General features: G+C 42.9%; 1 protein-coding gene and 1 pseudogene across 4 annotated transcripts; both read left to right on the top strand.

The window, feature by feature from the left end:
- Positions 1–3,116: 3,116 nt before the first annotated feature.
- PCDH10 (protocadherin 10) lies at positions 3,117–94,672 on the top strand. 4 transcript variants are annotated; one of them, XR_012231551.1, is made up of 6 exons: positions 3,117–5,883; positions 6,818–6,876; positions 7,282–7,388; positions 19,622–19,966; positions 27,797–27,923; positions 86,825–94,672. XR_012231551.1 is itself a non-coding variant. In XM_073572096.1 (5 exons), exons 1-5 carry the CDS (start codon positions 3,385–3,387, stop codon positions 86,842–86,844), a joined length of 3,030 nt encoding a protein of 1,009 aa, XP_073428197.1. In that variant the 5' UTR covers positions 3,117–3,384; the 3' UTR covers positions 86,845–94,672. The 4 variants fall into 4 exon arrangements, 3 of the variants coding, with proteins under 3 accessions (XP_073428197.1, XP_073428198.1, XP_073428199.1); XM_073572096.1 differs by lacking the exon at positions 27,797–27,923; XM_073572097.1 differs by lacking the exons at positions 19,622–19,966; positions 27,797–27,923.
- Positions 58,265–61,155, top strand: LOC141086070 (E3 ubiquitin-protein ligase TRIM36 pseudogene; annotated as a pseudogene).
- Positions 94,673–144,179: the final 49,507 nt, after the last annotated feature.

Consider the following 144,179-nt stretch of genomic DNA (forward strand, 5'->3'; position numbering starts at 1 on the left):
AGTCTCCAGGTCCAGATGAATTACACCCCAGAGTACTGAAGGAGATAGCAGAAGAAATTTTTGAACCCCTCTCCATAATCTTTGAAAATTCTTGGAGAACAGGAGATGTGCCAGAAGACTGGAGAAGAGCAAATGTTGTTCCTATCTTCAAAAAGGGGAAGAAGGTGGACCCAGGCAACTATAGGCCGGTGAGTCTGACTTCTATACCAGGAAAGATCTTTGAACAAATTATTAAACAACATGTATGTCAATACCTGGATAAGAATGAAGTGATTAAACAGAGTCAGCATGGGTTTGTAACTAATAAGTCATGTCAGACTAATTTAATTTCCTTCTATGACGGTATTACTGATTGGGTGGATCAAGGAAATGCTTTAGATATAGCATATCTTGACTTCAGCAAAGCATTTGACAAAGTCTCTCATACAATCCTTATTGAAAAAATGACTAAGTATGGAATGGACAAGGCAACTGTTAGGTGGATTCATAACTGGCTTAGTGATCGGACCCAAAGAGTGGTCGTAAATGGCTGCACATCCAGTTGGAAGAATGTCTCAAGTGGGGTACCACAGGGCTCTGTCCTGGGCCCTGTATTGTTCAACATCTTTATCAACGATTTAGATGAAGGAATTGAGGGTAAACTGATTAAATTTGCTGATGACACAAAGCTAGGAGGGATAGCTAATACTAGAGAAGAGAGAGAGAGGATTCAAAAAGATTTAAATAAACTGGAGAAGTGGGCAGCAACTAACAGAATGGTTTTTAACAGGGAGAAATGCAAAGTACTACATCTGGGCAATAAAAATGAAAAAAGCATATATAGAATGGGAGGAATAGGGCTAAGTGACAGCACATGTGAAAAAGACTTGGGTATACTAATAGATCACAGACTGAATATGAGTCAACAGTGTGATGCAGCAGCAAAAAAGGCAAATGCAATTCTAGGATGTATTAACAGAAGCATACAGTCTAGATCACGTGAAGTCATTATTTCCCTCTACTCCTCTTTGGTCAGACCTCATCTGGAATATTGTGTCCAATTTTGGGCACCACATTTTAAAAAAGACATCAACAAACTGGAGCAAGTTCAGAAAAGAGCGACCAGAATGGTGACCGGACTGCAAACCCTGTCTTATGAGGAAAGGTTGCAGGATTTGGGAATGTTTAGTTTGCAAAAGAGAAGACTGAGAGGAGACTTAATAGCTGTCTACAAATATCTAAAGGGCTGTCACATTGTAGAAGGATCAACTTTATTCTCATTTGCACAAGGAAAGACTAGAAGCAATGGGATGAAGCTGAATGGGAGGAGACACAGATTAGATATTAGAAAAAACTTTTTGACAGTTAGAGTGATCAATGAGTGGAACAGGCTGCCACGAGAAGTGGTGAGTTCTCCTTCAATGGAAGTCTTCAAACAGAGGCTGGACAGACATCTAACTGGGATGATTTAGCGAATCCTGCTTTGAGCAGGGGGTTGGACCAGATGGCCCAGGAGGTCCCTTCCAACTCTACGATTCTATGATTCTATGATTCTATGATTCTATAAATACAGTGGTGTGCTGATATATATAGAAGTTATACATGTGTATATACAGTGGTGTGCTGAGATATATATATATATATATAGGAGTTATACATGTGTATACAGCGGTGTGCTCATATATATGTATAGGAGTTATACATGTATATACAGTGGTGTGCTCATATATATATAGGAGTTATACATGTGTATACAGCGGTGTGCTCATATATATATATAGGAGTTATACGTGTGTATATACAGCAGTGTGCTCATATATATATATAGGAGTTATACGTGTGTATATACAGCAGTGTGCTCATATATATATATATAGGAGTTATACGTGTGTATACAGCGGTGTGCTGATATATATATACAGTATATATAGGAGTTATACATGTATATACAGCAGTGTGCTCATATATATATAGGAGTTATACGTGTGTATACAGCGGTGTGCTTATATATATACATAGGAGTTATACGTGTGTATATACAGCAGTGTGCTCATATATATATAGGAGTTATACGTGTGTATACAGCGGTGTGCTGATATATATATATACAGTATATATAGGAGTTATACATGTATATACAGCAGTGTGCTCATATATATGTATAGGAGTTATACATGTGTATACAGCAGTGTGCTCATATATATATATATATAGGAGTTATACGTGTGTATATACAGCAGTGTGCTCATATATATGTATAGGAGTTATACATGTATAAATACAGTGGTGTGCTCATATATATAGGAGTTATACATGTATATATACAGTGGTGTGCTGATATATATAGGAGTTATACATGTGTATATACAGCAGTGTGCTCATATATATATATATATATATATATATATATATATAGGAGTTATACATGTATAAATACAGTGGTGTGCTGATATATATAGGAGTTATACATGTATATATACAGTGGTGTGCTGATATATATAGGAGTTATACATGTATATATACAGTGGTGTGCTGATATATATAGGAGTTATACATGTGTATACAGCAGTGTGCTCATATATATATATATATAGGAGTTATACGTGTGTATATACAGCGGTGTGCTCATATATATGTATAGGAGTTATACATGTATATATACAGTGGTGTGCTGATATATATATAGGAGTTATACATGTGTATATACAGCAGTGTGCTCATATATATATATATATATATATATATATATATAGGAGTTATACATGTATATATACAGTGGTGTGCTGATATATATAGGAGTTATACATGTATATATACAGTGGTGTGCTGATATATATAGGAGTTATACATGTGTATATACAGCAGTGTGCTCATATATATATATATAGGAGTTATACATGTATATATACAGTGGTGTCCTGATATATATAGGACATGTGTATACAGCAGTCCTGGAGCCGCAGCCAAGTCTACGGTGAGGATGGACCCCAGCTCGCTCCTCGCACACACTCTCCCTCCTTCACGTGACGCCTCTGTGCTAATAGACTGACATGCCTGCCTGACCACGCCCCCGGCATTTCCTGGACTCCGATTGGTTGGCAGGAAGAGGTCGCTGCGCAAAAACCGCTAGGCTGGGAGCTGGGAGATCAGACAGTGGCAGCAGAGAGCGCAGGAGCTGGAGCAGTGTGCGGAGCATCACTATGGGATGTGTGCAATGTGGAGACTACTGGAAATAAAGTGCCTGTAGCTGTGTGGCGTGGGGCTGAGCAGACACCATGTGCAGTGGATGTGGCCGCCTGTGCCCCCTGGCAATGACTCTCCCCCCGCACTGAGCTGGGACCGCTGCCTCCCCGGAGTGATGGAGTAGCCGGGCTTCCCGCGGTGCTTGTCCTGTGCAGCCTGGCGATGCTCGTCCTACTCCTCCTGCTGTGCGCGGCGGATGGAGGGCTGCCCCAGCTCGCCTACAAGGTGCAGGAGGAGCGGGACCATGGCACTTTCGTGGGGAATATCGCCGAGGATCTGGGCTTGGACATTACAAAACTCTCCAGCCGCCGGTTCCAGTCCGCGCCCAACTCCCGGAGCCCGTACCTGGAGCTGAACCTGGAGAACGGCGTCCTGTACGTGAAGGAGAAGATCGACCGGGAGCTGATCTGCCGCCAGAGCCCGTCCTGCCTGCTGCACCTGGAGGTGTTCCTGGAGAACCCGCTGGAATTCTTCCGGGTGGAGATCGAGGTGCTGGACATTAACGACAACCCGCCCGCCTTCCCCGAGGCGGACATCCAGGTGGAGATCTCGGAGAGCGCCACCCTGGGCACCCGCTTCCCGCTGGAGAGCGCCTACGACCCGGACGTGGGCAACAACTCGCTCCGCACCTACGAGATGACCACCAACAGCTTCTTCGCCCTGGACGTGCAGACTCAGGGCGACGGCAACAAGTTCGCCGAGCTGGTGCTGAAGAAGCCGCTGGACCGGGAGCAGCAAGCCGTGCACCGCTACGTGCTGACCGCCATGGACGGGGGCAGCCCGCAGAGGACCGGCACTGCCCTGCTCACCATCAAGGTGCTGGACTCCAACGACAACGTGCCGGTGTTCGAGCAGCCCGTGTACTCCGTGTCCATGGCCGAGAACTCGCCCCCCGGCACCCTGGTCATCCAGCTCAACGCCACCGACCAGGACGAAGGGCAGAACGGGGAGGTGGTGTACTCGCTCAGCAGCCACAACTCGCCGCGGGTGCGGGAGGTGTTCAGCCTGGAGCCCCGGAGCGGCCGCCTGGAGGTGAGCGGCGAGCTGGACTACGAGGAGAGCAGCGCGTACCAGGTGTACGTCCAAGCCAAGGACCTGGGGCCGAACGCCGTGCCCGCGCACTGCAAGGTGCTGCTCAAGGTGCTGGACCTGAACGACAACGCGCCCGAGATCAGCTTCAGCACCGTGAAGGAGGCGGTGAGCGAGGGCGCCCCCCCGGGCACGGTGGTGGCCCTCTTCAGCGTGACGGACAAGGACTCGGAGGAGAACGGCCAGATCCACTGCGAGCTCCTGGGAGACGTGCCCTTCCGCCTCAAGCTGTCCTACAAGAACTACTACACCATCGTCACCGACGGCGCGCTGGACCGGGAGCTGGCGCCCTCCTACACGGTGACGGTGCTGGCCCGGGACCGCGGCAGCCCCCCGCTCAGCGCCACCAAGTCCATCCAGGTGCAGGTGGCGGACGTGAACGATAACGCGCCGCGGTTCTCGCAGGCGGTGTACAACGTGTATGTGACCGAGAACAACGTGCCCGGGGCGTACATCTCCGCGGTGAGCGCCGCCGACCGGGACGACGAGGAGCATGCCCAGGTCACCTACCACATCCTGGAGTGCGACATCCAGGGCATGTCCGTCTTCACCTACGTGTCCATCAACTCGGAGAACGGCTACCTCTACGCCCTGCGCACCTTCGACTACGAGCAGCTGAAGGACTTCGGCTTCCAGGTGGAGGCGCGGGACGGCGGCAGCCCCCCACTCACCGCCAACGCCACGGTCAACATCGTCATCGTGGACCAGAACGACAATGCCCCGGCCATCGTGTCCCCGCACGGCCGCAACGGCACGGCCAAGGAGCTGCTGCCCCGCAGCGCCGAGCCCGGCTACCTCTTCACCCGGGTGGTGGCCGTGGACCTGGACGAGGGCGAGAACGCGCGCCTCACCTACAGCATCGTCCGCGGCAACGAGATGAGCCTGTTCCGCATGGACTGGAGGACCGGGGAGCTGCGGACGGCGCGCAAGATCACCGCCAAGAGGGACCCCCACCGACCCTTCGAGCTGGTGGTGGAGGTCCGGGACCACGGGCAGCCGCCGCTCTCCTCCACCGCCCTCATCCAGGTGGAGATCGTGGACAGCACGGTGGAGAAGCTGAACGAGAACCACCGCTCCAGCCGCGCCACTGACACCGCCCTGGACCTCACCCTCATCCTCATCATCGCCCTGGGCTCGGTCTCCTTCATCTTCCTGCTGGCCATGATCGTGCTGGCCATCCGCTGCCAGAAGGAGAAGAAGCTCAACATCTACAGCTGCCTGGCCAGCGACTGCTGCGTGTGCTGCTGCTCCTGCTGTAGCCGCCAGGCCAGGGCTCGCAAGAAGAAGCTCAGCAAGTCGGACATCATGCTGGTGCAGAGCTCGGCCGTGCCCAGTGCCACCCAGGTGCCAGTGGAGGAGTCTGGCAGCTTCGGCTCCCACCACCACAACCAGAACTACTGCTACCAGGTCTGCCTGACCCCAGAGTCTGCCAAAACGGACCTGATGTTCCTCAAGCCTTGCAGCCCCTCCAGGAGCACAGACACCGAGCACAACCCTTGTGGGGCCATCGTGACGGGCTACGCTGACCAGCAGCCCGACATCATCTCCAATGGCAGCATCCTGTCCGGCGAGGTAAGTGGCCGCTCATCCCTACCCAGCTGTAGGTTAGCGTCCCGGAGAAGTTTCCCTTGTAACCAGATGTTCCTGATCCCTTGTTATCTGCAAATCCCATTTATCCCCATGAAATCCCATCTATCTCCACGTCCTGCTCCATCATCTGCGTTCTGTCTCTTTTTTTGTCAGTGCCCCCTCGCCTGTCATGTACTTTTACTGTATTGATTTATGTTAGAATTCCCGCAGTGCCGATCCATAGCCATAGATTCTAATTTCCAATAATGTCGCCGTCATATTTCTGACCATATCTATCTGGACGGTGGCTGGAGGAGCCCGCGGAGGCTCAGCCTCCCATTAGAGGCAGTCTTGGCATTAGAATTCCCCTAGAAAACTGTTGCAGCCTGAAGTCCACACTGCCTGAATGTGAATGAGGCTGAGCAAACAGGGCAAGATTTCCCTGCATTGGGCACTGTTTGCCAACTAAAATACCCGTCTATGTATTCGCTGTGATCTGCAGCACTTGGTCCTAGTAATCCAAGTCCACTTTATGGCACCTTGTGCATTGAAATGGTTTGGTTTTATTAGATCTGATCCCGAACTGTGCGAGAACCCAATTAGAGGGCGCAGAGATAATCTCCGTCAGTTCAGTGCATCTGCCTGGGTACCAGGAGCAGGTGCCCCATCCAGCGGGCATAGTGATGTATGGATGCATGTATGTCCTCTGTTGCCCATTCTATGAAACGCCATGACTCCTTGTGCTAGAGAGGGGGCGCCCTTTTATGTCTGCGTATGTTCTTAGCTCAGTGGAAGGCATCTCTGATGTGTGCCCAGTGTGGGGGCGCAGGCTGCTCCCATACATGTCCCCATCATCTCTTTCATGTTTCTTGTACTGACATTTAGACTCCAGTTGTGTTTAATTTCTTATTTTTTATTTATTTATTTTTTTTTGTAGAATAAACACCAACGCACTGAACTCAGTTATCTAGTTGACAGACCTCGACGGGTAAACAGGTATGAAATGCGTTTGGGGCATCTCCTTTATGTCTTCTTTTCTTTTACGCAGTGAGGATTATTTGGAAAAACAGTTTTAGTCATTGAAAAATGTCCCTCCCATTGGAAATAAAGGAAAGTGCAAATGCTAAGAGGGCGATGTAATGGAGATCCGATGTTTTATGTCTTCTCTGAAGTAGTTACTGTGTAGAACAGCAAGGATGCAATGTGAAATGTCTCCTTTCTGCCAATATTGTCCCCTCACCTGCCTTTCTCTGTGTCTAATACTGCTGAGGGGAAACACTTGTATCGGTGGCAGACTGTCGGTATACAGCCATTTATTGCAGCTCCCACTGTGTCCATAGGATGGCAGAAGAATATGTGATTTTCCATTTCTCCTCAATCCTGTGCTGTTTGTATTTGCAGTTCTGCATTCCAGGAAGCAGACATAGTAAGCTCTAAGGATAGTGGGCACGGAGACAGTGAGCAAGGAGACAGTGATCATGACGCCACTAATCGAGGTCAATCCTCTGGTAAGTCTGATGAGAGCAGGAATCAGAATTGGTTCTTTATCCCCTTAGTGGCAAGAGCTGCAATCCCAAAATACCTCATATCATATGCCAATCCAAATGTGACAAGTACGTGAAGAGCACTGCCATTCATGTCTGTGACACTGAGCTAAGTGGGGAGAATGGGAGGTTTGTTATAAAAAGAGGTTCAATGTGACTTTTCAGGAAGCAATCAATGTACGATGGTGTAGGGTGCAGTACAATCCAGGCTCTCCAGTGTATTCTAGCACCACCGGCTCCAATGGATTAAACATGCAAAAAGTAATGAAACTCAATAGAAAATATTGGTTAAAAAAAGATAAAGATATAGAATGGATTGGATAGATAGATACATAGATAGATATGAGATAGATTATAGAGATAGATACATACCGTAGATATATAGAGTTAGATAGATGATACATATTAAGATATGAGATAGAAAGATATATATGGGATGGATAGATAGACTGATAGATATGGGATGGATAGATATATATGGGATAGACAGATAGATAGATATGGGATGGATAGATATATATGGGATAGACAGATAGATATGGGATAGATAGACTGATATATATGGGATAGACAGATAGATATGGGATAGACAGATACATATATATGGGATAGACAGATAGATATGGGGATCGATAGATAGTTAGATATGAGATAGATGGATAGATAGAACTGAATAGATAGATAATATATATGATTGATTAGAGAGATAGATATATTATAGATAGATAATAGATATAATTGATTAAATATGTAATAGATATACTGTATATAGAGTTGATTAGATAGATAGGAAGAATAGATATATAATAGATATAGATCAATAATAGATGGGTAGATCGATAGAATTGATTAGATAATAGATAGATAAACAATATAATTTATTGGATAGATGGATCAGGTAGATAGATAAGTAGATAGATACTGATACATTTTCTTTTGGTGTATTGTAGGGTGCCTCTATAGTGCAGGTAATAATTCAGTTCCACGTCTGAGTTTCCTGGCTCTACAAGGATTAACACATAAATAGAAGGATGGATAGAGAGCTGGACATACATATATTGAGAGATAAATAGATGCTGATAAGCTACAAGGAACATATCTAGGACTTCTGTGCACATCATGTTCCTCTACTCATCTCTTTTAAGTTCCCCAATTCTCAGCTCATTCACATGACAGATCACAATATGGTTTGGGAAATCACACACGTACAGCACTGGGCATTGGCTGCACAGCACTGAGCATTGGCTGCACAGCACTGAGCATTGGCTGCACAGCACTGAGCATTGGCTGCACAGCACTGGGCATTGGCTGCACAGCACTGAGCATTGGCTGTACAGCACTGGGCATTGGCTGCACAGCACTGAGCATTGGCTGTACAGCACTGGGCATTGGCTGCACAGCACTGGGCATTGGCTGCACAGCACTGAGCATTGGCTGCACAGCACTGGGCATTGGCTGCACAGCACTGAGCATTGGCTGCACAGCACTGGGCATTGGCTGTACAGCACTGAGCATTGGCTGCACAGCACTGAGCATTGGCTGTACAACACTGGGCATTGGCTGCACAGCACTGGGCATTGGCTGTACAGCACTGGGCATTGGCTGTACAGCACTGGGCATTGGCTGTACAGCACTGGGCATTGGCTGTACAACACTGGGCATTGGCTGCACAGCACTGGGCATTGGCTGTACAGCACTGGGCATTGGCTGTACAACACTGGGCATTGGCTGCACAGCACTGGGCATTGGCTGCACAGCACTGGGCATTGGCTGCACAGCACTGGGCATTGGCTGTACAACACTGGGCATTGGCTGTACAGCACTGGGCATTGGCTGTACAGCACTGGGCATTGGCTGTACAGCACTGGGCATTGGCTGCACAGCACTGAGCATTGGCTGCACAGCACTGGGCATTGGCTGCACAGCACTGGGCATTGGCTGTACAGCACTGGGCATTGGCTGTACAACACTGGGCATTGCCTGTACAGCACTGGGCATTGGCTGTACAACACTGGGCATTGGCTGCACAGCACTGGGCATTGGCTGCACAGCACTGGGCATTGGCTGCACAGCACTGAGCATTGGCTGTACAGCACTGGGCATTGGCTGTACAGCACTGGGCATTGGCTGCACAGCACTGGGCATTGGCTGCACAGCACTGAGCATTGGCTGCACAGCACTGAGCATTGGCTGCACAGCACTGGGCATTGGCTGCACAGCACTGAGCATTGGCTGCACAGCACTGAGCATTGGCTGTACAACACTGGGCATTGGCTGCACAGCACTGGGCATTGGCTGCACAGCACTGGGCATTGGCTGTACAGCACTGGGCATTGGCTGTACAGCACTGGGCATTGGCTGTACAACACTGGGCATTGGCTGCACAGCACTGGGCATTGGCTGTACAGCACTGGGCATTGGCTGTACAGCACTGGGCATTGGCTGTACAGCACTGGGCATTGGCTGTACAACACTGGGCATTGGCTGCACAGCACTGGGCATTGGCTGCACAGCACTGGGCATTGGCTGTACAACACTGGGCATTGGCTGTACAGCACTGGGCATTGGCTGCACAGCACTGGGCATTGGCTGCACAGCACTGAGCATTGGCTGCACAGCACTGAGCATTGGCAGCACAGCACTGGGCATTGGCTGTACAGCACTGGGCATTGGCTGTACAGCACTGGGCATTGGCTGTACAACACTGGGCATTGCCTGTACAGCACTGGGCATTGGCTGTACAACACTGGGCATTGGCTGCACAGCACTGGGCATTGGCTGTACAGCACTGAGCATTGGCTGCACAGCACTGAGCATTGGCTGCACAGCACTGGACATTGGCTGTACAGCACTGGGCATTGGCTGTACAGCACTGGGCATTGGCTGTACAGCACTGAGCATTGGCTGCACAGCACTGGGCATTGGCTGCACAGCACTGAGCATTGGCTGCACAGCACTGGGCATTGGCTGCACAGCACTGGGCATTGGCTGTACAGCACTGGGCATTGGCTGTACAGCACTGGGCATTGGCTGTACAGCACTGGACATTGGCTGTACAGCACTGGGCATTGGCTGTACAGCACTGGGCATTGGCTGTACAACACTGGGCATTGCCTGTACAGCACTGGGCATTGGCTGTACAACACTGGGCATTGGCTGCACAGCACTGGGCATTGGCTGTACAGCACTGGGCATTGGCTGCACAGCACTGAGCATTGGCTGCACAGCACTGGACATTGGCTGTACAGCACTGGGCATTGGCTGTACAGCACTGGGCATTGGCTGTACAGCACTGGGCATTGGCTGTACAACACTGGGCATTGGCTGTACAGCACTGGGCATTGGCTGTACAGCACTGGGCATTGGCTGTACAGCACTGAGCATTGGCTGCACAGCACTGGGCATTGGCTGTACAGCACTGGGCATTGGCTGTACAGCACTGGGCATTGGCTGTACAGCACTGGGCATTGGCTGCACAGCACTGGGCATTGGCTGTACAGCACTGGGCATTGGCTGTACAGCACTGGGCATTGGCTGCACAGCACTGGGCATTGGCTGCACAGCACTGGGCATTGGCTGTACAGCACTGGGCATTGGCTGTACAGCATAAATGGATGGATAGACAGATATTAAGATAGATGAATGATTAATAGAGAGTTACATGATAGATAGGTATTAGATAAATATATAGATAATAGGAAAGATAAATTATAGAATCATAGAATCGTAGAGTTGGAAGGGACCTCCTGGGCCATCTGGTCCAACCCCCTGCTCAAAGCAGGATTCGCTAAATCATCCCAGTCAGATGTCTGTCCAGCCTCTGTTTGAAGACTTCCATTGAAGTTATAAACTAATAATAGATGTAAAATAGATGGATAAATGCTAGATAGATCTCTGGATTGGGGATGCTCTGCGGTGGAGACTTGTGCACCCGCTTACTGGGTATGTGCTGTTCCTTTTTTTCTTAGATAGATGGACAGACAGATAATAGTACCATCCGCCCAGGAACATATCATTTTTAAAATCCTTTAAAAAAACAATGGCTAGACTAGGTCCTTTGTCCAGGATGCAGTCCAGCATTAGTCCGTGTGAGGATGGTGCCTTGGAAGCCCCACTCCCAGGCTCTTGAATAGATCCCATAATTGAGGGCACCGTCTATAGAAATGCCCTCCCCAGCTGTCTGCGTGCCCCGAGTTGTGTGATACCCACCCCATTACTGGCGGTGGCTTCTCGCAGGCACAGTTTATGAAGCAGACGTTGCTGGAGATATGAGAGCTTCTGTCTTGGCCTTTGCCTTGTGCGCCGTTTGCTGCATTGTATGGGAGATCCTTTCAATAGAGACGCCCGCTCTCCAGCCCCCCTTCTATTTCTCCAAGTCATTAATATGCAGGCCTAATGAGAGTTCAGGAGAGCCAAGAATCCCTGGAGGTCGCTGCTCCTTGTGGGACTTCATGCTAAAGTGAACAGAGCGTCTATTTAATGTCTGGGAACCCGCACACTAACTAAGGCCTGCCAGAAGTTTACATTCAGCACAGGGAGCCCTTTATTTTGCCCTATATGTGGGGGTCTGATTTATTGTTGTCCTGACTTAAAGAGATCTGTCTCGACCTATTTTATTATAAAGCGGGTTATTAATGTAAGTGTTTGAATAGGGCTTAGCAGCAGACACTGCTCCCACTTTGTGGGGTTTTTTTTCTCAGGTTTTCAAAGCTGCTAACCCAGTGAAGCTTTAAAAAGGTTAGTTTACCGGCATAATGGCTCGTAATTAAGGAGCACAGAATATTTAATTGGCATCTGTTATGCAAATCGCCACTGCTCAGACAATATATGCATTTGACTAATTAAAAAAAACACATGTAATTAGACTTATGCAAGTCTGCTCCGCAGATGTCATATTAGGCAACAAGTCAGTCTATGCAGTAGTGAGAGCATAGGTCCAGCTAGTGCCCAGGGGACATGGTGGACAGCGTGCTCTTATCCGATAGTAGATCAATGGGGAGCAAAAGAAATATTAAAACAAGGGGATGGGAATGAAGAACTATGCTGGGAAACGAGACTGACATTTCTCATTACTGTCTATGTACTGTAGATACTGAATTTAATTGCTATCTATAGCGCTACAGAATATATATAACATTTATAGATAGATGGTGTATATATATATATATACACATAATGTGGGGGCGAACATGGGGGCATACCGCGTCTGCTCATGCATTATTTCTCTCAGAAGTGGATAGGCAGAAGAGGCCTGGATGAATGGCCACAATGGTCACATAGTCATCTGTTCATACCCAGATGGACCTTTTATTTACAGTATATTCAAGGAAAGCTACAGCATAATTATAATTAAAATGCAATTTCTTATTTTAACAGTTTTCCTACTTGTGCACACACACATATTAAAGTTGTGTGATTTGTCACCGGCTATTCGTCCCATCATATGGATTCTCCATATAGAGGTTACAGATTCCATCACACTATTGGCTCATGGGATAATCATTGTGTGGGCAAGTGATGCCGTCCAGCTCTGCTCCATCGGTGCACACTGTATTAACTATTGCCAGTCCCTAATCAGTCTTACGTTGGGAACCTGCTCTTTGAAGACAGATTTGTCTATATGATGTCTTTGCACAATGCCATTGATGAGCAGCTGGTTTCTGTGAAAATTCAGCAATGTTTATTTGTAATGGAGCCAAATGGTGTGACAAGACGCCGACAGGGCAGGTAGACAGTGGCCCAGTTGCTGATCTTTAGGAGAAGGCGGTGAGGGCCATTTGGCTGACCCTGGGTCATGTTGACGGCATTCCTGTTACTAGCGTAGCTGGTAATTGGTGAGATAATGGACCGATCATTAGTTACACCATATATAATGCTTTTTGTCATGTGCACTTGGCAGGCGGCCCCACAGGTGACAGATCCCTGGGGTCCAGCTCGGGAGTGGTGGTTTACAAGTCGTATTAAGTGGTTAGGAGTTGCGTTAACCTTGCCAGCCTTTATTTATAGCAGGCAGACGTCTATAGCCGTTCTGGTCTGCTCCACCACGTTGTAAATTGTCTGACTTATGGCTTTTGTGCCGGCCGTGATATTTGTTCTTAAAATATGCATGTGATGTGTTATCATTGATCTCCGATTTGCTCTTCTCGGCAATTTTATGGTCCATTTAGTGAATGGACATTAATTTATAACTTAAGTCTACCTGCAGTCTCTCAATTTCTCTGGCCACTGGTCTAGAGCTCTAGTTTAATATGTTGAACATTGCGGTGGGTTATTGAGCACCATGGTTGGTGATTTTAAATCAGACATGCTTTGAGGCCCACACACTGTGCATGGATTGCGGATTCAGAGATAAGGGCCGGCCCGCAGCTCTTTCTCCAGCTGAGGATGAATATACTCTGGGTAGAAATACCTTCACCGTAATGAAATGATTGAGTTAGACAACTCATTTGGAAATAATTTCGGTTCTACTCAGCCACTGATATACCCTGCTCCGCCACACAGCCTCACACAACTGATTTCCATAATGTGATCTTGCAGTTTGTGATTTGCAAGGCCATAAAGCCATAAAATCAATCATTTATCAATGAGCAAACCAAAACACATTTACAGCGATCGCTAATAGACGTGGTTAGTTTAGCTCTTCAGCAGTAAAGTGGGATTACAGGAGAAGGACGAGCATTTGGGTGAATTAGTTATAAAATTACAGGTGCCAGCTCCCTCCAACGACTTGGTATGAGCATTTAATTCACTAGTGACTCCATAGTCCACATCAGTCAGCCAACAGGTGGGAGTGATACCTCGCACATTAATAACTAGCTTGGCCCTGTGCTGGTAAGAAATAGGGATTTCTATTAGATAATTTCCCTCTCACTTCTTTGTAATATTTGGACAATTATTTCCCACACTTCTAACATCACACTCCCAATAACAGTATTGGATGTTTCTGTAAAACGTGCTCAAATGTAGCCAAGCAATGCGATTAAAATGTGACCTTTAAATGTCTTCTCATGCTCAGGCTGCAATTCATTAAAGTTGGGAAGGGACTATAAATAAGATGACTTCCTAGTTTATTATCGACGAGGCAATATACCTAATATATGCTGGGCGCACCTCTCATTTTCAGACACTGCCATCTATTTTCCCACCCTTTCCTTGACTAACATATTCAAGCCCTTTGCCCTTCTCCCATGGAGAAGGAACAATGCCTCATGAATACATGTCTCCTCTCACATCCAGTGCTATTCACCACCAGTTGATTTAAAATCTGTCATTTATTTTGGAGGCTTTTTCCTTCACTCCTCTAAAACCAACAAAGTCTGACAGCTGGTAATCATAATCCCATATCTATCTATCTATCTATCTATCTATCTATCTATCTATCCCTCAGTTTCATGCAAAGAATATCCTTCTTTCCTTCCATCCTTCTTTCCTTCCATCCTTCTTTTTTTTTTTGTCCTTCCTTTCCTTCCTTCCTCCCTCTTCTTTCTTTCTTTCTTTCTTTCTTTCTTTCTTTCTTTCTTTCTTTTTCCTTCCTTCCTCGTTTCCTTTCTTTCCTCCCTCTTCCTTGCCTTCTTTCTTTCTTTCTTTCTTTCTTTCTTTCTTTCTTTCCCTCCTTCCTTTACTTCCTTCCTCCCTTTCTTTCCTTTTTCTTTCTTTCTTTCTTTCTTTCTTTCTTTCTTTTTCTTTCTTTCTTTCTTTCTTTCTTTCTTTCTTTCTTTCTTTCTTTCTCTTTCTTTCTTTCTTTCTTTCTCTTTCTTTCTTTCTTTCTTCCTTCCTTTCCTTTCTTCCTTCCTTCCTTCCTTCCTTTCTTTCTTTCTTTTTCCTTCCTTCCTCATTTCCTTTCTTTCCTCCCTCTTCCTTGCCTTCTTTCTTTCTTTCTTTCTCTTTCTTTCTTTCTCTTTCTTTCTTTCTTTCTTTCTTTCTTTCTTTCTTTCTTTCTCTTTCTTTCTTTCTTTCTTTCTCTTTCTTTCTTTCTTTCTTCCTTCCTTTCCTTTCTTCCTTCCTTCCTTCCTTCCTTTCTTTCTTTCTTTTTCCTTCCTTCCTCATTTCCTTTCTTTCCTCCCTCTTCCTTGCCTTCTTTCTTTCTTTCTTTCTTTCTTTCTTTCTTTTTCTTCCTTCCTTCCTTCCTTCCTTCCTTCCTTCCTTTCTTTCTTTCTTTCTTTCTTTCTTCCTTCCATTTTTCCTTCCTTCCTTCCTTCCTTCCTTCCTTCCTTCCTTTTTTCTTCCTTCCTTCCTTCCTTTCTTTCTTTCTTCCTTCCTTCCATTTTTTCTTCCTTCCTTCCATTTTTCCTGCCTTCCTTCCTTTTTTCCTTCTTTTTTCCTTCCTTCCTTCCTTCCTTCCTTCCTTCCTTCCTTCCTTCCTTCCTTTCTTTCTTTTTTCCTTCCTTCCTTCCTTCCTTTCTTTCTTTTTTCCTTCCTTCCTTCCTTCCTTCCTTCCTCTTATCTTTCCCTTTCATGTTCTTTTAGGTGCTGTGCAGATATTTCACTCTTACTATCTCATTATCTTTTTATCTCAATTTTATCTCCCTGTAGCTAATAATTCATCTTGATTTTTTTTCCCATAAGGGTATTACATTTGCCCTAACCTGTGAACAGTAAAGCGCAGTCAATCACGCGTTAGCAGGAAGGTTTTCACACAGAAAAAAAAAATCCTTACAATTATTTAATACGTTTTCTTCTCATTATTTTTATTTGCGCGACAAAGTCTAAAAGATTGAAGTTGTCGGTTTCTGTATAAAGCCCTTTATGTTTCCCGTATCCCCCTCCTCAGCCCTTCTCCGATTCTTTAATCCCAGCTGCAGTTCACGTCTGAATTCTTCAACAGCTCACTGATCAGTAATTTATTTCCAGACTTCTGCATACTTATTATCAATGGAAGGTTGGGATGGAAGGCACCGCCACTATGTGCTGCATTGCTTCATTTAAAATAAAAGTCATTACAAAGTGAGATTAATCTGTAATAAAAGCTCTTCCATTTGCTGGCCTTTACCACTTGTTGATGAGTCTGCTTTTTTTTTTTTTATTTTCACAAAGTGCATTTATGGCACCGAGATGACAGAACAGTTAACATTAGGAATCTAATTATAACATAGGGCATTAGTTGAATACTAAATGGATATTATAACTGATGAAGCAGGAATGCAGTGACATAACACCAGACACACTACTAGTTTGTAAAAGGCCATGCTGATACATGCACACATGGGTGTACCAGACATCATGCTGGCACTTACTCTCTGGGGGAAAAGATACATTAGGTTTAAATGCAGCTCTATGTAATAGCACGTCCATAATATCACAAGGCAAAAAATGGCGGTCGTCATAGTGGCAATCCGGTTGCTGAATCCGTGCCATCGATCCTCCTATTACTGCGTGGCCCTTTAACAAATTTATATGAAAGAGGTGCTGTCCATCCCTGGGTGCAAATTTTTTTTCTTCCTTAAAGGGAATCTGTCATCATGGAAATGCATTTCAATCTGTAAACTCCATGTTATAGAGCAGGGGGAGCTGAGCAGATTGATGAATAGTTTGGTGCGAAAAAATTCCGTAAAACTTGAGTTTGAATCAATGAATCCTCTGCTCTTTCTGAGATCTTTGGTCCAGTGGGCGGTCCTATCAGCGACTGACAGCTCTCTCTGTATGCACTCTTATACAAAGAAAGCTTTCAGTCGCTGATAGGACCGCCCACTGGACTAAACATCCCTGAAAGAGCAGAAGATTAAAAGATTAAAGCTCAAGTTATAATGAATCATTTCATACAAAACAATTCATCAATCTACTCCTGCCTCTCTAACACGGTGCATGCAGACGGAACTATATTTCCATCCTGACAGGTTTTCTTTTAATGTATGCATGTATTTTTGGCTAAAAAAAAACAGTATTGTAGTTGGGTTTTATTGAAAATTTTTCACCTTTTGCCTTTTATAGAGGTTGTGTTACCTCATATTGCTGACTGCAGAATGGGTTAACTCAGAATCTGTTAGCGAGCTTGTTCTACCAGCTCAACAGGAGAGTTTCTAACCGTTTTATCAGTCTTTTTCTGAGGTCTTCTCAGCTGATTTATGACCACATCAAAGTTGAATGAGCAGGGAAAGAAAGTGCCTGTGATTTTTTATGGAACTCAATTGCAGAATGATTTTTAGACCTAAATATATGCAGTCAAGTAAAATAAATGGAAAAAAAAATAAAAATATATATATATATGCACACATACATACACAAAATACCACACACACTAAGCCTTAGGTGAACAGCACATGTAGCTTTTTTCTTTATTTCAATATTTTAGGCAATAAGCCATATTAGTAGAAAAAATAAAGTCAAAATGTACGTTTCTATCCCCAGTACTGGTGATTCGGTCTGTGCTGCTTTTCCTCTCTTGTATAATGTTGGTATAAAGCTGTGTGCACACAGTTGGTACGGGGAGGCACATTAGCATACATATGGCATTGTGTACACAAGCATTACTGCACAATTATCAACAACCCCACAGTGCATGTCTGTGTGTGAATCAATCACAGGCCGGGGCTCACGCTCCAAGCCTTTTATTGCTGTTCTTTCAGCCAAACAAATGTTTGGTGCCAGGGACAGATGCAGGTTATATGTTAGGAAGAAGACACATTCCCGGGAATTCCTTGTTTATACACTAAACCCTGACTTCTATATATTGTATGTTAGCCAGCCAATACGAATGTGACTGAAGTCAATGAGAAGATTCCATAGAAGGCAAGGAAGTCTTGTCACAGTCTCCTCGAAAGAAACATGTCCCTCACTAAGTCTTCATAGGGTTACATGCTTAGCATGTTATTCTCCGCAAGGAGAAATGATACTTCTTGGATATTGGTCAGACACCTCTCTCACAGCCAAACCAGATCTCACACTTTGCACTGACGAGGGGCAGTACCCCGAAACACAGTGTCTTCAGATTGAGATTCTGGCTTGGCTTTTATCCTAAGTCTTGTGACAAGGCTCGTTAAAGGGTCGACATTGACTTTTAGGATTGCTACTTCCGATAGGTGGCACTAGAGTTCTAGTCCTCTTCCTCTCTGAAGAGACAATTTGCATAATTTTCATAGGGTTAGGGACATAGACTAAGCCGGAGAGGCGAGGACGTGTGTGTGCCAGAGGACTTGCAGTAATTTCTCAATGGTGTCAGCATCCTCATCTAACGTGAGAGTAGTCATGGACATGTGCCATAGGAGCTCCGCGGGTCTGCGTAGGAGGTTCCGGAGGCGGCCTGCACACATGAGGGGCAGAATCAAATCATTTCATGGTGCAAGGAAATGAAAGGAAGGAAGAAAGAGGTAAAGGAAGTAAAAAGAAAGAGGAAGGAAGGAAGAAAGAAAGAGGTGTAAAGGAAGTGAAAAAGAGGAAGGGGAGGGAGAAAAGGCAGAAAGGAAGGAAAGGGAAGGAAGGAACATAGATTTGTTTTCAACCATTGGGAAATATAAAAAAAATTCTTCATAGCTTTGCTGTTAGATACCGAAATATCAGTTGTTGAAAATCTGTAGAAAAAAAATCTTATCATTTTAATAAATATTTCTCCTTCGTAAACGTGTAAAAACCTTACATGGGCACATTAGGTATTCCCTCTGATGTTTCATACAAGGTTCACCCAATTAAATCTCATCAGGCTGGTGGACACGAGAGTTTGGCTGTAGAGATGAATAAATCAGCCGGTATTATTGACCTTTCTGGTACTTCCAGACTCTGGCCTGATAAATACTACTTAAGCATGTCTCATAGTCTAAGGGCGAGATTCTGAATGATTCCAACCTGTGAACTAAACGGCAGTGTAGAGTTAGCTAATTGGGGAGCTGGGACTTTATGTAACCCTACTTACGCGTCTATCAATTGATATATGAAGAATGTAATGAAGGGTACTTTAATACACCCAACACACCATTTAATAGCTCATTATCCATCTAGAGATTAACTAATCATTACATTGAGCATTATCGATGAAAGTGATTATTTATTGCTGTGAGTATATGAGTATAAGTGCTTTCAGAATGTCAGTTCATTGATTTAGTTATCTGTTAGAGGTATCAGGCTTTTATCATAGACTAAAATCAATGCTGTAATTTTTTAATTCACAAAAAAGGAATAATATATATAAAAAAATATATAAGCTGCCTATCCTTGCAATGGGTGTGATTCTATTATTTATTTTATCGACTCAAATGTGCCCCCTACAGGAGCTGACCTGTTCTCCAACTGTACAGAAGAGTGTAAAGCTCTGGGCCATTCGGATCGCTGCTGGATGCCTTCTTTTGTACCTTCCAGTGATGGCCGCCAGGCGGCAGACTACCGCAGCAATCTTCATGTGCCCGGCATGGACTCTGTTCCGGACACTGAAGTGTTTGAAGCACCCGAGGTGCCTCCAGGAGGGGAGAGATCCTTTTCTACTTTTGGAAAGGAGAAGGCATTACAAGGGCTGGCAGGAGTAGGCAATGGAAATGGAGGAGGGAATACACAGGAGAGAAAGGAGTTGGATGGCCTGCTCTCCGGGACCAGAGCGCCTTACAAGCCCCCCTATCTGAGTAAGTACTTGAAATCTCCTCCTTAGTTAAAATTACTTGAAAAATTGGAAAGAGTTACTCATAGCAACACTTCAAGTTACCGCTTTCATTCTACAACCATTGGTTGATGTGGGTCTCGTCACTGATTATTTGCCATACTGTTAAGTAAATCTTTTCAATCTTTAGAGAGGGCTGTCATAGGATTATTGTTACATACTATTCTGAACGTGTGAATTTCTAGACATTTCTCACATTTCTAGAATCTTCTTTGTCCCAAAAGATGTTACAATTGGAATCATTACCACCATGTTCATTTGGGTATTGTGCATCATGCCAGTTAAGTTTGTAGGACTTGTAGTTAAGGAATCGGCATGTTTGGCAAAACCTTTAACTAAAGTGGGCGGTGAAGTGAATGAATGGTGTACTGCCAAGATTCTCAACTGAGCGGCTATTTCAGTTGTCCGTTACTACCGGACCAGTGCATTGTGGACCTCTTTCTATTTCATCCAAAATGCTTCTTCTGATTAGTAGGCCCGTAATGATGCCATGGAGCCTACTAATCAGAAGCAGGTAGTAGGAGGTTCATAGTGCTGTGGTCCAGCGGCCATGACCTACCAACATGGCCACTGAACCAGGGTCCTGTGAATCTCAAACTCTAGTAGTTATATAAGAAGTCTTAATATTTATATATGAAGTGAAATCCAGAAATGTAACAGTGTAAAGGTCTGATCCAAACAGTTCTATCATAACGTCTCATCCGAATATCAGGCTAAACTCTAGGACAAACCTGCATTTTTAATGAGTAATGGGCCGTGCCATAAATTAAAAATGTTTTGGAGAGACTGGGAAGATCCCTTAGAGTCTAAATATATGGCAATAAATCTATCAGTGATTTTAGAAGTCGTATTTTGGCTTTTATCTTTATTATTAATAATTGAAAACATTGATCTAGAAAATGTCTTGCGTAACAATAGTCAAACGTGGAGCGGTGTTTTTAAGCTAATAACACAACTGTTCTTTACATGACATGAAACCAGGTCGTTCCTCTATCATTTGCTGTATTTCTCCAGGGTTGCAAAATGCCCAAACACTGAAATAAGTAATTAGTGAGCTAGACTTGTATTGTGTCGGTGTGACAGTTGGAGTGCGCTTGTCCTATTCCTCTTTCTTGGTCTCGTTATCCCGGTTTCTTTTATGTGTTCTATTTGGAATGTTTTCGCCATTTTTTACCTCGTCTGATAGAAAGAATGGGACTATCTATCAATCCGCACTGCTCTGGGCTCTTCCTTGTAAACCATTGATGGATTTCATCACTCTCCTCCCACAGGATGCCTTTGTACTTCACACCCTTTGTTCTTCAGCAAAGTTAAGCTCCATCATAATCTCTCCGTCGTTCTATATTTCCATTCACCCTCCTCTTTACCCTTCATGCTTTGACCTCCTTATAAGGCATGTTATTACTGTCTTCAAAAGTACAGCAAATTTTAATTTTCACTTTGATTTTCTGTTTTGTATCAGTAATAGAGACTTCAAGAAACTTGATTGCCAGCTCTAATAATACCATAGGACTCTTACACTAAATGTTACCATACCTTATTCCGTTTGTAATAGTAGATCTAGCAATTCTAGAATTCTGGTGCTTTATTCATGAACTAGGAGGCTCAGTATCAACAGCGCTGCAGGTCCCTCCCATGTAATGACAACTGTGTATTTAATTCTGGGTAATGTCTGTGCAAGAAAAGATGATCTACAGACACAATGTAAGGTTCGTATGACTGTGGGCCGGGAAATGTATCCAGACGTGATAAACTCATAAGGAATATTCAGCGTTTCAAAGAAAGAATGTGGGTATGTTGGCAAAGAATTCGCTGGATTCAGAGATATAAGAATCAGTTACACTTTATTTTCTATGCTTTCCCAGGTCGATCCGACATCTTCCTGTTAGGAACGGCGGAACGCACTAAATAAAAATGAATAATAAAGTGCGTTCGCCGCTCGGGGTCCACCGTGCAGTAGGTGTTACACCGCTGCTAGGTAATGACAGAGGAGCAATATGGCGGTATAATGCGCACGGGTTCAACTTCACCCGAAGTGCGCAGAGCGGGCCCTGTTCACACACAGAGGCGCCGCAACATAAGCATACAAAAACGCTGAGCCTGTTAGTGACACAGGCCTCAGGTAAATGCACACACAGTATCTGGTCACAGGAGCAGAACCTAAGACAGATGAGCTGCATCCCTCTAGACCTACCGTGTGTGCAGCGTCGCTACTGTGAGCGCCAAGAAGGGCTGCAACTGCAGCGCGGCGTAGGACACTGCTGCTCGACGACAAAGCTAGAAAGCAAGCGCAATGTCGGACACTACCGGTGCGGTGTGCACAGAGGCCTAAGGCTTGCCACTGACTGGCGCTGTGTCACGGTCATGTGTGTCTGGACGCAGCAAGTACCGCAAGGCGAACCCATATGACACACGTGACCCTGGATACACCGCCTCCAGTTGGGCGAATTTAAATAATAACACGTGCAGCTGGATACGCCGCCTCCAACAGGCGAATTTAGGTAATACACGTAAGTCTGGAAACCCCGCCTCCAGTAAGGCGAATTTAAACAATAAGGGAAACCTGGTTAACATTAACAATGGAGGGCCTTGCGATAGGGAAGCGGGGAAGTGGAGCCCTCCTGCACTCCCCTGAGTCAGTGTCTCTACACTCCTCTCGTTCCCTATGCCGGTCCCGCACTGGGCGACGCACAGGAACCTCAAAACCCTGACTCGCCCTGCACCTAAACCCTCACTAGGGAATTGGTCGGTGCGGAAACTAATCCCACCACTGCACTAAACACACACAAGGAAAAATGACAATACAGGGGGACACCACTTAGCTTTGCTCTGTTGCTTATGCTCCCCGCAACAGAGCCCACCACCTGCGTGCATCTTCTCCTTCAACCGGATCCATCACCATAACCGGATCCATCATCATAGTGCGGCCTTGGAGCAGAGTCCACCACCAGTTGCAGTTGCTCAGTAAACAGAGTCCCAAAGATGAGTCCAGCTTCTGCCAAAAAATCCAGCATGCTTGAGTCCAACTTTTCTGCCAATAAGTCCTGCATGCTTGAGTCCAGTTTTCAGCAACCAAGTCTAGCATGCTGAATGCAACTCTCACCATAGTCGCCACTCCACCAAGCTATGCAAGCACTTCCTGCTGACACCATAAACTGCGACTCCACCACTCCATGCCAGCCCTTCTTTCCGGCCCCCATCGTTGGACTCCACCAATCCATGCTAGGACTCCTTGCAGACTCCATAGCTGCCACTCATCCCCTCTGGCTGGGCTGCCCAGGACTCCTGTTCAGCTCCATCTTTCACCCAGGCTTCCTTGTGAATGACTAACTATCACCAACAGTGATCAAACACACCTGACACTCTTATAGAGCATCACACCTGATTTATAATTACGTGCACTTAACCAAAGAAACTAAAGTGCACTACCGCTCATCAGCACCGGGGCAACTTAGAACAAACGACACCACAGTGCAATAATTCTAATGGCCACCGGCGGCAATCACACCACACTTTGGCACACAGCCAAAGGAAAAAAGTTCAATTGTGCATTTAAACTGACAGATCCAACCAGGATCATGACAGTACCCTCCCCTTAATGAGGGGCCTCAAGACCACTCCTCATCAGGGCACCAGCTACAGCGGAGATGCCTAGATCCAGAGTTCACCCCAACCACTACCTGACACTTCAGGTTTATGACAAACGCACCGCTGGTATTGGCAATGTATGTTCTGGAGGCACCACTCATCTCCACAGCGCCGAACTGGGTAACGAGTTTATGTATGTGTATGTTTGTTATGAGCTGGTAAGACTCCACAACACACTTCCACAGGATGTTTTTTGGTGGCCACCCATACAAGCTCGTTCACACACAGGTCCGGACCTGAACGTTTATTGCCACGCATTCGTTTGTCATTATTCGGTGAACTCACTCTTGGATCGACAACAGAGGTGTCCCCCTGTGTCACCACACTCACACCCCCGCTATTCACCAAGGGACACCACCCTCCAACCCTTTCACCATGAGGTCTGCGCCTCCCAGGGTTGGTTAATGGCGAGGGTTGAGATTTGTCCCTACTCCCCCGCAGCGCACCTGCTGCTCACACCTGGAGGAGAAGGGGACAGGAATTTGGAGGAGAATACACTCGCTGGTCGCCTTCCTCCACGCGACCAGGAGGGGGCGGCTACTTCGATGGTATTGAAGATTTGGCGTGAGCCCCGCGGACTATCACACCAGTCTGCTCACTACAGGGACATATCCCTTCACCTCGGGGAACCCCAGACAGCACCATGGGGATCACCCACTCCACCCACCTGTCTGGGTGCGTCCGCCTGTATGAACAAGTCCCGCTCCCCAGCAGCGACTAGGGGCTTTTTGCCAGACCGCAGCCACAATTTGATTTTGTGGTGAGGCCAAAGGGAAGGCCCCAGACCCTGATAACTACTTCTGCAGCGGCTCTAACACACCATGCCGCTCCTCACTCACCTCAGTGAGGCCCGGCAGCAATTACTCACAGGTCTCCACATGGCCAGTGCTCACCAGAAAAAAAATGTAAGGTTGGTGATAATGTCATGGTCACGTGTGTCTGGACGCAGCGAGTACCGCAAGGCGAACCCATATGACACACGTGACCCTGGATACACCGCCTCCAGTTGGGTGAATTTAAATAATAACACGTGCAGCTGGATACGCCGTCTCCAACAGGCGAATTTAGGTAATTCACGTAAGTCTGGAAACCCTGCCTCCAGTAAGGAAAATTTAAACAATAAGGGAAACCTGGGTAACATTAACAATGGAGGGCCCTGCGATAGGGAAATGGGGAAGTGGAGACCTCCTGCACTCCCCTGAGTCAGTGTCTCTACACTCCTATCGTTCCCTATGCCGGTTCCGCACCGGGTGACGCACAGGAATCTCAAAACCCTGACTCGCCCTGCACCTAAACCCTCACTAGGGAATTGGTCGGTGCGGAAACTAATCCCACCACTGCACTAAACACACACAAGGAAAAATGACAATACAGGGGGACACCACTTAGCTTTGCTCTGTTGCTTATGCTCCCCCGCACCAGAGCCCACCACCTGCGTGCATCTTCTCCTTCAACCGGATCCATCCCCATAACCGGATCCATCACCATAGTGCAGCCTTGGAGCAGAGTCCACCACCAGTTGCAGTTGCCCAGTAAACAGAGTCCCAAAGATGAGTCCAGCTTCTGCCAAAAAGTCCAGCATGCTTGAGTCCAGTTTTCAGCAACCAAGTCCAGCATGCTGAGTGCAACTCTCACCATAGTCACCACTCCACCAAGCCATGCAAGCACTTCTTGCTGACACAATAAACTGCGACTCCACCACGCCATGCCAGCCCTTCTTGCAGACCCCATCGTTGGACTCCACCACTCCATGCTAGGACTCCTTGCAGACTCCATAGCTGCCACTCATCCCCTCTGGCTGGGCTGCCCAGGACTCCTGTTCAGCTCCATCTTTCACCCAGGCTTCCTTGTGAATGACTAACTATCACCAACAGTGATCAAACACACCTGACACTCTTATAGAGCATCACACCTGATTTATAATTACGTGCACTTAACCAAAGCAACTAAAGTGCTCTACCGCTCACCACCACCGGGGCAACTTAGAACAAACGACACCACAGTGCAATAATTCTAATGGCCACCGGGGGCAATCACACCACACTTTGGCACACAGCCAAAGGAAAAAAGTTCAATTGTGCATTTAAACTGTCAGATCCAACCCGGATCATGACACGCTGACTGCTGAACTAATTCCCTATCCACATACGTAATCTCAGAGGGAAGATGTTTTATAATGAGTCAGTCACCAGAATCATACATCCGTCACCATTCACACATAGCAAGTATAGTCTATACTAGCGCATTGGCGGAACGGCCATGCGCAATTTTTATAGCCGTGCGGGACCTTCCAAATCTCCGAGATGGACCAGTGAGATCTGGAACAGGACCTGGGCACATGACTCCCGATCTCCAATGGGAGATCGTCTCGTGAGTATGCCCAGTAGGAGCACACAGGGACTTTGTCTCTGGAGCGGTCTGCTGCAAAGTAATCTCTGCAGTAGAAAGACAGCAGGACACCGCAGAATGTGAGGCTCTAGATTCCTGCAGAGCAGACGCAGAAAGCTGACGCCTAACACTTCCTCAGGAGGAAAAAAAATGAAGTATCGCAGTACTCCTGAAGAAGATGTTGGTTCAACCTGGAAATGTGAAGATGATAAATTGCAAATTATTCTTTTATCTCTGAATCCAGTGAATTTTTCGCGAGCTGCGCAGCACACCCACATTTCTTCTTTGATATATACTGTATCTACCTTGGATTCGTCCAACCAGAGAGCAGCAACAGTTGGATCATTTTATTTAAAGGGAATCTGTCTGCAGGTTTTTGTAATCTGTGGAAAACATGAGGTAAGGGTTAAAAGACAGATTTCAACAATGTGTCACGTCAGGCTGTGTGCTGTTGTTTACTTACACTGAAGGTTTTATCACCTGGTGATTATCATTTTCTGAACTACATCAGCTCATGCTTGCTAGTCCGGCTCCGCCCCTCCTGTGACAAGCAGCTCACTGCCTATAGACAATGCAAATACAGAGCCTTGTGGGGACGGAGTTAGCTGATTAAGCCTGCACCCAGCAAACTAAGTGATACAGATACACTGTTGGATTAAGGGTCTCTTTGCCTACATTGGGCTGCTGTCACATGAGGTAGCAGAAACCTGCTGACAGATTTCCTTTAGGCTGAGTTCACACGTCGCGTTTTTCTTGCGTTTTCGCGGCGGTTTTAAACGCGCGATTTTGCCGCGAAAACGCGAAAAATAAGCATCCCATGCAATCCTATGGGATTCCGCGATGCTGTGCTAATGCTGCGTTTTTTTCCGCGCGGAATCGCTTCGCGGTAAAAAACGCAGCATGCTCATTAATTTAGCGGAATCGCGGCGATTCCGCCCACATAGGAGTGCATTGTTCTGCTTACTTTCCGCATGTGGCTATGCCCACCATGCGAAAAGTAAGCAGAACATTTGCAGATGGTACCCAAGATCCGGAGGAGAGGAGACTGTCCTCCAGGCTTTGGGTACCATATCCCTGTAAAAAATAGAATTAAAATAAAACATATTGTTATTCTCACCTTCCGGCTTCCCGCGCAGCCTTCCCGCCTCTCTCCACGCTCCCGGTCCCAGTGATCCTTTGCGAGAATAACCGCGATGACGTCGCGATCTCGCGGGAGCGCGACGTCTCGCGTTCATTGCGCAAAGGATCACGGACCGGGAGCGTGGAGAGAGGCGGGAAAGCTGCGCAGGACGCCGGAAGGTGAGAACAATATTTTTTATTTTTTTTATTATTTTTTACATTTTATCTTTTACTACTGATGCTGCATAGGCTGCATCAATAATAAGAAGTTGGTCACACTCGTCAAACACTATGTTTGACGAGTGTGACCAACCTGTCAGTCAGTTCTCCAAGCAATGCTACAGATCGCTTGGAAAACGCTAGCATTCTGCAAGCTAATTACGCTTGCAAATCGCTAGTTTTTCCGCGGGAAAATCGCGGGAATTTAAAATGCAATTTTCCTGCGGAATGGAATTCTGGAATTCTCGCGAGAGTTCCGCTATGTGTGAACGTAGCCTTAAAGGCAACCTGTCATCACATTTTCCCCATATAAAGTATGGCCAGTATCTTTCAGCCCTCTGGTACAGCATTCTAGTATGTTGCATATGAGTCCCCAATACGCACTCCACAGCACAAAAAAGATCTTTTATTATTCTCATAGATGGCGTGCTCCAGTCCCATGGACATCTCTGGTCTTGATCTGGCACCTCCTCTCTTCTCACAATCTCCGTCCTCCTGCAATGCTTGATGTGGGTGTAGATATATCTTGGCACTCGGACAGGATTGCAGTGAGTAAGGATTCTTTTATTTTTGTAAATCTAAAGGTTCAACATTTTCAGTCTTGCAATTAGACCTTCATCAGATCTGATTGCCACTGGTTACTGAGTGTGCTCCATAAGGAGGCGCAAGCGTCTGTAGGGAGGCGCGTCCTACATTATCCACACAGTGTCCCCCATCGCGCTCCTGTGCAGGCACAATTCTGTCAGTCCTGCTGATGGGCAAAACAAAGTGCTGTAGTGTGCATGTGTGGGGAAAGACCCTTAGGTAAAGCTGGCGCATACGCACTACAGTACTTTGCTCTGCCCTCCACAGTGCAGAGAGAATTGTGCCTGCGCAGGAGCGCGATGGAGGATACTGTGTGGACAACGTAGGACACATCATCCTTATAAAGCAGGTCAGTAGGACAGTGGTTGTAAAAAAAGAGGAGGCGCCGGATCAAGATCAGAGACTCCCATTAGACCGGACCGTGACATCTGTTAGTATAATAAAAGCTCCTTTTTGTGCCCTGCAAAGCGTATTAGGGACGTATATACAGAATGCTGTTGTTACGTATCTGCAACACAGGACTAAGGTAGAAGGGGGGAAAGCTGACCCTGTACTATGACTAGGCTGATACCCTACGATGGAGTGGGCGACCCATTCCTTGCGAATAGACCCACCGACGATCCTAGGTTAATCTCAAGCGAAGACCTATTGATAGGGGGAGGGGCGTCCCTGAAAGATCTAAGGACTGGCTGCAAAAACTTGTCACCTCCTAATAGAAAACACAGAGAAGGCTGCAGAAACCAACTGAAAAGAGAAACTAAGACTAGCAGAACCAGAGGTCCCAGCACTACACAAATTAAAGTACACAGAAGGCAAAGCAAAGCACTTAGCCAGAACTATAGCGGATTAACACTATTGTCCAGCAAGGACTGGGAGGCAGGTGCAGGTTAATAAAGAGTGATACAATCACCTGACCCAAGACAAACCCAGCACCAGAGGAAAAAGACCAGCAGCCAGAACACCACAAGAAAATGGCGGATAATCACAAACTAAACAGATTCTAACAGCTGTATTAGAGGGCCCTACTTTATATGGAGTTCCCTTGAAAGCTTTCTAAATGCTGTGACTCTCACAGCATCACAAGGTGAGCTCAGAGGAACACTTAAAAACTGCATGTCACCTAGATAATGCGCTGTGTGTGCTTTTTGTTAACTTTTAGTTCTTTAAGGAAGATTCAATAGCATTTTTTTTGCTATTGACAGTCATAGATTCCAAATCTGAAGGCGTTCATCAGAATGTCTCTATTCCAGCGTTCGGTATGCTACATTTTCTGAAGGTATTTCAGGTTAACCACTCCTGACTAACCATAAACACAAAGTCATTTATAAACTGTATATGCTGGAGGCCAGGGTGTGTAATGCATGCATACTGAGTAAGTGAAGGACTTGGCAAGCGGAAAGAAGGTGATGTCTCTTGAGACACCTTGATCAAGGGTATACAGTATGTAAACTGACTGCTTGACGATGACAAACGAGGTGTGATGATTTGCGGTGGAAAGGCTACAAGTAGCACACGCATTTGGCATGCAGCTCGCCATTAGCTCTAATTATTTTGCTGTTGTAGATGGCATTGAAATGAAAAGACTAAGTATTTCCTGTTTTGTAGCTGAATAGTTCTGTATTAACATGTATAATATACACAGGATCAGCTAGCGTTATTGGGGTCAGACATTTTCCTGGACCACATTGAAGTGATCATATTGACGGTACTCTGCAATCAGTCTTTCTCCAGCCTTGAATGGGAAATACATTAGCTATATATTGACTAATTCAATTTAGATGCTGATTCTTATTTCTTGTTTCCATCAGTTTATTTCCTCATTGTAAACTCCTTATTCTGTTTTCTGTACATGATTATTAGGTTGACCATCTTGCCTAGACTTCTGTCAATTTAACTGTAATAAGAGAATTTACAAGCCACAGTTTCTCAATAAAAACATGATTCCTTTATTAATAAATTATTAAAATAATATCAATTAAATTGCACATAAAACACAGACATAAAACACCATTACCAGCCATCAGGGACATGCTTTACAGCAGCTACTTGGGCCATAGAGCTTTAGTGACTTTTGTGGGAGAGTTCTGTGATCAGTGCAGAAGTCATTGTGCCTTTGATGTGGTGGAAGCAATCTGTCCATGACCCGTAGTAAATAGTGGATCCTGTATGTACACTATATGCACATTGCCACTCTCTACTTATCGGTCTCCCTTTTACTAAACTCTCCAATCCATCCTGAAGGCAGCAGCCATGATCATATTCCTTTCCAGCCGTTACACCGATGCCTCTACCCTGTGCCAGTCGTTGCATTCGTTGCCCATCTGATACGGAGTTCAATGTAAACGTATCACTCTCACCTACAAAGCGCTCCATGGTTCAGTACCTCCCTACCTCTCCACCCTCATTTCAGTCTACCCATGCCCTCCATTTTGTTAATGATGTAAAATTAAAATCCTCAATCCGAACCTCCCACTCCCATCCCCAAGACTTCTCGTGTGCTGCACCAATTTTTGGAATGCACTACTCAGGACAATTCGATTAATTCCCAATACCCACAGTTTTAAGTGTGGCCTAAAAACACATTTCTTTAGATTGACCTATCACTCCACCTCACTTATCTAACTATCCCCATTTGGCACATACATTTTTTTTTCAAAATCATGACCCCTGGTTTCATCTATTCACACCCTCCTTGCACTTAGTAGCCCTCTGTGTCTGAACTGTATACTTACTGGCTGGTGACCGGTTCATGCAGTGTTATGTGCAGACCCTAGTTAGTATTTGTGGCTGTTTCGTACAATAGCATATTTTACCATTTACCTTTCGTGTCCCCCCTATTTCCTCATAGACTGTAAGACGGCAAGCAGGACCCTCACTCCGTTTGGTATCTGAGTTATGTTTATTCTGTAATGTCCTTATTGTCTGTACAAGTCTCCTCTAAAATTGTAAAGTGCTGCAGAATATGTTGACTCTAAAAAACTAAAATTATTATTATTATTGGGACACCTACACATTACACCTACAGGAGCTTTCACATCCGATTGTAAAACTACAGGCTTTAATGTGGTGTTTGTCCAACTTTTGCAACTAAAACAGCTCCACTGTTCTTGGAAGGCTTTCATCAAGATGTTGGAGTGTGCCTGTCTAAACTTTGCCCATTCGTCCATAAGAGAATTTGTGAGGTCAGGCACTGATGTTTTACGACAAGGCTTGGCTGAACTTCTTCATTTTAGTTCATCCTAAAGGTGTTTGATGGAGTTGAGATGAAGGCTCTGTGCCAGTCAAGTTCTTCTACTCCAAACTCAAATGCCTTTATGGACCTGGCTTTGTGTGCTGGAGCACATTTAAGCTGGGGCAGAAAGAAAGCCTTCCCCAAACTGAGTCCACAAAGTTGGAAGCTTTCATTCATCCAAATATCCTTGTATAAGGAGAAGCATTAAGATTTCCCTTCACCAAAACTAAAGATCCTAAAATGACACCTGAGACACAACCCCATAACATTATCCCTTCTCCGCTAAACCTTAGTGTTGGCCCAATGCAGTCAAGCAGGTAATGTTCTCCTGGCATTTGATAAACCTGAACTTACCCATCGACTACGAGATAGAGAAGTCTGATTTTGTCACTTGACAGAACACGTTTCCACTGCTCCAGAGTCCAGTAGTGCCCTGCTTTACATCACTCCATCCAAGTCTTGTCATTGTACTTGGTGATGTAAGGCTTGTACTCGGCTGCTTGGCCATGGAAATTTATGCCATGTAGCTCCTCGCGGACAGTTTTGTGCTGATGTTAACCCCTGAGGAAGCTTGGGATCGTGCAGTTTTTGAGTCAGCAGAACATTGGCGAATTTTATGCTGTATGTGACTCAGCGCTTGAACCCACTATATAGCTATAGAACGTTACGTGGTCTTGTACTTCGTGGCTGATTTTCTGTGATTCCCAAACGCTTCCACTTTTCAATAACACCACTTATAGTTGATCTTTGGATATTTAGGAGGGCATCCTAGCAAAGCCCACCCGCAAAATTTGTGAGCTCTTTATATTAAGCCATTCTTTCACCATTATTTGTGAAGGCCGACCTCATGGTTAAGGGCTGGATTTCATTTACCTGTGGCAACGGGACCTGCTGAAAAACCTGAATCTAATCATTAAGAGATGTGTCCCTTGACCCAGAACTTCTGTCAATATAGTGTTCTTTTTATTGTAGTTCTTCCTATAATGATGCAAAGTGATCACTTTAACTTTGTATGCTCTTAATAAAGTCACTTTAAAAAGGCAAAAAACTCAAGAATTCTTATGTTTTTAACATAAAAACTTCATTTAAACAATAGATCCTTTTCTCATGACAATGTCTGCAAAGTACACCGACTCACAAAGTTGTGCCTAGTAAAGTGTCTGATGACAGGGAGCATAAATCAGAGATTTAAGGGGAATATGTCACTGGCTTTATGCTTCCAAGTCTGGAGGCACCATAAAATAAGGACTGGGACCCTGATTCCACTCCTGTGAACCTTATTTGGCTTTTTGTTGTAGTTTTGATAAAATCACTATTTATTCTATTGTGGTTCTGCTAGTCTTCTTAATGATGAGCTCTGTGCCTAGGCATAAAGCTGCCAATCAGTGGTGGGGGAACAGAGGTAGTCAGAGCTCGTGAATATCAGGACTACATAGCAGAACTTATTGCGAGGATTAACAAAGAAGTAGTAGACAAAATAGTGTTTTATCAGTACTTATGCAAGATCCCAGTAAGAAACACTCCTCTTAAATTGGGGTTTCTGCCCCCATGTTATGCTGCTCTCGTATGTGGCAGCATGAATCTGGTGAGAGAGTCTCTTTAAAATAATCACTAAATAGAGTAAGGCACAGTCCCCTTATAGCTACTCTAAGCATATTGCAATAATGTGTGCCTTTTTTTTGCCAGGAGCTTTCTTTTAACCTGTTAACGACAAGTGCCATACACGTACTGAGCTCAGTGGGCGCGGGTGAATAGAGCAGGCTCAGGAGATGAGCCAGCCCCATTCCCGGCAGAATAGGACTGTTTATTCAGTAGAGATTGGAGAATCGATCCACAGGACTTGATCGATTTGCCAGGTCAGTAATGTGTGACCACTGGATGTGAGGGCTGCGATTCTCCTTATCTCCTGGCATTCCCAGCTCTTCTTTTGATTAGCCAGGCGGGCGTGACATCATGTGTGCCTTCCACTGCAATAATGAAGCTGTGCCATCAAAAGCAGGTCCGGGAATCCTAGGAAATAAGTAGATCCGCAGGGTTATCATCCAGCAGTCACAGGTTACTAACCTGGCCAATAGGCCGAAGTACTGCAAATTATTTCTCCCATCTCTATTATTAATCTATCATCTAAGTCTAATATTGACAGATGGAACTGCTATTAACCTGCTAAATGCCGTTGTCAGTTTCTCATAGCAGCATTTACAGCGCCCAGGAGCGCGCTATTCCATGGCTCCATCTCCCTGCCCCATCGTTTGAGACGTCTGTGGCTGGAGACCATGATCTATCCTATATACTGCAATACAAATGTATGACAGGGTATACACAGGTCCTGGCAGGACTCTGCATGTGCAGATACGGTGGACCTCCGCCCACCCGCTCTATGGAGGTCCACTAAAACCAGCCCATAACATGGGTTACTATTAACCCTCTCAACACTTAGTGTGTTGGAGACAAAAACACTCAAAATGCGCAGTGACACATACCTCCCTTTATATACTATGCCAGTGATTCTGTCACACTTGTATATGGCACCAAGACATTAACAGTAGACTTAAAGACGACTTGTCCACGTTTCCCTAAAAATTAGTTTGTTATCTAGCCAAAATCCCTGTGCTGACCTGAATTTCACGCTGCTTTCCATTTTTAATTTTGTCCCTCTGTCACAGAGTTGTGCCCTTTTTTTTCTTTTCAAGTATACTTGTCTAAGAGGGCATTTCAGAAGAGTTTCCTCTGGGGACTTGTAGTCCTTCTCCTCTGTGACACTGCTCGACAGTATCTAAAGCTGGGTACACAACATGACTTTGTGATATCAGCTTGTTCATTCGAGACCATGATGTATGCTAACATGAGTGTCACAGGCAAGTCACATTAAGAACAGGGTCTCGTGAGACCATGCTATTCAGGGGGGAAGACTATGTCCCTGGAGAAAACTCTTGGACCACAAACTTATTTGGTGTCAAAATAGAAAAAAGGGCATATCGCTACAAAGGCGGGACAATGTTAAAAGTGGAAAACAGAAGCTGGTTCAGGGCAGCATGGGATTTTGGCAAGGTAACAAACTGCTTAAAGTCCTGTAGGTTGTAAAATGTGTGATCCAGAGATTAGACTTGTTTTTCCAGCACACTTTACAGATAATTGGATTAAGATTTTGGAATTGGAGGCCAAGTCAACACCTTGATCTTTATGTCATGTACCTCAAACCATTCCTGATGGCAAAGTCCATGGTGCATTGTCCTGCTCACAGAAACTACTTCCATTGGGAAATTCTGTACCCATGAAGTGGGATATAGGTCTACAACAATGTTTCAGAGCTGGTACATTGTGTCAATCATGTCCACATGCGTGCCAGTATGTAAGGTCATCTTAGCAAAGCACTGCCCTCAATATCACACTGCACCCACTGGCTTTCCTTTGTTTCCTAGATTATGTCCTGGCAACCATCAGAGCCATAATTTTTTTTGCAGCAATTTCTACTATAATAGCTCATCTGTCGGATCAGATCAGACGCTCCTCATGCACACTTACACTTATAAGCATAGTGCGCCCATGATCCTGTCGTCAACTCAGTGGTAAGTAGTTAACCACTTTATACTAGAAATACCCCACAAGAGCAATGTTTTAGAGATGATCTGAGCCTGTCATCTAGCCTTTACAATATGGCCTTTGTCACGGTCACTCAGATCCTTACGCTTGTTCATTTTTCCTCCTTCCGGCACATGAACTTTAGGAAGCGAATGTTCTCTTGCTGACTAATAAATCTCTACGCCTTGTCATTTTAATGGGATAATACATGTTATTTACTTAAGCTGGCTGTGGTTTTAATGTTATCGCTGAGCAAGGTATTTTCTGATATCTACTGCTCTTCAATATTGCTGTTATTTTGCCATTCAGGAGTCTAGGAAAACATGGTAACACTACAGTGAATGTTTTGACATTTAAATCCACCAGCTTTGTAAAATTTTCCCCAACGATTCGATTTGCAGCGAATTGATTAGCCAGTGCGGCACAGCTTCCATTGCCCTGAAAATACGCATGTAACAGGCTGAGGTCTCTTAGGATGTATGGAACAGTTTATTTAGCTCATTATTGAACGTAAAGCATATACCGATATTCATCAGTGTTTTGTATTCCATTTCCATCAGTGTTTGGTCAGTGTTGTCCGATTTTACCACGAGTGTCTTATCAATGTTTTTTCAAATCTTCAAATCTGATGCCATCCGCGTGCTGTTCATGATTCACATGGATCCATAGACTTATATGGGTTGTTTTGATCTGTGACCCGGATAAAAAAACAGAGATGTCTCTCTTTTGTTTGGGGTTTTTTTTTTTACGGACACAGAGCCCACAAAAAAAAAAAATGTCACGTGAACAAGACCTAAGACTATAAAAGGTATCTGTTCTATCCATGAAAATCACGAATAGAATATGTACGCAATTCACTGACATCTTAGTGAGGTCTTCGTAATGTCCAAGTCACCTCAACATACAGTATATGACTAGGCGTGAATGAATAGTAAATGTAAATTTTTGGGGCAGTGTGGTGGCTCAGTGGTTAGCAATGTTGCCTTGAAGGGCTGTGGTCTTTGGTTCAAATCCCCCCAAGGACAACATCTGCAAGGAGTTTGAGTGGGTTTCCACCCATACTAATAGGGAATTTAGATTGTGAGCCCCATTGGGGACAGTGCTGATAGTGTCTGTACAGTGCTGCAGAATATAATGGCGCTATATAAGCATAGTAAATAAATATTCAGTGCTTTAAGCCTTTCTCTCTTCAGCACTGTTGCTGAGCTGGGGGCTATCAATATTCAGATTTACATCAAAATATCTGCTGCATTCCCTGCCTGTTCTTTTATACAGGCTCTGATAGTCTCCCCTGATAGTTATGAAGTGTTATGAAGACTCCCACGTGGCAGCAGTTGGAGTCACGTGAGTCTTTCCTGGCTCATGGCATCTTCTGGATTGTGTAAAATGGTGTCAGACTTTTTTATGGGCAATTCCCCCTAGTCAAATTTGCCAGATTCTGGAATTGTTCTGAAATTTAACTCATTCAGTTTGCAACACATTGATTCTCTCATCCCATAAATACTGTAAGTGCGTCATGATGGAGGCGACCGCACCACTGTTTGTATACAGCGACTGTTATTCCATTTCAGTGAGCTTTGCAGAATACAGACTATGGGGGAAAATGCAAGATTTAAGGTACGGTACATTGACAATGGCTGAACCATCTATATATATTGGAAGAAAAAAGATGTGCAAGAGGTTTAACTGCTACTTTCTGCTTTCATGACTTTTACACTGTATAATTCAATTTTCATGTTTATTGTCACAGAGCTGTATAAATAAGAAAAATGCATTTTCTTTGTTACGCGACTCAAGGCCTAGATTCCCTGGGTTACAACATGACTACCGTAAGGAAACACGTCTCCTATGACTTATGCACAAACAAGATTTCTTCATGCCAGTCGCTCATCCAGAGGACAAGCAGACATTGCAAAATAAGGTCACCCACAATAACAAACTAGATAATAACCCAAGTTTATCTCTTAATTGCAGTTTTGGATTACGGAAAGTTTATTTACACTGAGACATTGCTGCCGAGAAATTGGTCCAGCTTTTAAATGGAAATGTACTCTGTAATATAGCACTTCTTCTAAACAGCGCGATTGACTGCTATGTTGATTTAGTCCGACCACAGATACGCCGGAACACCTGCACATCTGCATAATAATCTGAACCCGGGAGAAGAGAATCTCAACATGATTTCATTTTTATTTTCTGAAGGAAGAGACGTTTTTCCGTGTCATTTTTTTTAACGTTCGAAAATTTATGATAATTAGGAATTATTTACAAGAATTGCTAATTACTCTTTTCGAGACCTTCCTATAGTTTTTAAACTTGTTTTATAAAACCTTTTGATCACTGCCGCTGTACTAATACGGTTCAAGTTTGCCATCACTGTATGGCGTATTTGCAATCACTGTATGAGCTGAGCCCATTCCTTGTAGCACTTGTAGCGCCTGCCGTGTTACACAGCATACACCCAAGAGGAGCTGCTGCCGCTGAAGCTAGCTCTGTTCATATTTAAAAGACCTCCGACCTGGTGGACATCATTTTTGAGCCTATCAGCCTTCGTTTCTGCCGTGGTACTAATACCATGGATCCCTGTTTGTGGTTGGGTTGCGTAGGATAAGAATAATTATATAGTATAGTGCAAATACCAGGGTTTTGCAATATACTGTATAGGTGATCAAGAAAGCGCAGGTTCAAGTGCAGTGTAAAAAATGTAAAAAAAAAAAAAAACTATTAAAATATATTTAAAAATGAAAACAACTCTCTGTTCCCCAAACGTAAAAAGTGAAAGCTAAAAAATAATGTATTTGGTTTATACAGTTGTGCTCAAAAGTTTACATACCCCAGCAGAATTTTTGCTTTCTTGGCCTCATATAGCGGTTTAGTGGATTGGTGGTTACTGCAGGTTGGAGGCTTGTCGGAAGAGGTAGGTCTTCAGGTTCCTTTTGAAGGTTTCCATGGTAGGGGAGAGTCTGATATGTTGGGGGATGCACTATACAAATATTGTATGCGATTGTGGAAAGAGGAGGAGATAAGAGGGGAGTAGAGAAGGAGATCTTAGGGTGTGCACACACGTTGCGGATTCTGCTGCGGGATTTTCCACGCGGATTTGTTTAAATCCGCAGGTCAAAAGACCTGAGGTTTATCTGCGGATTTTCTGCGGTTTAGCCTGCGGTTTGACACCTGTCATGGAGCAGGTGCCAAACCGCTGCGGAATCTGCACAAAGAAGTGACATGCTGCGCATTTAAAACCGCAGCAAATCCGTGCGGAAAATTCCACACCGTGGGCACTGCATTTTTCATTTTGCATTGCCTTAAATGGTACTGTACACCACAGCAGAAACTGCTGTGGATCCGCAGCAGAATCCGCATCGTGTGCACATACCCTTGTGAGGATCGGAGGTTGTGTGCAGGTAAATACCGGGAAACTAGGTCACAGATGTATGGAGACAGGTTGTAGATGGCTCTGTATGCCATGGTTAGGGTTTTGAACTGGAGTCTTTGGGTAATGGGGAGCCAGTGAAGAGATTGACAGAGGGGAGAGACCGGGGAATAGCGGGGGGACTGGTGGATTAGTCCGGCAGCAGAATTTAGAATAAATTGGAGGGGTGCAAGAGTGTAAGAAGGGAGGCCACAAAACAGGAGGTTGCAGCAGTCAAGACAGGGAGATTATGTGTGCATGGACTAGGGTTTTTGCAGATTCTTGGTTGAAGAATGTATGGATCCAGGATGCATTTTTGAATTGAAGTCGGCAGGAAGTGGAAAGGGCTTGGATATGTGGTTTGAAGAAGAGATCAAAGTCAAGGATTACCCCAAGGTAGCGAGCTTGTGGGACTGGGGAGATTGAGCAGCCCATTACATTAATGGATATGACCACTGGGAGGGTCGAGTGAGATGGGGGAAGATGATGAATTTTCTTTTGTCCATAGTAAATTTTAGAAATCTAGCGGAGAAGAAGGAGGGAGGTGATATCGGGTCCAGAGAAGGAGATCTGTGTGTCATCAGCAGAGAGGTGATAGTGAAAGCCATGAGATTCTATGAGCTGTCCCAGGCCGAAGATGTAACTGAAAAGAGCAAGGACCCTAGGACTGAACCTTGCGAGACACAGACAGATAGGGGCAAGGTGAGGTGGTGGTGTGTGAGTAGGAGATGCTGAATGTCCGGTCTGTTAGGTATGACGAGATCCCAGATGGGGCCAATTCTGTGATGCCAATAGATGAGAGGGCCTGTAGTAATAGGGAGTGGTCCACTGTCAGAAGCAGAGGACAGATCCAGGAGGAGGAGGAAAGAGTAGTATCGCTTGGCTTTGGTGGTTAGTAGGTCATTGGTGACTTTAGTCAAGGCAGTTTCAGTGGAGTGATGCAGTCGGAAGCCCGATTGTAAGCGATTGAAAGAGGGGGATCAGGAGGAGAGGTGGGAGGACAGCTCAAAATGGGCATGTTATTCCAGTAGTTTTGAGCCATTGAGAAGAAGTGATATTAGGCATTAGCTAAATACAGAGGATGGGTCAAGAGAGGGCTTTTTGAGGATGATATGATTGAGGCATGTTTGAAGTATGAGCGGAAAATACCAATTGTTAGTGATAGGTTGAAGAGATGGGTTAGGGTTGGGATGAAGACTGGTGAGGTTTGGGAAGAGGTGGGATGGGATTGGGTCAAGTGCACAGGTGGGGAGCTTGAGAATAGAGTGGAGGAGTTGATCTTTGGAGAAGATGTTTTTGGAGGAGGAGGGCTGAGTAGTTATGAGGAGGGGCTTTGGGGGTTGTAAGCCAAAACTTTCTCTGATGCTATCAATCTTCTGCTTGAAGAATGAAGCAAAGTTTTCAAGTGAGATGAGTGGAGAGGGATGAGGTGCTGGGGGACAAAAGACGGAATTGAAAGTGTTGAATAGCTGTTTAGGGTTGTGAGACAGGGAGGATATGAGAAATGAGAAGTAGGTTTGTTTTGCTGCAGCGAGTGTGGCCTTGAAAGTATTGAGGGACTGTTTGAATGCGATGAAGTGCTTGTTGGAGTGGGATCTTTTCAATTTCCGCTCATAGCTGCAAGGAGTTTGTATGTTCTCCCCATGTTTGCGTGGGTTTCCTCCGGGCACTCCGGTTTCCTCCCACACTCCAAAGACATACTGATAGGGAATTTAGATTGTGAGCCCCATCGGGGACAGTGATGAAAATGTGTGCAAACTGTAAAGCGCTGCGGAATATGTTAGCGCTATACAAAAATAAAGATTATTATTATAGTTGCCTGTTGGTTTTGCGTGCTTTGGTGTGAGAGGGGCGACCGATTCGAGTGCTACAGCTATTGTTGTGTTATATAAAGCGGCAGCAGCATCCGCATTGTGTAAGGAACTTATGTCTGTAAAAGGGATTCAGAGAGTGAGTGTTTAAGATTTCTGTGAGGGTGTGCAAGTTTGTTGAGTAGGGATTGTGTACCTGGAGAGGTTAAGGAAGATAATGAAAGTAGGTTGTGGTCAGAAAGAGGGAGAGGTGAGTTAGTCGGGTGAAAATGAGGTCCAGTGTGTGGAAATCTTTTTGAGTGGCTGCAGAAGACCATTGAGCAAGGCCGAAGGATGAAGTGAGAGATAGAAGTTTAGTGACAGCTGAGAGGGAAGTGTCAATGGGAATGTCAAAGTCGTCCATGATGATAGTGGGGATGTCAGAGAAAGCGTTCAGCGATCTCCGAGAGCTGCTACTGCGCACGCGCGGGCAGCGCCATCTTGGAGGAGGACTTTTTTTTCTTCTCCAGCAAGATGACGCCGCCGGCACCTGCACAATAGCAGCTATCGGATATCTATACACACCGATAGCTGCCACTGCACAGGCGCGACAGACGCCATTTTCAAATTGAAATGAAAGATTTTCAAGTCCACTTAAAAGCCAATAAACTCAAGGATCAACTTTAAAACGACTAACTTTCCCCTCAAGAAAAGCCTCTCGACGACGACAATGCTCCATCCTGTAATAAAAAATAACAAAGGGGGCGGGTGACAGTTGCTTCGTCTCCTCACAGACAACTGAGGAGAATTACTGAGGGAGGAGCTATAAATAGAGCACCTTCCCCGCACTTTTTCCAACCAATCCAAATTAACAGCTGACAGCCAGCCAGGCCAGCCAATCAGGGCGATCACCTGCTTCTGTTACATGACAACAAAGGAATAGAACAAAGGAATAGATGAATGAGTTAATTTTTAAGTTGATATCCTGATTAAAGGAAATCTGTCTCCAGGCTTTTGTCATCTTAAAGGAAATCTGTCTCCAGGCTTTTGCCATCTAATCTTAGAGCAGCATAATGTAGGAGCAGAGAACCTAAAGCCAGTGATGTATCACTTACTGGGCTGCTTGCTATAGTTTTAACAGAATAACTGTTTTATTATCATAAGATTATCACTAGATAATGATGAGCTCTGCATAACCCCACCCACAGTGTACACAGAAAACTGCCAATCAGTGCTGTGGGCGGGGTTATACAGAGCTCAGCATTCCAAGAACTGGTAGCTAAGCAGCAGGGAAAGATATGATTTTATCAAAACTGCCGCAAGCAGCCTAGTAAGTGACTCATTGATGGAATCATGGTCGCTGCCCACACATCATCCTACTATCAGATGAGATAGCAAAAACCTGGTGACAACTCCCTTTAAAGCAAGCCCTGGAAAATGTGTAGGTTAGATTCCTCTCCATAATCCAATACAGCAGTTAAAAATGTCCACACTCTCCTTTTTTAACCAATGTGTTGGGGACATACAGTATATACAGTTGTGGCCAAAAGTGTTGACACCCCTGCAATTTTGTCAGATAATACTCAGTTTCTGCCTGAAAATGATTGCAAACACAAATTCTTTGGTATTATTATCTTCATTTAATTTGTCTTAAATGAAAAAACACAAAAGAGAATGAAGCAAAAAGCAAAACATTGATCATTTCACACAAAACTCCAAAAATGGACCAGAAAAAAGTATTGGCACCCTCAGCCTAATACTTGGTTGCACAACCTTTAGCCAAAATAACTGCGACCAACCGCTTCCGGTAACCATCAATGAGGTTCTTACAATGCTCTGCTGGAATTTTAGACCATTCTTCTTTGGCAAACTGCTCCAGGTCCCTGATATTAGAAGGGTGCCTTCTCCAAACTGCCATTTTTATATCTCTCCACAGGTGTTCTATGGGATTCAGGTCTGGACTCATTGCTGGCCACCTTAGAAGTCTCCAGTGCTTTCTCTCAAACCATTTTCTAGTGCTTTTTGAAGTGTGTTTTGGGTCATTATCCTGCTGGAAGACCCATGACCTCTGAGGGAGACCCATCTTTCTCACACTGGGCCCTACATTATGCTGCAAAATTTGTTGGTAGTCTTCTGACTTCATAATGCCATGCACACGGTCAAGCAGTCCAGTGCCAGAGGCAGCAAAGCAACCCCAAAACATCAGGGAACCTCCGCTATGTTTGACTGTAGGGACCGTGTTCTTTTCTTTGAATGCCTCTTTTTTTCTCCTGTAAACTCTATGTTGATGCCTTTGCCCAAAAAGCTCTACTTTTGTCTCATTTGACCAGAGAACATTCTTCCAAAACGTTTTAGGCTTTTTCAGGTAAGTTTTGGCAAACTCCAGCCTGGCTTATTTATGTCTCGGGGTAAGAAGTGGGGTCTTCCTGGGCCTCCTACCATACAGTCCCTTTTCATTCAGACGCCGATGGATAGTACGGGTTGACACTGTTCTACCCTCGGACTGCAGGGCAGCTTGAACTTGTTTGGATGTTAGTCGAGGTTCTTTATCCAACATCTGCACAATCTTGCATTGAAATCTCTTGTCAATTTTTCTTTTCCGTCCACATCTAGGGAGGTTAGGCACAGTGCCATGGGCTTTAAACTTCTTGATGACACTGCGCACGGTAGACACAGGAACATTCAGGTCTTTGGAGATGGACTTGTAGCCTTGAGATTGCTCAAGCTTCCTCACAATTTGGTTTCTCAAGTCCTCAGACAGTTCTTTGGTCTTCTTTCTTTTCTCCATGCTCAATGTGGTACACACAAGGACACAGGACAGAGCTTGAGTCAACTTTAATCCATGTCAACTGGCTGCAAGTGTGATTTAGTTATTGCCAACACCTGTTAGGTGCCACAGGTAAGTTACAGGTGCTGTTAATTACACAAATTAGAGAAGCATCACATGATTATTCGAACAGTGCCAATACTTTTGTCCACCCTCTTTTTTATGTTTGGTGTGGAATTATATCCAATTTGGCTTTAGGACAATTCTTTTTGTGTTTTTTCATTTAAGACAAATTAAATGAAGATAATAATACCAAAGAATTTGTGTTTGTAATCATTTTCAGGAAGAAGAGTATTATCTGACAGAATTGCAGGGGTGTCAGTACTTTTGGCCACAACTGTAGGTTTTAGAGGTTCAGTGCAGACCTTATCCTTTTTACAGTGGCGATGTTATTGTAGCCTGTCTCCCAGACTGCACTGCTTTCAAAATTGTAGTTGATGGAGGATCATGTGACCACATCTGTCCTTCATCCTCCAAATAAAAAAAACACTACCTGGGAAAGCTGTATTTCAATTGAAGGTTGCTAATGGACAGATCTGGTCACATGTCCCTCCACCAGTGGCCATTTTTTTCAGCAGGGCTGTGCAGTCTGTGAAGAAAGCTCCACTAAGACGTGCAAATGGAGAACATGTAATATAACACGTTATATATTAGCAATTGACACAAAATAGTGTGCTCAACACCTTTGTTGAAGTAACATGGATAGAACCTTTAACCCCTCTCTGACATCAGACGTACTATTCCGTCCATGTGCCCTGGTCCTGTCTGACCATGGACGGAATAGTACGTCATAGCGACCGGCTGCGAACACAGTTGTTGTGCGGCCAGGTGTCAGCTGATTCTCACAGCTGACACCGGCACTAAGTGCCATGAGCAGTCACAGACCGCTCCCGGCACTTTAACCCCCGGAATACTGCAATCGAATACGATCGCAGCATTCCAGGAGCAGGCGGAGAGCTAATAGCTCCTCTGCCTTTGGATCGGAGACCCTGCGGCGTGATGCAGGGTTTCAATCGCTGCTATGGTAACCCGATGTCGTCATGACGACATCTGGGTTACCAGAGCTGAGAAACTTCCTGTCATGCGCAGGGCATGTCAGGAAGCCTATCGGGTCAGTGTGTATGGATTGCAGCGCTGACAGCTTCTATAGCATGCAGATGCTGCTTCATCTGTACGCTATAGAAGCGATCAGCCTGCAAAAAATTATTGTCCCATACTGGGATGAAGTGTAAAACATAGAATGAATTGAAAAAATAAAATTTAGATAATTGTAAAAATATATATAAAAAATTAATAATAAAAAAATCAAAGTTTATTCTATCACTAAATAAATATTTGAATTAAAAAAATCTAAACAATAAAAGTACACATATTTGGAATCCCTGCGTCCGTAATGACCCGAACTATAAAACTGTCCCACTAGTTAACCCCTTTAGTGAAAAGGCAAAAAGCAGTGCTTTAACATCATGCCACCAAACAAAAAGTGGAATAACACACGATCAAAAAGACAGATATAAATAAACATGGTACCGCTGAAAACATCATCTTGTCCCGCAAAAAACAAGCCCCCATACAGTTCCATCACCGCAAAAATAAAAAAGTTATAGCTCTCAGAATAAAGCGATGCAAAAATAATTATTTTTTATCTGAAATACTTTTTATTGTATAAAAGCGCCATTCTGCCTCCCAAAAATCGGAATTAAAAGCGATCAAAAATGTGATGTGTCCAAAAATGGTGCCAATAAAAACGTCAAGTCGTCCCGCAAAAAACAGGACCTCACATGATTCTGTGTGCCAAAAAATGGAGAAATATAGCTCTCAAAATGTGGTGAAAAGCGTCTTTTAGTGTGTGACAACAGCCAATCAGAAAAACCCGCTATAGCACCTCTTTCACACATCCTGATATTTCCAGTGCCGGAGATGTCAGTATCCGTGTGTGTAATACTTGTGGCACACGAGTGGCATGTGTGTGCTGCCTCAGTACCATAAGGACAGGCGCCAAAGACGAAGCGTTACAGTAAGTGCTGTTCCCCGGTGCCGGGAGCTGAACACGGTTCTCATCATTATCCCCTGCTCTGCCAGTGATCGGCACAAGCAGGGGAGAATGATGAGAGCCTTGTTCAGCACCCGGCATCGGGGAACAGCTGCTTACTGTAACGCTTCTTCCCAGGTGCCGATGCATGTCACATGGAAAACATCCATGTTTGTTATTCGTATGCATGTGTGCTGGATGTTTTGTGGCCCATGCTGACATTAAAAAACGGACATGTCAGCGTGTTTTGTCCACGGACACACAGTGCATGGAAATACACTGACATGTGCACAGACCCATTCACTTGAATAGGCAAATAGCACTCCATTTCTCCCGAGTCTCTCCGCATGGCTGCCCAATGGTATAAAATTCTGTGACACACCCATGGTGTTAATATGATTACTGCACCCCTAGATAAATGCATTGAGAGGTGTACTTAATAAAATGGGGTCACTTAGGGGGTTCTGCTGTTTCAGCACCTCATGTGCTCTCTCAGTTGGGTCATGGCACCTGCAAACCATAACAGTAAAATCTGGTGCTCCTTCCTTTCCGAGCTCTGCCATGTGCCCAAACAGTGCTTTACCCCCAACATATGGGGTATCAGCGTACTCAGGACAAATTGCACAATAACTCTTGGGGTCCAATTTCTTCTGTTACCCTTGGGAAAATAAAAAATTGGGGACAAAAAGATCATTTTTGTGGAAAAATTATTTTTTATTTTTACTGCTCCACGTTATAAACTTCTGTGAAGCACTTGGCGATTCAAAGTGCTCACCACACATCTAGATAAGTTCCTTAGGGGGTCTAGTTTCCAAAATGGGGTCACGTGGGAAGTTTCTATTGTTTAGGCACATCAGGGGCTCTCCAAACACGACATGGCATCCGATCTTAATTCCAGCCAATTTTGCATTGAAAAAAGTCAAACAGCGCTCCTTCCCTTCCGAACTCTGCCGTGTGCCCAAACAGTGGTTTACCCCCACATATGGGGTATCATCAAAGTCAGGGCAAATTGAGCAACAACTGTTGGTTCAATTTCTCCTGTTACCCTTGGTAAAATAATACCCTTGGTAAAATAAAAAAAAAATTAGATCTAAATTAAATTTTTGGGAAAAATGTTAAATGTTAATTTTTTTCTTTTTTTTAAACATTCCAAAAATTCCTGTGAAGCATCTGATGGGTTAATAAACTTCTTGAATGTGGTTTTGAGAACCTTCAGGGGTGCAGTTTTTAGAATGGTGTCACTTTTGGGTATTTTCAATCATATAGACCCCTCAAAGTGACTTCAAATGTGATGTGGTCCCTAAAAAAAATTTTGTTGTAAAAATGAATAGATAGAAAAAGATTAAAAAGCAGCACAAAAAAAGCAAAAGCATCCTGGTACAAGCCTTCCCGGCATATACCAAACCTCTAAATAGTCCGTCAAAGACGAAAGCAGCACACCATATGAGTTTCAATAAAGTGCTATTTAATAGCCCATGCAGCAACATTTCAGTCCAGTAAGTGCGGACCTTTCTCAAGCATTACAATGGTGATAAGTGAATGTCTTTTAAAGCACACAAATTACAATAGTATTTTACAACAATTAGACAATAATCACTGTGCAGAATATAATCACAAGGACTGTGTGATATCATCAAAAAGTGCAAAAATAGTGCAATGTGCAAAAATGCAGATCATAATAAAATCATTTACAGTCACCATAAATCCTGTTAATAAACAGTAATTAGTAATCAGCGGCAGCTGTAAATATAAAGGCAGACGTGACTCACCCCATTGATATCAATAGAAAGCGCACAAAATGTCGGCTTTCCTAATGGCTCAGAGCGCAGGATCGGAAGTACCACATGAAAACACCGGTTTCCTGTCGCTCATGCGCAATGTCCCTGCCACTACATCAACCCCATCTTGGATAAGGGAAGGTTTCAGTGCGCACATGCGCAATGCACAGCATATGGAAATACGTCACTACAAATATAGAAAAACTTACAGCGCTGCATCTCAATGATATAATTAAAAATAAATAATACATGCAGTGCTTATTTAACCGCTTATAGCGAAACAAGGGGAAAAGGTGGCAGAGTGTATCCAGAATATAGGAACACCTCCCATTAGCTGGGACAGGTAACACACATCCAAACGGCGAAAAGCATGGTGCACCCCGCTAAGAATGCAACACACAAACTCTCACAAAACTAGACATGTACTCCAAGTCACCACAAGTTCAAACCCCAATATTAGCTTATCCATTAAAAAAACTTTTAATTATTTAGAAAAAGTAAAACAAGGAAAGCTGCGCATATAATCTAATTTATTGAGCCATATAAATGTCAAAAAATGTATAGAAATAATACATTTCAAATAGACGCGTGTCATGTATTCCAAATTCAGTCTGCTGCCACCGAAAAATCTGGAAATATAAAAAATATTTGTAAAAATGAGAAATCGCTGGTCAAATTTTAACCCTTATAACTTCCTAACAAAGAAAAAAATTTGGTTCCAAAATTGTGCCAATGTAAAGTAAACATATGTGAAATGTTACTTATTAAGTTTTTTGTGTGCCGTATCTCTGTTATTTAAGGGCATGAAAGATCAAAGTTGGAAAATTGCGAAATTTTCTAAATTTTCACCAGATTTCATCTTTTTTTCAAATAAACACAAGTAATATCAAAGAAATTTTACCACTATCAATGAAACACAATATGTCACGAGAAAACATTTTCAAAATCACCGGGATCCATGGAAGCGTTCCAGAGTTATTACCTTATAAAGGGACAGTGGTCAGAATTGTAAAAATTGGCCCGGTCATTAACATGCAAACCAAACCACCCTTGGGGATAAAGGGGTTAAATGATCTGATAACACATTCCTTTAAATGTGACCTTCAGCTGAAACTAGAGGGGACACATGCCCTGACCCCCAACTTATTTATGGGGAGTCTGAACAATGGGACACTTGGCATTCCGCTAATCATTGGCGGTCCTTTGAAATGGAAAGTGTCTCTCTAAGGCTGCTTTCACACATCTGGCTTTATGAATCCGGCACGATGCGGCGAAATTTGGAACAACCGGATCCGGTTTTGTCCCATAGAGTTGTATTGTTGCCGCACCGTGCCGGATGGGTATGCGGCGCATCCGGTTTTTGCCGGATACGGCAAAAAGTAGCCGTCCGGCGTCTGCAAAAAACGTTCGCTGCAACGTTTTTTGACAGCGCCGGACTGGTTTTTCTCAGAGCGCATGCGCGGAGACTCTGAGTCTCACGCTGCTCTTTCAAATGTGGGCGCCACCGTATCCGGCCACACAGGCATCCGGTGTCTCCGGCACAGCCCGGATCCGCCCCTACGGCTTTTCGCCGCACGGCGCCGGAGACACAAAGCCGGATGTGTGAAAGCAGCCTAAGAGACAGTCATTGCCTTTGTTTGGGAATAGCCTAGCTGGGTTATGAGAAATTCATGGATTACCTTGGAATTCAAAACAATTAGATTAAAATTAAGAAAAGTATTGCCAGTCTTTTGTAATTGATTTCATGGCAGAATATCCAAGTATGTTACCAAGGACTAAGTGATAATTTGGCAAATGGAACATTTGGGAGCTGTACTTTCAGTATGTATTACATAAATCATCATTTGTAAGGGATCCTAGACTGTAGCAGAACAAAGAAGGTACCAGCGTTCGTGCAGATGATCCAAGCCATCGAGTAAATGGCAATTAGCAATAAATGGCGAATCAAGTGTTCCTATTGGAGCAATTTGGATCCCAGCAAAAGCTGTCTGCATGTTTGACAGCGATGGTCATATCTACGGCCTGCTTACGGAAGCCTTACCCAGCTCTAAAAACTGTATGTAACAAAAATCCTAAACTAGAAAGGTAGACTTCCTGCCAAAAAGCTGATCAATATATTTTGTGATGTGACGTGAATGGTGAGCGCTTCTGGAAAAGAAGAGTCCAGGAAAAGTGCACCTGCAAAGCGCATCTGTCATAAGTGTATTACGGATTGTGTATTTAGCGATTTCTCAATTATGTCACAAATTAACAATTAACCCACCTACTTCTCCCAACCATGATTGTCTGCCAAAAGGGGTATCACCTGCACACCACAAGTTTGCCCGGGTGATCACTGCCATCTTCGCCTTTCACCATTTGCCCTCATTCTCACATAATCTGTTTTTTTCTGTTCTTACCAGTGTTATTTTTTTATTGTCATTGTATAACTTACGCATCTTTTGTTGCGTCAATTAGTCCTCATTAAAAGCAAGAGTATGGGAAAAATCTGCACATAAAACTCAGCCTAACTGTAGGAGAACTTGACATGTTGTGGATTTGACATACAGTGCGCACCGCAGGTCAGGTTAGGCCACGTTCACATGTGCAGCATTTTACGTTTTAGCTGCAGCGTCAAAAACACATGGTGGGCACTCCGCTTCAATCCACGGGATGTCAATTATTTGTGAGGACTATCACTACGGATTTCATCTGGTGCAGTGCGTATAGTGAATTGTGCATCAATTCTTTCATCAGATCCACTCATACTGTACACAGCTTTATTCCTGCCAGCTCATGCTGTTTTTGCAGCAGATTTTTCTGGCAGGAAATAAAGCTGCATACAATATTCCCATTTTGCACATTTTTTTTGTTTTTACCTGAGTTTTTTTATCATTCATTTAAATACGTGTTAAACATTGCAAAAACTTTGGAATTGACCTGCTGCAGTTTTGTAAAAAAAAATTTTGAATGTTCAAATCTGTGAGGAAAAGAAATACCGTAAGCAGCATGTGCATGGAAGTTCAGAAATCTATCTCGTATATCTGGTACCTTAAAAACGTTGCATTTTGTCCACATGAAAAAAAAAAACACAACAAAAACACAACGTGTGAACAAGCCCAAACAGAATATGGATGCAGATTTTGTCACAAATCCATGACAAAATCTGCATCAAAACCCCCCATTTTTTCCATCTTGTGAACATACCCTTACGTATGGTGATATTAGGGTGCCCTAACCAGCAAACTAAGTAAGAAGACCACACTGATATAGTGAGTGTCAAGGTTGCAGTCAACCCTGGGCCCAGGAGCCCAAGGCCACGTACACACATTGAGTGTTTGGTGAGATTTTACCTCATTATTCGTACGCAAAAAAAACGGAGTGGGTAAAAAATTCGGAAGTGGTGACGTGTTTCTATTGTATTTTTCCTGTCCTACTTCTGGTAATGGCTTACAAATACTGAGGTAAAAAACTCAGCAAATGCTCAACATGTGAACGTGGTCGCTTTAATTTCTGTGAGAAGATCGATTCTTTCACAGACCCATCAGAGTTGGAGGCTCTTTGGGAGATGTTGCATTGGGGCCCAGAAGTTTCACATTTCGCCACTACATTTTGTGGTCCTTCATAGGTCCCAGGGGCTGACAGCAAAGGACCAACTCAGTCCCCGTTTGCCTCAAGATGCTAACACCATAGGGTGCCACCATTTATGGCTGAGTAGGACAATAGTTGTTTAGCAGCACACATCCCCCCAACATGTTTCACCGCATATGCGGCATCATCAGGGGTGACAGCACTGGCAAGTGTTCCATCCCCTGATGACACCGCATATACCCTATGGTGTCATCAGATCAATATATAGTTGGCAACTTGATACAAAGGGATATAGGCAGATTCGGGACAATTTTATACCCTTTATGCAATGTTAATGTAAAAAATAATAAAAGCTAAATTTTATAGCCTAATACAGAGGGATATTTTTATTTGGGTTCCCCCCATTTGGTTAATAATTCAATATCCATTCCTCCAAGGCCATTACTGTCTTTTTGTATTTGATATTAGTCCCCGTCTAGTCTGCGGGCATGATGTCGGCTGACCTCCATTTTAGCCCCTGGCTATTAGAATCTTGTAAAATCCCTCACCTTATTGCAGAGAGAGCAGTATATTCTCCCCCTCACGCCACTTCGTAGCGCCATGCATATTAAGCCGCAGTGCCGGGCGCCTTATAGATTTACTTCCATCGAATTCTGCCCAGCTGCTGATGAGTTACACAAAAGGAGCAAGTTATTTAGCCAGCACAAGTCATAATTATAGCTACAGCACATTCAATAATGACTTTATTGAAGGCTTCAATAGCACCAAACGCAGCAGCCAATAAAGTTGTCAAAATGGTACTTAGTATCTATCTCCTGATTAATACTCCCAGGGCACTCATTACTTCTCCTGTACTGCATGTTACAATCACAGTCTCCAGTAGAGGGCGCACAAGGAGGCTCATTCTTCATCAGGGTCGATAAATGTTACAAATCAATTAAGTCCAATCGTTTCATTACTCAGGGAACTGGCAGGAGGCATTGCTGCTTTGTTTTTTTAGCGAAACCGACAATAAATAGTGCCCACTTTTTCAGGCTGTGCTTAGAATTTCTTTGTATTTGCTGCGTTTTTTTTTTATTTTTACTTCCAAGTATAAAATGTTATATTAAATCACTTTTGTAAAGGTCAAAGAGTTATTCCATTAAAGATACCGTTGCTATGCGATCATGTTTTTTTTTTTCCAAAATTCAGACAAAAGACTGCTACTTATTTTTTCAGTTGTAAATATTCTATTAAAATCAGTAGGCAATATATTAATATTTTTAATATTATAGCACCATTTATTCCATGGCGCGTTACATGTTAATTAATATCCTATAAAAGCCGAACTGGAATATTGACTCCTCTTAGGTAACACCGGCGTAATTGGCAGCTATAGACAGCAAAGATACAGAGGTGCTTTTATTTTCTGTATTACGGCCACAAGACAAGAAGAGCCTTGCGATTTTAGGTACCAAGTGTAGGTTCTTCAAAAAGTCCTATGGTCACCTGCGTTTTGTTCTGTAGGAACACAGGCCTCAATTCATCAAGATGGGAGATTTTTCATGAGTGAATGAATCAGGTGAGGCACGAAGTGCCATCCGCCTCCGTGTGCGCCTCGCCACAAATCTTACTCCAGTTCCTCCAGAGGTGTAGCGAACACCGCCGCTCATCATGAGTTTGATTGATCGAGTGCTGGGCACTCACATCTCTCTCTGTCCCCGGAGCTCTACAGCTCACAATGAGTCCGGCTGGCAGAAGAGTCCCTGCACTCCCATCAGGGGAGTACCCCGCTGCAGTGCGGTGCACGGCTCATGATTCAACTGAGCTTCTTCTGGGGGCCCAAGCAACATGTGATAATCGATCGAGCATCCCGATGCTGTATTGCTGAGCACGCTCGCCCATCGCTAACTGTGACTTTTCAAAGATTTTTTTTTCTGCCGAAAAAGCTGTGATGTATCTGTCCCAAACGGTCAGGATAGGGATAATTGAATTAATTTGTGTATTCAACCTCTGATATGGGTTTGTATTATGGCTATAAGTCAGTATTTGAACTAATAGGATTTTTTTTCATGACTATATATTACCATGTAGCATTTGACTCTTAGGGCAGAGACACACTAGCGAATTTTTCGTTCTAGAATCGGATCCTAAAACTTGCCCTGGCCGGCACCTCTCCTGACCTGAGCATGACAGCATGATGGATTACTATGCAGCTGTCAAGTTCAAGTCAGGAGAGGTGCCGGCCAGGGTAAGTTTTACGATCCAATTCTCGGACGAAAAATTCGCTAGTGTGTCTCTGCCCTTACAGTATAATACTGTTGATTAAAGACATCAAGACTGGAGATGTGGGATAATTTGTGTTGATGATTTCATCCATCTCACTAGACCTTCTACTGCAGGCTTTAGGTCCACGCGAACACATCCTTAGGAGTGGGGCAGTATCTTGATAATAGGCCTATATTTTTCTTTTGTGTTATGCCTTTTACCCTTCGGTCAAACATGGCAAGTTCCTTATGAAAATTACATAATTGTTGCATCCTACCTAGAATAGTTAACATTTACGGTATGTAAAGGGTTTTGTCAGCTAAAAATCTGCATAAATGTGCTTAAAAATTTGGCACTTAACTTACTAATGTAATTAAATTATGCCCACCGGTTTCTCTTAGGCTCCAGGATCGGCAGCACCATATCTAGTCTTGTGTTAGACACGGGAGAACGTTTTCTTTATCAACCTGTGACCAGAGCTGTGTATGAAAGAAATTAACTAATTGCTTATTTCATAAGAAAAGACAGCCCCCTACTTTCTATAGCGCCAACATATTCTGCAGCACTGTACAGTAGCTGAGGCAGAGAAGGGGGTTGGCTTAGCTGCTGGTATAAGGAGATAGCCAGTCCTCTTCTCAGACAGCAGTGGTCACGGGCTGGCATAAGAAAATCTTTGTGATGAGCCTAAAACTGGACTTGGAGCTGCCATAATCGGGATCGGAGAGACTACTAGATGCCTGGGACACCCGGCCTGATTACAATATATTAGGCTAGTTTCACACTAGCGTTTGGCAGAGCTGCGGAGGGCTGCGTAGTTCCTCCGTGAAGCTCCGCCCACTGACGCACCTCCTCCGGTCATCTCCACCTACGTCTGCATGCGGCATGCGTACCTATCTTTAAAATTGGGTACACAGGCCGTGCGGATGTATGCGGATGCCTCCGCATGCGTTATTTTGACGATGCGGCGACCGCAACAAATTGCAACACTTTTGAGTTTGATGCGGGTCGCCGCATCGTCAAAAGGACGCATGCGGATGCATCCACACGGCTTGGGTACCCAATGTTAAAGATAGGTATGCAGGCCACATGCAGATGTAGGCGGAGCTGACTGGAGGAGGTGCGGACCAGTGTTGTGACCAGGTATTGGTAAATGGTGGTTGTTTTTTCCGTGAAGTTTTGCGGGAGAATTATGTCCTTTTGCTGTAATTTTTGTGTACGAACTCGCAAGGAAGGCATTGAGGACCCTTGATGTGGGTTGCGAGCTTACATATTTTGGCCAAAATATCAACTATGACCTCATGCATTTTTCATCTTTGCAGAAAGCAGCCAGGCCCTCTAATTTTGGTGTGGGTAATTGGGGTGTCTGTTCTTGTGGGGTACACTTATAGATTGCTTGGCTACCAGCCTGATATATTAGTATCAATGTGACCAATAGGCTATATGCATCTGTGTGACTAGCGTCCTATATAAGCCTTAACTGTGCGCATTTGTAATGCAACCCCCCCCTCTCTACCTATGATTGTAGGTATGTGAGTGGTTGGCCATCAGTATTTTGCACTTTTGTTGCCTCTGCATCCTGCAGTTCATTAGTATTGCAACCAGGTACTGGGAAGTATGGATATTTTTTTTCTACTTTTTTAAAAAGAATACTCGTATTTACCCCTTAGAACCCAGTCAGAGGTTTCTCATACAGCCAAATTAGAGCTCCTGCTTTGCACTGAGTGTCCTCAGATTGAGATTGTGATTTGGCTTTTATCACAATTCATGTGACTAGACTCCTTAAATGGCCAATATTGACTATTAGGATTGCTAATTCCAATAGATGGCGCTAGAGTTCAGGTCCTCCTTCTCTCTGAAGCGGCAATTTGCATAATTAAAGGAATATTTGTAAAGGCCTTGGTAATCATCTGATTTACTTCCAGAACCTGAAGACATTGATTTATTGCCTTGGGTAATGCCACACTTTGCACATTATTTTTCATGTTGTGTCCTGATGATACCTGCTGTCTTACACATTTTTGGTATACCCTTGTATTCGAAATTGTGCTTGAAAATTGATGTCTTTGAGCTTCATGCATGATGAAATACAGCTGTAGATGTCATGTCACCTTTCAGAATCCAAGCAAATGTGCAACGTCTAACAGTAATGAGAACCCTATTTGTAAGCATCTGTTTAAGAGAATAATGGCAAAATTCTGCCTCCAATCTTAAAATCATTTTACCGTATTTAATATCTATATGGTAATCTGTGTAAAAAAAAAGGTAAATCAGATATAGGGATTTTGTAATACTTAAAATCACTTTTAATTGTTATTTTATCTAAAACGATTCTTCAATCAATGTAGATTTCTTCATAAGTACATTTGCATTACACCAGCATGTTTCCTGTATATAATTTTTACATTTTAATTATTTCTCAAAGAGGGATTATGTCCGGGTCTACACCAGTGTGGAAGATAGATAAATTTAAAGGGATTCTTCGCTACATGGACAACTCCTTTCTCCGGGGTCACGGGAGTGTATAATCTCTCCTCCGAGAGCATCGGATCGATTATGTATAAATACAGCACCAGAAAGTGGATTTTAATTGTTTGATACTTATGGAATAAAATTTGAAGATTTTATCTATATTTTGGATGTGCTGATCAACTTTACATGTTTTGATGTAGAAAATCACTTCGTATATGTCACTTCTTCAACAACTGATGGTCTAATAGCTATATCAGGGAGAGGAGATCATTACAGAAAACACGTACAGTATATAAAGCGGTATTCTCAAACTTGAAAGTTATCCTCTTTCGTATAGATATGTTGATGGGGTTCGATCGCTGGGACCCCAACTGACCCCTTTGGAATGTTGTGTAAGTTTGGTTGTGGATCATGCACTTTGCCGCTGCATTCATCCTCTTGGGAGTGCCGAAGACTTCCTGAACGCTGCGATTGGCTATCTCCAGTGGTCCCGTTAAAAATGAATGGAGAGGCAGTGCTTCTGACCAATCCCCCTCCATTTTATGGGGCTCTTCAGATGAACAGTTCTTACAATCAGTATGGTACCCAGCTGTTGGACCCTCATCTATTGGAAATATATCCCTTATCCCATAGATAGAGGATAAATTCCGAACCTGAGAATATTCTTCAATCTGGAGCTTGATCGTTTGGAAAGTCTATTAATTAGTCAATGGGCAAAAAGTACGTTTTCCAGGAACTTGACCATCAAAGTCAGATTTCCAGGATCTTGGCTTCGAGTGTTAGGAGTGGAGATGCCATAAACTCCGACTGCCAAGACAATTGCTTCCTCAATGTGATAGCAGTAGCCGTGTGTGGGCTCTGATTGTCCCGCATTGGGCTTTTCTTTTCTATTATTAGGCTTTGCTCACTCTTGAGATTCAAAGCCAAACCCTTTGTGGTTAATTGATAGAGATGAGGATCTTTTTATGATCCGGCTTCACATATTGCATACGTATATTGAAAATCCATGTGATTGCACTGGACTTGTAACCAAGAGCAGCAGAGGAAATGTTTTATGGTTTATATCTCCAACACAGACAAGTAAGAAACTGTTTAAGTCAATGAACCGTGCTAGTATGTGGCAGGTAAAGAAATTATTATTACTGTACTTTTTGTTTTGGAAGTGCTCCTGTATATCACAGCGCACGCTGGTAGTAATTATCTCTGTTGTCACATTAAGGACCCAAAGGAAAATAAATAATGCCTTTAACAACATATCTACTACCGTGCCACAACAGGCATAGCTAGAAAAACACAGTTTCCTTTAATCAGAAACATAATTTAAGACCCTTTAAAACTATGGTTCCTGCAGGGAATAATATACTAGGCAGGAGTAGACCAAGTAATGTAGGCGAAAGTGAAGACTCTATGTAATTGTCTATTTCCATTTATATACAGTTCCATGTATATTTGGACAGAGACAACATTTTTCTAATTTTGGTTCTAGACATTACCACAACAATTCAGATGCAGTTGAAGTTCAGACTTTCAGCTTTCATTTGAGGGTATCCACAATAAAATCGGATGAAGGGTTTGGAATTTCAGCTCCTTAACATGTGCCACCCTGTTTTTAAAGGGACCAAAAATAATTGGACAGATTAAATAATTGTAAATAAAATGTTCATTTCTAGTACTTGGTTGAAAACCCTTTGTTGGCAATGACTGCCTGAAGTCTTGAACTCATGTATATCACCAGACGCTGTGTTTCCTCCTTTTTGATGCTCTGCCAGGCCTTCACTGCGGTGGTTTTCAGTTGCTGTTTGTTTGTGGGCCTTTCTGTCTGAAGTTTAGTCTAGAAATGCATGCTCAATTGGGTTGAGATCAGGTGCCTGACTTGGCCATTCAAGAATATTCCACTTCTTTGCTTTAATAAACTCCTGGGTTGCTTTGGCTTTCTGTTTTGGGTCATTGTCCATCTGTAGTATGAAACGACGACCAATCAGTTTGGCTGCATTTGGCTGGATCTGAGCACACAGTATGGCTCTGAATACCTCAGAATTCATTCGGCTGCTTCTGTCCTGTGTCACATCATCAATAAACACTAGTGACCCAGTGCCACTGGCAGCCATGCATGCCCAAGCCATCACACTGCCTCCGCCGTGTTTTACAGATGATGTGGTATGCTTAGGATCATGAGCTGTACCTCGCGTTCGCCATACTTTTCTCTTTCCATCATTCTGGTAGAGGTTGATCTTGGTTTCATCTGTCCAAAGAATGTTCTTCCAGACCTGTGCTGGCTTTTATAGATGTTTTTTAGCAAAGTCCAGTCTAGCCTTTTGATTCTTGATGCTTATCAGTGGCTTGCACCGTGCAGTGAACCCTCTGTATTTACTTTCATGCAGTCTTCTCTTTATGGTAGATTTGGATATTGATACGCCTACCTCCTGGAGAGTGTTGTTCACTTGGTTGGCTGTTGTGAAGGGGTTTCTCTTCACCATGGAGATTATTCTGCGATCATCCACCACCGTTGTCTTCCATGAGCGCCCAGGTCTTTTTGCATTGATGAGTTCACCAGTGCTTTCTTTCTTTCTCAGGATGTACCAAACTGTAGATTTTGCCACTCCTAATGTTGTAGCAATTTCTTGGATGGTTTTTTTCTGTTTTTGCAGCTTAAGGATGGCTTGTTTCACCTGTATGGAGAGCTCCTTGGACCGAATGTTTCCTTCACAGCAAAACCTTCCAAATGCAAGCACCACACCTCAGATCAACTCCAGGCCTTTTATCTGCTTAATTGAGAATGACATAATGAAGGGATTGCCCACACCTGTCCATGAAATAGCCTTGGAGTCAATTGTCCAATTGACTTTTGGTCCCTTTAAAAACAGGGTGGCACATGTTAAGGAGCTGAAACTCCTAAACCCTTCATCCAATTTTAGTGTGGATACCCTCAAATGAAAGCTGAAAGTCTGAACTTCAACTGCATCTGAATTGTTTTGTTTAAAATTCATTGTGGTAATGTCTAGAACCAAAATTAGAAAAATGTTGTCTCTGTCCAAATATATATGGACCTAACTGTATGATCCCTTTTAAAGTGAATCTGTCACCAGGTTTCTGATACCCCACCTGAAAGCTGTGTAATGTATGCGCTGTCATTTTGATGAAATCGCTGTTTTTTCTGTTGCAGATCCAGCAGTTCTCTGAACGCTGAGCTCTGTATAACCCCGCCCCCTCCACTGATTGGCAGCCCTCTGCCTATGTACAGTGTACACAGAAAGCTGCCAATCTGTGGTGTAGGCGGGGTTATGCAGAGCTCAAGGAAATGCTTGATTTTATGGCAGCAGGACCTCTAATGATAAAATCACTGTTTTATCAGCAGAAAGTTATCAAAACTACAGCAAGCTACCCAGTAAGTGATGCGTCGCTGGAATAAAGGTCTCTGTCTGTACATTATGCTGCTTTCAGATTTGGTGGCAAAAGCCTGGTGACAGATTCCATTTAAGAACAAAATAATGAAAATGTGAAAGAATGCTTTGGATCTAACCTTTGACATAGTTAATCCTCATTTTAACATCTCAATCCAAAATGTTGCTCAGGACTAATAATATTTCATAGTGAAATGAATAGAATTATATGTATTATGATGTGTATATTGAGTCATATACAGTAATAGGAGAGAATGGGCACTAGGAAAGCAAATCACTTGCCTCTGCCCTACCCAGTGGCACCCAGAGAACATTGGCATCGGTATTAGTATCGGTATTCTGTCAGTGGACAGGGCCGAGGATCAATATGACCGCTGTTAGTACATTACAAATTACATGAGTACAGAAGGAGTACAAGATTTAGGGCAGCTGGGGTACAAAGGTATGACAATGACAGGTAGGCGGACAGATATGTTGTTCCCCTGGTGTTGTGAAGATAACAGGCACAACACTAGATTTTAGGTGGTCTGTAACACCAGAGACAATAGCTACTCCTACATAGCAAGCCGATGAACCAGCATGGCGGCTCCACTGGCTTATGACTTGATAAAGACACTGGCCTAATGCCAAAACACATAGCATATGTTTTTATTAACATATGTGGACTACGATTTGGTCTCTATGTGTTCTTCACCAGCAGCACTCACATCTCAGCTTTACTACTGGCATTCTTTCTAAGGCTGGGCAGTCATTGAGCTGGGGGTCCGTGCGGGGTACAGACGTGGCCGGTATCGCTCCTGTGCCGCTTTTCTTATACGTGTCACAGAGGCCCCTGCTCGTTCATTGTTGGGTCACAAGCACCAGGCTCTGGAAATTACCGACCGCGACCCGTTCTGTCTCTGGGGCTCAACGTGCGGTGTCCGCTCCGAGGATGGAGGCTCAGCTGAAGCCGGAGGCTGGGGATAGCAAAGTCGCCATCAAAAATATTGAGCGTGAGCTTCTATGTCCTGCTTGTAAGGAGTTATACACACATCCACTGATTTTACCATGTCAGCGCAGCATCTGCCACAAGTGTGTGAAGGAGCTGCTCTTCATGTCTCTGGAGGACTCCACAGATGTGAGCTCCGAAACGTCAACACCTGGAAGTCCCCGCGACCGCATGCAGTCACCAAGCATAGAAAGGATCGACAGACTTCTTGGATCAGGGGTCTAAGCGCAATTCTTTAACCCCTAGAATTACTTCATTATCGTGTCCTGGCTGTTTACGTGATGTGGACCTTGGAGAGCAAGGAATGAATGGCCTTTTTCGGAACTTTACTCTGGAGTCTATATTAGAACGCTAGAGACAGGCGGCTCGAGCTGCTACTGCCATCATGTGTGACTTCTGCAAACCTCCAGTCCAAGAATCCACAAAGAGCTGTTTGGATTGCAGTGCCAGCTTCTGTAATTAGTGCCTCAAGATCAACCATCCCTGGAGGACCATCAAAGCCCAGCATGAATATGGTGCACCTACAACCATCTTCAGACCTAAAGTGCTCATGTGTCCGGAACACGAGTCTGAGAGGGTGAACATGTATTGTGAAATCTGCAGAAGACCGGTCTGTCATCTGTGTAAACTCTCAGGTTCCCATGCAAACCACAGAGTGATCACCATGAGTAGCGCCTACAAAACGCTGAAGGAGAAGCTTACAAAGGGTATTGGTTATCTCAACAGCAAAGAGAGTCAAGTGAAGACCCAGATAACGGAGCTGGAGATTTTAATAAGAAGAACTGAGAGCAATGGAGATCGAGCCGTAGAAGAGGCTACCTACAACTTTGATAAGCTATTTAATATTTTGGAAGATAGGAAAGCGTTTGTGCTGCATTCTTTCTAAGGTGGTCTACACAGCTACAGAGTTTGCATCGAGGCCTGCAAGCTTGAAACGAAATGTTTAATAATGATTATCGCTTTGATCCTCCACTTTCAATCAAAAATCAAGTTACTATCGTGTTAGTCAGCCAATACGAATCTTACAGAAACAAATTTTACCAAACAAGGTATAAATATATCAGAGCGGTAGAGATCATAAAACATAACTTTTAATGTTAAAATACTAAAAAAGCCTCCTGGTTAAATAATAACAGCCAAAAAGGACACCGCAATCATATAGATGATTTGGGAGTACTATGAGAAATGGAGGTTATGGTGTGGTAATGTGTGACCTATTGATGTTGTGCCTCACTCCCTCTCCTGTTCATTATTGAGGATCTACTACAGGGATCTTGTGGCTCACGGCTGTCTGCTAGCTTGGTGCATTAGCTTCAGGTCTAGCAAAGAGCTATGAAGAGCACATCTGAAAATGGTGAATTTTGTCAGTAGTCCGGCACAGAAGAGCAGATCTGGATGCACAAATACTGGTCTTAGGGGTTTACAGATAATTTAACGATGGTGTGCTGGAGACAGGATGATACTACCGGTCAGAGGAGGTGCTTGAAGCTGAATATGACAGTGTGATGGGATTGCTTGATGGGAAAATATTAAAGGGGGATTGTGGGAACCCTTTGATCTTGGTATACTGCTTCTGTGGAAACGCTTTGGCTGTCATTATACCCATAATAGGGGCGTACCCATAAAAGGGGCTTTGGTTGCTTCTAATGTGAGGAAGTGTGGGAGCCAGATGTGGCTCACGACCATTTCTCAAAGCTGAACATGGCTTGCTGCCCTCTCTCAGAGCTGGATGTGCCTCACAACACTCTCTCAGAGCTGGATGTGGCTCTCAAGGTTAGAAAGGTTGGGGACCATTGATCTAATTACCTGGAATATCATTCGTAAGAACACCTCCTGACCTATGGTGAGATTGTTCCATTTTTTATTATTTGGTTTATAGCTTTTGGGACCCATGTTCATTGGCTGTTTAGTCATTTGGAGATACCCAAAGGCATGAGGTGTAATATGGAAAAAAATTCCAGCATCCAGATCAGTAATTAGATTAAAAAATTTTTTATTCCTTTATTCCAAAATTTAAAAAAATCATAAGATTCTCCATCATGATAAGAGACGCATCAGGACGTGTAGTTGGACGCGTTTCGGACAAAAAAACAGTCCTTATTCTAAGACAACACATAATACATCTGAACACATGCTTATAAAGGGAAACAAAGGAAGTCAAGGAACAATCAAGACTAAACATAGCCAGCTGATTAATAGAGGGTAGCAAGTCAAAATCACACTTACAAAACACTCAAAATCTCACTCCTAATATTCATACCCGTTGGAACTCTGCTTTGTAACAATAACATCCATTTTGCCTCTCGGCGTAATAATAAATCATTTAAATTTCCACCTACCCTTTTTGTCTGCACCTTCTCTATGGCATTAACCCTAAAGTTGCTGAGATCTCCTTTATGTATATGCAAAAAATGTCGAGAAGCAGCAGACAAACTGCGTGTGGTAGTGTGACCTACGTCATAAACGTGCTCGGAAATACGACGTCTCAAGGTGCGTGAAGTATTTCCCACATACTGAATATTACAATCCACGCATGTTATGACATAGATCACACCAGTAGAACCACAGTTCAAAAAAGATTTTATTTTAAATTCCTTTCCATTAACAGAAGATACTATTTTTTCTGTGTTCCACATAAACCTACATAGCCCACAGTTTTTCTGAGCACATTTAAAAGATCCACAAGTGGGTAACCAATTAGTTATACTTGCTGAACTGTCTGAAAAAAATTTATTAGCATGTCTATTGGCACTAGTATGATCACTTGGAGATACCTTATTAGCAATAGTTTTATTCCTCCTTGAAACAAATCTGATCCCATCCTTCAGTATATTCTTTAATGTATCATCAACATACAAAATAGGGAGGAATTTTTTAATAATATGAACAATCCTGTAGTAGTCAGTACTAAAATTAGTTGAAAAAACAATAGGTGACCGACCCTCCACAGAATTTGGTGTTTTTCTGCTTTCCTTCTGCAAATAATCCTCTCTACTTTTTTCATCCGTTCTATGCTTAGCTTTCTGAATGTCTACCTTAGTATAACCCCTCTTTATAAAACGTTTACCAATGATCTCACATTGTTTATCGTATAAATTAGGCGTGGTACATGTTCTTTTTGCTCTTACAAACTCCCCTGTAGGTATATTGGCTATAACATGACGTGGATGGCAGCTAGATGCGTGTAACAGTGAATTACCTGCCGTAGATTTTCTAAAAATATCACAATCAATCTTTTTTTCTTCCAAATTTGCCGACAAAACGTTTTATAAAGAGGGGTTATACTAAGGTAGACATTCAGAAAGCTAAGCATAGAACGGATGAAAAAAGTAGAGAGGATTATTTGCAGAAGGAAAGCAGAAAAACACCAAATTCTGTGGAGGGTCGGTCACCTATTGTTTTTTCAACTAATTTTAGTACTGACTACTACAGGATTGTTCATATTATTAAAAAATTCCTCCCTATTTTGTATGTTGATGATACATTAAAGAATATACTGAAGGATGGGATCAGATTTGTTTCAAGGAGGAATAAAACTATTGCTAATAAGGTATCTCCAAGTGATCATACTAGTGCCAATAGACATGCTAATAAATTTTTTTCAGACAGTTCAGCAAGTATAACTAATTGGTTACCCACTTGTGGATCTTTTAAATGTGCTCAGAAAAACTGTGGGCTATGTAGGTTTATGTGGAACACAGAAAAAATAGTATCTTCTGTTAATGGAAAGGAATTTAAAATAAAATCTTTTTTGAACTGTGGTTCTACTGGTGTGATCTATGTCATAACATGCGTGGATTGTAATATTCAGTATGTGGGAAATACTTCACGCACCTTGAGACGTCGTATTTCCGAGCACGTTTATGACGTAGGTCACACTACCACACGCAGTTTGTCTGCTGCTTCTCGACATTTTTTGCATATACATAAAGGAGATCTCAGCAACTTTAGGGTTAATGCCATAGAGAAGGTGCAGACAAAAAGGGTAGGTGGAAATTTAAATGATTTATTATTACGCCGAGAGGCAAAATGGATGTTATTGTTACAAAGCAGAGTTCCAACGGGTATGAATATTAGGAGTGAGATTTTGAGTGTTTTGTAAGTGTGATTTTGACTTGCTACCCTCTATTAATCAGCTGGCTATGTTTAGTCTTGATTGTTCCTTGACTTCCTTTGTTTCCCTTTATAAGCATGTGTTCAGATGTATTATGTGTTGTCTTAGAATAAGGACTGTTTTTTTGTCCGAAACGCGTCCAACTACACGTCCTGATGCGTCTCTTATCATGATGGAGAATCTTATGATTTTTTTAAATTTTGGAATAAAGGAATAAAAAATTTTTTAATCTAATTACTGATCTGGATGCTGGAATTTTTTTCCATATTACGCTTTGCTGCAGAGGGATCCTGTTTCCACATTCCGTGCACCGATCGGACTTATAGCTGTCTTCTTTGTGGTGAGCTGAAAAAATTTTCTTTTTTTACCAAAGGCATGAGGGTCTATTTGTTTGTGTTTTTTTGCTTGCATTTGTTATGGTTTTATGATCTCTACCTCACTGATTATTTACTATCGTGTTAGCACTTTGTCTTGGCATTATTTTTAGTATATTATTCCAATCTTAATGTGAACCTGTCAGCAGGATTGTCCTCCGTAGCCTACAGACAGTGTCTGGTCGGTGCCGTTATACTGATTAAAATGATACCTTGGTTGATGAAATCCGTATTGTTGTTGTTAATCTTTATTTGCAGTTTTCAGTTAATGAGATATCGTGCTCCGGGGTGGGCTGTGGGGGGGCTTTATGTGGTGCTCTGCTTACATATTCATCTGTATGGGCTTCTGTCAGGTCACTGATGACCTGCTCCCTAATTTTCATAATGAATATAATATGGTTTGAAGAAAAAAATCATATTCCTCAGGCAGGCACGGCCTGCACTGTAGCATGATACATGGGATAATATGCATATTTTAGTTTTATTTAGAAATATAGTTTTGTTTAAGAGATTTTTTTTAAACAAAATGGCACCGGTGGCCATCTTGATGAAGCCTTATATTTATTTTCTCTGCCAAATGTCGGCAGCTCCATTTTGTTTTAAAAGAAACAAAAACAAAACTATATGTCTAAATAAAAAAAATATGCATATTATTCCCCTTTTCATGCTACAGCGTAGAAGAAAAATGACTCAAAGATGGATGGAAATAAAATCCCACAGGGTAAAAAGATGTAAAAATTAATATAACATATAAAAAATATACCGTATATAAAAAACATATAAAATAATTAGTAACACAATATTTAAGTATAAAAATGCCTTTATTAAAATATTGGCACAGCAAATAAGTGCATAAAAATATATATAAAAAAAATATATAATAAAATATACAACCACATTAGCAATATATGTATGGAAAATGGAAAAACCAATCCATAACAAAAGGCTTGATTAATAAACCAGGTAATGAATAAAGTGACACGAAAGGTATGACAAAATAAGAAAAAATTATGTGTGCTCAAAGTGCAAGTGTGCAACTGTACAAAAATTGAGATCACACTAGAAAATGTGCAACAAAACCACAATGACCAAAGTGCACTGTATAAAATACCTGTAAGCCGAATGACGCTGTGTGGGTTGTATTTAAACGTGCCCCGACGCGCGTTTCGGAAATAAATCTCCTTCGTCAGGGGGATAGATACTGTTTAGTGTGAGTGAATGGTTTATTTATAGAGGAATCAATTACGGGCAAAATACTTCAACAGTGCATGCGCCGTCACTAAAACACGGAAGTCAAAAGGTAATTAACGGCGTCTCATACCAATATACCCGGAAGTATTTAATCACATGACTTGGATTACCTTTTGACTTCCGGGTTTTAGTGACGGCGCATGCGCTGTTGAAGTATTTAAATACAACCCACACAGCGTCATTTGGCTTACAGGTATTTTATACATTGCAATTTGGTCATTGTGGTTTTGTTGCACATTTTCAGTGACCTGCCATAAGCCCATAAAGATGCATACGTAAGCAGAGCACCACTTAAACACCCCCCCCCCCCCAAAGTTTGCCCCGAAGCACGAAAATCTCATTAAAGGGAACCTGTCACCCCCCCAGGGCATTTTTAAGTTAAAGAGCCACCTTCAGCAGCACTAAGGCTGCATTCTGTGAAGGTGGCTCTTCTGTTTCTGACCCCTGGTAATGCAGAAATATTGACTTTCATAAATAGCTCCTCATGCCTGTAATGCGTCCCATAGGTATGGTGTGTCCCCCTGTATCAGCCGCCTCCCAGCCATCCATCATGCCCCTTTTGTGCCTGGGCGCCGCCTCCCAGTCATCCATCATGCCCCTTGTCTTGCGTGTGGGTGCCGCCTCCCAGCCGGCCATCATGCCCCTGTGCGTCGCCGCCTCCTCCTGTGTAGTATGCCGGTGCCTGCGTGTTGCGGAAGCCCCCATTCCCGCCCCGCAGTGTGTTATACACACCTGATATACCCAGCAGCTGATGAGCAGTATCAGGCATGCTGGCACTTGTGGTGCCTGATATACACAGCAGCTGATCACCAGTAGTGTACATGGTGATAGTTTTTTAAGCATGGGCAGTTGATGTTAAATCGTTGATCTGAACTACCCTATACTCCTATACCCTATAGGAGTCGCCTATAACCCGGGTTACAAGCGGTGGATACCGCGTTCTCCAAGGCATACTACGCCGCCACCCACCAACGCCACATCACACAGCATGAACTCACAGGCGACTCCTAGCCTGACACTAAACCCCTCATATAGGATTCCTTACGGCATTATTACCGGTCAATCCAGTTACAAATCCTTACCGATAAATACAAGATTAATCACTAACACGGATCAGACTATTTACACCATTATTACAGTGGTGTCCTGATACTGAATACATTGCAAATCTTTCCAAGAGAGCAGTCTGGCTAACTGATGAAGGCTTGTTTGTAGAAGCCGAAACGTCTAATTATTGAGACTGCAAATAAAATCTTCACTTTGCACCAAGTTGAGTGCCAAAAATGTATTATAATAACCTAATAACACACAGCTAGGAAATACTATAAAAACCCTGCCGGATGTAACTCGTATACAACTACGCCATCACTTAATCAGTGGCATCACTTTATAAATAGTTCTAAATAAATAAAAAAGGGAAAAAAAAATCACATACTGTATATGTAAAATCAAATCTACTTTTATTTAAACCCTTTGGATAACAAGTATAAAATATTAATATCCAATATGCTTCCGTATTAAGGAGAGCAGTCTCTGATTTCCACCTCTAGGTAAGGGATTAAGTCTTTTTAGCCCAAAGAATTACAAAACGGCTAAATAGCCTCCATATTTTTGTAAAAAATGTCTTAATGAGTCAAGCCCGTAGTCATAGAATTAGTCTTAAACTCTAAGCAAATTGTTTTTAGAAAGATAGGGGGCCAATACAAGCGCAATAGGGTCTTATCTGATGTATAAAAGGTTGAAGGAGTCAAGGAAACTGCTCACCTTGTAAGGTTGTGTGACCCACAAGAAATAAAAGGGTTTTAAAAACCCAAAATTTCCTGCTGTTGAAACACAAACAGGTTGGAGGAGCCCAATGTGGTTGTCAAGTATTAGGCTGGGATCACACTACCGTGTGTGATGCGAGAAACTCGCACGAGTCTTTTGCATCAACATCCGGCACTGCCGCCAGCACTCAGGACCGGAGCTGCGGCTGCATGTATTTCTATGCATGTATTTCTATGCAGCCGCAGCTCCAGTCCTGAGTGCCGGCGGTAGTGCTGGGTGTTGATGCGAGAGACTTGCGCGAGTTTCTCGCATCACACACGGTAGTGTGATTCCGACCTTAGGAGGAGACTGGTGATCTTCGCTGCTGGTGCTGTAATTCCAAAAAAAATCCAGAAGATTGTGTAGAAGATAGTCAGTGCACTTTATTCTCAATGGGTTTTGACGTTGATCAAACTTCTTCCTCAGAAGAACCACAGTTTGTTCAACTTCGAAATGTGTTGAGATTAACCCGCACGATCTTCTACACCGTCGTCTGGATTTTATTGGAATTACAGCACCAGTAGCGCAGATCACCAGCTTCCTTCTAACTCTTAAGCAATTTTTTTTTAGAAATCTTTAATTTGTGAAGCACAACTGATATTTCTATTACCAGCTGACTTATGAAATAGGTACGTCATCTAGCTGGTCAGCCGCTATTGCCAGGAGACGTTGTCCGTAGAATTTTTGCACTTACATCCTCTTTTTTTAGTGATCATACTGGAATCTGGATGTATTTTAAGAAATTGATGGGACAAGTTTTTCCTAAACGTTGGCACAAATGTATTTTATTAGTGATTCCTTAAACTTGTCAGCCTCTTTTAACACAAGTTTACAAATCTGATGGATCTTAAGGAACCCAGGAAACTGATTAATCCTCTTAAATGTTATCTTCATTATATAGATGAAAACATAGCGGAGTAGGCTACCTATATTCTTGGCAAAAATGATAAAAATCTCAAGGTGGGATAGCAAGAGCCACATTTGCCATCTGAAAAATCTCAATCCTATTAAAGCCATTTCATCTGAGAACCGTGTGTGGAGTTTTTGTTCCGTTTTTTTGGGGGGGGAATATCACATAAAAACTAGATATTCCATTGTAGGGTTTATTCTTAGCATACCTTTTTAGCATTACAGAAGTCATGTCATTTTAATTGTTACAATTGTGACTTGTCAGGATAAATGTTATTTTTTTCACCAGTAATTAGCATCAACGACTTTAATTTTTGGAGGCAATAGGGTTGGAAAGCCTATCTTTAGCCCTGCGGTGGAAACATGATAGAGGAGTAGGATGTTTCAACTCACATTTTATGCAAACCCTTAAACTGTACGTAAACTATGTCTGACAGGACTTGTCAAAGTCCTACACACAGAAAGCAATGCCATCAATTAGCAGATGAGCCATCCCTTCTTCTAGAGTGAATCTAATGAAATATAACTAGCCTCCGTATAGAAGAACAAGAAGTACAAGTATATGTTGGTTTTTAACAAGTGCACCCAAGGCAATGTTATTCAGTACCGAGGAAACTAAATGCCAGCAAGGAACACAAGCTTCCACACTGGCTGCTTCTTCATTGGGTTATCTTCCGTAATCCGATTGTTTCCAGCTGCAAGATCACATTCTTATTATTTTGCTGTGCTATTCTGCACGTAATAAAGCTAACTATAAAGGATCGTAAAGAAAGTAAGAAAAAAATCCTTGTATGAGATGTGAGACTACGAGAGAACATACGGGAATCACACATGAATACAAACTGTGATTGTTATTACTTTCAGGTTATCTACTGAAACCTTTTTATTTTCTTTTTTTTTTAGTATACATGAATATTACACAATGTAAAGAATTGAGAAAAACACATTTTTATCCACACAAAAGAAACAAAATAGAAAAGTTTCTAATTCAAGCTAAACGCTTTCTGGTCTATTTTGCTAACAATGCAAGTTTTCTTTTTGGTTTTGAAAACTGACTGTTTTATGCAAAGGTATATTTTAAAAGTTTTAGATTTCTTGGTAGAAACCAATCAAATTCTTGCTTTTATTTTTACTGAGCACCTAAAGAATTAAATCTGATTTGCTACTATTTGCAACACTGAAAATTTTGTTAAAGCGTTTCTCAAGGAGTAAAAAAAAATAACTAAAGAAAATTTCAATATTAAAACAATGGCTTGCAAATGTATTCACCCCTTGGCATTTTTCATATTTTGCTACTTCACTGTTTTGTTTTGTTTTTGGACGGTTTGCATCTGTGAAAATTTGATTTTCTTTTTATTGTGAAGAACACAACAATTACGACAAAATAACTGAAAACATCAGTGTGCGTAACTATTCACCTACCTAAAGTCAGTACTTTGTAGATCCTCTTTTTGCTACATTTACAGCTGCAAGTCGCTTTGGATAAGTCTTTTTGAGCTTTCCACATCTTGCCACTGGGATTGTTGCCCATTCCTCAAGGCAAAACAGCTCCAGCTCCTTCAAGTTAGATGGTTTCCTCTGGTGAACAGCAATCTTCAAGTCTGACCACAGATTCTCAATTGGATTAAGGTCTGGGCTTTGACTAGGCGACTCCAAAACAGTTACACGTTTCCCCTTAAACTACTCGAGTGTTGCTTTTGCAGTATGCTTTAGGTGATTGTCTTGTTGGAAGGTGAACCTCTGTCCTAGTCTCGAATCACTGAAAGACTTAAACATGTTTTGCGCAAGTATATCCCTAAATTTTGCATCATCCATTTTCCCCTCGACTTGGACTATTTTCCCTGACCCTGCGTTCGAAATACATCCTCACAGCATGATTCTGCCACCACCATGTTTCGGTTTGGGGAAGGTCTCCTTTTGGTGATGAGCTGTGTTGGTTTGGCGCCAGATATAGCATTTACCTTGGTGGCCAATAAGTAAAATGTTGGTCTCATCTGACCACAGCATCTTCCTCCATACTCTTGGGTAGTCGCCCACATATCTTTTGGCAAACTCAAAACGAACCTTACAATTTTTGTGTGTAAGTAAAGGCTTTTTTTTCTGCCTACTCTTCAATAAAAGCCACCTCTATGGAGTGTATGGCTTATTGTGGTTGTATGGACAAATACTCCAGTCTCAGCTTGGGATCTCTGCAGCTCCTTCAAGGTTATCTTTGGTCTCTGATCTGCCTCTCTAATGCCCTTCTTCGCCAGGCTGAGAGTTTTCGTTGACAGCCCTCTCTTGGCAGGCTTGTTGTGGTACTATGCTCTTTGCATTTGATGATAATGGATTTGAAGGTGTTCCGGAAATCATCAGAGAATGCAATTTTTTTTTTTAGAACACAACCAAGACTGCCCTTCTCAGCAACTTCATCCTTGACTTGTATGGACATCTCCTTGGACTTCATGGTGTTTCGTTAGTGGTGCCTCTTGTTTAATGGTGTTGCAGCCTTTGTGACCTTTCAGAAAAGGTGTGCATATACTGACAGACCATGTGACACTGAGATTGCACACACGTGGACTTTCACTAAGCATGTGACTTGTAAGCATGTAATTGCTTGCACTAGAATTTTTTTTGCAAAAGGGGTGAATGCATATGCCAATTTTTAGTAATTAGATCCCATAAATTTAATTTATGACTATATTTTGATGACTTCATCGACTTAGACTATTTTAGGCTGATGCTTCGCACACAAATCGGATTACAAAATATTTAAACACAGGTCGTAATGTAACAAAATAAGTAAAAAGCCAAGGTTGTGAATACTTTTACAAGTCACTGTAAATTCCTAAAGACTTAATAGGCAAACCATGATCATTTTGTCTCGTGAGATAATCACTATAGAACTTAAAATTTGCCATTCTGTTACAACACGTACAGTTAAGCTATATTCGGTTCACAGCAGTCATTTACAAACAGACATGGTGGATAGCAGTATGAGCAGCCTCTTCTTCCCTTAGAACCTGTGGTTTCTGCAGTATTAGATCATAATAACAGCGTGAACAGCGATGTGAGAGGCCTCCTCTTACTTCAACACCTTTGATATCTTCAGTATTAAATCAAAAATGTAGGGTAGGCAACAGTGTTAGCAGCTTCTGTTTATTTCAGTTCCCCTGATATCTCCAGTATTAGAGCAGAAAGACTGGGTGGACAGAACTGTGTGCTGCTTCTTCTTATCCCAGCACCCATGAGACAGTGTTGACAGCAGTGCTAGTAGACTCTTCTTTCCTTAGCATTCCTGGTATCTACAGTATTAACTCAGAAAGATAAAATTGAAAGCAGAATGAATGGCCTCTTCTTACGTTATCACCCCTGGTATCTCCAGTATTAGAGCAGAAAGATAGGGTGGACAGTAGTTTGAGTAGTTTCCTCTTGCCTCAGATGTCCTGATGTCGCCAGTGTTAGGTAGACTAGGTGGACAGCAGTGTGAGTAGCCTCTTATCTGAGCACCTCTCGTATCTCCAGTAATAGATCAGATAGACAGGGAGGACAGCAGTGTGAGCAGCTTCTTCATACCTGTGCACCCCAGGTATTGCCAGCATTAGACTATCCACGAAGAGCTAATCTTCCTACAGTTGAAGGAAGAGAAACCACCTCTAACATTCTAGGGCGGGTTACTTTCAGTGAAATCAGTCTGTGGCCATTGTAATTTCTGTAGAGATTCACGCCTTAGGAATTTGTTTGTAATGCAATATCCTTTAGTTGTTTTTTTCTATTCTCAAAGAACCCTTTAAAATTGTTTTTATGTTTGATATTTTATTTTTTTATATACTGACATCGCATGGATTACTGAACAAGCAAATTATGTTTGTCTACTAATGGGATTGTTATATGGGCCTAAAATCATTGGTGTAGGCAAATAGGAGATGTGGTGCCAGCAATATGTTTACCGAATGGGATCCTTATATAGTTTGCTTCAGCCCATGTAAAAAAAAAAAGACTTACAGTAATTGAGCTCCAATCAAGCTGGTTGGGTTATCCCATGATCTCAAAATCACTTCTGAATAACCATAAATGTGACTGCTATATGGAGTCACAGTTCCTTAGATCCTTGGCAACATTTCGAAGACAAGGTCGATTGACTTTCCACTAGTTTTACATGAGATGCCAAACTGACATGTTAACAACCTCTGATACGCCTTTTAACGGCAGTTAAGGGTACTTATTCCTCAGCGCCGCTTTTTAACGGCGCTGAGAAATAAGGTTGTAGAGCCAACCAGCATTGGAAAATCTCCGAGGTCTCGGCTACCAGTGGGAGCTAAGACCCCCTCCCCCCGGAGAACATTATTTTTACCGTCCCCAGTGTCTCAATCGCCGGTATTCACCAAATAATGTCGACTGCAAAAAAAAAAAGTCCGGATTCCAAAATATTTCACTCTCTCCTCTGATATGATCTAGCACATCAGAGGAGAGAGAGAAATGGGGTCCCCCACCCGGTACCTCTAATGTCCCTCCGTAATGACCCTATCACAGTGATCAAAATGGTTTTGTAAATTTTGTTGGAAAAATGAGAAATCACTGGTCAACTTTTAACTCTTATAACGTCCTAACAAAAAAAAAAAAATTATGCTTCCAAAATTGTGCTGATGTAAAGTTGACATCTGGGAAATGTTATTTATTAACTATTTTGTGTAGCATATCTCTCTGATTTAAGGGTACAAAAATTAAAAGTTGGAAAATTGCTAAATTTACAGAATTTTTGCCAAATTTCCATTTTTTTCATAAATAAGTGCAAGCTATATCGAATAAATTTTACCACTAACATAAAGTACAATATGTCACGAAAAAAACTGTCTCAGAATCAGTGGGATAAGTTGAAGCGTTCCAGAGCTAATAACTTCATAAAGGGACAGTGGTCAGAATTTTAAAAATTGGCCCGGTCATTAAGTACCAAATTGGCTCTCTCACTAAGGGGTTAATGCACATGGTGTTTGCATATGATGTATTTTCTTGTATTCTGAGAAGGACACTGTGGTTTGGGCAGACAGGACAGAAGCTCGGCTGCAATTACCACATCTAGGAATATCATTGTTACTAGCTAGCTGGATTGATCTTCAGGTTTATTGAATAGGATATGTGTATATATATATATATATTTACAAATCTATGTATGTAATAAATCGATATGTAATTGTAAGCTTAATATACTGTAGTATAATGTAGCAGACATTTATGACCATGTAAGGCTTTCATGCTGAATGTAGAAATAATGTCTTCTTATTAAAATATAATTGAAGACAGAGAATTAAAGAGAGAGTGCATCTGAGATTATATGAAATAGTTAGTTTTTTCTAATAGAGATAGCAGCACTTCTAGAAATTTGTAATACATGGTATTGCAGTCTCATTCATTGTAACTAGAGCGGCCCTTTTCCCTTTAAAGACTATGCTATAAATAAGTTTACCCCTATGTTTCATTTAATCTTGGCATTGACTACCCTGATATTTATTTGCCTTTTTAGAAATTGTATTTCTTGTGGTGAACTAAGGGTTAAAAAATCAGATGTCCAATAATGGAAATGAATCCCATCAGCAAACAAGCCAGAGCAATGCTATATTTACTCTGAAGTATATACTTGTGGACCTTGTCTCTTTGAATCCATTCCTACAATTGCAAAGCCAGATTTCATTCTGAAATGTTCTGCTTGAAGTCACAGGGATATTTTAGAGGTTATGACTTGATCTGGTTTACAATGGCTGTTATAATTGGTTTGAGCATGTCAAGGTCAGGTTCCTTAAAGATCTCTGACTCAACAGACTGATGCTGTGATATACTCACCACCCTTATGTGTTGTGTGTGTGTATATATATATATATATATATATGTATGTATGTGTGTGTGTATATATGTATATATATACTGTATGTGTGTGTGTAGATATAAACAATGTTGCTACTTTCCTGAAATATACAATATTGACTTTCATATTGTGGTAACTTTCACACAAAATCTTTCTACTGTGTTTATTAATACGTTTCTTAGTTCTGTCTATAGTAAATGTTGATGACTGTGGGTTGAGGTTGCTCAGAGGGTTTTTACCTAACCCTGTATACTTTGGCCCTATTCATGAAAGTTGATTACGCCAAAATGCGGGCGTAAATCGCTTTGAACAGCGGAATTGTTCAAAATGTCAAAACTTTTGGCAGTTAGGCCCAAAAAGGCAGCTCTGAGGTGGGGCAGAGATGTGACCCCCAGAGCTAATGATCGAATCTTATTGTCTAAGTCAAAAAGAGCTGTGGTATTCTCCTTGTGCCAGTAATCTTACTCTATTCCCTGACTGGAGTAAGACTTGTGCCGAGGCTCACAGAGGTTTACACTACTTTGCAGGCACACCTGATTCAACAAGAAGCACGTGCCTCTTAACGCATCAGGAGTGTTAGACTTCGCCATCCCTCTTCATCAAAATCGGCATGAGCAGCGCTGGTCTTGACGAACCCGAGCTCATATTTCGAAATGCCGTCTACACACTAGTAACTGGGGTACATAACCTGTAACGTCTACAGCATTATCCATTCACATGCTAGAAAGCGAAAAAGTTCTAAGCTGCCACTTTTCTTTATCAACTATGAAAAAGCATAGAGTTTTCTGGAATAACTTAGGGGTTTCCGAGAAAAAAAAAGTTTGATTTTTTTTTCCAGTAAAGATTATTGCCCTAATATTAGTTCTGTTTCTAATCCGGGTCGCCCCCTTTCACTTCTATGATATCATTTGTACTAATTTAATAAAGCATTGAGGTCAGAACATTGGAGGTACAGAGGTCTCCATTCCTTGGACAAATTATAAATGACAGAGTATTACGGATGAGTAATCTGTTCTGCTACAATCTACATTTGGTTTCCCAATACTCGCTACTAGAGTTGAGTGAAACAGATCGGTCAGATTCAAAAGTCGCCGGCTTTCGCCAAAGTCGGGTTTCATGAAACGAAACCCGACCACAGTGTGAAGTTGGCCATGCGGTCGGCGACCCAAGCGTCAAAGTCGGGTTTCGCGAATGCTTGCACGTGACTTTTTTCAGCCAATGAGAGAAGCGGAGCGTAGCTGGAGTGGGAGAGAGAGGGAGAAGAGAGAGAGAGATTTTGCCGCCTCTGGGGTTAAAATTCATGCCAGGTGTGTTTACAGTCCTCCACTCACTGCCGACTTTTCTCCCCATTGACTTGCATTGGGTTTCGTGTTTCCCGACTTTTCCCTATAGTTGGCCGATTTCGTTCGACTCGACTTTTGAGAAAGTCGGGTTTCATGAAACCCGACTCGACCCTAAAAAAGGCAAAGTCGCTCATCTCTACTCGCTACTCATATTTTCATGGAAGTTTTTTCTGAAACCAAGTTCCTTTTGGAAATCTTTCAAAAGACCATTTGAAAAGTGCCGCCGAGCGTATGGAAGCATGCGCCCATACAATTCCATACCTCTGGCATTGTTTTTTTTTACTTTTTCCTGGCAGGCAAGCATTTTTAATCCAATGTAGACAGTGACATGTCTTGTAGGCAACTTTAGATTGAAGCATCATGAGATTTTTCTGGTGAACATTTGCCTAGAATATCATTGATTGTCGCGTCACTGACTTCATTTGCTCAGCATTTTGGGGTGAAAATCAGACCTCACAAGCCAACAATCTTGCGTTTACATTTTTCATAGCTTTATACCGAGAAGATTAATTCTAGCAAATTGGATTCCAAAAGAAGTGACACGATTGTGTCATTATCGGACCTGCATACTGATTGGAGGCAGCGATTGGAAAGCAAATCTGATTACGAGGAATCGCGCTTTAATTAGCCGCAATAAGAATTTATTTTTTTATTTCATTTTCCTCGTAGTACAATATCTGCATATAAATACGAGGCAGTGTACTGGTAAATAATTCTCCTGACATCTGTCTAGATGAGGCGGAATCATATCATGTAGACCCAGCTTTGTTGTAGATTTCACTTGTCTGCTAGTACTTAGCCATACAATTATCTAAAATGATGGCACACAAATATAATTATGAGCACTTCACTTATAAACATTGTCATGTTAACTGGACTCGGTGATTATTTGGGAGAATCCTGTTTTTTCTGGATTCCAATAGGTTCTTTGTTTATTTGATAATTCCGAAATATTTAGGATTTAGGTGCTAATGGGCTATATATATTTTTTTTATATGTTTAAACCACCAATCCAGCGGAATTTCTTTATTGTACCTCTGGGGTGGTGTCACTAATGGAAGTTGCTTGTATCTGGTAATATCCTTTCCAGCAGCCTCCGTCTGATCTTGTTTTTTGGCTCCGGTCATCTTCTGTAGGTTGTGACCTGCCGGATCGCTCCAGTGTTTTGCTAGGGGGGCCTGAGGTCACTTCTCAATGTAAGTCTATGAGAGCTAGAACGAGGCCAGAATGCGGCTCTCATAGACTCGCTTTGAGAGCTTGTGACCGTAACGTCTGAACTCTGGTCACAAAATGATGGATCGGGACCGGAGCAGCTCAGAGAACAGCTTAAGATGGCAGCTGGTAACTATATTGCTTGAGGCTTTGGACATGGATTAGTGCTGAAATAAAAAAAAACAAAAACATTGTAGTAGTGCCTTAAGGTTCTTCTTGCATCTGCATTGGAGGCTCCATCAGGAATCCCAAAGGACCACATTGCAGGCAATGGAGTCTGCCTGGCACAAATGCTGGATGTCATGGCACAATCAATTACAGCAGTGTAATCCATAACCAGAACAATGGTGAATGAGCGTAGTTAAAAAACGCTCATTTTACAATTATCTTACCATGTAAACAGGTTGCTGATCACCCGCTGAATGAGGAAAAGCTTGTTCATAGGGTGAAACTATCTTTTTCATATGAAAAAGTAATTGTTCTCAGTGGTGCATCGTCCTGTGTGAAGAGGACCGGAACTGTTGACAACTATGGCAGCCTACCCACACTACGAGATCTGGTATAGTTCGGTCAGTGCTCATCATTTACAAATAGATGCCAATAATTTAAAAATATTTCTGACTTTTTGTTTCAAAGTGTAGAGACTGATAGAACCCAAACAGTCGCAGTGGTCACTTTCTATTACTATGTAGTTTCCAGCGTTATCAGTGGCCTGCGCCTCATCAGAAAGTCTACTTCAGTCAGAGACTGGAGTAACACTTCTGGTGTGCAAAATGCCAACACTTTTGCTGATTTTGACGGTTGGATTTAACCCCACCCTGGCTCTCAGCTCCTCCCATTTTGTGGGATCGCTTTAACCCCTTTCCTACAATGGACGTAATATTCCGTCCATGTGCTCTGGGACCTAATTCCCATGGACGGAATATTACATCATAGTGATCAGCGGCGCCCAAGTGGTGAGCACAGCTGATCGCGGCCGGGTGTCAGCTGATATACGGACCTCCCCTGACACGTTAACCCCTGGCACACCGCGATCAAACATGATCGCGGTGTACCGGGGGTTAAAGGGAAGCATCGGCAGGGAGGGGTGCTCCCTCCGTGCATCCCTGAGCCCCCCACAGCAGCGCAATGTGCATCGCTGCTGCGGGGGTCTCCTTCCCTGCAGATCCCCGGATCCAATATGGCGGCGGGGACCTTCGGGGGCCTGCAGGGAGCTGGCTTCCTCATGCCTGCAAAGCGCAGTCAAGGAGGAAGCCTTTGTAGTGCCTGTGACAGATTGCTGATCTGTAACAGCAATCTGTGATGTGACAGATCAGCGATCTGTCACATGACAATTATGTCCCCACTGGGACAATGTAATAAAGTTAAAAGAAAAAGTGTAAAAATAATTTTTTAAAAATCGCTAAATAAATTAAAAAAAAAAAATATTCCCTAATAAATTCATTTTTTGGAAATAAAAAAATAAAAGTACACATATTTGGTATCGCCGCGTCCGTAACGACCCGCCCTATAAAACTGTCCCATTAGTTAACCCCTTTAGTGAACCCCTTAAAAAATAAAAAACGAAGCAAAAAATATTGATTTATTATCATACTGCCGAACAAAAAGTGCAATAACGCGCGATCAAAAAGACGCATATAAATATCCATGGTACCGCTGAAAACGTCATCTTGTCCTGCAAAAAACGAGCCGACACACAGCGTCATCAGATAAAAAATAAAAAGTTATAGCTCGCAGAATAAAGCGATGCAAAAATAATTATTTTTTATATAAAATTGTTTTCATTTATAAAAACGCCAAAACATAAAAAAAGACATAAATGAGGTATCGCTGTAACCGTACTGACCCAAAGAATAAAACCACCTTATCAATTTTATCGCACGCGGAATGGTGTAAGCGCACCCCCCAAAAGAAATTCATGAAACGCTGGTTTTTGTTCATTCTGCGTCCCAAAAATCGGAATAAAAAGCAATCAAGATGTCACGTGCCGAAAATGATACCAATAAAAACGTCAACTCGTCCCGCAAAAAATAAGACCTCACATGATTCGGGTCAAAATATGGAAAAATTATAGCTCACAATATGTGGTGATGCAAAAACTATTTTTACAATAAAAAGCGTCTTTTAGCGTGCGATAGCTGTCAAACATAAAAACCGCCATAAATAGTAAATCAAACCCCCCTTTATCACCCCCTTAGTTAGGGAACAATAATAAAATTAAAAAAATGTATTTATTTCCATTTTCCCATTAGGGTTAGGGCTAGGGTTAGGGCTAGGGTTAGGGCTGAGATTAGGATTAGGGGTGTGTTGGGATTAGGGCTGGAGTTAGAATTGGGGGGTTTCCACTGTTTGGGCACATCAGGTGCTCTCCAAACGCAACATGGCAACTGATCTCAATTCCAGCCAATTATGCGCTGAAAAAGTCAAATGGTGCTCCTTCCCTTCCAAGCTCTGCAATGCGCCCAAACAGTGTTTTACCCCTACATATGGGGTATCAGCCTACTCAGGACAAATTGCAAAACAACTTTTGGTGTTCAATTTCTCCTGTTACCCTTAGAAAAATAAAAAAATTGGGTGCAAAAATATCATTTTTGTGGAAAAAAATATGATTTTTTTTTATTTTCACGCCCGGGCGTTATAAACTTCTGTGAAGCACTTGGGGGTTCAAAGTGCTCACCACACAACTAGATAAGCTCCTTGGGGGTCTAGTTTCCAAAATGGGGTCACTTGTTGGGGTTTCTACTGTTTAGGCACATCAGGGGCTCTCCAAATGCACATGACACCCGCAGACCATTCCATCAAAATCTGCATTACAAAACGTCACTACTTCCCTTCCGAGCCCCGACATGTGCCCATACAGTAGTTTTCTCCCACGTATGAGGTATCAGCTTACTCAGGACAAATTGGACAACTTTTGGGGTCCAATTTCTCCTGGTACCCTTGGGAAAATAAAAAAATTGGGGACTAAATGATCATGTTTGTGGAAAAAATAAGATTTTTTTATTTTCACGCCCGGGCATTATAAACTTCTGTGAAGCCCTTGGGGGTTGAAAGTGCTCACCACACATCTAGATAAGTTCCTTGGGGGTCTAGTTTCCAAAATGGTGTCAGTTGTGGGGGGTTTCCACTGTTTTGGTACATCAGGGGCTTTCCAAATGCGACATGGTGTCCGATCTCAATTCCAGCCAAAAAAGTTAAATGGCGCTGCTTCCCTTCCGAGCTCTGCCATGCACCCAAATAGTCGTTTACACCCACATATGGGGTATCAGCGTACTCAGGACAAATTGCACAATAACATTTAGGGTCCTGCTACCTTTGGCAAAATAAAAATTGGGGGTGAAAAGATCATTTTTGTGGAAAAAATATGATTTTTTAATTGTACTGCTGTATGTTATAAACTTCTGTGAAGCCCTTGTGGGTTCAAAGTTCTCACCACATATCTAGATAAGTTCCTTGGGGGGTCTAGTTGCCAAAATGGGGTCACTTGTGGGGGGTTTCCACTGTTTAGGTACATCAGGGGCTCTCCAAACGTGACATGGCGTCCGATCTGAATTCCAGCCAATTTTGCATTGAAAAAGTCAAACGGCGCACCTTCCCTTCTGAGCTATGCCATGCACCGAATCAGTGGTCCCCCCCCCCCCACATATCAGGTATCAGCGTACTCAGGACAAATTGCACAATAACTTTTGCAGTCCAATTTCTCCTGTTTCCCTTGGTAAAATAAAGAAAATTGAACCTGAAGTATTTTTTTTTGTGAAAAAAAGTTAAATGTTCATTTTTTTTTTAAATATTCAAAAAATTCCTGTGAAGCACCTGAAGGGTTAATAAACTTCTTGAATGTGGTTTTGAGCACCTTAAGGGGTGCAGTTTTTAGAATGGTGTCACTTTTGGGTATTTTCTATCATATAGACCCCTCAAAGTGGCTTCAAATGTGATGTGGTCCCTAAAAATAAAATGGTGTTGCAAAAATGAAAAATCGCTGGTCAACTTTTAACCCTTATAACTTCCTAACAAAAGAAAAATTTGGTTCCAAAATTGTGCTGATGTAAAGTAAACATGTGGGAAATGTTACTTATTAAGTTTTTTGTGTGCCGTATCTCTGTGATTTAAGGGCATAAAAATTCAAAGTTGGAAAATTGCGAAATTTTAAAAATTTTTGCCAAATTTCTGTTTTTTTCACAAATAAACACAAGTTATTTGAATGAAATTTTACCACTAACATGAAGTACAATATGTCACGAGAAATCACTGGGATCCATGGAAGCGTTCCAGAGTTATTACCTCATAAAGGGACAGCGGTCAGAATTGTAAAAACTGGCCCGGGAGTTAACGTGCAAACCACCCTTGGTAGTGAAGGGGTTAAACTGGCCTGTAAACACTTAAAGTTGCTAAATCTCTGCGCAACTCAAAGAGCCAGAACCTTGAAAGTGGTTTAAACCGTACTTCTGGTGAATACACTTTGATGAATCGGCCCCAAAGTCTCTTTCTGGTGCCGAACTGAAACTGAGAACTAGAGACCTTTTCGCCCCGATGTTGGTTTTGAAGTCCCTTGGTTACCTTTGTTGGCAAAAATTGCAGCTCTGTGACTCCCATACAGTTTCTTACCACCAAATATATTACTAGAATCGACCAACCTGGTTTTAAAGTTTATTTTTTAAAGGGAATCTGTCACCTCATTTTTGCCCTATGAGATGCGGCCACCTCCATCAGGGGCTGCAGATAAGCCCCTGATGTAACCTGAAAGATAAGAAAAACGAGTTTGATTATACTCACCCGGGGGGTCCGGTCCGATGGGTGTCGCGGTCCGGTCCGGCGCCTCCCATCTTCTAGCGATGATGTCCTCCTCCTTACTTCTGCCGCGGCTTCTGCACAGGCGTATTATATCTGCTCTATTGGGGGCAGAGTAAAGTACTGCAGTGCGCAGGCGCCGGACCTCTGTTTTTTTCTGTGTTATTGCATAAAGATATATTTTACCGTTACATGATATCTATAGATATATATAGTTGTATGCGTTGGTTCTGTTCTAAAAAGCAGCCAGTGTAACACCTAAGATTTTATTAGCAAGGGCGTACATTTCATTTCCATGTAAGGAAATCCTTCCTAACGTGCCATGCCGGGATTAAATTAGTGTTGTGGTTAGAAGGGCACATAGATTTTCCGCTCCCTTTGAAGCTTAGTTATCTAAGGGAATTTGTTTCCATCCAGCCTCTATGCCGTGGTCGTAGACATTATTGCACATTAAAGTCAGGATTTTTAAACGGATTATTGCTATGAAAGTTCCCCGGTTCTGTCACAACATGAATTTGATGGCTTAGGCAGCATGGAGTCTTCATCTATTTCACACATTTTAACACAAAATGGATTTCCTGACACATGCATAAAACTATTTAGAGGAAAATAAATGTCGAAAACAAAAACTGTAAGCAGCGGTGATTTCTCACTTCCCACATAATACAATAGGCTTCATTTCTGGAACACCATGGAAGTAATGTAGAAAAAAAAATGAGCTCACGTTTTAACTGTTTCAAGAAACCTACACATGGATCATTCGTAATCTGCAACACTAAGGCTAAAGCACACCAAATTGTATTTCTAAATCCCCCTGTCATTCCCCTTATTTAATTAGATATGGCACACTCATTTTTGTTGAACTTGGGAAATAGAAAGAAAGCAAGCTTACTGAAAAATAAATAAGCCACTGGTTAGTCCATGACTAAATCTACCAGCAAAGAAGCCAAAAATGTATTAGTAGAAAAAAAACAGCTCAGAAACAGCTAGGAATGCTCATTTACCCTGGCCAACTATTGTCACATTTTCGGGGCGGACATAACAATTGTTATCATATTGTTCAGCACTTGTTTTGATAAAAAAAATTATGCATATTTTATTATACAGTCATGGCCAAAAGTATTGACACCCCTGCAATTCTGTCAGATAATAATCAGTTTCTTCCTGAAAATGATTGCAAACACAAATTCTTTGGTATTATTATCTTCATTTAATTTGTCTTAAATGAAAAAACACAAAAGAGAATGAAGCAAAAAGCAAAACATTGATCATTTCACACAAAACTCCAAAAATGGGCCGGACAAAAGTATTGGCACCCTCAGCCTAATACTTGGTTGCACAACCTTTAGCCAAAATAACTGCGACCAACCGCTTCCGGTAACCATCAATGAGTTTCTTACAATGCTCTGCTGGAATTTTAGACCATTCTTCTTTGGCAAACTACTCCAGGTCCCTGATATTTGAAGGGTGCCTTCTCCAAACTGCCATTTTTAGATCTCTCCACAGGTGTTCTATGGGATTCAGGTCTGGACTCATTGCTGGCCACCTTAGAAGTCTCCAGTGCTTTCTCTCAAACCATTTTCTAGTGCTTTTTGAAGTGTGTTTTGGGTTATTGTCCTGCTGGAAGACCCATGACCTCTGAGGTAGACCCAGCTTTCTCACACTGGGCCCTAAATTATGCTGCAAAATTTGTTGGTAGTCTTCTGACTTCATAATGCCATGCACACGGTCAAGCAGTCCAGTGCCAGAGGCAGCAAAGCAACCCCAAAACATCAGGGAACCTCCGCCATGTTTGACTGTAGGGACCGTGTACTTTTCTTTGAATGCCTCTTTTTTCTCCTGTAAACTCTATGTTGATGCTTTTGCCCTAAAAGCTCTACTTTTGTCTCATCTGACCAAAGAACATTCTTCCAAAATGTTTTAGGCTTTTTCAGGTAAGTTTTGGCAAACTCCAGCCTGGCTTTTTTATGTCTCGGGGTAAGAAGTGGAGTCTTCCTGGGTCTCCTACCATACAGTCCCTTTTCATTCAGATGTCGACGGATAGTACGGGTTGACACCGTTGTACCCTCGGACTGCAGGGCAGCTTGAACTTGTTTGGATGTTAGTCGAGGTTCTTTATCCAACATCCGCACAATCTTGCGTTGAAATCTCTTGTCAATTTTTGTTTTCCATCCAAATCTAGGGAGGTTAGCCACAGTGCCATGGGCTTTAAACTTCTTGATGACACTGCGCACGGTAGACACAGGAACATTCAGGTCTTTGGAGATGGACTTGTAGCCTTGAGATTGCTCATGCTTCCTCACAATTTGGTTTCTCAAGTCCTCAGACAGTTCTTTGGTCTTCTTTCTTTTCTCCATGCTCAATGTGGTACACACAAGGACACAGGACAGAGGTTGAGTCAACTTTAATCCATGTCAACTGGCTGCAAGTGTGATTTAGTTATTGCCAACACCTGTTAGGTGCCACAGGTAAGTTACAGGTGCTGTTAATTACACAAATTAGAGAAGCATCACATGATTTTTCGCACAATGCCAATACTTTTGTCCACCCTCTTTTTTATGTTTGGTGTGGAATTATATCCAATTTGGCTGTAGGACAATTCTTTTTGTGTTTTTTCATTTAAGACAAATTAAATGAAGATAATAATACCAAAGAATTTGTGTTTGCAATCATTTTCAGGAAGAAACTGAGTATTATCTGACAGAATTGCAGGGGTGTCAATACTTTTGGCCATGACTGTATCTATGATCACACTTAATTTTCATAATACACCTTGAGTCAGTGCTTCTCAAACTGTGAATCTGGCCTAACCAGTGAGGGTCCTCCAGCTGTTGGAGAGGCTCAGCATGGGAGATGGTTTTTATAGAAGTGATCATATTCTTCAAAGTTCTTTCTGAAGTTGCAAACATCTTTAGTTTTGTGGCATAATTGACTTATTTTGTACCTATGTTAATATTGTACTATATTTTGGAGACAAAAAAGGAGCACTGAGAGATATTTTTCATTTGAGCATGGACTTTCACTACAGGTGGTGGTAAGGTGTAGACATAGTCTTGGTCTGTCTGGTGAGACATGGGCATTTTCTTAGTCAGTCTGTTGAGGCACCAGTAGAAAACATTTGAGAACCCTTGCCTCTTCTGTTGGCCAAACAGCTATGTCTCCTGATACCCCAAATACACAAATGCTCAGATTGGCCAATCATAGTTTTATGATGGAAAGAAGATACAAGTTCATAGAATTCAACCTATAACCTAACATGTTGATCTATCAGAAGATTAAAACCTCAGATGCTAATTGCCCCATATTGAAGAAAATATTCATTCCAAACTTTAATCAGACTAGTTCTCAGAATCAACATACATTTGTGTGTTTTCAGTGGGAAGAGGATAGTATGTCACCGCAAGCACCTCTGGTGGCAGATTTTCTTAGTAGAACAAAAGAATCAGGTAGTTATAGAGTAACTAAACTTTTGTCTTATGTTTTACATTTTAGGCCAGTGGGGGGATAGGTCCTAAGACCTCCACCAATCACTCAAAAGACATCTGAGAAGTGTGTAACTCCAGAGGCAGGAGCGAAGAGCTACCTGAACAAATATGCAGAGTAGAGTATGATTTCAATAGCAAGCATGAGGTCTTCTTAATAATAATAATAATAATAATTACTGTCAATCATATCATTCTCATTAATGTTATAGTAGGTGGTAATATTATTCCAGGAGGCCTCATTGAGTGATAACCATAATGTCTCACTATGTAGGTTTACTTTTTTCATTTCCTTCCATAGGTACAATTCAGCATTCCTATATGTAGGAGTTAGGGATGTATAACACAATTCATCTTGAGTCTTGTAGATCATTATTCTAAAGGTCATTCTGCCAGAACTACTGGGACATTTACATTTACGTGGGCAGAGTAGAAGGAGCAGATACAGACTTTGGCTCTGCATACAAGTGTAGACTTAAGCCTTATTCACACATCCATGATTTAAATGGAAAGCATTGAGATGCAGCAAGGATGGCATCCATGTGCTTTTGGTATTGTTGCACAACCAGTAAGTTTGGTGTGTCTACGTGCATGGGCAACAAATATAGATGTGTGAACAAGGCCGTATTGTAGATAATTAAGTATCTACGATTGCAAAACATTTATTAGCCTCATCTGCATTTTTCTTGAAAGTCTCCGAAATCTGCGAGAAAGCACATTCTGCCACAGCCTCATTTTCGTAACTCACCCTTTTTGTGTTCCAGACATTTTGGAAAGTATATATTACTGCTGCCAGTAGTGATCCGTGCATGCATAAAAAACTAATATATCTCAGAAAAATCTGCATAGAAAAAGACCAGCTTGGGCTTTCCTCAATTTACTTGATGTATTACCTAACACTGAGAAAGAGCAGACACTGTTTTATTTTTACTTTTGGCATCGGTTTTGCATGTTGAATGTTTTCTATGTAATGACAATTGGTCAGCATTTGAAAACTTTATTAAAATTATTTACCACTGATTCCGTAAGGAAATATTCACTCCCCTAATTTACTCTATTTCCAACTAAACTAATGAACTATGATCAAAACACTTAGCGGAGGATGGGGCCAAAACCCCACTGAGCCTTCTTAAAAATATTAATTTCATTCAACATATTGGTACGTATGCATATGTATGCCAATTCTCTAATCCATGCTCAGCATTAAAATCCCTTAATCCACTTCTAGAATCGGCTTTTCTAAACCATTTAATAAATGTGCAGATGTGGGAATTTTGGTTTTAAAACTTCTGAATACATTTGCACGTTGACTTGATTATAAGTTATGTTTACACCGCTTTATGCAATTTTTCTCAATGAGCCTAGATTTTGCACTTGCCATAAGGACTTTGCATAGATCTAATTTGCCATCCGTGTGAATGACCACATTCTTAATGACGAGAATAACCTTAGCTTTTATGTAGACATTATTGTCACAGATTATAAACAATGCTCCAAAGCTACTTTTAAAGGGGTTGTTCCCTTACAGAAAATCCCGTACAGAAAATGCATAGCAAACTGTGCTGTAGGGTACTTCTAAATTCCTCCAGATACAATATCTGTGTCCGCATATAACATTGTGTTCCACTGCAAAAATATGTATGTCTCCAAGCACGTTACAATATTCTGTTGGCAATATATGTGGATCCTACCTATGCTGATGTGAGTCCAAATCTATGAAGAGCGTCCCCAGTGGACCCAAATGCTTGCAGTTGCAGGCAGAGGGAGAGGTAGTATACACCAGTTGGTTCCTCTTTGTTTAGACCACTGATGATTGTAGTAGCACAATTAAAGCTTTTCTGTAGGCGACTCTGTGAGTGAATGATCAGCACTCGTAATTTTCGTACAGCGCATTAGGGTGGTAGCACAGGTATTACTGTCCAACAGTACATTTATATTGGTATGAAAAAACAAGCCTCGCTTTACTCTTGGGTCTACCTCTGAGTCTCCATTGCTGCCTCTGGTTACTGACATTGGCTACAGCCAATCGAGTGAGCTTAGCGGTTCAGGGTAGGGCATTCTACATGAGTAGAGCCGCTAGGCTCACTGATTGGCCACCGAGCTGTCGAAATGATATCAGAGCTGCTCCAAATATCAGACACGAGGTTTGACCAACTCAAACTCCGATTCCAACTCATCGATGGACCCAGGGATGGTGAGTAAAGAAGAGTTTGAGGTTTTTTTATAAGATACTGCACCTACAGCCAGGATTTTCTGAAAGGGAGACAAGACATTTTCGGTCCTCCAGAGCACAGGACATTTTACCGTAGGGACTATAGAACGAAGTTGCTGCATGTGTAATTCTGGACCATACAACTATTATTTCTGATAATGTTTCCTTGTAATTCTAATCTAATTTCTTTATTTTTTTTTCATCCTCAGCACGAAAAAGGATATGCTAGTCAGATCTACAGGACTTACCCGAAGCAGCATGATTTGCACAAGTTGACCAACAAAAGCATCAACTTTTCAACTTCATTATCCTGGCCATCTAGTCTGGTATAAAAGAAGGAATAAAAGTCTGCTGCTGAAGGCATGGCCAAACTAAGGACCTTTCTGCTCTCAGCAGGCCTGAGAAATGAGTTGAAATGTGAAGAAGAACTGTCGAAACTTCAGAGGCGACCGCCCTTGCCTCACTTATCAGTGTGTGCCTGTTTACAGCACTATATATCTTTCTTTCTCCAAAACGTCACTGAGCCCTTTAGATGTTTCTAAACACCACAAGAAGCCAATCGTACCGATAGAACATGCATTATAAATGCAATATCACTGTTTTAAACTTGACTGTTTTCTATATTATTATTTTTTTTTTTTTTTGTGTGTGCTGAAGTGTTACCCGAATTATCCAAACTTTACAAGAGAGATTGTGATCATGTTATTTTTCACCTGTGGGTCATAAAAGAAAAAAAAAAAGAGAGAAAAAAAATATTGTTTATCCGCAGACCCATGGAATATCAAGGACATTCTGTAGTTTATACACCGTGTTGCAAAGTGTTTATTGTACTATTTCAAAGCTTCTAAATAAATATAAAGTATATATATATATTATATAATTTTCTGAAAAAGTGGTACAATTTAATTGATTTATAAATGGATTCATACAGCCCACAAGGTATAAAAAAATGTAAAGCTAATTCAGGTCCTAAATTATTTATTGTTGATATATAGCTACTAAATAGCGTTTCATAATGATAGATCCGGACCAATTCCTGTTCACCCTGTTTAAAAGGAGCTATAAGCTACATCAGATTTGTACGGAACTTTAAATACCAAAGATGCAGCTTTCAAGATTGAGCACTATGACCTACTATGGCATATTTTGATCTTCCTTATTTTATCCTGTGGATTTTAATTTTGAGCTAAGTTTTATAAAAAAAAAAAAAAAACACAGAAAAAAAAACGGGAACTGATCTGTAAATGTTGTCAAAAAAGCAACACTGGATATTATGTACAGTTTGAAATTGTAAAATATGTACCTGAAGATTACTATTTTGAAAGATTAGCCCCCCCCCCAAAAAAAAAAAAATCATATAACTTACACGTATCTTTCTCTAGCATAGTTTTGTGGAAACTTGAAAAATATATATATATCTTCTAATCTTGCCTAGAAAAATGTTTTTTAATAGACGACTCATGAAACATAGTGTTTTCCAATTCATTTTTTACGCAGCAAGGTTTCGAGTTTAGGACCATTTCACATTATTAATTAAACACTTCAATATTATCTGTGTCTATGATAATATTTTTTTTTCATGGTAAAATTGTAATATATCTCTATACATATGAAGAGTAATATGTTTTATTAAAGAAAACAAGTGGCTCATGAGGACAATCATTTTAAATTTCAACTTTTTCTTCCATGTCAAAAAAAAGAAAAAAAATCAAATCTCATCAAAATATTAAAATGCTATTATTTTTCTTTTATTTTTTCACATTCCAGTGTGTTTGTTGTAATTCTTTGTCGATATATTTTATTCCGCTGTGTGTTGTTATTGACTATATGTCATATCGAACATGTTTACAAGAGCAATAGTTTGATTGTATTCGCAAGTGGTTTGGAGTGCTGTTTTATATACTGTATTTCCCTAATGGCTAGGGCTATAGGAGGGACTCCGCCATGCTACCTGATCAATAAAATGATCTATCATGGCTTCAGGGCATCCTGCCAATGGACAGGAAAGTACAATGAATAATACCTGCTTCATTCCATTATTAAAGGTTATGGACACCTTTGACATGAACAATTATTTTTACATGTGTTATTTCCTACCCTGAGTTAAAAAAAATTGTTGTACTACCTTTCAGCTGTAGTTTTTTTTCATTTATCATGAAACTACCATGATACTCAGTTTTCAAACTTCTCCCAGTTTCAGTAATACCGGTAGATGCTGCAGGTGTTTTCTTTCAATCTCAGATGCTGCTGCATCAGTTTTCATAAATCTGCACACAATCATTCCTATACGAATTCCCCCTTATAATTTTACTGTGCTGACAGACACAAAAGCCACCGATACACATTAGACTAATATCACCCAAACCCGCCAAAATCGATGGGTTCGGACCAACAATCTGAGGTGTATGGGGATGCCGGTCAACTGATGGTCAGGGGAGATGTTGATCAGGCACGTTCGATTTCCGAATGCCAATCGCTTTGTTTTCCCAGAAATAAGCTGCAGGCAAAAAAAATAGCAGCGCTCGGCCAAATGAGCTCTCCTGTGAATGGGAGAGTCAGCTGAGATTGTTCAGTCGCCAGCTATTTAATATATATGTTTGCACTTTGAGGATGAGGATTTTGTGATCCCCCTTCTCTTCAGTGTACTCTTTCTTTATAACAATACATTATCTAAATGATTGGCACCTTTCCTCATTTAGACTGCTAGATGTTTTCTATATCTGTACTTTTAATAAGGTACAGCCTGCAATGTCTGATCTATGATAAAAGCACCAGCATATCCAGCTATGTGAAGGAGCAGCACAGACTCTACAGCAGAAAATTAGTAGGACATTTTTAATGAAGATTATATATATAAAGTTGATCAGTTTTGAATTTAGCTGGAGCTAGAATAATGGAAAAAATGGTAAAGTGTCCATAGCCTTTAATTTTATCAGCAAGGTATCACTAGAATGGTTTAACACAAAAGAAAAGAGTTGTCTCATCCCTAAAAAACAATTTTATTATGCTAAGTTTACGCATTTCAAAGATATCTTTTGCGATTGTGATACCTTCTATGAGCCAAAGTGGAGAGACATTTACAGTAGTAAAAAAGCCATGAATTCCATGATCATTTATTAATTTAAGTGACTTTGAGTAATACTGCACATGTAGCAAAGTTTAACTTGACGAATAACATCTTCATAACTTGTCAAAGATGTTTATCTCGCTTAAGAGAATTATTATTATTATTATTATTATTGTTATAGCGCCATTTATTCCATGGTGCTTTACATGTAAGGAGGAGTATACATAAAAACAAGTACAATAATCTTAAACAATACAAGTCATAACTGGTACAGGAGGAGAGAGGACCCTGCCCGCGAGGGCTCACAATCTTCAAGGGATGGGTGATAATACAGTAGGCGAGGGTAGAGCTGGTCGTGCAGCGGTTTGGTCGATCGGTGGTTACTGCAGGTTGTAGGCTTGTCGGAAGAGGTAGGTCTTCAGGCTCTTTTTGAAGGTTTCGATGGTAGGTGAGAGTCTGATATGTTGTGGTAGAGAGTTCCAGAGTAGGGGTGATGCGCGAGGAGACGAGGTCACAGATGTATGGAGGAGACAGGTTGTGGATGGCTTTGTATGTCATGGTTAGGGTTTTGTAATGGAGTCTCTGGGCAATTGGGAGCCAGTGAAGGGATTGACAGAGGGGAGAAGCTGGGGAATAGCGGGAGGACAGGTGGATTAGTCGGGCAGCAGAGTTTAGAATAGATTGGAGGGGTGCGAGAGTGTTTGAGGGGAGGCCACAGAGCATGAGGTTGCAGTAGTCAAGGCGAGAGATGATGAGGGCATGGACTAGGGTTTTTGCAGATTCTTGGGTGAGGAATGAACGGATTCGTGAAATATTTTTGAGTTGAAGTCGGCAGGAAGTGGAAAGGGCTTGGATATGTGGTTTGAAGGAGAGATCAGCGTCAAGGATTACTCCGAGGCAGCGAGCTTGTGGGACTGGGGAGAGTGGGCAGTCATTTACTGTAATTGATAGGTTCGTAGGGGGGGTCACGTGAGATGGGGGAAAGATGATGAATTCTGTTTTGTCCATGTTGAGTTTCAGAAATCTAGCGGAGAAGAAGGATGAAATAGTGGACAGACATTGAGGGATTCTGTTTAGTAGGGAGGTGATATCTGGTCCAGAGATGTAGATCTGTGTGTCATCAGCGTAAAGATGATACTGAAAGCCATGAGATTCTATGAGCTGTCCCAGGCCAAAGGTGTAAATAGAGAACAGCAGGGGCCCAAGGACTGAACGTTGTGGGACTCCGACAGATAGTGGGCGAGGTGAGGAGGTGGTGTGTGAGTGGGAGACGCTGAATGTCCGGTCTGTTAGGTATGATGAGATCCAGGATAGGGCCAAGTCTGTGATGCCGAGGGATGAGAGGGTCTGTAATAATAGGGAATGGTCCACTGTGTCAAAGGCAGCCGACAGGTCCAGGAGGAGGAGGACAGAGTAGTGTCGCTTGCTCTTGGCGAATGAAGAATACTCATCATTGCACAAGTCATTGACTGTCAGTTTAAAGGGAATCTGAAGGTGTTTGCTATGTAATCTGAGGACAGCATGAGGTAGAGGTTAAAACACTGAAATCAACGATGTGCCGCATGTCTGGCTTATTACTGTTTACTTATAGTGAAGTTTTTATCACCTGGTGATTATCATTGTATGAACTACAGCAGCGTGTGCATGTTAGGTCGACTCCGCCCCCTCCTGTGATAGCCAGCTTACTGTCTATAGACAATTTACATACAGAGCCTTGTGTCAGAGCGATGTTTTTTAGCTTTGCTGCGCTGCTCAATTTAAAAACACTGTGTCAAAACTACTGCACTCAGTAAACTGGTGCATCGTTGGAATCAGGGTCGCTTTCTCTACATTATGCTCACCGATCAGGTAGCAAAAACCTGGTGACAGATTAAGTGTCAAACTGAACCTTTTTGTGCTGTGATAGCCCAGATAAACTTTGCTGCATCTGTTCATACTACAGCAGTTCTAATATTTAGGGGGCTATCTGTGATGAGACAAACCCTGTGAACAGTGCTCTATGATAGATATAGGGGTTGTAGATGTATCGATAATTTTGTCAGCTGTAAAGTTTATGTAATTCTTTATGTAATTAAGCCAATTTAATAGTGCACTTCCATTAGTATTTAAACACTATAACCACCAATTTTCAGTAACTTAGAAAAGCACTAAATTTCTCTGATACAGGAGGCATGTCTTTCTAGACTTTACAGATATGCCAACACTAGCAATTGTGTTTTGCTATGTTAACGTAAAGATGTATTCTCAAGTTTGAAAGTTATCCCCTATCCTCTGTAGCTTCGACTGCCATTGCCCCCAGTGATTCCGAGAACCAGGGGGCGGGGGGAACCCCAGTTGAATTGTGTGATGGTCGATCATGCGTACTACTACTGGGAGCACTGAAGATTGCAGAACATTGTGCTTGGGTGGTCTTTGATACTTCCATTACCATGAATGGGGTGATCGATCCTTGCTCCATTCAGCTGGGGCACTGGATAACATACAACATTGAAGTAAAGGCATCTTTTGGGTCAATTTTTTTATTTTTTTTTATTAAATTTATGTATTTTTGCTGACATATCTTTCTTGCAATTGGGTTCTATTAATAATGTTGCACCACATCCTTTACAGTCCATTTTTTGCATCGTCTGTTGCTGGCAAGAGAATGAGCTACCTGCAAAGAGTGAGTTTGCTCCTACAGGAGATTTTAAATCTCTTATGTTCCGTCAGAGTTCTTCTCAACCCATTTGTAATATCACAAAGTTAAGCTCAACATTTAAGTGGAAGATAAGAATTGTAAACTCTTCAGAATGAGCTCACTGACTGATTCTTAGTTGTGATGAGCTCTTATACTCGTTTTAAGGGTGTTCTCTGAGTATTTTGGTGAGCTCAGAGATTTAGTTTTCGTCGCCTCAGCTGCATGATTTGCGGCTTCTAGACAGCCTGAATACATGTGGGAATTCCCTAACAAACAGGCATTCCACACATGTATTCAGCCTGTCCAGCAGTCGCAAATCATGCAGCTGCGTCGACAGAAACAATCTCCGAGCACGCCAAAATACTCGGAGGCCACCTGAGCAACGAGTATACTCGCTCATCACTAATTCTTAGGTAACTTATTCTGCAGTCAGCAATACATAGGGTAGCACATAGGTTGTAAAAGGCAAGCAGTGCCTTTTATTGAAACCCAATTGCAAAGCTGATTATTACTTAACCAAAAATAAATGTCCCTAAAGGTGTGAGAATCCTTAAAAAAGCAAAGCTCTACTACATCCATAATTTTAAGGCTTGTAAAGTTGCTTTACACTTTGTACATGTAACATATACATTTGCAAAAATAGTTTCTTAGCCAAAAACGCATGTATCTAAGTACAAAAAGCCCCAAAGGTGTCCATACTTTTTAGAAACTGAGCTCTTCTACTTCCATAATTTGAAGACTTGTATATTTACACTTTTTACATTTAGAAAAATATTCAGGTTTTACGTGAACCTTAAATATAAAAAGGCCAAACCTCTGTGGGACATGTTGTGATAAAGTGAAGAGCAGAGAACAAATACTACCTTCCTTTTTATAAGCTCTTGCTATTCTGCAGGGTTCTTGGAGCTCAGGAACAGCCTACCACCATTTCAGTTAATGCCTTAACTAGAGAAGAGCGAACCCGAGCATAAAAGTTCAGGGTTCGTACCGGACACTGGTGCTAAACTCCAAACACGAACTTCTCCTGGAAGACCATTTTAATGTTCGGAGTTCCGGGGGAAGTCGAGAGAGAGGGGGAGTTTTCAGCTTTAAAATTCAAGTGCGGTTCGGGTTCAAGTTCAGGTACAGTTCTGAAACAAACTTTAGACTAAAAGTTCGGTTGGGAACCAGACCCCGAACTTCCATGGGTCCACTCATCCCTAGCCTTAACCCTTAGAAAACGATGTTGAAACATTAATAAAGATTATAAATGAAGTGTTTGCCTTGAAAGCAACACCACAGGTTTACATTTATGGAATAAACTGGATGAAACCATTGAAAATGTTCCTCCAAAATTTTCCCCAGATGAAAACTACATGCCTATACAGTGACATAAATGTCATTGCCTCCACTTCATATACAAAAAAACATATTATACTTTTGAGTAGAGTTGTAAAGGCATTTACTGGCCAAATATGTGCCAAAATGCCAGTCTACAGGCACGTTGGCGTGTTCTTCAAGGAAGTGCTTTCTAAATGGAGATGTGAATACAGGATGTACCATACTTAAGAATCACACACTATGACATTAGTTCGTAGCCCATTGTGTCATTACGCTCATGTAATATAGAGGTCAAATTCACCATGAAACAGATTTACAGAATACATAGTGAGTGTAACCAAAAGAGCCACATCTTTGGAGTGATTGTGTCTGTCCTGTGAAAACAAATGTCTTTGAAAATTACATTGTCTTCTCTAAAAATTATTTTTTTACTGAAAAAAAATACGTAAAAAAAACGATTGTATAACGAGTAATATACATTTGTGTATTACAGAAAAATACATATACAACTATATCATTTAGCTTAGACGTCTTTCTTTTGTACAATATATGTATATTTGCACATAATGCCAATATAATTAGGGTAATTAATGAAATAATAACACTACTTCTTCCTCTTACCATCCAGGTTTTATATTGTGTGATTAATCACATTTATGTGGCCTTTGTCCTCTATTTTAGTCCAGATCACTGTGTTAGCGATCATTCACAATGTAACAAATCAGACCAAGGAGCTTTCTCTGTATGTGTCTTAACGTATTTAATTAGGTACTAGCCAGTTGTGGTATGTTTATTGTGTGTGTTACATTTTTTTTTATTTCATCTATAACGATCTTACAACTTTCATATTGATTCCTATGAAGTAGATACAAAAGAAGAGGTATTTTTATTGTAAGCTGCTAAAACAGTGCAATGTTAAATATTGTGCTCTTTTTATTTGACTGTATAAAATGCAGTAGGTAACCGTATTAATAAATTAAAACTTTATCTGTATCCTTAATTTCCAATTTTAACTCTGACCGAACTTTTAATTTATTTTAACCACTTTTAAAGCTTTAAAGGAGTTGTCTTTCTAATTACCGGAAATTAGACTTAGGTTTTATCAATTAGACTTAGAATTGACAGAAAACGTGCTTATACTTGTGCATCCTTTTCACTCCTTTGTGCCCTCTGTATCTGCTGACACAATATCTAGTGTCAAGGCCATGTCTAGTGTCTAGAGTAGCTATTTACTGGCCAAAGTAGTGGTGTCTATATGGTTAAACGTTTGCAACGGTCATCTAAAGTGTCATAGTTATGAGTATCATGCCAGCGAGTGCAAAAAAAGCCAAAAATGTGTGACCAGTGGCGGGGATCCAGAGCAGAATGACTAAGGTAAGTACAGGGTGGGCCATTTATAGGTATATACCTAAATAAAATTGGAATGGTTGGTGATATCAACTTCCTGTTTGTGGCACATTAGTCTATTGAAGGGGGAAAACTTCTCAAGATGGGTGGTGACCATGGTGGCCATTTTGGATCCAACTTTATTTTTTCCAATGGGAAGATGGTCATATGACATCAAACTTATTGAGAATGTCACAAGAAAAACAACGGTGTGCTTGGTTTTAAACGTAACGTTATTCTTTAATGAGTTATTTACAAGTTTTTGACCACTTATAAAATGTGTTCAAAGTGCTAACCATTGTGTTGGATTGTCAATGCAACCCTCTTCTCCCACTCTTGACACACTGATAGCAACACCACAGAAGAAATGCTAGCACAGGCTTCCAGTATCCATTGTTTCAGAAGCTGCATATCTTGTATCTTCACAGCATAGACAATTGCTTTTAGATGACACCAAAGATAAAAGTCTAATGGGGCCAGATCAGGAGACCTTCGTGGCCATTCAACTGGGTCACGACAACCAATCCACTTTCCAGGAAGCGTCATGTAGGAATGCTTGTACCTGACACCCATAATTGATGGTATGGTGTGGTATATGGGGTACAAAGATAGTGTGGCCATTCTTCATCAATGGAAACCTCAATGCAACTGGATATCTGAAATTGCTACATGATGATGTGTTGCCCTCTTCATTCACTGTAGATGGCACGTTCCCTGAATTTTTCCAAGATGGTGCACCACCACATTATGGGTGTCAGGTCCGAGCATTCCTACAAGTAATCTGATCCCCTTAGACTAGCATTTCTTCTGCGGTGTTGCTATCAGTGTGTCAAGAGTGGGAGAAGAGGGTTCCATTGATAATCCAACACAATGGGCAGTACTTTGAACACATTTTATAAGTGGTCATAAACTTGTAAATAACTCGTGAAAGAATAAAGTTACATTAAAACCAAGCACACCATTGTTTTTCTTGTGACATTCTCAATAAGTTTGATGTGTCACATGACCCTCTTCCCATTGGAAAAAATAAAGTTGGATTCAAAATGGCTGCCATAGTCACCACGCATCTTGAAAAGTTTCCCCCTCCCATATACTAATGTGCCACAAACAGGAAGTTGATATCACCAACCATTCCCATTTTTTTTAGGTGTATCCATATAAATGGCCCTCCCTGTATATCACAAATGGTGCTATTTTTAATATGGAGCCGGGTTTGATAACCTTGACCTAATCCTGACATTAAAGAGGTTGTCCAGGTTTGGGATGAAAGTTATTCTATGTGACTACAGACTTCTGAATCCTCTGCACGCGCACCACACCCTTATAAAGATTCTCCAATGCCAGTGAGAGCAGACATATTTGCAAACATGTAGTCACATGCCCACTAGACGTGCACATCCTCAGTCAATTCACTTATATTAAATGATGTCGTGCACGTCTAGTTGAGATGTGACCAGAAGTATATAAATCACATAACCAGCCACACCGGAAAATATTGTGCAGACATTTTTATCTTAAATCTAGACAACCTCTTTAGGCATTGCCTACTGAGTTTATTGTAACATGTGGTCCCTCAAAACTGAGAGTCAAATACAGTTCATGGTTTTAGGTAATAGAATAGATTTTGACCGTGGAAGCCTCATTTTCTTTGCTACCATCAAGCCCTATGAATAGATTGAATCATCCAGATAATTACACTTAAGTCACTATGATTTATTGTAGTGCCAATGTTCAAAATGACTTTGTATACAACAAAGCTCAATAAAGTGAGAACACCCCAATGCATCTTAACAGTAACATCTGCTAAATTTTAGAAACCAAAGATATAAAAATATATTTTCAATTTGTCATAATAAATTACAAACTTGCTATCCTATGGTACACATAAATGAACCTTTCTTTTCTTTTTAAAAGTTAGCATTGTTGTTTTTCTACTTTCCGTGACAATTATTGCTGTATCTGCTTGTGCAGTTATCAGTTTCTTCTCATCTGAAAATGTTACTTTAGATTTGTTAATTATTGTTTTCAAGCTTTTTTTTCCTGCTTTTCTATGTTCCATGTAATTATTTGTCGGAAGATTTCATACTTTTACCTATAACTAGTGACATATTAACTAAATAGACTTTTGCAATAAAGAAAAAAACAATTCTTCATTTAGAAATCTTGCTTTTAGTTCTCTTTCTGAATTGTCCACTTTATTACAGTACACAGACCCTACATTATAATGCAGGTTTTATAGTTTTGTAAATGTTTGGAACACCATAAAAATATGTCTGATTTATTATCTATTTTGTCTATCAAGTTTTTTAAGCATAAATCCCCGCATTAGCTTTGCATGTTGCGCACTGTTAACCACTTGCGGACTGCCTAACAACCCAAAACATTGCCGTGGTCATCACAGGTCTTCTTTCTTAATTTTGATTACTTGTAAATTACATGTAAATTACAGATTCTGAATACGAGCAGACCCAGAGTATCTCTAGTTGTTACAAACGTCATGGTAGAGGATGCACGTTCTCCGTTAACTGTGACTTCTCTAGCCATATTCTGGGGGGTTTTCGCCATGTTCTGGCCATATATGTTCATTAACCTTTTTGATACTGCAGTGTGACAGTTGTAAAAAAAAAGAAAAAGAAATATTTAAAAGTAAATAATGAAAACAAAGTGCCACCAACCAAAATTACAATGCTTGCCCCATCCTTGACCATCCAAACTATACATGTCATATAGTAGTCACAAGAACGGGGGGCCCAAGATTCTCCTGTAAATAAAATGACATGGCAGCTAGCTACCTCTGTCAGTTCCAAATTTGTGAATAAACTAGTGGTTGAGCATGCACACAACCATTCCATAAGTATGAATACACAATGATCCAGGGAGTGAGAATCCCAAAGTCCTTTATGTCAGTGGACCTACAAATACACATCTCTTTTTACTTTTATGGGATTGACGGAGAAAACTTCTGTAGTTCTGGAGACTTTGGGACTTCCAATTTTAAGTGTCGTTGGGAGCCCCTGTGGTTGGGCCCATGAATCGATGATACATGTATTCTGTGGGAAAACGCCATTAAATTTGCCACCATTGGAAAAATTTAAACCTAGAATTAAATGGTAGATAACATTCTTATATATCAAGAAAAAAAGAGCACACAATGATTTGCATGCCCAAATAGTCTCAAAGTATTTAGAAAACATTCTTGGCACTCCGATGCTTATCCTATCACGCCTTCCCTTCAGCAATTACTTTCCTATGTTTGAAACAAAATTGCTTGTCTATATGACCTAAAGAGTTCTTCTAATCCTTTTTCATTACAACCTTTCTTTTTCCTACTTTTTCATGAAATAAATGTACCTGAAAATTCCAATAACTTTGTACATGCAATTCAATACTTGTCTTGAAATAATCTTAAAATGCAGTCTATACTATGGTCCTGAGCTGCATTCATAATACTTCAGGCTCCAGGCCTGAAATCTGTCTCTAGCAGCTTATTCAGCAACTTGATTTAGGAAAAATGTTCTAGTTCTGTAGTACATTCGCTCAGTTAGATGGTGATGGTTACAGGGGGAATGTTTCATTGACTTTTATTAAAAAAAATAACCGTCTGAATTGTAAATACAGGTCTGGGCAACAATGTATACTCAAAATGTGGATCAAAACACGAGTAAGTATTCACGGGCAAAAAAGAGCTATAAAATGTTCTGCATTACTTCACGAATTTTACATGTAGATGGTGAAAATCAAAAACATCTCACAAGCTGACAACAGGCCTAACATTGGTGGATCTAAATATCTTCAAGATTGGCTGAACAAATGGATGAAAGTGGAAGGAACTCGGTCACAACTTTTTGTAGGAGAAATGATGGAATTCGGCACAACAACAATAACTTAGATTTATTTTTCAAAGAGATCATCATGCAAAAGTTTGGAAGCTCGATATAAAGATTTAAGTAAGATCTTGAGAGAATTAGCTGGTTACACGGTTACTTATGTCTGTACGCAGCTTTCTCCCAGCAGAGGTATGAAGTAGACCGGTACACCCATTCCAATAACTATGTCCTTATACAAATTTACTACATTCACTAGGTTCTTCTGACAACCCCGTGGAATAAATGAAAAAGGTCTCAGACTGCTCTTTGCTATGTCCAAAAAGTAGCAAAATGTTTAGTGTATAGACATGAAAATATTTGTCATTACTATTACATATGGAATCAGAAGAAAAGAAAACTTGGAGCAACACGGTCCAGATAATAATGAAAAAGGCACAAATTTATTACATCAAGCATCATCAATACAATCGTATATGTACATGTAACAAAAACTGCATATGAAAAGGGTGCAAGAGACAAATTTAAATATGCGATCAGGTAGAGAATGACGTGTACCCTGATTACATCGAGCAATTACATGGGGAGGCATAGGTGTTATGGATACTTTATTTACCGATACTGTTACCGATGTGTTAGACAGTAATGAACGTCTTAATAGCCTACTCCTGTCCTTCATGTTATTGAACTGCACTATTAACTCTACTATGTAATTGCTGTGTATTTTGTAGTAAATGGATTACTGTAAAATTTGAGAATTCAATTTCACTTCAATAATTTTGCTTATCTTTACTCTAGGTATTTAAGCCTCATACAGATGTCAATGTTTTTCATGTACGTAAAAAATTGGTAAGGGTGTCACCAGTGTTTAGTCAGTGTCATCAATGTTCCATTATTGTTTTTCACATATGAATCAGTAAATCAATTACAAAGCTTTTCTTATACAATGATAAACATAGGCAGCTCACGAATAGTACACTGATGCCATTCATGCACTGTATGTGTTTTTCACCAATCCATATATTTGTATTGGCATTTTTCATCCATGCTACCCAAAAAATAAATTGACTTGTCTCTGAGTTTTTCACAGACACCCAGCCTGCAAAAAGTCAAAGACCATATAGCATAATGGGTATGTGTTATATCTACATAAAACACAGTCAGGACACTTACATGCTATTTGGGTGTCTAAAGGAGGCCTTAGGATTCATTAAAAATTTGACATGCCTTCATAATTTTGTAATGACTACTCAGTCCAGAAAAATACCCGAACATGTGAACAACTCCAAAGTCTATAATAGATACGAGTTTTATCAATGAAAAAACACAGACAGAACTCCAATGAGAAAAACTGATGTCTGAATGAGCCCTTAACCCCTTAGCGACAGAGCCAGTTTGCAGCTTAATGACCAGGCCAATTTTTACAATCCTGACCACTGTCCCTTTATGAGGTTATAACTCTGGAACGCTTTAATGGATCCTGCTGATTCTGAGATTGTTTTTTCGTGACATATTGTACTTCATGTTAGTGGTAAAATGTCTTCGATAAGTCTTGTGTTTATTTATGAAAAAACGGAAATATGGCGAAAATTTTGAACATTTTGCAATTTTAAAACTTTAAATTTGTATGCCCTTAAATCAGAGAGATGTGTCACACAAATATCTTAATAAATAACATTTCCCACATGTCTACTTTACATCACCACAATTTTGGAAGCAAAATTTTTTTTTGTTAGGAAGTTATAAGGGTTAAAATTTGACCAGCGATTTCTCATTTTTACAACAAAATTTACAAAACCATTTTTTTTGGGACCACATCATATTTAAAGTCATTTTGAGGGGTGTACATGACAGAAAATACCCCAAAGTGGCACCGTTCTAAAAACTAGACCCCCTCATGGTGCTCAAAACCACATTCAAGAAGTTTATTAACCCTTTAAGTGCTTTAAAGGAACTAAAGCAATGTGGAAGGAAAAAATTAACATTTAACTTTTTTTTGCAAAAAATTTACTTCAGAACCAATTTTTTTTTATTTTCACAAGTGTTAAAAGAGAAAACCAACCACAAAATTTGTTGTCCAATTTCTCCTGAATACGCCGATACCCCATATGTGGGGGTAGACTTTACATATATACATACTGCGCATGTGCCTGCCATTTTTTCCGTATCCAAGATGGTGGCCCCCACCGGAGGATGCCGGCGGGACCACCGGGAGGGGACCCTGGACCATGGAGAGGTACCGGGGGGGGACCCTAGTTCTCTCTCCTCTGATGTGCGATTACATCAGAGGAAAGAGAAATTTCATGCACAATCGCGGCTTTTTTTTTTTTTTTCGGTCACCGTTATAGGGTTAATAACAGCAATCGCAAAAGCGGGGTTGGTAAAAAACGACCGATTCATGTTCTCTGGGGTCTCAGCTACCCCCGGCAACCGAGACCCCAGAGAAAATCTGACACTGGGGGGCGCTATTCACTTTCTCCACAGCGCCGTGAATTAGCGCTGTGGTTTATGTACACTTAAATACCGCCGTTAAAAGGCGTATCGGCGGTCGCTAAGGGGTTAAGTTGTACTTTTCATAGTCTGTAGGACTGTTCACATTTCCAAGTGGTCTGCACATAATCAAATAGACATTCTCAAAATCACCAATGCAAGATTCCAGGTCCTTGAAAAAAATCAGAAAGCACTCGGATGCCATCTGTTTGCCTTCAGTTTTTCACTGACTGATAAGAGAAGCTTGAGAAACCTCCATCAATTTGTTTTATTTGGAGAAAAACGAATAAAACTCGGACCAAATTCTGATGGTGAAAACTGACACGGACCAAACACTGATGAATCTCTGATAAAAAACACTTATGAAACTTGGACTGATTTTTAAGAAAAACCACTGACGTAAGTGTTAATGAGAACTTACACAACAAAAGCTTTCGAGTTTGTATAGTTATGGCCAGGGGGAATGCAAGGGTGGGGGCATATCCCAGGAGTGGATGGAGATGTCCTATAATCCAAAATGTATTCTCCCTCGTCCCTCACACCTCCCCGCTTTAGAGGGGGCATCACATTCCTGTGTTCCCCCCGAGCGCACTCCCACAGTCTCTCTTTGCCGAGATAGACCATCAGCATTGCCATGGTCATGCCCCTTTTGTGGCGAATGGAGAAGTGGTACTGCTGGAGCGTCAGGCTCCAACGCAGCAACCTCCCATTCATCCCGGAGTCCATGTGCAACCAGCTGAGGGGATTGTGGTCCATCTCCACAATGAAGGGATGCCCGTACAAGTATGGCTGCAGACGCTACAAGGCCCACACAATTGCCTGGCACTCCAGGAAATGTGTCCAGGAACATCACCCGTGCCCTTACCAATGCGGTTACTGGAACTGTCCACTTAAAGACCGACATATGGATAAGCGCTTGTTGCGAGGGATGCTACATTTCCCTGACAGCACATTGTGTGAACATTGTGGAGGCTGGGGCAAAGTCCCACATTGGCACGACACATGTTCTACCGATGCCAAGGAGTGCTACTACTACTTCTATCAGGGTTTCCTCCACCTCCTAAACCAGTTCCTGTAGTCTCTTTTGCTTGTACTCATCCTCCGTCTCCAATGTGCTATCTCAGAACATGTCCACATCAGATGGAAGTTCTGCAGCACTGCCTCCACAAAGTGGCAACAGGCTCTGCTGAAGCTAATTTGTCTAGGAGACAAACCACACACCTCAGCAGAGTTACTTAAAGGAATAACAGACCAGACAAACCTGGCTCTGTGCCCGGCAGCTATTAAAAGCACACTTTTAGCAAGCAAATACTGTATGGCTGTGATCCCACAGCCAGTGGCTAATACAGTTTGGACAGCATGTATAGGCTGACAGATTACCTTTAACCAAGTCATATAAAATTAGAGAAATTTTCCTGAAAATATTTCTATTATGTCTCAAATATAATATTTTTACTCTGGTTTCTATTTTTCTTTTTTCAAAGCAGTTGTATATGACCTTGTATTTTGTGGGACAAGTTGTATATATGTATAATTTTACATTTTTTTGAGAGGGGATTGAAAAACTTTTCTTTACTAAAATTATTGAATCTTTTGAAATTTGAATTCACCATGAATCGCTGGTACTCCAATAGCCCTGAAAAGATGTGTATAAATACTCTGAGATCTCCTAGAACTGTATATAAACCTGATCAATCTCTTTAATGAAAATAAAGCCTTGGTAATGTCAGAAACCTCATCATAAGAACATATCAGTAACATAGCTACCAGGGGGGCAGAGGGTGTGGTCGCCCCAGGCCCCGTGCTCACAGGGGTCCACCCGGTACTACAGCTACTCTAAACTGTATCGGCATTTGCAGAGCGTCGATACAGTTAAACTCTGCGGTAGACCAGGGAGAGACAATCTCCTTGCACTACCACTCAACCTCCACAATCTGTAGTCCATATATCGATTTAAGCCTACGATCTACAAAAAAGCAGTGAGGCACACAGACAAGGCAAGGGGTGGCATGATGACATCATCATGCTCAAACTCTGTGTGCCTCATTGCGATAACATCACCTTGTTGCTCAGCCCCTGCCTTGGGCCTGTCTGACTGCGCAGTCCACAGGTTCCATGCTTAGGTGAGTATAAAATATTTTTATTTTATTTTAATAATGCTTATGAGGGAACTACTAGGGACCCTATATACAGTGTGGGGGGAGGAAGGGGTGCTACTGTGGGCCATGCATACAGTGGAGGGAACTGCTTAGGGTCATGCATACTGTGTGGGGGGCTGGTGGAATTCTTAGGGGCTATCCATACAATGTTGGAGGCTACTGATGGATATGTATACAGTGTGGGGAGCTACTGGATTACTGGGAGCCATGAAAACAATGTGGGGGGGCTACTAGGGGCCCTGCATACAGTGTGGGGGGCATATTGGAATACTGGGGCAATGCATTATGCATACAGTGTGGGTGACTAATGGACTATGGGGGCATCATGCTGTGTAGAGGGGAACTTTAAATGGAGTGACTCTGAACATTATTAAATGTTAAGTGGCACTTAAGAAGCATACTTGTTATAGTGGCACTCAGAGTATTGTGACTGTCAACTGGGCACACTAGACTGTAGAGGCATTAACACTTTCTAGGGGTAAAAGGCAAAATGTGGGCACTGTTTTCTATGGCATTTGACACATTATTAAGATTTTCAAGGTACAATTTTTCCATATAAAGGGCGCAAAGGGGGGATTTTACTTATGTAGGGTATTAAAAGGATCAGTAATAGGGACACATAATGCAGCAGCTCAGCATTAAGGTATCAGCAGTATGATGAGTTTGTGCAGGTTGGGAATTGATGGAGAAGGTGCTGGAAATGTGAGAAGACAATTGTGTCTTTCTTGTAATATTTGAGGGTGAGTCATGGCTAGAGAAGTTGTCATGTTGGCCTGGGTCAGATTGATAAGGCAGGAAAAATGAATGACTCCACCAGAAAGAATGTCAGCTATAAGTCATTATCAATAACTGTACTGTAATATCTTATGTGTTCTGCAGCACTCGTATCTACCATTATATGGTCACTATATTGCATTAATATCAGTGTTAATCGTTGTATAGAGATTTTCAGTAACAGCATAGTCCTTTGCTGAGGTTCCCCTATACTTATGATTAGGGTGTACCACCGTAGATGTACACACAGTTACCTGGTTAGGTCCCACTCAGATGTTTCATCCCCATGGGCTGAATCCCTTACTATACCTCTGGAACAGATGATAACCCAGTAGTAACCAATAGCCCATTTAACAACAAAGTGCATTGACATAATTAACATTTTTTGTTTTAAATTAAAAATTAACTTTGAAAGATGTGCTTTGTGATCAGGGAGACCGTTTTGTGCAGAATTGAAACTGCTGATGTCACTGTTAGAGGTAACATCATCTTTCTGTGACTGAGATGAGTGATGTGTCATATATTCCATAATGCCCTTGCTTTCTCTTCACTAATACGCTTGCTAGAGTCAAAAAAGGCCAATAGTAGCTTGCATTTGATAGTATTAGCGCCTGGACAGTTGGTGCCAGTAGTGGTGGTAGTGCATCTCCTGTAGTTAGCGGTTCCCACATTCTTGGCCATGGTATGCTTTTTTCCTTTTACACTTCCTGGATTATACCATTTACCACACATTTGTACAACTCTATAATTAACTTTTGACAAGCTTTAAACCTTAACTATTTAACCCAAAAAGGATGTAATAAGAAATGTTAGGTAGATACAAGTGCAGAAAGAAAAATGTGGCAGAAGGCATGTGCCATTGTCAAATTGGACTAGTGGAACAGTTGTGCAAAAACAGATATCCAAAGTAAAAAATGTGTACATTTATTTTATTTTTTTCCATTTTTTTACCGAAATTCAACCTATTTCCCTAAAAAGTTGTAGGAAATAGAAGGTAAAAAAGCCAAAACCTGTATCAGAGCACTGTATTAGTGTAGTGTGTAAGGATGGAAATTTGATTAGTAATTCAGATGTGCAAAAAAAAATGTTTGAGACATGGATGCTTTCTATGGTAGACAGCGACAGTGAAATTTCGGGATTTTCTGAATTTCAGATAGTTTAAGGTATCTGTACTCAGTTCAAAATCAACTAACTTGGTTATTCTCAAATCCAGTGTTCAGAGTCCACGAACAGCTGTTTTCAAGATTTCCTTCATAATGCTCAGGTAATGGAATTATTACATATACAATAGTAAGGAAATCCTGAAACTATGATCTGTTGGTGGGTATTGCCAACTGGAGTTGAAGAACACTCAACTAACGTTCAATAATCAAATAATGGTTCGAACCAGCATGTCAGGACAAGAAGTACTGCTGCTCTTCCATGACGTCTTTTAAACAACCCAAGTTGTCTATTAAGGAGACTATTATGTTCATTCTTCTATTATCTTCACTACCTTATTGTTTGCTTTCCTTGGAGCAGTGCTTAGAATATTTTTGCACACAAGGACATCAGCTGCCGCATATTAACCATTTCTCCATTGCAGACACATTACTACTAATGAGCTACATTGATTTCCATCTGCAGTTGAGCAAAATGGTCTTTTTAATTGAAACAAATGTCAGAAGACTGCAACTATGCACATGAAAAATAATAGATGCAAGCTGAGCCGCACATTATGTAAAGATAATTAAGATGGTTTTAGATTGTGTATCTATTTAAATAGAAATGGTATAATATTCGAATCAGTACCATAAAAACACAACTATGGTTTATAAAAGCAAGAACAAAACTTTACTTAAGAATAAATAAAGATTTAATTTATAAATGTAAGCGTTAAAGCATGTGTCATGGCTAGAATATTGAAAGAAGTCTGTCCACATCAGCTTGTACATAACTCTCATTATTTTTCACATTATTTCTGGTTACTTCCTCAGCACCATCATATTACACAGCACTTTACAGACATTACCATCAATGTCCCCAATTCAGGCTCTCTAAATTCACTATCTTTATAGTGCGATTGGAAACCACAGTAGAACATAGAGCTCTACACAGGTAGAACACACAAACGCATGGGAGATATTGGTGGGATTTGAACCCATGACCCCAGCGCTGCAAGGAAGCAGTGCTAACCACTGAGCCACCATGATGACCGTATGAAGGGAGGAGATTATTATTCCTTGTTCGAACTTTACATGGGCATGAGACCGCAGAACGAGAGACATAATTAATATCCAGAATTTGCACATGCAACTCAATAACCAAAAAACGGCCTCATGCAGAGTTGAATTATGGCTCCTTATGTCTCTGTTCCACAGGGTCTTTATTGTACCTCAATAAGGTTCAAATTTCACATGGAGATTCAGGAAGATTTTTTTTCTGTCAATCTAAAAGAATACAATTGTGATATGGTTGATTAAACTGTATTTTAACAGCAGTATTTTTGACAAAAAACTTTAAAAAATGTGTCACCTCATCAAACGTTTATGGAAGCATACAGAGGCCATAAAGCGTCATTTAATGATGTTTTACGGAACCAGTGCACTGGTAATATACAAACCATGCACAGGTCTACAAGTCATTTATTGCTGCTTCTATTTTTGTTTTGCCGGCATGTAATGAACAGAAGCATCACCAAAGCCTAGTATAGCAGTATCTGCCTGGCCTAGCATATCTGCTGTGTCTAAGCAGAGCCAAACCAACTCTGCTCATGATATTTGGCATAGAAAGGCATCTGTTTTCCTTTGCAACTAGGGCTCATCTCAAAGAATTGGAAAAAAAAAATAAAAAGAGTACAAAAATTTAAAAATTGTATTTTATTTATACATAATACGTTTTTTACCTGCATACAAAAAACCCTTTACAAATTAGGTATCTACATGACCATAATAACTTGCATAATTAATTCCAAAAGGTTATTTGGTGAGAAATGGGAACAAGGAACAATTTAAAAAAAAGAAGTGGACCAAAGATATTTGTATTACAAAATAATGATTTAAATTATTCAGTAATAATTAGTACCGTAGGTATGATTCGTGAGTACACCGATATAACATAGAAAATTAATTAAATTTGTCTCACATAAAGCAAAGCCTCATACAACCATGTCTGAAAAATAAAAAAGTTATGGCTACTTGAAGGAGAGGAAAAAATTTAAGGAAATAAATTGCTTATTCTGACCATTCAAAACCTGGTTATTAAAGGGTTAAAGACAGTACAAAAGGATTGGAGAAACCTACTCATTACACCTTCAGGAACATTCCACATATTCCCACTATAAATTCAGGAATTTATGAGGAGTTACAGTTGGCACTATGGCAGATAGGTAACATTCTCCAGACTTTTGCCAAACCCAAACTCATCCAGACATAGAAGTATGATTTGTCTCTCCACAGAATACTTTTCCATTGCTCCAGAGACTAGTGGCATGTTTTTCACACCTTCATTCAATGCATGACATTGGGCAAGATAATATGAAGCTACTTGCAGTGAAAACCCATGTCCTGAGGTTCATCTGTTTTGGTAACTTTTAGGTACTATACACCTCAGCAAATGTTATAAAGGCAGGCAGCATGGCTAGGGCTGAGATTATACAGGTGCCTTTCACTAAATTAGAATATCATCAAAAAGTTAATTTATTTCAGTTCTTCAATTCAAAAAGTAGAGTAATTACATACAGAGTGATCTATTTCGTGTGTTTATTTCTGATAATGTTGATGATTATGGCTTACAGCCAATGAAAACCCAAAAGTCATTTTCTTAGTAAATTAGAATACTTTATAACACCAGCTTGAAAAATGATTTTAAAATCCAAAATGTTGGCCTACTGAAATGTATGTTCAGTAAATGCACTCAATACTTAGTCGGGGCTCCTTTGCCGTCAATTACTTCATCAATGCGGCGTGGCATGGAGACGATCAGCCTGTGGCACTGCTGAGGTGTTGTGGAAGCCCAGGTTACTCTGATAGTAGCCTTCAGCTCGTCTGCGTTGTTGGGTCTGGTGTCTCTCATCTTCCACTTGACAATACCCCATAGATTCTCTATGAGTTTAAGGTCAGGCGAGTTTGCTGGCCAATCAAGCACAGTGATACTGTTGTTTTTAAACCAGGTATTGGTACTGTCCTACTGGAGAATGAAATTTCCATCTCCATAAAGCTTGTCAGCAGAGGGAAGCATGAAGTGCTCTAAAATTTCCTGGTAGACGAATGTGCTGACTTTGGTCTTAATAAAATACAGTTGACCTACACCAGCAGATGACATGGCTACCCAAATCATCACTGATGTGAAAACTTCACACTAGACCTCAGCAGCTTGGATTGTGTGCCTCTACACTCTACCTCCAGAATCTGGGACCTTGATTTCCAAGGTCTAGTGTGAAGTGTCCGCTCTTCTCTGCACCTGCTCTAGTTCAGCTGTGTCATTATACACTGGAGACCAAAATTGTAGTGACTTATATATTATGACTTATGAATAGGCAACATAATGTTTTTATCATGAGCATCTATGCCTTGGAAATGGCTACTAAAGTTGGGTTTGCTGTCCACCCATGTGCCTAAGTCTTTTTCAGTGACAGTTTTACAGTGGAGGGTCAAACCAACTTAACTCTGCTCAATATTAAGTGATATTATTTAATATAAAGCAATAATAACTAGATGGGCATTTCCAGAAGGAAATACATGGTGCTTGTACAGCGCTGCCAGCTTTACAGCAGTGTATCAGGTGTCGAATGTAAGAAAGTAAAGTTAGAATATGAATGTTGAGCATAGCGATGGCACAACCTGGGATGGGTTGTATATGAAGCAAATGGGGGTGATGTAGTGATGTCACCATCATATAATATTGGGTGCAGGCTAAAGGACCTGTGTGATGTCACCACCATTTGCTTCAAGGGGACGCTGGGACCCACAATGATGAAATGAACGAGGTCTGGACACTTGTGAAGAACAGGCAGACTGTCCTAGGCAGAGTCTGTATGTAAGAAATTGTGGCTGCTCAGTTTGATTTATTGATTTCAATAGAAATTCTGATTGCAACGAATAATCTCTCTAGCAGCAAGATCTCACAGGTAGACTGCTAATGTAAAGTCTGTCTGCTTTTGGCAGATTTTAATTGGGACGGCCATAATGGAAACAAACTATTTTTATGTAGCTAATGAAGTCACAGGGCTAGTACACACAGTCAGAATAAGTAATCGGTCACCTCGGTAGCCACTTTGGTCACTTGGTAGCCACTTTGGTCACTTGGTAGCCACTTTAGCACATTTGGCACACGGTAGCCACTTTGGCCACTTGGTAGCCACTTTGGCACATTCGGCACCTCGGTAGCCACTTTGGCCACTTGGTAGCCACTTTGGCGCATTCGGCACCTCGGTAGCCACTTTGGCCACTTGGTAGCCACTTTGGCACATTCGGCACCTCGGTAGCCACTTTGGCCACTTGGTAGCCACTTTGGCACTTTCGGCACCTCTGTAGCCACTTTGGCCACTTGGTAACCACTTTGGCACATTTGGCACCTCTGTAAGCCACTTTGGCCACTTGGTAGCCACTTTGGCACATTCGGCCCCTCGGTAGCCACTTTGGCCACTTGGTAGCCACTTTGGCACATTCAGCACCTCAGTAGCCACTTTGGCCACTTGGTAGCCACTTTGGCACATTCGGCACCTCTGTAGCCACTTTGGCCACTTGGTAGCCACTTTAGCACATTTGGCGCCCACACGCAAAACAAGGGGCATGATGGATGACTGGGAGGCGGCGCCCAGGCACAAAAGGGGCATGATGGATGGCTGGGAGGCGGCTGATACAGGGGGACACACCATACCTATGGGACACATTACAGGCATGAGGAGCTAATTATAAAAGTCAATATTTCAGCGTTACTGGGGGCCAGAAAAAGAACAGCCACCTTCACAGAATGCTGCCTTGGTGCTGCTGAAGGTGGCTCTTTAACTGAAAAAAGCCCTGAGGGGGTGACAGGTTCCCTTTAAAGGGACCTGCCATCTCCTTACACCAGCACCACTGCTACCTTTAATTTGATCCTCAAGGGCTCTCCTTTCTGCAGTCATGTGCTGATTTTCTCCACTTTACAACAGGACCTCTGTCCGTAACCAGTCATTGAAGTTCATGGCTTGTCATAATGTCATGTCATCCAATTTTAGGCTGAAGACGCTGAAGCACAACTGCAGAAAAGAGAGGCTCTAAGTACCGAATGGGCAGGTAGCGGCCACTGGAGGTAATACTGTGTGAGGTGACTATTATTTTTTTGTTGCTTTGTTTTTACATGTTCCTTTTATTTAACTTAATAAGGAACATTCAATTTCTGGAGAATAAATTAGTTGTGAATCAAATTTCCTGGTAAAATTTGCTTTTTTGGTGAATTCAAATTTTAGCAGATGCACTCATATCTACCAAGGTATATAGCGAGTAAGTGTGGCTAAGGTTAGGCTAAGAAGGTGTACAATAATGTGTTTTTAATCAGCACACCTTATAAAAAACTTTACCGACTCCTGGTAACGAAAATGGACAAACATAATGCAAATATGACACACCATTGGCATGAAGAAGTTAAACTGATTTCTAAAGAACTGGACACATTTTAACCCCTTAACGGCGGTAGTTAAGGGTACTTAAACCACGGCGCCGTTAACGGCGCTGTGGAAAAAGTGTATAGCGCCACCCAGAGTCAGATTTTCTCTGGGGTTTCGGCTGCTGGGGGTAGCTGAGACCCCAGAAAACATGATTCGGGTAGGTTTTTACCGACCCCACTTTTGCGATCGCCGTTATTAACCGTATAATGCTGACCGCAAAAAAAGCATCGATTTTGCATGCAATTTCTCCTCTGATGTGATCGCACATCAGAGAAGAGAGAAATAGGGTCCCCGATCTCCTAGTACCTCCTGGTGGTCCTTGTGCATCCCTGGGCCCTCCTGCCTCCTCCAGTGTGCACCACCATTTTGGTCCGGGAAGAAAATGGTGGTCGCATGTGCAGTGTGCCCGCCGAATCTACCGGCCGACAGATTCCATTCATTCATTACAGGTACATTTTGATCACTGATAAACTCTATCACTGTGATCAAAATAAAAAAATAGTAAATAACCCCCCCCCATTTATTACTCCTTTAGTTAGGTAAATATAATGAAATAAAGAAAATATATTTATTTTCATTTTTCCATTAAGGTTAGGGATAGGGTTAATGTTAGAATTAGGGTTAGGGATAGGATTAGGGCTAGGGTTAGAATTAGGGTTAGGGTTAGAATTAGGGTTGGAATTAGGGTTAGTGTTGGAATTAGGTTTAGAATTAGGGTTAGGGTTGAAATTAGGGTAAGGGTAGGGTTGGGATTAGGGTTAGGATTAGGGTTAGGGATTAGCATTAGGGTTAGGGTTGGGATTAGGGTTAGGGTTGAGATTAGGGTTAGGGGTGTGTTGGGGTTAGGGTTGGAGCTAGAATTGAGGGGTTTCCACTATTTACCAACTTTGGGGTTTAATTTCTCCTGTTGCCATTGGGAAAGTAAAAAAAAAATGGGGGCTAAAATATCACTAATGAGGAAAAAAAATAAAGATTTCTTATTCTCAAGGCTCTCCATATAAACTTCTGTGAAGCACTTGGGGGTTCAAAGTGCTTACCACACATCTAGATAAGCTCCTTCTGGGGTCTAGTTTCCAAAATGGGGTCACTTGTTGGGGTTTCTACTGTTTTGGCATATCAGGGGCTCTCCAAACGCAACATGACGCCCGCAGAACATTCTTCAAAGTCTGCGTTCTAAAATGGCGCTCCTTCCCTTCTGATCTCTCCCATGTGCCCAAACAGTGGTTTCCCCCACATATGGGGTATCAGCGTACTCAGCCCAATAGTGGGCTAAAAAATCATTTTTGAGGAAATAAAATTATTTTTTATTTTCACTGTTCTACATTATAAACTTCTGTAAAACACTTGGAGGTTCAAAGTGCTCACCAATTGTAAAAATTGGCCTGGTCATTAAGCCGCAAAATGGCTCTGTCACCAAGGGGTTAATTAGTGTTTTGTTTTCTTAGTGTAGTGTGCCAGTGAAAATATAATACATAGAAAAAGCAACTAGAAAAAATATACTGTGATCTTTACATAAATGTAAATGTAAGTCACACCATCTAATGTGTTATGCAGGCTTCAAGTAGCCTATTTCACCACCTACGTTTTCTTTGTGCTCACAAAAAAGTTACAGCAAGAGGACTTGAGCTAATATTTTCAACTATAATACAAGTTACTTTTTATGTACTTTCAAACTGATCAGAATGAAAAGCTGAAAGACATGGAAAAAGAGATCGCAGCATACCAATCTCATAGCTATAAGGTTCACAGGAGTCTTGAGTAGTAGGTATCGTTGGCCCCAAGTAATTATATGCTCCCAGTCTTGCCATGTTCTGTTTTGTAGACCACAAACTTTTTTTCTGAGTATTTTCACACAATGTCTTTCTCAGGCTCCAAAACCCGCGAGAAAAATTTCCCCGTAAACGGCCAAAAAGAATGAACATATGCACTTCTATGCAAGAATGACTTGCTATTCATACCATATGTTCAGTCTTTTGAGCATCTTTTAAATGTTTTCCACTCTGATGGAACTCTACTTTATAATGCAAGTCAATGGAAAGGTTTAAAAGGCATCCAGAAAATTCCCGGGCAACTATTTGAGAGCTTTCACAGTATCTTTGCTTGAAAAATTGGTAAAGGTTTCTTCACTGTTGAAAGAAGTTAAAAAACATCTGGAAAACACCAGTAAAGACTAAATATCAGAATGCTAGAAAAACACTAAAAAAACTGCCAGCAGTTGAAAACATTGAAAAAATGCTAGAAATGACAAAAAAAAACCTGATGTTTCTGAAGGGTGTACCTCTTAAAAAACTCAGAGGGTTTGGCCACCTGAAAAAAGACATCATGAGTGGCCCCACAGTGATAGACTGGGGGGTACTTGTTGCACAGACCTAAAGAAAATAATAAAATTTGATCTTTAAGACCCCAGTATTTAACTATGAGGTAATGATTTGGTTAACAGTGTTTTAACTCATACTTACCAGGTCAAAAGGTCAGAAGAGTAAGCTGTGCATTTGCACAAGCAGGTTTGGACTGATTTGGACTGGTTCTGGTCATTAGGATTTCCCGATCTTTTTGAAGAACTTGATTTGCAGCTTGTAAAAAGTAGGAGTTTCCAGGCATTATTTAAAGAAGAGTTCTTGGATCTGTTGTCATTCATCGTCAGATCAAGACAGAAGACAGATGAAGACCCTTCTGGAGCAGTTTCTGAGGAGAGCTGGAGATGTCAGTAGAGTGGCTGAAGAGATGCCTATGGGATGCAGAGTTTCTATCAGCACCAAAAGAAAGAGGAGCATCGGCTGGAGAAGATCCTCTGAATGCAGAGCTGAGGCCAGCAGTGGCTGATAAGCGTGGGCAAGAGTGTGCTATAAAATTTAAAAGAAGTGGAAGTCCAGTAGCGCTTACTCACCACCACCGCTTGTGTGCAGGAAGAAGACCAGTGCCAAGAAGAATTCTCCCCCCACCGCGAGTTCAATAGGCGAGTCGCGCCGTCGACATCATAAGGCGGCGTTGGCGAGTATAGTTGGCAACAAAAGATGAGCAGGCCGGCGAGACATCCAGCAGCCGGGTCAGATTGTCAAATCCAGTGTCTGGTCAGGCAGAGCATTCAGGTGACCCAGTTCTGCCCGCGTCTTGGAGGATCTAAGAAGATGGATGCTTAGTGGCAGCAGGAGCCTGGTGAGACAGGGATTTGTCATATGATCAGGAGGCGCTGGCTGGAGGAAAGGAAGATTGGCGGCATCAGTGCTCTCCTCCATATGAGGCTTCAAGTGCTGAAGAATGCTGTACCACAGTGAAGCCTTCCCTGGGCAGGATGGGTGAGAGGCGAAATGTTTCAATCTCTGTCAATAGTAATAATGGCAAGGTAGCTAATTTTAAGCAGGCTCTATTGAAATTTACTGATGATAGATTAGAGGAGCCTGAGATCAAGAGTATTGCTGCTGTTGATCCTCCTGTGGACAGGTTTATGGATCCCAGACCTAAAAAAAAGGGTGGGGGTTTGAATTCTGTCTTAAGGAGGCAATAGCATGTGAAATTTCTCCACTCGGTTTCCACTTGAGTAAATCTGTGAAAGATAAAATTTGTAACCTAGAACATATACCGTATTTTTCGCTTTATAAGACGCTCCGGATTATAAGACGCACCACAATTTTTGAGGAGAAAAATAAGAAAAAAATATTTTTTAATAAAATGGTGGTGCCTCTTATAATCCTTGCATCTTATTGCTTACCGGGGTTGGTGGCTGCGGTGTAGAGGGGTCCCAGGCTCGCTGCTGGAGGAGGCAGGCGTGGAGTGATGCTGCAGGCCGCATTCAGGGATGAGGGGGGGCTCCGATGTGTGCTGTTGCTGCTGCAGAGTCTTGTGCTGGTGTCAGGTTTCTCCACTTGTCCGGCGGTTGGAGGCCGGTGCTGCGGGTGCTCCGGTGCGGCGTTGTGTGCCCATCGATGCCCGGGGCTCTGCCGACATTGTTTGACAGACCAGAGCCCCAGCATTTCCTTGGTTCCCTGTATATGTGCGCTGAAGTGCCGGTAAAAAAAAATGGCCGCCGGCGCGTGCGCAGATGGGATCTCGGGACCAGTTCTCGAGAGATGAGATCTGAAATCTCATCTCTCGAGAGCTGGGTCCCGAGATCCCATCTGCGCACGCGCGGCGGCCATTTTTTTGCAGGCACCACCGCGCGAACACAGGGAACCCAGGGAAAATGGCCGCCGGCGCGTGCGCAGATGGGATCTCGGGACCCACCTCTCGAGAGATGAGATTTCAAATCTCATCTCTCGAGAACTGGGTCCCGAGATCCCATCTGCGCACGCACCGGCGGCCATCTTTTTACCGGCACACAGGGAACTGAGGAAATGCCGGGGCTCTGGCCTGTCGCACAATGTTGGCAGAGCCCCGGGCATCGACGGGCACACAACGCGGCACCGGACACACCCGCAGCAGCGGCCAGCAACCGCCGGACGCCCCCGATCACAGCCTAGGTAAGGCATGTCCGCTTTGTAAGACGCACCCCTGTTTTCCCCCCAAATTTTGGGGAAAAAAAGTGCGTCTTACAAAGCGGAAAATACGGTAGATATTTTTTCTCTACTGCCTGTGAAGGAATCTTTTGTTAGGCAAGAGAAAAAAGATGATAGGATGGAGCAGGAGGACAAAAAGAGGTTGCTAAATAGATTTTTTAATAGCTGGATGCAAGCCTTCTGCATTTATGCAGCATTACTAGGTGAAAAGCATTCCTCTTTTTGTTCAGGTCTGTTCCAGCATATGGATATTGTACTGGAGGCATAGCGGAATGTCGGCAGTATGGCTTGGTGCAAATACGATGAAATATTTAGGCAGAAGCTTTCTGTCCACCCCTCCCTAAAGTGGAGTGTTAAAGATGTGGGGTTGTGGATTAACCTCATGCTACCCCAGAGGAATACTTTTACCAGACAAAATGCACCAGGTTTATTGAATAAGAAAGGATTTGTTTTGCATTCAATGAGGTAACCTGCAAATGGATGAGCAATTGCAGATTTCTGCTTGAATGCTCTTTCTGCGGAGGGATTCACCCCTTGTCAAAGTGCTTCAAAAAGAATGCACAATCAACTCAGCAACTCAGCAACAGCCAGGTTCAAAAGAACTTCTTTTTAAAAGCAGTGACACCAGTGAATCTGGAAAAAATGCGTCCATGGCTCGAGCTATTCCCAAACCGGGACAAGGCTGAGTTGATTTTTAAAGGTTTTGCCTTTGGTTTTCAAGTACCTGAGTATTTGGGTTCTGGTTGTTGCTGGGTTGAAAATCTTTCTTCTGTTAAAATGATTGAGGAGGTGGTGAGTGAAAAAATTTCAAAGGAAATAGAACTGGGGAGAATGTCAGGCCCTTTTTCTTCTCCACCTTTCAAGAAATTTATGTTATCCCCATTAGGGGTAGTGCCTTAAAAAAAAATTGGATAGCTTTCGTATCATCCATCATCTTTCCTTTCCTGAAGGTGCATCTTTGAATGATGAGGTCAATAAAAACGTGGCTTCTGTCAAATATACATCATTCGATCAAGCGGTAGATTTGCTTAGATTGTTTGAAAAAGGTGCTCTTCTAGTGAAAACAGATAATCAGCTTTCATATTGTTTCCAGTTGACCCAAAAGGTTTTAATTTGTTGGGTTTCCAATTTTGAGGTAGTTTTTATTTTAATAAAATTTTACAGATGGGTTTTTTTTCTATCCTGCTACTATTTCAAAGCTTTTTCTTCATTTTTACAATAGGTGCTGCAGTACGAGATTAAAGAAGGAGGAGTACTGCATTACTTGGATGATTTTTTATTCAGTGCCCAAAGCATCTCTGGGATCTTATTTGGGACTAATTCCATCATACATTAGGAACTCAATTGCTGTAAATACATGGGTTGGTTATTCAGCTGCATGGTTTGGCCTAGCCCGAATTTAATTATTCTTAATGTTGGGTGAAATTATATTTGGAAAAATAAAAACTTTGGATCTTCTTTGGGTAAGCGGGGGGAGCGCAGCTGATCGTGGCTGAATGTCAGCTGATTATCACAGCTGACACTGGGCACTATGTGTCAGGGGAGGACACGGACCGCCCCTGACACATTAACCCCTGGCACACTGCGATCAAACATGATCGCAGTGTACCGGGGGTTTAGGGAAGCATCGGGAGGGAGGGGGCTCCCTCCGTGCTTCCCTGAGACCCCCACAGCAGCGCGATGTGCAGCGGGGGTCTCCTTCCCTGCAGGTCCCCGAATCCAAAATGGTGGCGGGGAACTTCGGGGGCCTGCAGGGAGCTGGCTTCCTCATGCCTGCAAAGCGCCGGCATGAGGAAGCCTGCGGCACTGCCTGTGACAGATTGCTGATCTGTCACAGCGATCTGTGATGTGATAGATCAGCGATCTGTCACATGACAGTTATGTCCCCCCTGGGACATTGTAATAAAGTTAAAAAAAAAAGTGTAAAAATAATTTATAAAAAAATCGCTAAATAAATTAAAAAAAATAAAAAATATTCCCTAATAAATAAAATTAAAAAAACCAAAGCAATAAAAGTGCATCTATTTGGCATTGCCGCCACCGTAACGACCCGCTCTATAAAACTGTCCCACTAGTTAACCCCTTCATTGAACCCCTTAAAAAATAAAAATAAAAAACGAAGCAAAAAATAAAGCTTTTCATCATACCGCCGAACAAAAAGTGCAATAACGCGCGATCAAAAAGACTGATATAAATAACCATGGTACCGCTGAAAACGTCATCTTGTCCCGCAAAAAGCGAGCTGCCACACAGCATCATCAGCGAAAAAAAAAAGTTATAGCTCGTAGAATAAGCGATGCAAAAATAATTATTTTTTATATAAAATTGTTTTCATTGCATAAAAGTGCCAAAACATAAAAAAAGATATAAATGAGGTATCGCTGTAACCGTACTGACCTGAAGAATAAAACCGCATAAACAATTTTACCACACGCGGAACGGTGTAAACGCACCCCCCAAAAGAAATTCATGAAAGGCTGGTTTTTGTTCATTTTGCGTTCCAAAGATCGGAATAAAAAACGATCAAAAGATGTCACGTGCCCGAAAATGGCACCAATAAAAACGTCAACTCGTCCCGCAAAAAATAAGACCTCACATGACTCGGTGGGTCAAAATATGGAAAAAATTATAGCTCTCAAAATGTGGTGATGCATAAACTAATTTTACAATAAAAAGCGTCTTTTAGCGTGCGACAACTGTCAAAAATAATAACCCACCATAAATAGTAAATCAAACCCCTCGTTATCACCCCCTTAGTTAGGGAAAGATAATAAAATTAAAAAAAAGTATTTATTTCCATTTTCCCATTAGGGCTAGGGTTAGGGTTGGGCTAGGGTTAGGGTTAAGGCTAGGGTTAGGGCTAGGGGTGTGTTGGGGTTAGAATTGGGAGGTTTCCACTGTTTTGGCACATCAGGGGCTTTCCAAATGCGACATGTTGTCCGATCTCAATTCCAGCCAAAAAAGTCAAATGGCGCTGCTTCCCTTCCGAGCTCTGCCATGCGCCCAAATAGTGGTTTACCCCCACATATGGGGTATCAGTGTACTCAGGACAAATTGCACAATAACTTTTGTGGTCCTGTTACTCTTGGGAAAATAACAATTGGGGGTGAAAAGATCATTTTTGAGGAAAAAATATGATTTTTTAATTGTACGGGTGTACGTTATAAACTTCTGTGAAGCCCTTGGGGGTACAAAGTGCTCACCACAAATCTAGATAAGTTCCTTGGGGGGTCTAGTTTCCAAAATGGGGTCACTTGTGGGGGGTTTCCACTGTTTTGGCACATCAGGAGTTCTCCAAACTTGACATGGCATCCGATCTGAATTCCAGCCAATTTTGCAGTGAAAAAGTCAAACGGCGCTCCTTCCCTTCCGAGCTCTGATCGGCGTACTCAGGACAAATTGTGCAATAACTTTTCCAGTCCAATTTCTCTTGTTACCCTTGATAAAATAAAAAAATTGAACTTGAAGTAATTTTTTTTGTGAAAAAAAGTTAAATGTTCATTTTTTTTAAACATTCAAAAAATTCCTGTGAAGCACCTGAAGGGTTAATAAACTTTTTGAATGTGGTTTTGAGCACCTTGAGGGGTGCAGTTTTTAGAATGGTGTCACTTTTGGGTATTTTCTATCATATAGACCCCTCAAAGTGACTTCAAATGTGATGTGGTCCGTAAAATTAAAATGGTGTTGTAAAAATGAGAAATCGCTGGTCTACTTTTAACCCTTATAACTTCCTAACAAAAAAAAATTTTGGTTCCCAAATTGTTCTAATGTAAAGTAAACATGTGGGAAATTTTTTGAGTGCCATATCTCTGTGATTTAAGAGCATAAAAATTCAAAGTTGGAAAATTGCAAAATTTTGAAAATTTTTGCACAATTTCCATTTTTTTTACAAATAAGCACAAGTTATATGAATGAAATTTTACCACTAACATGAAGTACAATATGTCACGAGAAAACAATGTCAGAATCGCCTAGATACGTTGAAGCGTTCCTGAGTTATGACCTCATAAAGGGACAGTGGTCAGAATTGCAAAAACTGGCCTGGGGGTTAACGTGCAAACCACCCTTGGTAGTAAAGGGGTTAAAAATGTTGTCCACAGTAATGCCCCTAATAAAAGGAAAAAAAAACCTTACACTCACATTCCACAAAAGACATAATTCCAGTGATGTTTGCATTGGGTTTCCCAGTGTTCACATGACATTGTTCGGTCATGTTAGTGCTGCAGCCAATCAGCAGCTGTTGATTAGCTTCTTCACTCACTTTTCAGTTAGAGGATACTCAGACATCTGGGGGAGGTATGAAGACTGCAGTCCATTAGCACAAAACAATATAACACTAGTGCTGAGAAATCACTGTGATGGCACTGGTGGGGTAGGTGAGTGCAAGGTTTTTATTTTATTTTATCCAGGGGACTACAGCATGTAAGAAGGAGTTGTCCAAAAAGTGGCTAACTCCTTTGACCCCTTCAGCTCCCAAGCCTGTTTTCACCTTCATGACCAGGCCCAATTTTACATTTCTGACAATGTCAATTTATGTGGTAATAACTCTGGAACACTTCAAAGGATCCCACTGATTCTGAGAAAGTTTTTTCATGACATATTGCACTTCATGGTTGTGGTAAAATTTCTTCGGTATGACTTGTGTTTATTTGTAAAAAAAAAAAAAAAAAAAAGGGAAATTTGTCGAAAATGTTGAAATGTTTGCAGTTTTCAAACTTTTCAGTGTTATGTCCCTAAATCAGAGAGTTATGTCACAAATAGTTAATAAATAACATTTTGCACATGTCCACTTTACATTGCCACAATTTTTGAAGCATTATTTATTTACAAAACCATTTTTTTAGGGACCACATTACATTTAAAGCGACTTTGAGTGGCCTAAATGACAGAAAATACTCTAAGTGACATCATTGTAAAGGCTACACCTCTCAAGGTGCTCAAAACCATACTCAAGAAGTTTATTAACCCTATTTGGAAAGTTGAAGGAATAAATTAAGATTTAACGTTTTTCGCAAAAATATTAAGTTAGACCCATTTTTTTATATTTACAAGAGTAACAGGAAAACTCGCAATTTGTTATGCAATTTCTCCTGAGCATGTCGATACCCCATATGTGGAGGAAATCCATTGTTTTGGCACACAGCAGGGCTGGCTGTGATTCCAAAATTTTTTCACACAGAATTGAGTGACTCCATAATTTTACCCCTCTGCTTGGTTTAAAAAAAGTAACCATTACTGACTACTAGAGTTGAGCGACTTTTGCTTTTTTAGGGTCGCGTTTCGTTTCGTGAAACCCGACTTTTCCAAAAGTCGGGTCGAGCAAGATCGTCCGATTATAGGGAAAAGTCGGGGTCGTCCCGAAACACGAAACCCAATGTAAGTCAATGGGGAATAAAAGTCGGCAGTGAGAGGAGGACAGGAAACACACCTACAGTGCCCATTTGAATGCCAAAAGCATCAATTCTTCTTACTTAAGCTTGTCAACCTTAATTAACTTCATAATACAAGTTACGCACTGAAAAATGGGGGTTATTTGGCTAAATTTGTGGGGGGAGAGGGCTGGCTGCAGGTTTTCATGTGCCCTGGGCGAAAGAGCGCCCCTTTAACACATACCACAACTCATCATGCTCCGATACGGCAGAAAAATAGCGGTATAGTACAATGAAAAATACCTCACTTTTTACATCTCATGACGAGGCCCATCTATTTCTCCATACAAAATCATTGGTCCCATATAGTGTTGAGCATTCCGATACCGCAAGTATCGGGTATCGGCCGATACTTGCTGTATCGGAATTCCGATACCGACTTCCGATATTTTTTCAATATCGGAATTCGGCATCGGAATCGGAAGTTCAAAGTTGATTGACAGACTGACGTCATCATGATGCGCGGTGTGTGCGCATCATGATGCGCCGTCATTTCGGGCCTTCCGGGGGTCTCTGCCGGCCTGCCGGGGGGCTGTGCCTGCCTGCCGGGGGGCTGTGTGGACTGCCCGGGGTCTGTACCGGCCTGCCGGGGGGCTGTGCCGGCCTGCCGGTGGTCTGCACCCTGTGGGGGTCTGTACCGGCCTGTCGGGGGGCTGTGCCGGCCTGCCGGTGGTCTGTGCACCCTGTAGGGGTCTGTACCGGCCTGCCGGGGGGCTGTGCCGGCCTGCCGGTGGTCTGTGCACCCTGTGGGGGTCTGTACCGGCCTGCCGGGGGGCTGTGCCGGCCTGCCGGGGGGCTGTGCTGATGTCCGGGGGTCTGTGCAAGCATCGTCCGATGGGACTACAAGTCCCATCGGGCGATGCCTGCTACCATGACAGTGATTGACACATTAGCCAATGATGGGACAGTAGTAGTCCCATCATCCGGCTAATGTGTTAAATGTTAAAAAAAAAAAAAAAAATACTACATACATACTACATGCATGCTACATACATACTACATGCTACATACATACTACATATATACTACATACATACTACATACATGCTACATACATACTACATGCATGCTACATACATACTACATGCTACATACTGTACATACTACATGCATGCTACATACATACTACATGCTACATACATACTACATATATACTACATACATACTACATACATGCTACATACATACTGCATGCTACATACATACTACATACATACTACATACATACTACATGCATGCTACATACATACTACATGCATGCTACATACATACTACATGCATGCTACATGCATGCTACATACATACTACATGCTACATACATACCACATACATACTACATACATACTACATACTACATATATACTACATGCATGCTACATACATACTACATGCTACATACATACCACATACATACTACATACATACTACATACATACTACATGCTACATACATACTACATATATACTACATGCATGCTACATACATACTACATGCTACATACATACCACATACATACTACATACATGCTACATATATACTACATGCATGCTACATACATACTACATGCTACATGCATGCTACATACATACTACATACATACTACATGCTACATACATACCACATATATACTACATACATACAATACATTCATACAATACATACATAGACATACAGTACATATAACATAGAGTAACATACTTACCAATACTTGTCACATTGTTCCCCGAAGCCATTGTCTTTTCCGGAATAAATATTAACATAACAAACCACAAAAATACTCACCCACGATCCGAAGCAGTCCACGAGTGTGTCCCACGACGATCTTGGGTAGAGAACTGCAGCATCAGATGATGCTGCCGTTCTCTACGGGCTGCAGGAATCCAATGACGGAAGGTAGGTATCCTTCCGCACTGTATTCCTCCGCCACTTAAAAAAAAAAAGTCCCTAGTCTCACTTTATGCCATTGCTGCGTGGGAATTTCCCACACAGCAATGGCATAAAGTGAGACTAGGGACTTTTTTTTTTTTAAGTGGCGGAGGAATACAGTGCGGAAGGATACCTACCTTCCGTCATTGGATTCCTGCAGCCCGTAGAGAACGGCAGCAACAGCTGATGCTGCAGTTCTCTACCCAAGATCGTCGTGGGACACACTCGTGGACTGCTTCGGATCGTGGGTGAGTATTTTTGTGGTTTGTTATGTTAATATTTATTCCGGAAAAGACAATGGCTTCGGGGAACAATGTGACAAGTATTGGTAAGTATGTTACTCTATGTTATATGTACTGTATGTCTATGTATGTATTGTATGAATGTATTGTATGTATGTAGTATATACACTCACTGGCCACTTTATTAGGTACACCATGCTAGTAAGGGGTTGGACCCCCTTTTGCCTTCAGAACTGCCTCAATTCTTCGTGGCAGAGATTCAACAAGGTGCTGGAAGCATTCCTCAGAGATTTTGGACCATATTGACATGATGGCATCACACAGTTGGCGCAGATTTGTCGGCTGCACATCCCTGATGCGAATCTCCCGTTCCACCACATCCCAAAGATGCTCTATTGGATTGAGATCTGGTGACTGAGGAGGCCATTTGAGTACAGTAAACTCATTGTCATGTTCAAGAAACCAATCTGAGATGATTCGAGCTTTATGACATGGCGCATTATCCTGCTGAAAGTAGCCATCAGATGTTGGGTACATTGTGGTCATAAAGGGATGGACATGGTCAGCAACAATACTCAGGTAGGCTGTGGCGTTGCAACGATGCTCAATTGGTACCAAGGGGCCCAAAGAGTGCCCAGAAAAAATTCCCCACACCATGACACCACCACCACCAGCCTGAACCGTTGATACAAGGCAGGATGGATCCATGCTTTCATGTTGTTTACGCCAAATTCTGACCCTACCATCCGAATGTCACAGCAGAAATCGAGACTCATCAGACCAGGCAACGTTTTTCCAATCTTCTACTGTCCAATTTCGATGAGCTTGTGCAAATTGTAGCCTCAGTTTCCTGTTCTTAGCTGAGAGGAGTGGTACCCAGTGTGGTCTTCTGCTGCTGTAGCCCATCTGCCTCAAAGTTCGACGCACTGTGCGTTCAGAGATGCTCTTCTGCCTACCTTGGTTGTAACGGGTGGCAATTTGAGTCACTGTTGCCTTTCTATCAGCTCGAACCAGTCTGCCCATTCTCCTCTGACCTCTGGCATCAACATGGCATTTCCGGCCACAGAACTGCCGCTCACTGGATTTTTTTTCTTTTTCGGACCATTCTCTGTAAACCCTAGAGATGGTTGTGCGTGAAAATCCCAGTAGATCAGCAGTTTCTGAAATTCTCAGACCAGCCCTTCTGGCACCAACAATCATGCCACGTTCAAAGGCACTCAAATCACCTTTCTTCCCCATACTGATGCTCGGTTTGAACTGCAGGAGATTGTCTTGACCATGTCTACATGCCTAAATGCACTGAGTTGCCGCCATGTGATTGGCTGATTAGAAATTAAGTCTTAACACACAGTTGGACAGGTGTACCTAATAAAGTGGCCAGTGAGTGTATGTGGTATGTATGTAGCATGTAGTATGTATGTAGTATGTATGTAGCATGCATGTAGCATGCAGTATGTATGTAGCATGCATGTAGTATATATGTAGTATGTATGTGGTATGTATGTAGCATGTAGTATGTATGTAGCATGCATGTAGTATGTATGTAGCATGCATGTAGTATATATGTAGTATGTATGTAGCATGTAGTATGTAGCATGCATGTAGTATATATGTAGTATGTATGTAGCATGTAGTATGTATGTAGCATGCATGTAGTATATATGTAGTATGTATGTAGCATGTAGTATGTAGCATGCATGTAGTATATATGTAGTATGTATGTAGCATGTAGTATGTATGTAGCATGCATGTAGTATATATGTAGTATGTATGTAGCATGTAGTATGTATGTAGCATGCATGTAGTATGTATGTAGCATGCATGTAGTATGTATATGGTATGTATGTAGCATGTAGTATGTATGTAGCATGCATGTAGTATATATGTGTTATGTATGTGGCATGTATGTAGCATGCATGTAGCATGCATGTAGTATGTATGTAGTATATATGTAGTATGTATGTAGCATGTAGTATGTATGTAGTATGTATGTAGCATGCATGTAGCATGCAGTATATATGTAGCATGCATGTAGTATATATGTAGTATGTATGTAGCATGTAGTATGTAGCATGCATGTAGTATATATGTAGTATGTAGCATGTAGTATGTATGTAGCATGCATATAGTATATATGTGTTATGTATGTAGCATGTAGCATGCATGTAGCATGCATGTAGTATGTATGTAGTATATATGTGGTATATATGTAGCATGCAGTATGTATGTAGCATGCATGTAGTATATATGTAGTATGTATGTTGCATGTAGTATGAATGTAGCATATATGTAGTATGAATGTAGCATGTATGTAGTATGCATGTTGTATGTATGTAGCATGTAATTTTTTTTTTTTTTTTTTTTTTTTTTTTTACATTTAACACATTAGCCGGATGATGGGACTACTACTGTCCCATCATTGGCTAATGTGTCAATCACTGTCATGGTAGCAGGCATCGCCCGATGGGACTTGTAGTCCCATCGGACGATGCCTGCACAGACCCCCGGAGCCTGCACAGACCACCGGCAGGCCGGCACAGCCCCCCGGCAGGCCGGCACAGCCCCCCGGAGCCTGCACAGCCCCCCGGCAGGCCGGCACAGCCCCCTGGCAGGCCGGCACAGCCCCCCGAAGCCTGCACAGACCACCGGCAGGCCGGCACAGACCACCGGAGCCTGCACAGACCCCCTGGCAGGCCGGCACAGCCCCCCGAAAGGCCCGTACAGACCCCAGAGAGGCTGTACAAGGGCAGGAAAGGGTTTTTCTTATTCCGATACCGGAAGTCCCATAGACTTGAATGGGACTTCCGGTATCGGAATCGGCGATACCGATACTTTTTTTAAAGATCGGCCGATACCATCCGATACGATACTTTGAAGTATCGGACGGTATCGCTCAACTCTAGTCCCATATAATGTTTGAAACAGTATATGATGAGCTCCACATAATGCTACAGTATATGTTGGTCCCCATGGATGAAGCTCCACTGTCTTATGGGCCCAAATAATGCTCCAAACATAATGGGCCCCATTTCTACTGCTCTAGTGTATAATGGGCCCTGTAAATGCTGCTCCAGTGTCTGATGTCCACCTTTGGAATGTTCCAGTGTATGGTGGGCCCCATCTATCATTCTCCAGAGTATAGTGCTCCCCAAAAATTGCTGTCCCAACATAGAAAACAATCAAATAAGTCTCCTCGCTAGGGAATCCCTGTACTTGTCTGGACATGTGCTGTAGCTTGCTTAACAGCTCGCCAGCCGTTCTCACGCCCAGTATGGATTGCACGTGATTGCACAAAGGTTAGAAAGGGTACCGTATCCCTGGATAACATGTATGGATAGCGTACACATTCAAAATATACAGTATGTCTATACAGCATGAGGCAGGCTCAGACGGTGTTAGGCCCAGTATGGATTGCACGTCATTGCACAAAGGTTAGAAGGGGTACCGTATCCCCGGATAACATGTATGGATAGCGTACACATTCAAAATATATGTCTATACAGCATGAGGCAGGCTCAGACGGTGTTAGGCCCAGTATGGATTGCACGTCATTGCACAAAGGTTAGAAGGGGTACCGTATCCCCGGATAACATGTATGGATAGCGTACACATTCAAAATATATGTCTATACAGCATGAGGCAGGCTCAGACGGTGTTAGGCCCAGTATGGATTGCACGTCATTGCACAAAGGTTAGAAGGGGTACCGTATCCCCGGATAACATGTACGGATAGCGTACACATTCAAAATATATGTCTATACAGCATGAGGCAGGCTCAGACGGTGTTAGGCCCAGTATGGATTGCACGTCATTGCACAAAGGTTAGAAGGGGTACCGTATCCCCGGATAACATGTATGGATAGCGTACACATTCAAAATATATGTCTATACAGCATGAGGCAGGCTCAGACGGTGTTAGGCCCAGTATGGATTGCACGTCATTGCACAAAGGTTAGAAGGGGTACCGTATCCCCGGATAACATGTATGGATAGCGTACACATTCAAAATATATGTCTATACAGCATGAGGCAGGCTCAGACGGTGTTAGGCCCAGTATGGATTGCACGTCATTGCACAAAGGTTAGAAGGGGTACCGTATCCCCGGATAACATGTATGGATAGCGTACACATTCAAAATATATGTCTATACAGCATGAGGCAGGCTCAGACGGTGTTAGGCCCAGTATGGATTGCACGTCATTGCACAAAGGTTAGAAGGGGTACCGTATCCCCGGATAACATGTATGGATAGCGTACACATTCAAAATATATGTCTATACAGCATGAGGCAGGCTCAGACGGTGTTAGGCCCAGTATGGATTGCACGTCATTGCACAAAGGTTAGAAGGGGTACCGTATCCCCGGATAACATGTATGGATAGCGTACACATTCAAAATATATGTCTATACAGCATGAGGCAGGCTCAGATGGTGTTAGGCCCAGTATGGATTGCACGTCATTGCACAAAGGTTAGAAGGGGTACCGTATCCCCGGATAACATGTATGGATAGCGTACACATTCAAAATATATGTCTATACAGCATGAGGCAGGCTCAGACGGTGTTAGGCCCAGTATGGATTGCACGTCATTGCACAAAGGTTAGAAGGGGTACCGTATCCCCGGATAACATGTATGGATAGCGTACACATTCAAAATATATGTCTATACAGCATGAGGCAGGCTCAGACGGTGTTAGGCCCAGTATGGATTGCACGTCATTGCACAAAGGTTAGAAGGGGTACCGTATCCCCGGATAACATGTATGGATAGCGTACACATTCAAAATATATGTCTATACAGCATGAGGCAGGCTCAGACGGTGTTAGGCCCAGTATGGATTGCACGTCATTGCACAAAGGTTAGAAAGGGTACCGTATCCCCGGATAACATGTATGGATAGCGTACACATTCAAAATATATGTCTCAGGAGGCAGGCTCAGACGGTGTCAGGCACAGTATGGATTTGACGGCCCAGATTACACAGCGGAGGAGCAGGGAGAGGTAAAGATTTCAAATGCTGGTGCCCTGGCCATGCAAGGGGGGCCCACTCGTGGGCGTCGGTACTGGCACTGGGCCCCTCATAGTACAGCGGTGTGTCTGACGGCGGGTGTGCACCACCACCGTCAGAGACACTTGATTGCACTATGAGGGACCCTGTGCCAGTGCCCGCGCCCAAGAGTCGGCCTACCCACCTGTCCAGGGCAACGGCACTCGCACGGTGTCGTGCGCTAGGTGGTGACCCCGGCCATGGGGGGGAGGCAGCACAGTTAGGGAGTTTTAGAAAGTGGCATATGTTGATGTTGGACATTCAACTGATGCAAAAGGCGAAATAGGTGAAGTACCAGGAAGAGGTGGACCAAAGCAAGCCATTTTTCTGTCACCCTATGTGTCATCAGGGGAAGGTGGGACAAAATCCTTGGAAACCCATGCGTGGTTCATTTTAATGAAGGTTAGATCATCCACATTTTGGGTTGACAGACGGGTCCTTTTTTCTGTCAGGATTGATCCAGCTGCACTGAAGACTCTTTCCGATAGCACACTTGCAGCTGGGCAAGCGAGCTCCTGTAAGGCATATTGGGCCAATTCAGGCCAGGTGTCCAGTTTAGCGGCCCAATAGTCAAAGGGGAATGACCTGTGTGGGAGAACATCGATATGGGAGGAAAAGTAGTTTGTAACCATAGTTGACAACTGCTGTCTCCTGTCACTTTCCATCGATGCAGTATTACCAGTTGTGTGAGCGGTATTTGAAAAATCAGTCCACAACATTGTCATGAAACCCCTGTCTCCAACGCCTCTGCCAAGCTGCCCCCGGCCCGTACGGCTCGTGTGAGAACCATCACCGCTGCTGTGTGCTGGGAATGCCTCAAGCAACCGATTTACCAGAGTTGCTTGTTTATTAGCCAATATTAGGTCAAGGTTCTCCTGTGGCATGATGTTTTATAATTTGCCTTTATAGCGTGGATCCAGGATGCTGGCCAACCAGTAGTCGTCATCGTTCATCATTTTGGCAATGTGGGGGTCCCTTTTTAGGATCCGCAAGGCATAATCTGACATGTGGGCCAATGTTCCCGGTGTCAATGATGCACTGCGAGTGCTGGGTGGAGGAGCACTTTCTGGCAAATCCACATCCCTCCAGTCACGCACAAACCCTGTACCAGACCTTGCCACGCCAACATTTTCACTTGCCCCACGAGATGCATCCTCCTCCCCTAAGTAATTATCCCCATCATCATCCTCCTCCTCCTCTTCTTCCTCCACCTCGTCCAGGAGAGGTCCCTGAGCAGACAATGGCTGAATGTCATCAAGGATTCCCTCCTCCTCTTCCTCCTCATCAACATTGGCTGCAGACGCCTGCTCCTTAAGGTGCGTCAAAGTTTGCATGAGCAGACGCATAAGTGGGATGCTCATGCTTAGGATGGCGTCGTCTGCGCTTACCAGCCGTGTGCATTCCTCAAAACACTGAAGGACTTTACAAAGGTCTTTCAGCTTCGACCACTGCACGCCTGTCAACTCCATGTCTGCTCTCAAAGTGCCTGGCCGTGTATCCTCCCACAAATGCATTATGGCCTGCCTCTGCTCGCTCACCCGCTCCACCATGTGCAGGGTGGAGTTCCACCTTGTTGCAATGTCGATAATGAGGCGGTGGTTGGGAAGGTGGAGCAATCGCTGCAGCTTCTGCATACGAACGGAGTGTACAGGCGACCGGCGGATGTGCGCGCACAGTCTTCGCACCTTCTGGAGCAGGGCTGTTAACTCCAGATAATTTTTGAGGAAGCACTGCACCACCAGGTTCAAGGTGTGAGCCAAGCAAGGTATGTGGCTGAGTTTTGAAAGGGCTATGGCTGCCACAAAATTACGGCCGTTATCACTAACTACCTTGCCTGCCTCAAGATGTACACTGCCCAGCCATGACTCAGTTTGTCGCTTCAAGTACTCGGCCAGCACCTCGGCGGTGTGTCTGTCGCCCAAACACATCATCTGCAACACAGCCTGCTGACGCTTTCCACTAGCTGCTCGATAGGGGGACACATCGTGTGCAACAGTGGCAGCTGCAGATGGAGTGCTCGTACGACTGCGCTCTGTGGACGAGCTGTCGCTTCTGGAGGAGGAGGAGGAGGAGGAGGGTCGAACGCCTACAGCCAACTGTTTCCTATACCGTGGGCTAGGCAGCACTGTCTCACCACCGATGTCCCCTGTGGACCTTGCATCCACCACATAAACCCAGTGCGCAGTGATGGACACGTAACGGCCCTGGCCATGCCGACTGGACCATGCATCAGTTGTGAGGTGCACCTTTCCGCTCACTGACTGCTTGAGTGCATGGACAATGCGGTCTTTCACATGATGGTGGAGGGCTGGGATGGCTTTGCGAGAGAAGAAGTGGCGACTGGGTAGGTCATAGCGTGGTACTGCATAGGCCATGAGTTCGCGGAAAGCTGTGCTTTCCACCAACCGAAAGGGCATCATCTCAAACGAGATTAGTTTGGCAATGTGGGCGTTCAAACCCAGTGTACGCGGATGAGAGACTGAGTACTTTCTTGACCTACTCATAGTGTCTGGGAGGGTGAGCTGGACTTGAGAGCTGCATATGGTGGAAGTAGCGGTGGACAGGGCGGACTGAGAGAGGGTTGATGATGGTGATGGAGTTGGTGTTCTTTCTGATGGCCTAGAATCAGTCTTTCGTTGATATAACAGTGGGATTCCCTGACTGCTGTGGCCTTGCAACGACACCTCAACATTTGCTGCTGTGCTAACCGGTGGGCTTACAGTGGGGGAAACAATGTAGCATTGCTGACTACCTTCGTTGTGATCAGTTGCACATGTGGCACTTGAGGTTTGGTGTTGTGTCCACGCTTGCAAGTGCATGCTGGTTAAATGTCTAAGCATGCAACTGGTATTCAAATTTTTCAGATTTTTCCCTCAGCTAAAGGTCTTTGCGCACTTCTTACAGATAACCTTGGCCTGATCATTAGGATTTTGTTCAAAAAAGTGCCACACTGCACTCTTCCTACTTTGGCAGACAGTTTGCGGCCTAGCACGCTGTGATCTTTTGACCCTCTGGACAAGCTGTCCAGCAACTCTTTTGATGTTTGGAACCTGTCTTTGGAGTGCTCCGGGCCTGCCAGATAACAGCTGTTGCGATGTCGATGTCTGCTGTGGATGCTCCTCATCTGAGCTATTGGAAGCAGCACCCTCTTCCCCCAATGGATGCCAATCTGGGTCAACAACTGGGTCATCCATCACCTCCTCTTCTATGTCATGTGCACCTTTCTCTGTGTCACCGTGTATGGTGGTATAGTGTGCGGGAAGGGGCACCTGAGTCTCATCAGGGTCAAAATCTGGCTCTGTACACTGCGAGGACAATGTAGTGCTCTGAGTGAATGTACCAGCAGAATCATCCATCAGCGGCTGTGCATCAGTGCACTCCATGTCAGATTCATCTTGGCCTGGGTAATTCACCATTTGACTTGATAATCCAGGCATGGTATGTGAAAGCAGCTCCATGGAGTAATCAGTAGTATGGCCTGCGTCATCCTTCAATCTTGGTTGGGGTGAAGGACACAAGGAAAGGTGTGGTTCATGAACATGAGCCTCCAATGACGACTCAGTGCGTTTACTTTTTACAACTGAAGAAGAGGAGGCGATAGAGCTGGAGGCTGAGTCAGCAATGTAAGACAAAACTTTTTCCTGATGCTCTGCCTTTAAAAGCGGTTTGCCAACTCCTAGAAAACTAAGCGTTCGAGTCCTTATGTAGCCAGACGATGACGCAGGGTCAGCACCTCCTGCATTCGGTCCTATTTTGCTCTTGCCACTACCATCAGATCCACCACCAACACCATCATTACCAGCTGCCAACCCCCGCCCAATTCCATGGCCTCTTCCACCAGCCTTCCTCATTTTTGGTAGAAATGTAGACAAAATCCAACAAACTATATAGTAATGTAAAACAAGGTACAAGGTGTCTATAGGACAGGGGAGTTTTAGAATTTCTGCACACACTTGTGGACAGTGGACACTTGTGGATTGTGTGCGGCCCACTGATATCTGAGCGCTATGTGACACGCTCGATGGCACAGCTGCCTGTGACCAAAGTGACAAGAGGATAATGGAGATTTTGAATCTCTGCGTACACTTGTGGACAGTGGACACTTGTGGATTGTGTGCGGCCCACTGATATCTGAGCGCTATGTGACACGCTCGATGGCACAGCTGCCTGTGACCAAAGTGACGAGAGGATAATGGAGATTTTGAATCTCTGCGTACACTTGTGGACAGTGGACACTTGTGGATTGTGTGCGGCCCACTGATATCTGAGCGCTATGTGACACGCTCGATGGCACAGCTGCCTGTGACCAAAGTGACGAGAGGATAATGGAGATTTTGAATCTCTGCGTACACTTGTGGACAGTGGACACTTGTGGATTGTGTGCGGCCCACTGATATCTGAGCGCTATGTGACACGCTCGATGGCACAGCTGCCTGTGACCAAAGTGACGAGAGGATAATGGAGATTTTGAATCTCTGTGTACACTTTTGGACACTGGACACTTGTGGATTGTGTGCGGCCCACTGATATCTGAGCGCTATGTGACACGCTCGATGGCACAGCTGCCTGTGACCAAAGTGACGAGAGGATAATGGAGATTTTGAATCTCTGTGTACAATTTTGGACACTGGACACTTGTGGATTGTGTGCGGCCCACTGATATCTGAGCGCTATGTGACACGCTCGATGGCACAGCTGCCTGTGACCAAAGTGACGAGAGGATAATGGAGATTTTGAATCTCTGCGTACACTTGTGGACAGTGGACACTTGTGGATTGTGTGCGGCCCACTGATATCTGAGCGCTATGTGACACGCTCGATGGCACAGCTGCCTGTGACCAAAGTGACGAGAGGATAATGGAGATTTTGAATCTCTGCGTACACTTTTGGACACTGGACACTTGTGGATTGTGTGCGGCCCACTGATATCTGAGCGCTATGTGACACGCTCGATGGCACAGCTGCCTGTGACCAAAGTGACGAGAGGATAATGGAGATTTTGAATCTCTGCGTACACTTGTGGACAGTGGACACTTGTGGATTGTGTGCGGCCCACTGATATCTGAGCGCTATGTGACACGCTCGATGGCACAGCTGCCTGTGACCAAAGTGACGAGAGGATAATGGAGATTTTGAATCTCTGTGTACACTTTTGGACATTGGACACTTGTGGATTGTGTGCGGCCCACTGATATCTGAGCGCTATGTGACACGCTCGATGGCACAGCTGCCTGTGACCAAAGTGACGAGAGGATAATGGAGATTTTGAATCTCTGCGTACACTTGTGGACAGAGGACACTTGTGGATTGTGTGCGGCCCACTGATATCTGAGCGCTATGTGACACGCTCGATGGCACAGCTGCCTGTGACCAAAGTGACGAGAGGATAATGGAGATTTTGAATCTCTGCGTACACTTTTGGACACTGGACACTTGTGGATTGTGTGCGGCCCACTGATATCTGAGCGCTATGTGACATGCTCGATGGCACAGCTGCCTGTGACCAAAGTGACGAGAGGATAATGGAGATTTTGAATCTCTGCGTACACTTTTGGACAGTGGACACTTGTGGATTGTGTGCGGCCCACTGATATCTGAGCGCTATGTGACACGCTCGATGGCACAGCTGCCTGTGACCAAAGTGACGAGAGGATAATGGAGATTTTGAATCTCTGCGTACACTTTTGGACACTGGACACTTGTGGATTGTGTGCGGCCCACTGATATCTGAGCGCTATGTGACACGCTCGATGGCACAGCTGCCTGTGACCAAAGTGACGAGAGGATAATGGAGATTTTGAATCTCTGCGTACACTTTTGGACACTGGACACTTGTGGATTGTGTGCGGCCCACTGATATCTGAGCGCTATGTGACACGCTCGATGGCACAGCTGCCTGTGACCAAAGTGACGAGAGGATAATGGAGATTTTGAATCTCTGCGTACACTTTTGGACAGTGGACACTTGTGGATTGTGTGCGGCCCACTGATATCTGAGCGCTATGTGACACGCTCGATGGCACAGCTGCCTGTGACCAAAGTGACGAGAGGATAATGGAGATTTTGAATCTCTGCGTACACTTTTGGACACTGGACACTTGTGGATTGTGTGCGGCCCACTGATATCTGAGCGCTATGTGACACGCTCGATGGCACAGCTGCCTGTGACCAAAGTGACGAGAGGAAAATGGAGATTTTGAAACTCTGCGTACACTTTTGGACACTGGACACTTGTGGATTGTGTGCGGCCCACTGATATCTGAGCGCTATGTGACACGCTCGATGGCACAGCTGCCTGTGACCAAAGTGACGAGAGGATAATGGAGATTTTGAATCTCTGCGTACACTTGTGGACACTGGACACTTGTGGATTGTGTGCGGCCCACTGATTTCTGAGCGCTATGTGACACGCTCGATGGCACAGCTGCCTGTGACCAAAGTGACGAGAGGATAATGGAGATTTTGAATCTCTGTGTACACTTTTGGACACTGGACACTTGTGGATTGTGTGCGGCCCACTGATATCTGAGCGCTATGTGACACGCTCGATGGCACAGCTGCCTGTGACCAAAGTGACGAGAGGATAATGGAGATTTTGAATCTCTGCGTACACTTGTGGACAGTGGACACTTGTGGATTGTGTGCGGCCCACTGATATCTGAGCGCTATGTGACACGCTCGATGGCACAGCTGCCTGTGACCAAAGTGACGAGAGGATAATGGAGATTTTGAATCTCTGCGTACACTTTTGGACACTGGACACTTGTGGATTGTGTGAGGCCCACTGATATCTGAGCGCTATGTGACACGCTCGATGGCACAGCTGCCTGTGACCAAAGTGACGAGAGGATAATGGAGATTTTGAATCTCTGCATACACTTTTGGACACTGGACACTTGTGGATTGTGTGCGGCCCACTGATATCTGAGCGCTATGTGACACGCTCGATGGCACAGCTGCCTGTGACCAAAGTGACGAGAGGATAATGGAGATTTTGAATCTCTGCGTACACTTTTGGACACTGGACACTTGTGGATTGTGTGCGGCCCACTGATATCTGAGCGCTATGTGACACGCTCGATGGCACAGCTGCCTGTGACCAAAGTGACGAGAGGATAATGGAGATTTTGAATCTCTGCGTACACTTGTGGACAGTGGACACTTGTGGATTGTGTGCGGCCCACTGATATCTGAGCGCTATGTGACACGCTCGATGGCACAGCTGCCTGTGACCAAAGTGACGAGAGGATAATGGAGATTTTGAATCTCTGCGTACACTTGTGGACAGTGGACACTTGTGGATTGTGTGCGGCCCACTGATATCTGAGCGCTATGTGACACGCTCGATGGCACAGCTGCCTGTGACCAAAGTGACGAGAGGATAATGGAGATTTTGAATCTCTGTGTACACTTTTGGACACTGGACACTTGTGGATTGTGTGCGGCCCACTGATATCTGAGCGCTATGTGACACGCTCGATGGCACAGCTGCCTGTGACCAAAGTGACGAGAGGATAATGGAGATTTTGAATCTCTGTGTACACTTTTGGACACTGGACACTTGTGGATTGTGTGCGGCCCACTGATATCTGAGCGCTATGTGACACGCTCGATGGCACAGCTGCCTGTGACCAAAGTGACGAGAGGATAATGGAGATTTTGAATCTCTGCGTACACTTTTGGACACTGGACACTTGTGGATTGTGTGCGGCCCACTGATATCTGAGCGCTATGTGACACGCTCGATGGCACAGCTGCCTGTGACCAAAGTGACGAGAGGATAATGGAGATTTTGAATCTCTGCGTACACTTGTGGACACTGGACACTTGTGGATTGTGTGCGGCCCACTGATATCTGAGCGCTATGTGACACGCTCGATGGCACAGCTGCCTGTGACCAAAGTGACGAGAGGATAATGGAGATTTTGAATCTCTGCGTACACTTTTGGACACTGGACACTTGTGGATTGTGTGCGGCCCACTGATATCTGAGCGCTATGTGACACGCTCGATGGCACAGCTGCCTGTGACCAAAGTGACGAGAGGATAATGGAGATTTTGAATCTCTGCGTACACTTGTGGACAGTGGACACTTGTGGATTGTGTGCGGCCCACTGATATCTGAGCGCTATGTGACACGCTCGATGGCACAGCTGCCTGTGACCAAAGTGACGAGAGGATAATGGAGATTTTGAATCTCTGTGTACACTTTTGGACACTGGACACTTGTGGATTGTGTGCGGCCCACTGATATCTGAGCGCTATGTGACACGCTCGATGGCACAGCTGCCTGTGACCAAAATGACGAGAGGATAATGGAGATTTTGAATCTCTGCGTACACTTTTGGACACTGGACACTTGTGGATTGTGTGCAGCCCACTGATATCTGAGCGCTATGTGACACGCTCGATGGCACAGCTGCCTGTGACCAAAGTGACGAGAGGATAATGGAGATTTTGAATCTCTGCGTACACTTGTGGACACTGGACACTTGTGGATTGTGTGCGGCCCACTGATATCTGAGCGCTATGTGACACGCTCGATGGCACAGCTGCCTGTGACCAAAGTGACGAGAGGATAATGGAGATTTTGAATCTCTGCGTACACTTTTGGACACTGGACACTTGTGGATTGTGTGCGGCCCACTGATATCTGAGCGCTATGTGACACGCTCGATGGCACAGCTGCCTGTGACCAAAGTGACGAGAGGATAATGGAGATTTTGAATCTCTGCGTACACTTGTGGACAGTGGACACTTGTGGATTGTGTGCGGCCCACTGATATCTGAGCGCTATGTGACACGCTCGATGGCACAGCTGCCTGTGACCAAAGTGACGAGAGGATAATGGAGATTTTGAATCTCTGCGTACACTTTTGGACACTGGACACTTGTGGATTGTGTGAGGCCCACTGATATCTGAGCGCTATGTGACACGCTCGATGGCACAGCTGCCTGTGACCAAAGTGACGAGAGGCTAATGGAGATTTTGAATCTCTGCATACACTTTTGGACACTGGACACTTGTGGATTGTGTGCGGCCCACTGATATCTGAGCGCTATGTGACACGCTCGATGGCACAGCTGCCTGTGACCAAAGTGACGAGAGGATAATGGAGATTTTGAATCTCTGCGTACACTTTTGGACACTGGACACTTGTGGATTGTGTGCGGCCCACTGATATCTGAGCGCTATGTGACACGCTCGATGGCACAGCTGCCTGTGACCAAAGTGACGAGAGGATAATGGAGATTTTGAATCTCTGCGTACACTTGTGGACAGTGGACACTTGTGGATTGTGTGCGGCCCACTGATATCTGAGCGCTATGTGACACGCTCGATGGCACAGCTGCCTGTGATCAAAGTGACGAGAGGATAATGGAGATTTTGAATCTCTGCGTACACTTTTGGACACTGGACACTTGTGGATTGTGTGCGGCCCACTGATATCTGAGCGCTATGTGACACGCTCGATGGCACAGCTGCCTGTGACCAAAGTGACGAGAGGATAATGGAGATTTTGAATCTCTGCGTACACTTTTGGACACTGGACACTTGTGGATTGTGTGCGGCCCACTGATATCTGAGCGCTATGTGACACGCTCGAAGGCACAGCTGCCTGTGACCAAAGTGACGAGAGGATAATGGAGATTTTGAATCTCTGCGTACACTTTTGGACACTGGACACTTGTGGATTGTGTGCGGCCCACTGATATCTGAGCGCTATGTGACACGCTCGATGGCACAGCTGCCTGTGACCAAAGTGACGAGAGGATAATGGAGATTTTGAATCTCTGCGTACACTTGTGGACAGTGGACACTTGTGGATTGTGTGCGGCCCACTGATATCTTAGCGCTATGTGACACGCTCGATGGCACAGCTGCCTGTGACCAAAGTGACGAGAGGATAATAGAGATTTTGAATCTCTGCGTACACTTTTGGACACTGGACACTTGTGGATTGTGTGAGGCCCACTGATATCTGAGCGCTATGTGACACGCTCGATGGCACAGCTGCCTGTGACCAAAGTGACGAGAGGAAAATGGAGATTTTGAATCTCTGCGTACACTTTTGGACACTGGACACTTGTGGATTGTGTGCGGCCCACTGATATCTGAGCGCTATGTGACACGCTCGATGGCACAGCTGCCTGTGACCAAAGTGACGAGAGGATAATGGAGATTTTGAATCTCTGCGTACACTTGTGGACACTGAACACTTGTGGATTGTGTGCGGCCCACTGATATCTGAGCGCTATGTGACACGCTCGATGGCACAGCTGCCTGTGACCAAAGTGACGAGAGGATAATGGAGATTTTGAATCTCTGCGTACACTTTTGGACACTGGACACTTGTGGATTGTGTGCGGCCCACTGATATCTGAGCGCTATGTGACACGCTCGATGGCACAGCTGCCTGTGACCAAAGTGACGAGAGGATAATGGAGATTTTGAATCTCTGCGTACACTTTTGGACACTGGACACTTGTGGATTGTGTGCGGCCCACTGATATCTGAGCGCTATGTGACACGCTCGAAGGCACAGCTGCCTGTGACCAAAGTGACGAGAGGATAATGGAGATTTTGAATCTCTGCGTACACTTTTGGACACTGGACACTTGTGGATTGTGTGCGGCCCACTGATATCTGAGCGCTATGTGACACGCTGGATGGCACAGCTGCCTGTGACCAAAGTGACGAGAGGATAATGGAGATTTTGAATCTCTGCGTACACTTGTGGACAGTGGACACTTGTGGATTGTGTGCGGCCCACTGATATCTTAGCGCTATGTGACACGCTCGATGGCACAGCTGCCTGTGACCAAAGTGACGAGAGGATAATGGAGATTTTGAATCTCTGCGTACACTTTTGGACACTGGACACTTGTGGATTGTGTGAGGCCCACTGATATCTGAGCGCTATGTGACACGCTCGATGGCACAGCTGCCTGTGACCAAAGTGACGAGAGGATAATGGAGATTTTGAATCTCTGCATACACTTTTGGACACTGGACACTTGTGGATTGTGTGCGGCCCACTGATATCTGAGCGCTATGTGACACGCTCGATGGCACAGCTGCCTGTGACCAAAGTGACGAGAGGATAATGGAGATTTTGAATCTCTGCGTACACTTTTGGACAGTGGACACTTGTGGATTGTGTGCGGCCCACTGATATCTGAGCGCTATGTGACACGCTCGATGGCACAGCTGCCTGTGACCAAAGTGACGAGAGGATAATGGAGATTTTGAATCTCTGCGTACACTTGTGGACAGTGGACACTTGTGGATTGTGTGCGGCCCACTGATATCTGAGCGCTATGTGACACGCTCGATGGCACAGCTGCCTGTGACCAAAGTGACGAGAGGATAATGGAGATTTTGAATCTCTGCGTACACTTGTGGACAGTGGACACTTGTGGATTGTGTGCGGCCCACTGATATCTGAGCGCTATGTGACACGCTCGATGGCACAGCTGCCTGTGACCAAAGTGACGAGAGGATAATGGAGATTTTGAATCTCTGTGTACACTTTTGGACACTGGACACTTGTGGATTGTGTGCGGCCCACTGATATCTGAGGGCTATGTGACACGCTCGATGGCACAGCTGCCTGTGACCAAAGTGACGAGAGGATAATGGAGATTTTGAATCTCTGCGTACACTTGTGGACACTGGACACTTGTGGATTGTGTGCGGCCCACTGATATCTGAGCGCTATGTGACACGCTCGATGGCACAGCTGCCTGTGACCAAAGTGACGAGAGAATAATGGAGATTTTGAATCTCTGCGTACACTTTTGGACACTGGACACTTGTGGATTGTGTGCGGCCCACTGATATCTGAGCGCTATGTGACACGCTCGATGGCACAGCTGCCTGTGACCAAAGTGACGAGAGGATAATGGAGATTTTGAATCTCTGCGTACACTTTTGGACACTGGACACTTGTGGATTGTGTGCGGCCCACTGATATCTGAGCGCTATGTGACACGCTCGATGGCACAGCTGCCTGTGACCAAAGTGACGAGAGGATAATGGAGATTTTGAATCTCTGCGTACACTTTTGGACACTGGACACTTGTGGATTGTGTGCGGCCCACTGATATCTGAGCGCTATGTGACACGCTCGATGGCACAGCTGCCTGTGACCAAAGTGACGAGAGGATAATGGAGATTTTGAATCTCTGCGTACACTTGTGGACACTGGACACTTGTGGATTGTGTGCGGCCCACTGATATCTGAGCGCTATGTGACACGCTCGATGGCACAGCTGCCTGTGACCAAAGTGACGAGAGGATAATGGAGATTTTGAATCTCTGCGTACACTTTTGGACACTGGACACTTGTGGATTGTGTGCGGCCCACTGATATCTGAGCGCTATGTGACACGCTCGATGGGACAGCTGCCTGTGACCAAAGTGACGAGAGGATAATGGAGATTTTGAATCTCTGCGTACACTTGTGGACAGTGGACACTTGTGGATTGTGTGCGGCCCACTGATATCTGAGCGCTATGTGACACGCTCGATGGCACAGCTGCCTGTGACCAAAGTGACGAGAGGATAATGGAGATTTTGAATCTCTGTGTACACTTTTGGACACTGGACACTTGTGGATTGTGTGCGGCCCACTGATATCTGAGGGCTATGTGACACACTCGATGGCACAGCTGCCTGTGACCAAAGTGACGAGAGGATAATGGAGATTTTGAATCTCTGCGTACACTTGTGGACACTGGACACTTGTGGATTGTGTGCGGCCCACTGATATCTGAGCGCTATGTGACACGCTCGATGGCACAGCTGCCTGTGACCAAAGTGACGAGAGGATAATGGAGATTTTGAATCTCTGCGTACACTTTTGGACACTGGACACTTGTGGATTGTGTGCGGCCCACTGATATCTGAGCACTATGTGACACGCTCGATGGCACAGCTGCCTGTGACCAAAGTGACGAGAGGATAATGGAGATTTTGAATCTCTGCGTACACTTTTGGACACTGGACACTTGTGGATTGTGTGCGGCCCACTGATATCTGAGCGCTATGTGACACGCTCGATGGCACAGCTGCCTGTGACCAAAGTGACGAGAGGATAATGGAGATTTTGAATCTCTGCGTACACTTTTGGACACTGGACACTTGTGGATTGTGTGCGGCCCACTGATATCTGAGCGCTATGTGACACGCTCGATGGCACAGCTGCCTGTGACCAAAGTGACGAGAGGATAATGGAGATTTTGAATCTCTGCGTACACTTGTGGACACTGGACACTTGTGGATTGTGTGCGGCCCACTGATATCTGAGCGCTATGTGACACGCTCGATGGCACAGCTGCCTGTGACCAAAGTGACGAGAGGATAATGGAGATTTTGAATCTCTGCGTACACTTTTGGACACTTGTGGATTGTGTGCGGCCCACTGATATCTGAGCGCTATGTGACACGCTCGATGGCACAGCTGCCTGTGACCAAAGTGACGAGAGGATAATGGAGATTTTGAATCTCTGCGTACACTTGTGGACAGTGGACACTTGTGGATTGTGTGCGGCCCACTGATATCTGAGCGCTATGTGACACGCTCGATGGCACAGCTGCCTGTGACCAAAGTGACGAGAGGATAATGGAGATTTTGAATCTCTGCGTACACTTTTGGACACTGGACACTTGTGGATTGTGTGAGGCCCACTGATATCTGAGCGCTATGTGACACGCTCGATGGCACAGATGCCTGTGACCAAAGTGACGAGAGGATAATGGAGATTTTGAATCTCTGCATACACTTTTGGACACTGGACACTTGTGGATTGTGTGCGGCCCACTGATATCTGAGCGCTATGTGACACGCTCGATGGCACAGCTGCCTGTGACCAAAGTGACGAGAGGATAATGGAGATTTTGAATCTCTGCGTACACTTTTGGACAGTGGACACTTGTGGATTGTGTGCGGCCCACTGATATCTGAGCGCTATGTGACACGCTCGATGGCACAGCTGCCTGTGACCAAAGTGACGAGAGGATAATGGAGATTTTGAATCTCTGCGTACACTTGTGGACACTGGACACTTGTGGATTGTGTGCGGCCCACTGATATCTGAGCGCTATGTGACACGCTCGATGGCACAGCTGCCTGTGACCAAAGTGATGAGAGGATAATGGAGATTTTGAATCTCTGCGTACACTTTTGGACACTGGACACTTGTGGATTGTGTGCAGCCCACTGATATCTGAGCGCTATGTGACACGCTCGATGGCACAGCTGCCTGTGACCAAAGTGACGAGAGGATAATGGAGATTTTGAATCTCTGCGTACACTTGTGGACAGTGGACACTTGTGGATTGTGTGCGGCCCACTGATATCTGAGCGCTATGTGACACGCTCGATGGCACAGCTGCCTGTGACTAAAGTGACGAGAGGATAATGGAGATTTTGAATCTCTGTGTACACTTTTGGACACTGGACCCTTGTGGATTGTGTGCGGCCCACTGATATCTGAGCGCTATGTGACACGCTCGATGGCACAGCTGCCTGTGACCAAAGTGACGAGAGGATAAGGGAGATTGGATTGCTTTTAAAAAAGCAGTTTGCGGAGCAGTGGGTAAACAGCAATGCCAGCGTGTCAGGAAGCCTTAAAAGGCAGCCCAACAACCAACACCTCTGATACACCACAATATAGCCTCCCCTTGCACTGCGCACACAGTGACTTGTGTGTTGTGCAGGCCAAATCGCTAGCAGCAGAAGCAGTTTTTTTGTCTTCTTCCCTGCCTAACGCTCTCCCTACAGAATCAGCAGCAACCTCTCCCTATACTAAGATCGGCAGCAGTAAGATGGCGGTCGGCGTGCATGCCCTTTTATACCCCCTGTGACGCCCACCAAAGCAAGCCAATCACTTGCATGCCCTTCTGAAAGATGGTGGTGACCCGTGCCTATGTCATCACGTTGCCCACAGTGTCCGTGGATCCTGATTGGCTGAAAAAGAGCGCAAAACAAACTTTTGAAACGCGACTTTGGCGCGTAAGTCGCCGACCTCGTGGCCGACCTCATCCTAGGGTCGGGTTTCGTTTCATGAAACCCGACTTTGCCAAAAGTCGGCGACTTTTGAATTTTTTCGACCCGTTTCGCTCAACTCTACTGACTACCACATTTTTATTCTTGATTTCTTTTAGTGTTTCTTAAAGCCAGAAAGTTGCCATTTGAAATGACTTTAGTTTTGTGCCATGTCTGTGATCTGCTTTCTTTCTACAAAATTAAACAACTGAATGAACATCCTCCAAGGCCGGTGATTCCATAATTTTTGCCAGGGGTTGTAATAAGTTTGCCAGAGCCTGGTGACCTGGATGTCACCATCATGACATTGGGACACCATGGCAGTGATCGGCCCCACACAAAAACATTGCAGTGAGGTGACAGATAATATTATGGAGTAATTTGTGCTAGTGCTACATGGAAATTTGCCACTGCTAGTTGATGAGGTCTGTATGTTGCTTACTGGAATCTTTGAAAAGAGGTAAAAAATTGTTTCTCCCTCATAATTCAAATTTTAAATAGGTCTCAACTTCCTCTTTATTTTTACTGAAATTAAATTTTGGGGGATGGGCAGCATTTGGGATGAATTCCCCAGGTTGGACCCTGCACAGGATTGAATTCCTGTCAGGAATGGGTACAATGTGCCAACATTTTACCCAAAACAAAATTGTTCATCTTCCTTGGCTAAAATTTTAAGCATTTCATTTCTATTGAAATTATTTTTTGGGAGGCAGCATTTAGGGTAAAATCCTCAGGTAAGATCCTGTGCAAGGTTGGTCAAATGCACAGGGTGAGGCACTATAGGAAAAAGTGTTATAATTTGTTTGTCACCCCAAAATACAAATTTAGCTAAACATTTATGTAGGGGACCTAGCCCCTATAAAAATAATACCAGTAAAATACATTTTAGTGTTCTGGTTGCAAATAAATTGACTTTTATGTTTTATACAAATGAGTGCAATTTGATGCACCATTGACGTCGACCCAGTCCACCGTTACACCCTCCAATTTGCATTTTGAGCATTATCTCTGATACTTATTGATAGCACACCCCTAAACTGAAAACTCTG

Source organism: Dendrobates tinctorius, unplaced genomic scaffold, assembly GCF_039654945.1.
Source record: "Dendrobates tinctorius isolate UK_male_01 unplaced genomic scaffold, ASM3965494v1 ptg000030l, whole genome shotgun sequence".
Taxonomy (NCBI): domain Eukaryota; kingdom Metazoa; phylum Chordata; class Amphibia; order Anura; family Dendrobatidae; genus Dendrobates; species Dendrobates tinctorius.

Bases quoted from the DNA above. Each gene is read 5' to 3' on its own strand.
- PCDH10 (XM_073572096.1), top strand. From the start codon at position 3,385: ATGCTCGTCCTACTCCTCCTGCTGTGCGCGGCGGATGGAGGGCTGCCC. The intron at 5,884-6,817 runs GTAAGTGGCCGC...TTTTTTTTGTAG, and splicing joins GCAGCATCCTGTCCGGCGAG to AATAAACACCAACGCACTGA. The intron at 19,967-86,824 runs GTAAGTACTTGA...TTTCATCCTCAG, and splicing joins TTACAAGCCCCCCTATCTGA to CACGAAAAAGGATATGCTAG.